The sequence below is a fragment of the Panthera uncia genome, chromosome X (genome assembly GCF_023721935.1).
Source record: "Panthera uncia isolate 11264 chromosome X, Puncia_PCG_1.0, whole genome shotgun sequence".
Classification (NCBI taxonomy): domain Eukaryota; kingdom Metazoa; phylum Chordata; class Mammalia; order Carnivora; family Felidae; genus Panthera; species Panthera uncia.
In genome coordinates, this window is record NC_064817.1 from 69,413,282 (window position 1) to 69,557,460 (window position 144,179).

Genomic DNA, 144,179 nt, shown 5'->3' on the forward strand with positions numbered 1-144,179 from the left:
AGCTTGGAGGGGAAAACAGGCACTCACCAGCTCCATCTCCCTCGCCCATCCCCCAGCCAAAATCCCAAAGGGAACCAGTTCCTGCCAGGGAACTTACTTGCACCGCGCAAACACCCAAAGCCATGCTTCTGCGGATCCATCCCTCTGTCGGGACTGACTCCATCCCGGTGCCCAGGGCCCCTCCCAAAGCGGATCTCAGAAGGAAAAGCAAGCTGAGTCTGCCCCCCCCACTCCTGTGCACCTTGCTGATCCACTCCAGCTAATACGCCAGGTCCCCAGCACCACAAGCCTGGAAGTGTGCAAGTAGCCCAGATGGGCCATGCCACCCCACAGAGAATCCCACCCTTAGGAGAGGGGAAGAGAAGGCACACACCAGTCTGAGTGTGGCCCCAGCAGTGGGCTGGGGGCAGACATCAGGTCTGACTGTGGCCCCGCCCACCAAGCAAGTTATTCAAGACAGCACAGGGGAAGTGCCCCGCAGTCACGCATCACTCAAGGGACTATCCAAAATGACGAAATGGAAGAATTCCCCTCAAAAAAACGTCAAGGGAAGAACAACGCTAACGAACTGATCAAAAATGATTTAAACAATATAACAGAAAGTGAATTTAGAATAATAGTCATAAAATTAATCGCTGGGCTTGAAAACAGTATAAAGGACAGCAGAGAATCTATTGCTACAGAGATCAAGGGACTAAGGAACAGCCAGGAGGAGCTAAAAAAATGCTACTAATAACCTGCAAAATAAAATGGAGACACCACGGCTCAGATTGAAGAGGCAGAGGAGAGAATAGGTGAACTAGAAGATAAAATTATGGAAAAAGAGGAAGCTGAGAAAAAGAGAGATAAAAAAATCCAGGAGTATGAGGGGAAAATTAGAGAACTAAGTGATACACTAAAAAGAAATAATATACGCATAATTGGTATCCCAGAGGAGGAAGAGAGAGGGAAAGGTGTTGAAGGTGTACTTGAAGAAATCATAGCTGAGAACTTCCCTGAATTGGGGAAGGAAAAAGGCATTGAAATCCAAGAGGCACAGAGAACTCCCTTCAGACGTAACTTGAATCGATCTTCTGCATGATATATCATAGTGAAACTGGCAAAATACAAGGATAAAAAGAAAATTCTGAAAGCAGCTAGAGATAAACGTGCGGTAACATATAAAGGTAGACCTATAAGACTCGTGACCGATCTCTCTACTGAAACTTGGCAGGCCAGAAAGGAATGGTAGGAGATCTTCAATGTGATGAACAGAAAAAAATATGCAGCCGAGAATCCTTTATCCAGCAAGTCTGTCATTTAGCATAGAAGGAGAGATAAAGGTCTTCCCAAACAAACAGAAACTGAAGTAATTCGTCACCACTAAACCAGCCCTACAATAGATCCTAAGGGGGATCCGGTGAGACAAAGTACCAGAGACATCGCTACAAGCATGAAACCTACGGACATCACAATGACTCTAAACCCATATGTTTCTAGAATAACACTGAATGTAAATGGACTAAATGTGCCAACCAAACGATATAGGGTATCAGAATGGATAAAAAAACAAGACCCATCTATTTGCTGTCTAGAAGAGACTCATTTTAGACCTGAGGACACCTTCAGATTGAGAGTGAGGAGATGGAGAACTATATATCATGCCACTGGAAGTCAAACGAAAGCTGGAGTAGCCATACTTATATCAGACAAACTAGACTTTAAATTAAAGGCTGTAACAAGAGATGAAGAAAGGCATTATATAATAATCACAAAGTCTATCCATCAGGAAGACCTAACAATTATAAATGTCAATGGACCCAATACAGGAGCCCCCAAATATATAAAACAATTACTCGTAAACATAAGCAACCTTATTGATAACAATGTGGTAATTTCAGGGGAATTTAACACTCCACTTACAGAAATGGATAGATCATCTAGACACACGGTCAATAAAGACACAAGGGCCCTGAATGATACATTGGATCAGATGAACTTGACAGATATATTTAGAACTCTGCATCCCAAAGCAACAGAATATACTTTCTTCTTGAGTGCACATGGAACATTCTCCAACATAGATCACATACTGTGTCAAAAAACAGCCCTTCATAAATATACAAGAATTGAGATCATACCATGCATACTTTCAGACCACAATGCTATGAAGCTTGAAAGCAACCACAGGGAAAAGTCTGGAAAACCTCCAAAAGCATAGAGGTTAAAGAACACCCTACGAAAGAATGAATGGGTCAACCAGGCAATTAGAGAAGAAATTAAAAAATATATGGAAACAAATGAAAATGAGAAGACAACAATCCAAACGCTTTGGGATGCAGCGAAGTCAGTCCTGAGAGGAAAATACATTGCAATCCAGGCCTATCTCAAGAAACAAGAAAAATCCCAAATACAAAATCTAACAGCACACCTAAAGGAAATAGAAGCAGAACAGCAAGGACAGCCTAACCCCAGAAGAAGAAGAGAAATTATAAAGAGCAGAGCAGAAATAATATAGAATCTAAAAAAAAAAAACAAAACTGTAGAGCAGATCAACGAAACCAAGTGTTGGTTATTTGAAAAAATAAACAAAATTGATAAACCTCTAGCCAGGCTTCCCAAAAAGAAACGGGAGATGACCGAAATAGATAAAAACATGAATGAAAATGGAATTATTACAACCAATCCCTCAGAAATACAAGCAATTATCAGGGAATACTATGAAACATTATATGCCAACAAACTGGACAACCTGGAAGAAATGGACAAATTCCTAAACACCCACACGCTTTCAAAACTCACTCAGGAAGAAATAGAAAGCTTTAACAGACCCATAACCAGGGAAGAAATTGAATCAGTCATCAAAAATTTCCCAACAAATAAGAGTTCAGGACCAGATGGTTTCCCAGTGGAGTTCTAGCAGATGTTTAAAGCAGAGATAATACCTATCCTTCTCAAGCTATTCCAAGAAATAGAAAGGGAAGGAAAACTTCCAGACTCATTCTATGAAGCCAGTATTACTTTGATTCTTAAACCAGACAGAGCCCTGGTAAAAAAAGAGAACTACAGGCCAATATCTCTGATGAATATGGTTGCAACAATTCTCAATAAGATACTAGCAAATCGAATTCAACAGCATATAAAAAGAATTATTCACCATGATCAAGTGGGATTCATTCCGGGGCTGCTGGATTGGTTCAACCCTTGCAAATCAATCAACCTGAATCATCACATTAATAAAAGAAAAGACAAGACCATATGATGCTGTCAATCGATGCAGAAAAGGCATTTGACAAAATTCAGCAAAATTTCTTAACAAAAACCCTCGATAAAGTTGGGTTAGAAGGAACATACCTAAAGATCATAAAAGCCATTTATGAAAAGCCCACAGCTAACATCATCCTCAATGGGGAAAAACTGAGAGCTTTTTCCCTGAGATCAGAAACACGACAGGGATGTCCACTGTCACTGCTGTTGTTTAACATAGTGTTGGAAGTTCTAGCATCAGTAATCAGACAACAAAAGGAAATCAAAGGCATCAAAATTGGCAAAGATGAAGTCAAGCTTTCACTTTTTGCAGATGACATGGTATTATACATGGAAAATCCGATAGACTCCACCAAAAGTCTGCTAGAACTGATACATGAATTCAGCAAAGTTGCAGGATACAAAATCAATGTACAGAAATCAGTTGCATTTGTATACACTAACAGTGAAGCAACAGAAAGACAAATGAAGAAACTGATCCCATTCACAATTGCACCAAGAAGCATAAAATACCTAGGAATAAATCTAACCAAAGAGGCTAAAGATATGTATGCTGAAAACTATAGAAAGCTTATGAAGGAAATTGAATAAGATATAAAGAAATGGAAAAACATTCCATGCTCATGGATTCGAAGAATAAATATTGACAAAATGTCAATACTACCCAAAGATATCTACACATTCAATGCAATCCCAATAAAAATTGCACCAGCAATCTTCTCGAAACTAGAAAAAGCAATCCTAAAATTCATATGGAACCACAAAAGGCCCCAAATAGCCAAAGTAATTTTGAAGAAGACCAAAGTAGGAGGCATCACAATCCCAGACTTTAGCCTCTACTACAAAGCTGTAATCATCAAGACAGCATGGTATTGACACAAAAACAGACACATAGACCAATGGAATAGAACGGAAACCCCAGAACTAGACCCACAAACGTATGGCCAACTCATCTTTGACAAAGCAGGAAAGAACATCCAATGGAAAAAAGACAGTCTCTTTCACAAATGGTGCTGGGAGAACTGGACAGCAACATGCAGAAGGTTGAAACTAGACCACTTTCTCACACCATTCACAAAAATAAACTCAAAATGGATAAAGGACCTGAATGTGAGAGAGGAAACCATCAAAACCCTAGAGGAGAAAGCAGGAAAAGACCTCTCTGACCTCAGCCATAGCAATTTCTTACTTGACACATCTCCAAAGGCACGGGAATTAAAAGCAAAAATGAACTACTGGGACCTTATGAAGATAAAAAGCTTCTGCACAACAAAGGAAACAACCAACCAAACTAAAAGGCAACCAACGGAATGGGAAAAGATATTTGCAAATGACATATCGGACAAAGGGCTAGTATCCAAAATCTATAAAGAGCTCACCAAACTCCACACCCTAAAAACCAATAACCCAGTGAAGAAATGAGCAGAAAACATGAATAGACACTTCTCTAAAGAAGACATCCCAATGGCCACCAGGCACATGAAAAGATGTTCAACGTTGCTCCTCATCAGGGAAATACAAATTAAAACTATACTCAGATATCACCTCATGCCAGTCAGAGTGGCCAAAATGAATAAATCAGGAGACTATAGATGCTGGAGAGGATGTGGAGAAAGGGCAACCCTCTTGCACTGCTGGTGGGAATGCAAACTGGTGCAGCCACTCTGGATAACAGTGTGGAGGTTCCTTAAAAAATTAAAAATAGACCTACCCTATGACGCAGCAATAGCACTGCTAGGAAAGTACCCAAGGGATACAGGAGTACTGATGCCTAGGGGCACTTGTACCCCAATGTTTATAGCAGCACTCTCAACAATAGCCAAATTATGGAAAGAGCCTAAATGTCCATCAACTGATGAATGGATAAGGAAATTGTGGTTTATATACAAAATGAGGTACTGCGTGGCAATGAGAAAGAATGAAACATGGGCCTTTGTAACAACATGAATGGAACTGGAGAGTGTTATGCTAAGTGAAATAAGCCATACAGAGAAAGACAGATACCATATGGTTTCACTCTTATGTGGATCCTGAGAAACGTAACAGAGAACCATGGAGGAGGGGAAAGAAAAAAAAAAAGAAAAAAGGAGGTTAGAGTGGGAGAGAGCGAAAGCATAAGAGACTCTTAAAAACTGAGAACCAACTGAGGGTTGATGGGGGGTGGGAGGGAGCAGAGGGTGGGTGATGTGTATTGAGGAGGGAACCTTTTGGGATGAGCACTGGGTGTTGTATGGAAACCAGTTTGACAATAAACTTCATATTTTGAAAAATAAATAAATAAATAAATATTATATTTTTAGCAGTAAAAAAAAAAATAAAAAAAATAAAACCAGGCTTACTTTTTCTTATCTTTTTTTTCCTTTAGATCAGACTTAAACTTTTGTTTGTTTGTTTGTTAATTTTTGTTTTCATTTCCTTATCTGCGTTTTCTTGGATTGGGCTCCTTCTTTTTTTGTTCTTTCAGTTTCTTTGTTCTTTTTTTTTTTGGAATCAGGTTTATAGTTTTCTAATTGCATGTTTTTTTTCATTCCTTTTACTTTTCTCTCTTTTGTTTTGGGGGGAACGTTATGCTTTCTTTTTTTATTTTTTTTTCCAGGCTAATTTTAACAAACAAAGCAGCACACCTTGTTAAAGGTCCAAACACTCCCCATGTCAGGCTAGGTGGACCTCTGCACAAGAATGACCGGTGGGGAAGAGTTGCCAAAACCCAGTAGCAGAGTGCAAACAGCATATAACAGAAACACATCCTGAAGTGCCAGGCCCTGGATAGTGTATGACCCATATAGATATAGATATAGATATAGATATAGATATAGATATATAGATATATAGGCATATAGATATATATGGAATTATTCTCAGGAGCAGGTAGCATAATAAGATTTCAAAACACAAAAAAGACAGAAACTTACCTAAAATGACAAGATGGAGGAATTTTCCCCAAAAGAAAATTTAAGAAGAAATCATAGCCAGGGACTTGATCAAAACAGATATAATATACATGAACACTAATTGAGAACAGCAGTCATACGACTAGTAGCTTGGCTTGAATAAAGCATAGAAGACATCAGAGAAAACCTTGCTTCTGAGAGCAAAGACCTAAAAAGTAGGCTGAAATAAAAAAATGCTGTAACTGAGATGTAAAACCGACTGGATACAGTCACAATGAGGATTAAAAAATGGGAGGAGAGAACAGGTGATTTAGAAGACAAAAAAGTGGAAAATAATGAAGCTGAAAAGAAGAGGGAGAGACAATTATTTGATCACAAAGGTAGAATTAGGGAATTCAGTGTTTCCATAAGGTGAAACACTCTCCTTATCATAGGAGTCTCAGAAGAAGAAGAGTGGGAAAAGAGGCAGAAAGTTTATCTGAACAAATTTTAGCTGAGAACATCCCAAATCTGAGGATGGAAACAAGCATCACAGTCCAAGAGACACAGACAGCTACCCACAAAATCAACATATCATAGTCAACATCATGACATATCATAGTGAAACTTGCAAAATACAAACCTAAGGAGAGTATTCTAAAAGCAGCTAGGGAGAAAAAAAAAAGCCTTAAACTACAAGGGTAGACACATTTGGTTATCAGCATACCTATCCACTGAAACCTGGCAGGACTGGAGGGAGTGGCAGGAAATATTCAACTTGCTGAATAGGATAAATGTGAAGGCAAGAATTCTTTATCCAGGAAGGCTGACATTCAGAATATAAGGAGACATACAGAGTTTGCCTGACAAACAAAAACTAAAGGAGATTGTGACCACTAAACCAGTCCTTCAAGAAATTTTAATTTCCTCAGTGGAGGAAAAAATAGCAAAGCAACAAAAGACTAGAAAGGACCAGAGGATATCAGTAGAAATACAAACTCTACAGGTACTCAATGGCACTAAATTTATATCTTTCAGTAATCACTTTCAATGTAAATGGACTAAATGCTCCAATGAAAAGACATAGGGTATCAGAATGGATTAAAAAAAGACTCATCTGTATGCTGCCTACAAGAGACTCACTTTACACTTAAAGACATTTTGTGATTGAAAGTGAGGGAATGGAGAATCATCTATCATGCTAATGCAAGTCAAAAGAAATCCAGAGTAGCCATACTTGTATCAGAAAACTAGAATATGAACCAAAGACTGTGACAAGTGATGAAGAAAAACACTACATCATAATTAAAGGGTGTATCCACCAAGAACATCTAAGAATTATATATATTTATGCCCCCAACATGAAATACCCAAATATAAATCACAAACATGAAGAAACTAATTAATCACAAACATAAAGAAACTCATTGACAATAATACCATAATAGTAAAGGACTTTAACACCCCACTTGCAGCAATGGAAAGATCACATAAGCAGAAAATCAATAAGTAATCAATGGCTTTGAATGACACAATGGACCAGATGGACTTAACAGATATATTCAAAATATTTTATTTTAGAGCAACAGAATACACATTCTTCTCAAGTGCAAATGGAACATTCTCCAGAATAGGTCATATACTGGGTCACAAATTAGCCCATAACATATACAAAGTGATTCAAGATCATACCATGCATATTTTCGGACCACAACCCTATGAAACTTGAAGTCAACCAGAAGACAAAAATTTGGAAAACCCTCAAAAGCATAGAGGTTAAAGAACATCCTACTAAAGCATGAATGGGTTAACCAGGAAAATAAAGAAGAAACTAAAAAATACATGGAAGCAAATGAAAATGAAAATATGACTGTCCCAACCCTTTAGGATGCAGCAAAGGCAGTCCTAAGAGGAATGTATATTGCAATTCAGGCCTATCTCAAGAAACAAAAAAAGTCCCCAATACACACTCTGTTGAAGAGACTAGTTGCATATTCTTGGCCATTTTGTTGCAAATTAATTGTCCATAAATACATATGTGGATTTATTTCTGGGCTCTCTATTCAGATTTGAGTTTTTAATAACCAACTTCCATGCTGTATAGAACAGGAATACCTAGGGGCGCCTGGGTGGCTCAGTTGGTTGAGCATCCGACTTCAGCTTAGGTCATGATCTCACAGTTCATGAGTTTAAGCCCCACGTTGGGCTCTGTGCTGACAGCTCAGAGCCTGGAGCCTGCTTCTGATTCTCTGTCTCCCTCTCTCTCTGCCCCTTCCCTGCTCATGCTCTGTATCTCTCTGTCTCTCAAAAATGAATTAACATGAAAAAAAAAATTAAAAAAAAAAGAGAACAGGAATACCTAAAAAATTAACACTGCTAGATTGAGCACAAAAGCATTTGACTCTCCTGGCTAAATCACTCCAACAACCTTTATCTGTTTCTTGTTCATAAATGGTGATGACATGCAAATTTACATTCTGCTTCCCACTTTAAACTTATTTTTATTTTGAGGGGGAACCAAGATGGCAGAACAGCACAGAGGTTTTTTGTGTGTCTTGCATCCATGAAATACAGCCAGACCAACACTAAACCATCCTGCACACCTAGAAAACTTATTTGAGGCTTAACACAACAATCTGCACAACCTGAACCACAGAATTCACCAGGTACGTGGTGCAGAGAGGTGAACTTGGGGAGTGAGAAGCCGCAGCAGGCAGGGAGCTGCTTTTGTGGGTGAAGTCAGGACAAAGATGGGGACATGGAGAATACAGGAAAAGCACTCCTCCCCAAAAGCAGCTGGAGAGAAAGTGCAAAATTGGAAACAACCACAGGGACTAAACTAAAAAGGGAGAAAAGAGAAAGGAGAGGGTTTAAATTTTATTAAGACTGTAAACAAGGGGAGCACAGAGTCTGCATCTCCACAGCTGGATACCTATTGGTGCTCTGGTGGGAAGGGCAAATCCCCAGGAGCATGGTGAGGTCCAGGATGTTCTTGGGCTACATCAGGAAAAGCCCTTCCACTGCTGGAAGGACAATTGGTAGAGACTGTTGAGGTCACCTGGTCCCAGCAGACCCCAAAGAATGGCCACATTAGCTGGTGCTGGGGCAAGGTCATTAAGGGTGAAACCTGGTGCCAGATGTGTGTTGTGATTTTCCATAATCCCTGAAATCCTGCTGCTACACTATCTCACAAACTTTTTCTGGGGCATGCTGGCACCTGGCTGTAATCTCAGGGTACCAGCAGCAGCAGGGTCAAGCAAGCATTCCTGGGTGCAGCCGATATTCGGCCATTGCTCAGTGAGACCCTCCTGCAGAAGGGTGAAATGGTTCAAAGCCACAGTCTTTCAGAAGTAAGGGGCTTGGGAAAACAGCCACATCTGAGACAAAATTCTGGAGAGAGGTACTGCCTGGGGCTTGGTCACGGACAGCGAAAAAGTGGGGAGTGGATGAAAGCTGAAGATAAAGGATGAGTGTGCAATTGCTGATCATGGAGAACAGATTTCTGATACTAGAGAATGGGTAGCTGGGTGACACCAATTTAACTGCTCCTGGACATGCACATATGCACCTATGAGTGCCACAACACTCCACCCCAGTAGCCTAGCAGCGCCATATAGTGGAGAACAGAGCCATTACACTAAGACCTGCCAAACTGGGCCAACCTACTCTTCAAGAACACAAGTCTCACTGCCTGCTTATTTTACGGACTATAAAGTGCTTCATAGTCTGAGTTCTAGGGGACAATGAAATAATTACAGTCGTATTTCAATCTGTTAGCAGGTCCATCTATTCAATTTTCTTTCTTTCTTTTTTCTCTCTTTTTTACTTCTTTCCTTTTTTTGTATACAGAAAGAAAAAAATCAATTTCATTATAAATTTTTATTAAAAATATTTTACCTTTTTTACTATATTTTTACTTTTATGTAAATGTTTTCAAATTCTATTTTATTTCCATCATTTTATTTTAGTCTACTACACTGTATCCACTTTTTCAAATTTTCAAGTGATTTCTTTTTCTCCCTCTTTTTCGTTTCTTTTCTGTTTCTTCATTATAGAAAGAGAGAAACTTCATTTTTATTAAAAATATTTCTCTTAATTTGTTCTACTATATTCTTTACTTTTGTGTAAATGTTTTCAAATTCTGTTTTACTCCCATCATTTCATCTTAGTCTACTTCAGTGTATTCATTTTTTTCAAATTCTCAAAACATTTCCTTCCCCCCTCTTTTTTCTCTAATCCATCAAACCACTTTCAACATCCAGACCAAAACACACCTAGGATCTAGACTCATTTATTCGATTTTGTGTGTGTGCGTTTTTTTTAATTTTAATATATTTTTTAAATTTTAAATTTTAATTTTTCTAAGTCATTAATTCATTTTCTCCCTTCAAAATGATGAAATGAAGGAATTCACCCCAAAAGAAAAAGCATGATGAAACGACAGCCAGGGATTTAACCAACATAGACACAAGCAAGATGTCTGAACCAGAATTTGGAATCATGATAATAAAAATACTAGCTGGAGTCGGAAATAGATTAGAACCCCTTTCTGCACATATAAAAAGTAAAAACTACTCAGGATTAAATAAAAAATGCTATCACTGAGCTGCAATAATGGATGGATGCCACAGCAGCAATGATGGATGAAGCAGAGCAGAGAATAAGGGATACAGAGGACAAACTTATGGAGAATAATGAAGCAGAAAAAAGAGAGGGAGATCAAGGAAAAAAAGCATCATTTAAGAAATAGAGAAATCAGTGATTCATTTAAAAGGAAAAACATCAGAATCATAGGGGTCCCAGAGGAGGAAGAGAGAAAAATTGGGGTAGAAGGGCTATGTGAACAAATCATAGTGGAAAACATTCCTAACGTGGGGAAAGGCACAGACATCAAAATCCAGGAAGCACAGAGGACCCCCATTAGATTCAACAAAAACCGAACATCAACAAGGCATATCAGTCAAATTCACAAAATACTCAGGCAAGGAGAGAATCATGAAAGCAGCAAGGGAAAAAAAAAGTCCTTACCATACAAGGGAAGACAGATCAGATTTGCAGCAGACTTATCCACAGAAACTTGGCAAGCCAGAAATGAGTGGCAGGGCATAATAAATGTGCTGAATCAGAAAAATATACCGCCAAGAACTCTTTATCCAGCAAGGCTGTCATTCAATATAGAAGGAGAGATAAAAAGTTTCCCAGACAAACAAAAAATAAAGGAGTTTGTGACCACTAACCCATCCCTGTAAGAAATTTTAAGAGGGACTCTCTGAGGGGAGAAAAGATGAAAATATAGATAAATAAATAAATAAATAAATAACCAAAGCAACAAAGATTAGAAAGTACCAGAGAACACTACCAGAAACTCCAACTCTACAAGCATCATAATGGTAATAAATTCATATCTTTCAGTACTCACTCTAAACATCAATGGACTGAAAGCTCCAATCAAGAAACATAGGGTAACAGAATGGATAAGAAAACAAGATCCATCTATATGCTGTTTACAAGAGACCCACTTTAGACCTAAAGACACCTTTGGATTGAAAATAAGGAAATGGAAAACCATCTATCATGCTAATGGTCAACAAAAGAAAGCCAGAGTAGCCATACTTATATCAGACAATCTAGACTTTAAAATAAAGACTGTATCAAGGGATCCAGAAGGGCATTATATCATAATCAAGGGGTCTATCCACCAAGAAGACCTAACAATTGTAAACATTCATGCACCAAATGTGGAGCACCCAAATATATAAATCAATTAATCACAAACATAAAGAAACTAATTAATAGTAATACCATAATAGTAGGAGAGTTCAACACCCCACTCCCAGCAATGGACATATCATCTAATCAAAAAATCAACAAGGAAACAATGGCTCTGAGTGACACACTGGACCAGATGGACTTAACAGATTTTCAGAACATTTCATCCTAAAGCAGCAGAATATACATTCTTCTCCAGTGCACATGGAACGTTCTGCAGAATAGACCATATACTGGGACACAAAACAGCCCTAAGCAAGCACAATAATATCGAGATCATACCGTGCATATTTTCAGACCACAATGCTATGAAACTCAAAATCAACCACAAGAAAAAATTTGTAAAGGTAACAAATACTTGGAGACTAAAGAGCATCACACTAAAGAATGAATGGGCTAATCAAGAAGGTAAAGAGGAGCTTAAAAAGTTCATGGAAGCCAATGAAAATGATAACACCACAACCCAAAACCTCTGGGATGCAGCAAAGGGCATCATAAGAGGAAAGTATACAGCAATCCAGGCCTTCCTAAAGAAGGAAGAAAGATCTTACATACACAAACTAATCTTATACTTTAAAGAGGTGGAAAAAGAACAGTAAATAAAATCCAAAATCAGCAGAAGACAGGAAATAATAAAGATTAGAGCAGAAATTAATGCTATTGAAACCAAAAAACAGTAGAACAGATCAATGAAACAAGAAGCTGGTTCTTTGCAAGCATCAACAAAATTGATAAACCAGTAGCCAGTTTGATCAAAAAGAAAAAGGAAAGGACCCAAATAAATAAAATCAAGAATGAAAGAGGAGAGATCACAACCAACACAGCAGAAATAAAAACAATAATAAGAGATTATTATGAGCAATTATATGCCAATAAAATGGGCAATCTGGAAGAAATAGACAAATTCCTAGAAACTTATACACTACCGAAACTGAAAGAGGAAGAAATAGAAAATTTGAACAGACACATAACCAGTAAGGAAATTGAATGAGTAATCAATAATTTCACAAAAGGCAGGAGTTCAGGGCCAGATGGTTTTCCAGGGGAATTCTACCAAACATTTAAGGAAGAGTTAACATCTATTCTCTTGAAGTTGTTCCAAAAAATAGAAATGGAAGGAAAATGTCCAAACTCTTTCTATGAAGCCAGCATTACCCTGATTCTGAAACCAGACAAAGACCCTGCTAAAAAGGAGAACTATAGACCAATTTCCCTGATGAGCATGGATGAAAAAATCCTCAGCAAGATATTGGCCAACCGGCTCCAACAATACATTAAAAAAAATTATTCACCACGACCAAGTGGGATTTATAATTGGGATGCAGAGCTGGTTTAATATCAGCAAAACAACGTGATTCTTCACATCAATAAAAAGAAAGGACAAGAATCATATGATTCTCTCAGTAGATGCAGAAAAAGCATTTGACAAAATACAGCGTCCTTTCTTGATAAAAACCCTCAAGTATGTAGTGATATACAAGGAGCATACCTCGAGATCATAAAAGCCGTATATGAATGACCCAATGGTAATATCATCCTCAGTGGGGAAAAACTGAGATCTTTCCCCCTAAGGTAAGCAACAAGACAAGGGATGTCCACTCTCACCACTGTTATTCAACATAGTTTAGGAAGTCTTAGCTTCTGCAATCAGACAACACAAAGAAATAAAAGGCATCCAAATCAGCCAGGAGGAGGTCGAACTTTCACTCTTCTCAGATGACATGATACTCGATATGTAAAACCCTAAAGATACAACCAAAAAACTTCTAGAATTGATTCATGAATTCAGCAAAGTTGCAGGATATGAAATCAATGCACATAAATTGGTTGCATTCCTATACAACAACAATGAAGCAACAGAAAGAGTAATCAAGGAATCGATCCCATTGACAATTGCACCAAAACACAGAAAGTACCTGGGAATAAATCTAACCAAAGAGGTAAAAAATCTATACACTTAAAACTATAGAAAGCTTATGAAAGAAATTGAAGACACACAATAAAATGGAAAAAGATTCCACACTCCTGGAGAGGAAGAACAAATGTTGTTAAAATGTCAATACTACACAAAGCAATCTACATATTCAATGCAATCCCTATCAAAATAACACCAGCATTCTTCACAGAGGTAGAACAAATAATCCTAAATTTATATGGAACCAGACAAGACCCCGAATTGCCAAGGCAATCTTGAAAAAGAAAACCAAAGCAGGAGGTATCACAATCCCAGACTTCAAGCTATAATACAATGTTGTAATCATCAGGACAGTATGGTACTGGCAGGAGAACAGACACTCAGATCAATGGAACAGAATAGAGAACCCAGAAATGGACCCACAAATGTATGACCAACTAATCTTTGATAAAGCAGAAGAGAATATTCAGTAAAATCAAGACCATCTCTTCAGCAAGTGGTGCTGTTAAAATGGACAGCGACATGCTTAGAAAAATGAACCTGGACCACTTGCTTACACCATACACAAAAATAAACTCAAAATGGATGAAAGACCTCAATGTAACATAGGAAGCCATCAAAATCTTCGAGGAGAAAGAAGGAAAAAACCCCTTGATCTTAGCCACGGCAACTTCTTACACAACACGCCTCCAGAGGCAAGGGAAACAAAAGGAAAAGTGAACTACTGGGACCTGATCAATATAAAAATCCTCTGCACAACGAAGGAAACAATCAGCAAAACTAAAAGACAACCGACAGAATGGGAGAAGATATTTTCAAATGACATATCAGACAAAGGGTTAGTATTCAAAATATATAAAGAACTTATTGAAGTCAACACCCAAGAAACAATTAATCCAGTGAAGAAATGGGCAAAAAACATGAATAGACACTTCTCCAAATAAGACATCCATATGACCAACCAACACATGAAAAAATGCTCAACTTCACTCATCATCAGGGAAATACAAATCAAAACCACTGTGAGATACCACCTTACACCTGTCAGAATGGCTAATATTAATAACTCAGGCAACAACAGATGTTGCGAGGATGAAGAGAAAGAATATCTATTTTGCATTGTTGGTGGGAATGCAAGCTGGTATAGCCACTATGGAAAGCTATGGAGGTTCCTCAAAAAACTAAAAATAAACTACCCTACGACCCAGCAATTGCACTACTAGGTATTTATCCAAGGAATACAGGTGTGCTGTTTTGAAAGGACACATGCTCCTCCACGTCTATAGCAGCACTGTCAACAATAGCCAAAGTATGGAAAGAGCCCAAATGTCCATTGATGGATGAATAGATAAAGAAGATGTGATATATATATACAATGGAGTATTACTCGGCAATCGAAAAGAATGAAATCTTGCCATTTGCAACTACGTGGATGGAACTGGAGGGGATTATTCTAAGTGAAATTTGTCAGAGAAAGACAAATATCATATGACTTTACTCATATGAGGACTTTAAGAGACAAAACAGGTGAATATAAGGGAAAGGAAACAAAAATAATATAAAAACAGGGAGGGGGACAAAACATAAGAGACTCATAAATATGGAGAACAAACTGAGGGATACTGGAGGGGTTGTGGGAAGGTGGATGGGCTAAATGGATAAGGGGTACTAAAGAATCTACTCCTGAAATCATTATTGCACTATATGCTAATTTGGAGGTAAATTTAAAAAAATATTAAAATAAAATAAAAAACTTGTTGTTTTATTTCTCTGTCAGTGTGCAAGGCATATAGTTGGCTTTAGGCATTTCTCAGAACTAGATTCCTTAAAACAACAAAAGTTGACCTACCAAATAATTAAATCAATAAAGTATACATGTATATGTATGCTGGTATGTATGTATAATGTTTAGTTTAAAAGCTGAAAACAGGGGCGCCTGGGTGGCGCAGTCGGTTAAGCGTCTGACTTCAGCCAGGTCACGATCTCACGGTCCGTGAGTTCGAGCCCCGCGTCAGGCTCTGGGCTGATGGCTCAGAGCCTGGAGCCTGTTTCCGATTCTGTGTCTCCCTCTCTCTCTGTCCCTCCCCTGTTCATGCTCTGTCTCTCTCTGTCCCAAAAATAAATAAACGTTGAAAAAAAAAATTAAAAAAAAAATAAATAAAAGCTGAAAACAAAATTAATCAAACCAATAGCTACCTTTTCTTTGTATAATATTATTAGAATTAATTGAGCACATGATATATGCAAAGCATTGCTCTAAGTTCTTTAGATTTATTATATCATTCAATCCTCATGACAAAAATGCTTATAGTTACTTTTGTCATACCCTTCTCATAGAGAAGGAAAATGATGCAAAGAGAGGTACATTAACTTGCCTAAGACTAATAAAGAGCAAATGTTTGGACCCAGACCATGAGTCTCTAGGGCTTACAATATTATTGTGTTTTCTGTATCTCCTTTGAATATGATCTACATTCTTTGAATAATAAAACAAGACAATACTTTACTTTGTGTGGGAAGCTTGAGATTCAGGATTGCAAAGGCCCAGAAAATAACCACAGCAACATAAGTTTAAATATAAAGAAAAAGAAAAACCCAGGAACCTAAGATCTGTGAAAAAGCTATGTCTAGGGAGAAGTTTCATTTGCTGAACATGGTTAAGTGTGTTAAAAAATTTAATTATTTAATGTTTGATTTTAAATTTTGTTGTATTAAACTATAATGTAATCTTCCAACTGTGAACCCATCCATTACCAATAAAATTCTGCTGCACACATAGAAATTAAAGGTCAAATAAAAATGTCAGTTATATTATAATAAAACAAGTGCAGAAATATTAATATCAGGCAAAAATAATTCACAATGAAAACATTAAAAATACTTCATAATGACAAATTAGCTGATACACTTTATATATGATGTATAAGTAAGAGCACGACAAGTAATTTTTATGTATGTAATAATATAATGTTAAAGTGCATAAAACAATAAAATTATTAGTCTAGGTAGTATTTTGGTTTCAACATTTTATTTTTAAAATAATGATGAAGTGTCAGGTCATTAGTGTGAAACATTTTTAATCCATTGGTATTACAAAATGTTCCTAAGTGGTAATAACAACAGAGGGTATATGTATTTTTAAAATAGTCCAAGAAATAAAACCAAGGTCTCCAATGAATTAAGAAATAAAATGAGCACTCCCATTAGGAAGCACAGGTATGAAATACTTGTGTTTTTTTAGACTCGGGTATATTAGGTTTTGGGTCTCTATCGGTAAAAGTAGAATGAAAGTTTTCCAAGCATCTGCTGGACTTGTCAGCAAAGGAAAAAAAGGCCTCATGGTTATTTTTTTCAAGTTTTTATTTAAATTGTAGTTAGTTAACATACTGTGGAATATTAATTTCAGGTGTAGAATTTAGTGATTCATCACTTACATACAATGCGCAGTGCTCATCATAAGTACCTTCGGTGGGCTCCTGGGTGTCTCAGGCTTCCCACTTCGGCTCAGGTCATGATCTCACAGTTTGTGAGTTCGAGCGCTACGTCCGGCTCTGTGCTGACAGCTTGGAGCCTGGAGCTTGCTTCGGATTCTGTGTCTCCCCCTCTCTCTGCCCCTCCCATGCTCATGCTCTGTCTCTTTCCCTCTATAATAAAAATAAACGTTAAAAAATTAAAAAAAAGAAATGCCTTCTGTAATCCCAATAAACATTTGACTTATTCCCACCCCCTCCCCCCAGCCAGTCCACCTCCTTTCCAGAAACGCTCAAGTTTATTGTGTATAGTTAAAGAGTCTGTGTTCTGGTATGCCTCTCTTTTTCTCCCACCAATGTTCATTTGTTTTGTTTCTTAAATTCCATATATGAGTGAAATAGTATGCTATTTATCTTTCTCTGACTTATTTCACTTAGCATGATGCACTGTAACTCCATCCACATCATTGCAAATGGCAAATTTCATTTTTTTAATGGCTGAGTAATACACACACACACACATATATGTGTATATATATGTATATATGTATATATATGTATATGTGTATATATATATACATATATATGACAACTTCTTTATCCATTCATCAGTTGACGGACATTTGGGCTCTTTCAATACTTCGACTATTATTAATGCTGCAATCAACAGCAGGGTGCATGTATCCCTCCAAATTATTATTTTTGTACCCTTTGGGTAAATGTCTAGTAGCGTAGTTGCTGGATCATAGGGTCATACTATTATTAACTTTCTGAGGAAACTCCATATTTTTTTCCAGAGTGGCTGCACCAGGTGCATTTCCACCCACAGTGTAAGAGACTTTCCCTTTCTATGTATCCTCATCAACACCTGTTGTTTTCTGTGTTGTTAATTTTAGACATTATGACATGTGTCAGGTGATATCTCATTGAAGTTTTGATTTGTGTTTCCCTGATGATCAGTGATATTGAGCATATTTTCATGTCTGTTAGCCATCTGTATGTGTTCTTTGGAAAAATGTGTATTCATTTTTTCTTCCCATTTCCTAATAAGATTATTTATTTTGGGGGAGTTCAGTTTGTTAGTTCTTTATATATTCTGAATACTAAAACTTAATCAGCTATGTCATTTGCAAATATTCACTCCCATTCCAAAGGATGTTTTTTTTAGTTTTGTTTAGTTTTATTTAGTTTCCTTCACTGTGAAGAAGTTTTTATTTTCATGAAGTTCCTATTGTTTATTTTGCTTTTGTTTCTCTTGCCTCGAGAGACATATGTAATGAGAAGTTGTTATGGCAGATGTCAAAGAAGTTACTGCCTGTGTTCTCTAGGATTTTAATGGTTTTCTGTCTCCCATTTAGGGCTTTCATCCATGTTTAATTTATTTTTGTGCATGGTGTAAGAAAGTGGTCCAGTTTCTTTCTTCTGCATGTATAAAAATTCCTAAACCATTTTTTGGAGAGACTGTCTTTTTTCCGTTAGATATTATTTCCTACTTTGCTAAAGATTAGTTGATCCCATAGTTGTGGGCTTATTTCTGGGTATCAATTTTGTTCCCTTAATCTATGTATCTATGGTTGTGCCAGTACCATACTGTTCTGGTTACTACAACTTTGTAATATAATTGACACCTGGAATTTTGATGCCCTCAGCTTTACATTTCTCATTTAAAACTCCTTTGGCGATTCAGGGTCTTTTGTGGTTCCATACAAATTTTAGGATTGTTTGTTCAAATTCTGTGAAAAAAATGTTTTTTGGTATTTTGATAGGTATTGCATTAAATGTACAGATTGTGCATTATAGATATTTTAACTAAATTTGTTCTTCCAATCCATGAGCATGGGATTTTTTCCATTTCTTTGTGTCATCTTCAATTTATTTCATCAATGTTTTATGTTTTTCAGAATACGGATCATTTATCTCTTTGGCTAGGTTTACTCCCAGGTATCTTATGGTTTTTGTTGCAATTGTAAGTGGGATCAATTCCTTGATTTCTTTTTCTGCTACTTCATTATTGGTACATAGTAAAGTACCAGATTTCTGCACATTGGTTTTGTATACTGGGACTTTACTGAATTTGTGTATCAGTTCTACAAATTTAGTGGTATCTTTTGAGTTTTCTACATAGAGTATTACATGATCTGCAAATAGTGAATGTTTGACTTCATACTTGCTGATTTAGATGTCTTTTATTTCTTTTTATTTTCTTATTGCTGAGGCTAGGACTTCAAGTACTATGTTAAATAACAGTGGTGAAAGTTGACATCCCTAACTTTTTCTTGATTTTAGGGAGAAAACATTCAGTTTTTTTTCCCCTTTGAGGATGACATTAGCGGATTTTTTGTGTATGGCCTTTGTGATGTTGAAGTATGTTACCGCTACCCCTACTTTGTTGAGAGTTTTTTATCAACAATGGATGCTGTACTTTGTTTTATCTGCACCTTGAGAAATGCTTTTTCTGCACCTTGAGAGGCTTATGAGTTTCTTATCCTTTATTTTGTTAATGTGGTATATCACATCAATTGACTTGTGTCTATAGAACCCACCTTGCAGCCCAGGATTAAATTTCACTTGATCTTGGTGAACTATTCCTTTAGTGTACTGCCAGATTTAATTTGCTAGTACCTTGTTGAGAATTTTTGCATCCATGTTCATCAGAGATAATTGGCCTCTTTTTTTACTTAAATCTTTGTTTTTGAACCAGAGCAATGGTGGCCTCATAACATGAGTTTGGAAGTTTCCCATCCTTTTCTATTTTCTGGAATAGTTTTAGAAGAATAGATATTGATTATCCTTTCCTTCATTAAAAAAATAACGTTTATTTTTGAAATAGAAAGACAGACCGTGAGTTGGGGAGGAGCAGAGAAAGAGAGAGACATAGAATTTGAAGCAGGCTCCAGGCTCTGAACTGTCAGCACAGTGCCCAACGCAGGGCTCAAACCCACAAACTGTGAGATCATGACTTGAGCTGAAGTCGGATGCTTAACCAACTGAGCCCACCAGGAACCCTGGTATTTATTATTCTTTAAATGTTTGGTAGAATAACTCTTGGAGGCCATATGATCCTGGACTTTAGTTTGTTGGGTGATATTTCATTACTTGTATGTTTCTAGGATTTTATCCATTGTTCAAAATTGTATGATTTGTGGGCATATAATTTTTCATAATATTATTTTATTATTGTTTGAATTTCTTTGGTGTTGGTTATGATCTCTCCTCTCTCATTTGTGATTTTATTTATTTGAGTGCTTTCTTTTTTTCTTTTTGATAAGTCTGGCTAGGAGGCTAGCAATTTTATTAATTCTTTCAAAGAATCAGCTCCAGGTTTCATTGATATGTTCTATGGTTGTTTTATTTCCATCATTTCTTTCTCCTCTAATGTTTATTATGACGCCCCTTCTGCCAGTTTAAGTTTTGTTTGTTTCTCTTTTTCTCGTTCCTTTAGGTGTTAAGGTTAGGTTGTTTACTTGAATTTTTTTTCTTTCTTTTGGTAAGCCTGTTACTCTCTATGTATTTCCCTCTTAGGACCACTTTTGCTGCAAACCAAAGGTTTTGGACCATTGTGTTTTCATTTTCATTTGTTTTCGTGAATTTTTATTTCTTCTTTAATTTTCTTGACTTCAAGATTCAGAGTGTTTTGGTAAGAAAATATGCAGGATATAATTTCATTTTTGTTGTTGTTGAGGACTGATTTGTGACATAGTAAGTGTTCTATTCTGGAGAATGTTCCATATGTACTTGAAATAAAATGTGTATTCTGACGCTTTAAGATGCAATGTTCTGAATATATTTGTTTGCTTGTTTGTTTGTTTATAATGATTTCAGGAATAAAATATAGTGAGTAATCACTTACATATAACACACACTGAACATCCCAGCAACTATCCTCTTTAATGCCCCTTGCCCATTTAGCCCATCCCACCACTCAACACCCCACCAGCAATCCTCAATGTGTATTTTGTGTTTAAGAATATCTTATGTTTGGGGGCGCCTGGGTGGCGCAGTCGGTTAAGCGTCCGACTTCAGCCAGGTCACGATCTCGCGGTCCGTGAGTTCGAGCCCCGCGTCAGGCTCTGGGTTGATGGCTCGGAGCCTGGAGCCTGTTTCCGATTCTGTGTCTCCCTCTCTCTCTGCCCCTCCCCCGTTCATGCTCTGTCTCTCTCTGTCCCAAAAATAAATAAAAAACGTTGAAAAAAAATTAAAAAAAAAAGAATATCTTATGTTTGTATCGCATAATGTTTTTTTATTAATTTTGTTTTCCTTCCCTATTTTCATCTGTTTTATATCTTAAATTCCATAAATGGGTTAAATCATGTGATATTTGTCTTTCTCTAATTTTGCTTACCATAATACACTATAGTTCCATCCACGTTGATGCAAATGGGAAGATTTCATTTTTTGCATTGCCAGATAATATTCCATTGTGTATATATGCCATTTCTTCTTTATCCATTCATCAGTCAATGGACATTTGGGCTCTTTTCATACATTGTTTACTGTCAATAGTGCTGCTATAAACATTGGGGTTCATGTGCAGCTTCAAATCAGCGCTCCTGTATTTTTGGGTAAATACCCAGTAGTGCAATTGCTGGGTTGTAAGGCAGTTCTGTTTTTAATTTTTGTAGGAACCTCCATACTGTTTTCTAAAATGGCTGAAATAGTTTGCATTCCCACCAGCAGTGCAAAAGGATTCCTCTTTCTTCTCATCCATGCCAACATCTGTTGTTGCCTGAGTTGTTAACTGTAGCCATTCTGACAGATGTGAAGTGGTACCTCATTGTGGTTTTGATTTGTATTTCCCTGATGACGAGCTACGGTGAACAACTTTTCATGTGTCTATTGATATCTGGATGTCTTCTTTGGAAAAGTGTCTATTCATGTCTTTTGCCCATTTCTTCACTGGATTATTTCTTTGTTGGGAGATGAGTTGGCCAACTTTTTTATACGTTTTGGATACTAACCATTTATCTGCTATGTCATATACAAATATCTTCTCACATTGCTTTGGTTGTCATTTACTTTATCTGATTGTTTCTTTCACACTGCAGAAGCTTCTTAACTTCTTGAGGTCCCAATAGTTCATTTTGCTTTTGTTTCCCTTGCCTCCAGAGACATGTCAAGTAAGAAGTTGTTGCAACTGAGATCAAAGAGGTTGTTGCCTGTTTTCTCCTCTAGAATTTTGATGGCTTCCTATCTTATGTTTAGGCCTTTCATCAATTTTGAGTTTATTTTTGTTTATGGTGTAAGAAAGTAGTCCAGGTTCATTGTTTTGCATGTCGCTGTCCAGTATTATCAACACCATTTGCTGAAGAGACTGTCTTTTTTCTATTGGATATTCTTTCCTGACTTATCAATGATTAGTTAGTTGGCCATACATTTGTGGGTCCATTTCTGGGTTCTCTATTCTGTTCCATTGATCTATTGATCTGTTTTTGTGCCAGCACCATACAGTCTTCATGATTATAGCTTTGTAATATAGCTTGAAGTCCGGAATTTTGATACTTCCAGCTTTGGTATTCTTTTTCAGAATTGCTTTAGTTATTTGGGGTCTCTTCTGGTTCCATACAAATAATATGATTGTTTTTTCTAGCTCTGTGAAGAATTCTGGTTATTTTGATAAAGATTGCATTGAATATGTAGATTGCTTTGGGTAGTATTGACATTCTAACAATATTTGTTCTTTTAATCCATGAGCATGAAATTTTTTTTTTCATTTCTCTGTGTCTTCTTCAATTAATTTCATAAGACTTATATAGTTTTCAGTGTATAGATTTTCACCTCTTTGGTTAGGTTTATTCTTAGGTATTTTATGGTTTCTGGTGCAATTGTAAATGGGATCGTTTCCTTGATTTCTCTTTCTGTTGCTTCATTATTGTTGTATAAGGATGCAACCTATTTCTCTGTATTTATTTTATATCCTGCGACTTTGCTGAACTCATGGGTCAGTTCTAGCAGTTTTCTGATGGAGTCTTTTGGGTTTTCCACATAAAGCATCATGCCTTTTGCAAAAACAAAACACTTCCTCCTTGTGGATGTGGATGCTTTTTATTTGTTTTTGTTGTCTGATTGCTGGGGCTAGGACTTCAAACTCTAGTTTGAATAACAGTGATGAGAGTGGACATCCTCGTCGTCTTCCTGACCTTAGGGAAAAGCTCTTAGTTTTTCCCCATTGAGGATGATACTAGCAGTGAGTCTTTCATATATGGCCTTAATGATCTTGAGGTAAGATCCTTCTATCCCTACATTCTTGAGGATTTTTTTTTTACCAAGAAAGGATGCTGTATTTTGCCAAATGCTTTCTCTGCATCTATTGAGAGGATAATGTGGTTATTAAACTTTATTTTATTAATGTGATGTATCACATTGACTGATTTACAGATATTGAACTGCCCCTGGTTCCCAGGAATAAATACCACTTTATCATGGTGAATAATTATTTTAATGTGTTGTTGGATCCAGTTTGCTTGTATCTTGTTGAGATTTTTTGCATCCTTGTTCATCAGGGAAACTGGTCTGTAGTTCTCCTTCTTAGTGGGGTCTTTGTCTGGAATAAAGGTAATGCTGGCCTTGTAGAATGAGTTTGGAAGCTTTCCTTCCATTTTTATTTCTTGGAACAACTTCAAAAGAATAGGTGTTAACTCTTCTTTAAATGTTTGGTAGAATTCTGCTGGAAAGCCATCTGGCTCTGGACTCTTTGTTGGGAGATTTTTGATTACTGATTCAATTTCTTTACTGATTATGGGTCTATTCAAATTTTCTATTTCTTCCTGTTTCAAAATTGGTAGTTTATATGTTTCTGAGAATGTGTCCATTTCTTCCAGATTACTCAATTTGTTGGCATATAATTGCTCATATTATTCTCTTATTATTGTTTGTTTTTCTGCAGTGTTTGTTGTGGTCTTAGTCTTTCATTCATGATTTTATTTATTTGGTTCTTTCCCTTTTTCTTTTTGATCAAACTGGCTAAGAGTTTATCAATTTTATTAATTAATTCACAGAACCAACTGTTGGTTTCGTTAATCTGTTCTACTGTTTTTGTTTTTTTTTTATTTTATTTTATTTTGATATCATTGATTTCTGATCTAATGTTTATTATTTCCCTTCATCTGCTGTATTTGGGATTTATTTGCTGTTCTTTTTCCAGGTGTAAGTTTAGGTTGTGTATTTGAGACCTCTCTTCCTTCTTCAGGAAGGACTGGATTGTTATATACTTCCCCTTTTTGACTGCTTAACTGCATTTCAGAGGTTTTGGACTGTTGTGTTTTCATTTTCTTTAGCTTCTATGTACTTTTTAACTTACTCTTTAATTTCTTGGTTAACCCATTCATTCATTAGTAAGATGTTCTTTAATGTCCAAGTATTAATGGTCTTTCAAATTTTTTTCTTATAGTTGATTTCAAATTTCATAGCATTGTGGTATGAAAGTACACAAGGTATGACCTCAATCTTTTTGTATTTGTTGAGCACTGACCCAGTGCACCAGTATGTTATCTATTCTGGAGAATTTTCAATGTGCCCTCAAGAAGAAGTGTGTATTCTGTTGCCTTAGGATGCAATATTCTGAATATATCTGTTAAGACAACCTGGTCCAATGTGTCATCCAAACAAGTTGAGGACTTGTTTCCTTGTTGATTTTATGCTTACATCATCTGTCCATTGTTGTAAATGGGATGTTAAAGTCCCCTACTCTCATGGTATTATCAATGAATTTCTTTATGTTTGTGATTAATTGAATTATATATTTGGATGTTCCCCGTTGGAGACATGAATATTTACAATTGTTAGGTCTTCTTGGTGGATGAAGTACTTATGATATAATGCCATTCTTCATCTCTTATTACAGTCCTTATTTTAAAATTTCCTTTGTATAAGTATGGCTACTCCAGCTTTCTTTTGATGACCATTAGCATGATAGATGGTTCTCCATCTCCTTACTTTCATTCTGCAGGTGACTTTAGGTCTGAAATGAGTCTCTTGTAAGTAGCATATAGATGTGTCTTGTTTTCTTATCCATTCTGATACCCTAAGTCTTTTGATTGTTTAGTCAGTTGACATTTAGAGTGAGTACTGAAAGATATGAATTTAGTACCATTGTGTTGCCTGTAGAGCTGGTGTTTCTGGTGATGTTCTTTGGTCCTTTCTGGTTTTTGTTGCTTTTTCTTTTTTATTTTGCTTTGTCTTTTCTCCACTCAAAGAGTCCCCTTTAACATTACTTGCAAGACTCATCAAGTGGTCACAAAATCCTTTAGCTTTTGTTTGCCTATGAAACTCTTTATCTCTCCTTCTATTTTGATTGATAGCCTTGCTGGATAAAGAATTCTTGGCTGTTTCTTTTTTCTTTTTTTTTTCTTTTTTAAAAATTCTTTTGACATTTATTTATTTTTTAAAGACAGAGAGAGCACGAGCAGGGGAGGGGCAGAGAGAGAGGAGGAGACACAGAATATGAAACAGGCTCTAGGATCTGAGCTGTCAGCACAAAGCCCAACGCAGGGCTCAAACCCACCAACTGTGAGATCATAACCTGAGCCGAAGTTGGATGCTTAACTGACTGAGCCACCCAGGAACCCCATTGGCTGCATATTTTTCTGATTCAACACATTGAATATATCCTGCCATTTTCTTGCCTGCCAAGATTCTGTGGTTAGGTCTGCTGAATACCTGATCTGTCGTCCCTTATAGGTTAAGGACTTATTTTTCCATTTGTGCTTTCATAAGTCTTTCCTTGTCTGTGTATTTGTGAATTTGACTATGATGTGTCACGGTGATGGTCCGTTTTTGTTGAATCTAATAGAGTTCTATGTGCTTCTTGGATGCTGATGTCTGTGTTCTTCCCCAGATTAGGAATGTTTTCCACTATAATTTGCTTACATACACCATCTGCCACTTTCTCTCTTATTTCCTGGGACTCCTATTACTCAGATTTTATTCCTTTGTAATAAGTCACTGAATTCTCTAAGTCTTGTATCATGACCTTTGGTCTTTGCATCTCTCTTTTTTTTCTGCTTTATTTTTCTCTATATTTTTACCTTCTGTATCGCTTATTTACTTCTCTGCTTCATCCGTCTTTGCTCTCATGGTATCCTTTTGAGATTGTGTCTAGGTTATAGCATTAATTTCATCCTGACCAGATTTACTTCTTTTATCTCTGCAGAAATGATTCTATGTTTTTTTTCATCCCCAACTAATATTCTTATCTTCGTGGTTTTAAATTCTAGTTCAGACATCTTGCTTAAGTCCCTGGATGTTGATCAAGCCCCTGGCTGTCATTTCTTCCTGTTCCCTCTTTTGTGGTGAACTCTTTCATTTTGTCATTTTGGATGAAGAAAAAATTAATAAAATAAAAAAAATCTGAAAAGAATACAAAATATAAAATAAATGACGCTAGGTCCTAGGTGTGTTTTTGTCTGCTTGTTGAAAGAAGCTTGATAGAATAGAGAAAAAGGAAAATAAAGAAAAGCAAAAAAGGTAAGAACAAAATTAAAAATTAAAATATATATATATAGTGAAATAGAATAAAATGAAATAAAATTAAATCAAATAAAAATATAAAAAATACATACTAAAGTAAAAAAAAATAAAAATAAATTTTCCATATCCAAGAAAGTGGAAGAAAAGAGACAAAAAGAAAAAAATATATAAAACTAAGCAAAAACAGAAACAAAGAAAAGGATCAAATAGCTGAATCAGCAAACAGAATGAAACCTGAATGAAGTTATACCCAGTTTTCCCTAGAAGTGCAACTACAAAGCCCTCTATATTCTGTACCCTAAGCAAGTGGAGTGATTTGTGCTTGTCTTCAAGGGGATGTGCTAGGAGGATGCAGTTGTGCGGGGCTTGACGTAAGGGCTCTTATGTCCACTAGTTGGCACTGCTTAGTTTATTGGGGTGGATCAGCGTGGTGTACATGCATGCATGCCTGGTAGAGGTGGAAATGGCTTCACCCAGCTCCCTAGTGTCTGGAACAGGAACTTTCCCCTCTCACAAACCTGAGTTCAAGCACCCCTCCTTTCTCTCAGGCCTCCATTTACTCCCTGCCTCTACCCTGTCCATGTCCAACATGTCCACCTGCCAGGTAGTACCTCCCTCCAGAGTTTTATCTCAGATGGGGTTTGTTTCAAAACACCACACTTCAGAGACCCCTGTGACTTGGACCCACTCCGACTCTCTGGGGTAGGATCTCTCTGAACAATGACTGGGTGTCGTCTTGCCCCAGAAAACGTTCATGTGATCACTCAGCAGCAGAGGTTCAGAGATTTTGGTAAATCACAACACACATTCTGTGCCAGGTTTCACTACACTCTGACGTCTTTGTTCCAATACCAACAAACATGGATGCTCTCTTGGGTCTGCTGGGACCTTTGCCTGTTGTGAGGGATTATGGCTTCTACCAAATGCACTTCAAGAAGGGGAACAGCTTCTCCCTGTATGGCACAAGGACCCCTCAGACCCCTCTGCATGCTCCTGGGGATTCACTCTAATTCCTCACCAGTACAGCCAGGCACTGAGCTCTGAAACTTCAGACTCTGCGTTCCACTGTTTATAGAATCCTGTTGGTATTGAAACCCGTTCCTTTCTCCCTGTCAATGGTTTTGGGAACAGTTTCCTTGTTCAGTCCCCTATGAATGTTTTTTAGTCTTTCTCTTTCTCTCTGGCTATTTTCGGGCAAGTGTTTTTCTTGCAAGATCCCAATGCACCACACTTTCCCCCTTTGCCTTTCTCTGTTCTCTTTCCAAAAAAACAGCTCCCTACCCTCCACAGCTTTTCTCTCCCCCAGTTCGCCACTCCGCACTGTGTACTGTGGATTTCTGTGGCTCAAGTTATGCAAATTGTTGTGTTAATCTTCAGATCAATTTCCTAGGTGTTCAAAAGTGGTTTTGTGTTGATCTAGCTGCATTTCAGGAGTGAGACAAGCTCAGGGTCTCTATGCTGCTCTGACATCTTAACTCCCTCCCTCCCAAACCTCCTGAATATATCTGTTAAGTCCATATGCTCCAGGGTGTCATTCAAAGCCATTGTTTCCTTGTTGATTTTCTTCTTAGATGATCTGTCCATTGATGTTAAGTGGGGTTCTAAAGTCCCCAACTCTTATTGCATTATTATCAATACTTGTCTTTATGTTTGTTATTAACTGCTTATGGTTGGCTGCTTTCACAATGGGAACAAAAGTATTTACAATTTTTAGATCTCTTTGTTGGATAGAGCCCTTTATTATTATATAATGTCCTTCTTCACCTCTTGTTATAGTCTTTGGTTTAAAATCTAGTTTGTCTTATATAACTATTGGTACTCTGCCTTTCTTTTGACATACATTTGCATGAGAGGTGGTTCTCCATCCCTTCACTTTCAATGTGCAGGTATCATTAGGTCTAAAATGAGTCTCTTGTAGGCAGTATATAGAGGTCTTTTTTTTCCCATCCATTCTGACATCCTATGTCTTTTGATTGTAGCATGTAGTCCATTTACATGTAGAGTAGTTATTGATAAATATGTATTTAGTGCCATTTTATTACTAGTTTTTTTGTTTGTTTCTGGAGATTTTTTCTGTTATTTTCTAGACTTTGGAACTTGGGGTCTTTCCTTCCCAGTCAAAAAGTTCCTGTTTAATATATACTGCAGAGCTTGTTTAGTGTTCATGAGTTCTTTCAGTTTTTGTCTGGGAAAATATTTATCTTGTCTTCTTTTCTGAATGATAGCCTTACTAGTTAGAGTATTCATGTGTGTAGATTTTTCCCATTCAGCATAGTGAATATATAATGCCACTCCCTTCTGGTTAGTAAAGTTTCTGTGGAGTTATCAGCTGATAACATCCCTTGAATTCTTGGGACCTCTTTTTTCTTGCTACTTTTAAGATTTTTTTCTTTATCACTATATTTTCCAAATTTAACTACAATATGTCTTGATGTTGGCTTGCTTGTATTGATTTTCATGCGAGTTCTCTGTGCCTTCTGGATTTGGATATCTTTTTCTCTCCCCAGATTAGGAAAATTTTCAGCTATTATTTCTTCAAATACATTTTATGCCCCCTTTTCTCTGACTTCTTCCCCTGGGACTCCTATGATACAAATGTTATTACATTTGATGGAATCATTGAGTTTCCTAAGTATACTCTCATGATTCATCATTTTTCTTTCTCATTTTACTCATCTTCATTATTTTCCATAATTTATCCTCTATATCATGTGTTAGTTCCTCTGATTCTTACAACTTTGTGGCCATTGCATCCAGTCTGTTTAGAATCTCAGATATCTCACTTTCCCCTTTTGCTTAATAGTTTTTTTAACTCATTTATCTATGTGGTAAGTGTCTTATTGATGTCTTCCATGTTTTCCTCAAGCCCTGTGAGTATCCTTATGACTGTGTCTTTAAATTCTTCATCTGGCAAATTACTTATATCTGTTTCACGTATATACCTGGCCATGACTTTTTCCTTTCCTTTATGTTGGGATGAATCTTGGCATTTTGTCTAGGTCTCTGCCTTTGTGTGTTAGAACATTCTGTTATGTTTCCTGTTCCTCAAATAATGGCTTTATGAAGAAGAGGTCATATAATTCTCAGGGTATGTGCTGCATGCACTTGGCTGCTGTGTTTTGCCTGCTCTATCTCTCAGGTAAGTCCTCTGCAGAGGTTCTCCTTGTTTGCAGTGAGGAGTGGTTGGACCTTGGCCAGAATGTGGTGAGCTTTAACTAGATATGCTCTACTCTGCCATTTAATAGAGACCTGTTGTATTTACATTAGAGTTGAAGCTTTGCAGAAGTGTATGGTCAGTAGACATGGTGCATGTGGGGGTTCATGCTGGTCTTCTGGGGAAGGGGTCCATTGTGCTGTTCCTTAGGCCCACTTGCCCCAGAAAAACTGTAACAGCAGATTGTGGGGCAGCAAGACTAGTGTAAGCAAGTTAATCAGCTAGGGTTGTGCTGTACTGTTTATTGAAATTCTTTTATGGTGAGAGGTTAGGGAAGGAAATAGCCCCAGCCTGCTCCTTTGTCCTGCAAGAGGAAAGGCCATGCTTCTTACTCTCAGAGAATCATCACTAGAAGAGTAAATAATTTACCTTCAGGCATACTAGGCAGTTTTCAGGTTGTTGTTTTCGCACTGTGTCTGGGTTCCTTGCCTTCCCAGAGGAGTGGAGTGCACTTTGAGTTCTATCCCAGACAAGCCTGCTGACTTTTAAAACTCCAACCTTTAGGGACCTTGTGTGGCAGGGACCTGCACTTATCTTCTGGTGAGGGGATCACCATTCTGGGACTGATGCAGGTTTGACCCAGGAGGGCGGTCACATTAGGGCACAGTGGCTGGGATTGGAGCAATGCAGTCTAAACAGCCAGTGTCCCAATTAGCTGCCCTCAACAGGTGTCTCTGTGCATATGCTGAGTGGTGGGTGATGGAAATGGACCCTGCTGGCTCTTTTGTCCTAGGAGAAGCAATGTAATCTCTCACAGATGCTCTGCTAGAAGAGGGAATAATCTCTCCCAGTGCATCTTAGGTGATCCTAAGACCACACTGCCCCTGGGTTATCTGCTTGTCTTCTTTCCAAGACTAGAGCAACACCCTCAGGGCCCTATCTCAGCCATACCAGCGACCTCAAAAACTGCATTCCTTGAGCCAGGCTGGTTGCAAAAACTGACAAGAATCAATACCTCTTGTTTTCACAGCCAATGGCTTTGGGAAAGTGTTCTCCTTGTGCAATCCTTTGTGTGCTCCTCTGTCTTGCTTTTTTTCTGTGACCAGGGCTTCCTCCCTTGAGCAACACCCATGACCCATTTCTCCCTTAAACTGCCTCTCTGCACTTCCTACTTTCCTCAATGTGGATTTTTATCTCCCTCTAGTTGTGCAGTTGATTCTGACAGTACTCAGGTCAATTTCTTGGGTGTTCAGAATGATTTGATAGGTGTCTAGCTGTGTTCGAGGCATGAGATAAGTCTAGGGTCCTCCTACTATGCTGTTATTCTAGACTTCCCTGGCTCACTGTCTCTTGAATTCTTAAAAGTCCTATTGCTGCCAGGTTTTTTTGAAAATTATAAATTTCATTAGATATTCCAGTTTGATGAAATCTTAGTTCTATTGGTAAATTTATTGAAAATACTCTAAGTTTATGGACATAAGTGTATTTGTTATCTATCTTTGTACACAGTACTATTGCTTTCTTAACACAAACACAAATACACACACACACACACACACACACACGCATACATTCAGATTACCTACTCTAAATCGAAACATAGCTTATTTAAGGTAAAACCAAAAGTGTTTCTTATTGTTAAAACATAACTTAAATTATATTAATAACCATAGTAAGTTAATTCTATGTACATAGGCACTTAATAAGTAAAATTTTAATTAAATTGAATTTAGACTATACAATGACAAAAATCTGAATTTTTTCTCCTCACTTTTAAATGTATTAGTAGAGTTTTAAAGCAGCCTGTATGCTGTCTACAAAAATGAAAAACATATCAGTTTGATTAAATAGCTTTTCTCAACTTGATTTCAGTAAAATATTGAATTTTTATGCAGTGTTGAGCAACTGTGTGAATGGTAACATCATAAAACTAAAGGAAAACAAAAAAAAATCTCCTTATATTCCAAAGTCATAAAATTAATATTTTTTTGGAAGATAAATAGTTTTGGGGAGGAGATATCTTTATTAGAAATTAATTAGAAAAAAACCTTTAAATGTAATGTGATAAAAATCACCATTATGCTAAGATACAATTAAAAACATTTCTCATTTTGCATTAATTATTTTTTTTAATTTTTATTTTAACATAGATAACATAGTGTATTGATAGCTTAGTTATATTAATCTTGTATAGATTCAAATACTTTTTAGTTTATTATATTTTAGCTGACTAGTACTGCATATTTAAAAGCAAAATTATTTTTCTACTACAGGAACAAAATATTAGTTTGAACTTGACCCTGTTATACACTTGGTAACTGTTGATGAATGCTTACTTTTTCTCAGTCATCTAGGACCCACAGAACAGACAGAAATAAAATTATTGTAAAAGTATTTTAAAAGGTTTGAATCCTCTGGAGGTCTCACCTTTCATAGGTATTTAACAATAAAATCATCTTCCATAAATTCAATAAAATTTGAGGACTTCACAAATATGTATACCATTTACACCCTGAAATACAGTGTAAAATGATCCCCATGTGTCCTCAGTTATCAGAATATTATTCTTTGTCTGATATGTTTACATTTTATGTCAACAACACTAAATTTAATATTATATGCTGCAGAAGCAGTAAAACTATTTCTGTATCCACCTGCCCAGTGCCTTAAATAGTCTATGTAGAAATATAATTCTTGGATGTTTATATTTATTTTTAATGCATAATGCAAGTTTCTAACCCAATGATGAAACTTCATCAGGTATCACTATTTTAACATAGCTTCTCAATTGAAAGAGTCTGTATTTTTATAAACATTACTTTGAGCCAAATACTTGTTACTTTAGCTCTCACTGTTAACTTGATTTTTACATCAGTAGCCTTCATAAACACAATACTCTCTGTTATTTATATTTTTTAAAAGCCTCTTTAAAAAAATTGAAGTAGAGAGTCACTGTTTCAATGGACACTCCCATATACACTGTTATATACTGTTTTTACTTAAATTTAAAAAACACGTATAACTATGCAGAAATGCAATTTGCTTGCAAGGAAAAACGTATTTAACTGCATACATAAATAAGTCTTACCTTCATACACAAAGTGCTTAATCTGAGATACAATAATGCCTAACATTTGTAAAATTTTGCTTGCACAACACATTTTTGTGGCTTATTAACCAAACTACTTTCTGTTTACAGTAGCCATAATTGTTGCATAAGCAGCTATAAATTGTTATCAAACACTATACTTCAGTGAATTCCAGAGATCATTTTCTTACAGTTCACACACACAAACACACACACACAACCAAAATTGTAGCTGTATGAAACTATAGAACTTAATTGTGGTGAATGGAACATTTTTGTATATTAAAAAAGCCTTTTTGAAATACAGCATTAGGTATGACAGAGAAAAAAAAATTAATATACACCATATCAATATTAGTTTAGTATATTTTTTGGCATGGTTTAAATGCAAATTGTTAACGTTGATGTAGTTATATGTTTAGATGTTTTGCATTGAAAATGCTGGCAGTTTATGAAAAATAATGTAGCAATTCCCAAATTTCTTAACCTTTATTTATTTATTTTGAGAGAGACAAAGACAGCACAAGAAGGGAAGGGGCAGAGAGAGAGGGAGAGAAGGAAAATCCCAAGCAGGCTTTGCATTGTAAGCACATAGCCTGATTCAGGGCTCAAAATTTTGAAAATGTGAGTTTATGACATGAGTCAATATCAAGAGCTGGACGTTTAACCGAGCCATGCAGACTCCCCATAACCCCCAAATTTTAAGTAGAATTTTTGGAAATGTTATATACATTTGCTAATACAAAATGACTTTTTACTTCCTTAATGCCATGTTAAAGATTCAACCAATATATTTATTTAAGACAAAATAAGGAAATTTTAATAATACAATTGATTTAAAAAACTCACATAGCAGGCAGATATAACAGCAATTATTCCTACTAGAAATTTTTTAGACATGCAATAAAAGTGATTTTAAGATCATGTGCCCAAAGTACACCCCCAATATTGGAGGAAGAAAGTAAAGTAAGATGAAATCATCTTCAACCAAAAATGAAATAAGAAATATCATATATTTAGCCTGAGCCTTATTTGGAGAATTAAATTGTTAATGAATACTTGAAAGTACTTTAATAAATTGATATTGTCATCCATTTGACCAGCAAGGAACCAGCAGAGTACAAAACACTTTTACAGGATAATCATATCAAATCACGTTTATGGGATAATCTTTATAAGATCTTTGTTATAATGTTATAATGTATAATATCCCATGTTGTAGCTCGTGGCTCTTAACTATAGTGTTTTGTTCATTTGGTGACAGTGACATCTATTATCTCCCAAAATCCTGAATAACAGATGGTTTTGTCCAGTTCTTGCCCATGGAGATGTTAAAGTCTATATAAAAGGAGATTTATGTTTTTGTATTTATTTTTTATGCTAAAAAGATACTGTAAAGAAATAATAAATTTTACATAATTAAAAAAAATATTGGAAATTAAGACCTGAAACCCCAGAGACCCTGGATGAAGAGAGCAATGCCAGAATGGGAGGGGATATGAAAAAGCATTAAGTGTTGAATAACGGTTTTATCAATATTCACAAGTTTTTTCTAAAATCATAAAATCATAAGGAATATTTCCTTTTGGACACTAATGACAGTTCACCATTTAAAGACTTCTAATGTAATAGTAATTTTATTTTATTTTATTTTATTTATTTTTTTTTTCTTTTTAACAGAAGGTAATATTTTTTTTATTTTTTTTTATTTTTTAATATATGAAATTTACTGTCAAATTGGTTTCCATACAACACCCAGTGCTCATCCCAAAAGGTGCCCTCCTCAATACCCATCACCCACCCTGCCCTCCCTCCCACCCCCCATCAACCCTCAGTTTGTTCTCAGTTTTTAACAGTCTCTTATGCTTTGGCTCTCTCCCACTCTAACCTCTTTTTTTTTTTTTTCCTTCCCCTCCCCCATGGGTTTCTGTTACGTTTCTCAGGATCCACATAAGAGTGAAACCATATGGTATCTGTCTTTCTCTGTATGGCTTATTTCACTTAGCATAACACTCTCCAGTTCCATCCATGTTGCTACAAAAGGCCATATTTCATTTTTTCTCATTGCCACGTAGTATTCCATTGTGTATATAAACCACAATTTCTTTATCCATTCATCAGTTGATGGACATTTAGGCTCTTTCCATAATTTGGCTATTGTTGAGAGTGCTGCTATAAACATTGGGGTACAAGTGCCCCTAGGCATCAGTACTCCTGTATCCCTTGGGTAAATTCCTAGCAGTGCTATTGCTGGGTCATAGGGTAGGTCTATTTTTAATTTTCTGAGGAACCTCCACACTGCTTTCCAGAGCGGCTGCACCAATTTGCATTCCCACCAACAGTGCAAGAGGGTTCCTGTTTCTCCACATCCTCTCCAGCATCTATAGTCCCCTGATTTCTTCATTTTGGCCACTCTGACTGGCGTGAGGTGATATCTGAGTGTGGTTTTGATTTATTTTTCCCTGATGAGGAGCAATGTTGACCATCTTTTCATGTGCCTGTTGGCCATCCGGATGTCTTCTTTAGAGAAGTGTCTATTCATGTATTCTGTCCATTTCTTCACTGGATTATTTGTTGTTCGGGTGTGGAGTTTGGTGAGCTCTTTATAGATTTTGGATACTAGCCCTTTGTCCGATGTGTCATTTGCAAATATCTTTTCCCATTCCATTGGTTGCCTTTTAGTTTTGTTGGTTGTTTCCTTTGCTGTGCAGAAGCTTTTTATCTTCATAAGGTCCCAGTAATTCACTTTTTCTTTTAATTCCCTTGCCTTTGGGGATGTGCCGAGTAAGAGATTGCTACGGCTGAGGTCAGAGAGGTCTTTTCCTGCTTTCTTCTCTAAGGTTTTGATGGTTTCCTGTCTCACATTCAGGTCCTTTATCCATTTTGAGTTTATTTTTGTGAATGGTGTGAGAAAGTGGTCTAGTTTCAACCTTCCGCATATTGCTGTCCAGTTCTCCCAGCACCATTTGTTAAAGAGACTGTCTTTTTTCCATTGGATGTTCTTTCCTGCTTTGTCAAAGATGAGTTGGCCATACGTTTGTGGGTCTAGTTCTGGGGTTTCTATTCTATTCCATTGGTCTATGTGTCTGTTTTTATGCCAATACCATGCTGTCTTGATGATGACAGCTTTGTAGTAGAGGCTAAAGTCTGGGATTGTGATGCCTCCTGCTTTGGTCTTCTTCTTCAAAATTACTTTGGCTATTCGGGGCCTTTTGTGGTTCCATATGAATTTTAGGATTGCTTGTTCTAGTTTCGAGAAGAATGCTGGTGCCATTTTGATTGGGATTGCATTGAATGTGTAGATAGCTTTGGGTAGTATTGACATTTTGACAATATTTATTCTTCCAATCCATGAGCAGGGAATGTCTTTCCATTTCTTTATATCTTTGTAATAGTAATTTTAATGACCCATTGGTTTGTTAAAATGAAATTCTTCTAGTTAATTATGTAACTGTCAATATTCATCTATTTCTATGTATATTACCATATTGCTTATAAAAGAAAATAAAGTATTTAAATGTTCTCATTGTTTTACATGATCAAATAATGGTTAATAGAACAACTATTTTTTTTCTATCAAATGATTCCTCAGCACCTTCTTTACAATGTCCAATAACTTCTATTTCATAGTCAAACACTAAACCAAATTTCACCTTTCCTATAATTATTAGGATATTTAGAGATAAAGTTTGGGGATTTTGCAGACGTTAATCAGGCAAAGACATCAGAGCAAGTATTAACAGATATAAAGGAAAAAATTGACAGTTATAGAGTAATAGTAGGGGATTAAACATCCTACTTATATCAACAGATAGTTTGTCCAGAGAGAAAATCAAGAAAGAAACAGTGGCTTTGAATGACACATTGGGCCAGATGGACCTAACAGTTATATTCAGAACATTGTATCCATAAATAGTGGAATATATATTCTTTTAAAGTGCACATGGAACACTCCTCAGAAGGAGTCACATATTAGGCCATAAAACAAATATCCATAAATTCAAAAAGATTGAAATTATATCATGCATATTTTCTAAGTGCAATTACATAAAGAAACAAATCAATCACAAGAAAAATGTGGAAAGAAAACAAATACATGGAGGCTAAATACCATGCTACTAAACAATGAATGAGTCAAACAAGAAATCAAAAAGGAAATTAAGAAAAATACATTGAGACAAAAAAATAATGGTCCAAAATCTTGGGATGCCATAAAAACTGTTCTGAGAAGGAAGATTACAGCAATAAGGTCTACTGAAATAAATAAGGAAAATATCAGGTAAACAACATAACTTTACACTTAAAAGAGCTAGAGAAAGAAGAACAAAGACCAAAACCAAAAGAATTACATAAATAAATAAGTAGGAAAGAAAGAAAAAGATTAGAGCAGAAATAAATGACATAGAGACTAAAATAAACAAGCAAAAAAGAACAGAAAGAGCTGATCAATGAAAGAAAGAGTTGGTTCATTAAAATGATCAACAAAATTGATAAGCCTTTAGTCATATTCATCAATAAGAGAGAGTACTCAAAGAAATAAATTCAGAAATCAAAAACGAGAAATATTAACTGACACCACTGAAATACATGGGTTATAAGAGTATATTATGAAAAACTACATTCCATAAAATTGAAAACCTAGAAAGAATTGATAAATTCTTAGAAACATATAACCATCGAAAATGAATCAGAAAGAAATAGTAAATTTGAACAGACCGATTACTAGCAATGAAATAGAATCAGTAATTTAAAAAACTCAACATACACAATTCCAGTCTAGATGGATTTACAAGGTGAATTATATGAAACATTTAAAGAAAAGTTTATGCTTATTCTTCTCAAGTCACTAAAAAACATGTAAGAATAAGGAATGCTTCTAAATTTATTCTACAAGGTCACTATTACATTCATATCAAAATCAGAGAACATCACTGCACAAAAATAAAACTCAGTCCAATATATCTGATAAACATTGATGCAAAAATCCTTAAACAATATTAGCAAACCAAATCCAACAATACATTAAAACATCTTTTACCATGATCAGTTGGGATTTATTCCAGGGATGCAAGTGTGAGTCAATATTCACAAATCAATTAACATGGCATCACATTAACAAGAGAAAGGATAAAAAACCTATGATGATCTCAATCGATGCAGAAAAAAAACAACATTTAACTAACAAAAATATCCATTCATGACAAAAGTTCCCAACAAAGTAGATTTAACAAGAATGTACCTCCACATAGGAAAGCCCACATATGAAAAACCCACAGCTAACATCATATTCAATGGTGAAAAACTGAGAGCTCTACCTTTAAGATTAGAAAAAAGACAAGGTTGTTTGCTCTCACCACTTTTATTCATGATAGTACTAGAAGTTCTGGCTACAGCAACCAGACAAGAAAAAGAAATAAAAAGCATCTACATTAGTAAAGAAGAAATAAAATGCAGTATTTGCTGATGACATGATAACGTATACAGAACACTCTAAAGAATTTGCCAAAAAAACCCTATTAGAATTATAAATGAATTTAGTGAAGTCACATTATAGAAAATTAATAAAAAGAAATCTGTTGCATTTCTATACACTAATAATGAAGTAGTAGAAAGAAATCAAGAAAACATCCCACAGGGGCACCTGGGTGATTCAGTTGGTTAAGCATCCAACTCTTGAGTTTGGATCAGGTTATGATTTCACAGTTTGTGAGTTTGAGGCCTGCATGGGGCTCTGCACTGACAGTGTGGAGCTTGCTTGGAATTCTCTCTACCTCTCTGTCTGCCAGTCTACCCCCCCACTACCTTCTCCCTCTCAAAATAAATAAATAAACTTAAAAAAATAAAACAACCCCACTTACAGTTGCACCAAAAATATTAAGATACCTAAAAAATTAACCAAGGAGGTGAAAGATCTGTATTCTATAAACTATAAAATATTGATGTCAGAAATTGAAGATGACACAAATGGAAAGATATTCTATGCTCATGGACTGGAAGAACCAATAGTGTTAAAATGTCCATACTACACAGATCAATATACAGGTTTACTTCAATTCCTATCAAAATACTAGCATTTTTCACAGAACTAAAACACATAATTCTAAAGTTTGTGTGGAAACAAAAAAGACAACAAGAAGCCAAAGTAATCTTGAAAACTAATAACAAAGCCAGAGACACCACAATTGCAGATTGCAAGATATATTACAAAGCCATACTTATCAAGACATTATGATACTGACAAAAAATAGACACATAGAAAAATGGAGCAGAATAGATAGCCAAGAAATAAACCCACACTTATATGGTCAGTTAATCTATGACAAAGGAAGCAAGAATATACAATGGGGGAAAATACAGTATCTTCAATAAGTGATTCTGGGGAAAATGGGAAGCTACATACCAAAGAATGGAACTGGGCAACTTTTCTTACAATTCAAAATATATTAAAGAGCTAAATGTGAGACCTGAAACTATAAAAACTCCTGGACAAAAACATAGGCAATAATTTCTTTGACATGAGCATTAACAATAATTTCTCTAGAAATGTCTACTCAGGAAAAGGAAACAAAAATGAAATTAAACTATTGGGACTACACCAAAATAAAAAGCTTCTGCACAGAAAAAAAGCAGCCTACTAAATAGGAGCTATCTGCAAATGATATGTCTAATATGAAGTTAATATCTAAAATTTATAATGAATTTAATCAACTCAAACCAAAAAAACTAATAATAATAATCCTATTAAAATGGGTAGAGGACCTGAACAGTCATTTTTCAAAGAAGACATACAGATGGCCAATAGACATGTGACAAGACAGTCAACATCACTAATCTTCAGTAAAATTAAAACCACTATAAGATATCACTTTACCTTGTCAGAATGGCTAAAATAAAATAAAAAAAAAACAAACAAGAAATAACAAGTATTGGCAAGAATGTGGGGAAAAGGGAACATTTTTGTGCTATTAGTGGGAAAGCAAATTGGCATAGACACTGTGGAAAACAGTATGGAAGTTCTTCAAAATCTTAAAAATAGAATTGCCATATGATCCAATAATTCCTGTACTGGGTATTTACCCCAAGAAAATGCAAACAATAACTTGAAAAGAAATATGTCCTCCTATGTTTATTACAACATTATTTACAACAGCCATGATATGGAAGAAAACACAGTGGCCCATCAATAGAAGAATGGATAAAGAAAAAATGGTATATACATACAATGAAATACTACTCATTCATAAAAATGATGGAATCTTGTCATTTGCAACAACATGGATGGACCTGGATGATGTAATGCTAAGTGAAATAAATCAGTCAGAGAAAGACAAGTACCATATAATTTCACTCACGTGCGTAATTTAAGAAAGCAAGCAAAGAAACAAAGAAAAAAAGAGACTAAAGAAACGTCAGAGAATAAACTTGACAGGGAATAAACTCGTGATTTCTAGAAGGGACGTGGGTGGGTGGATGGGTAAAATAAAGGGAATTAAGAGTACACTTACCTTGATGAGCACTGAAAAAGTATAGAATTGTTGAATCATTATATTGTACACTTAAAACTAATATTATACTTTTAATTATCCTTGAATAAGAAGATAAAAATAACTAAAAATTATAAACTATGATCTTTCGTGTGTTTTAAAATGAAAACAACTGTGGGAAAAGGGAAACATTTAGATTTTTATTTATATATTAAACAATGTTTGAGCTAAAAATAATATAATTCCATGTATGACAAGTAATTTCTCCCAATGAGTATAACCCTCTAAATAAATATGCTTTTCTAATATTTTTAATTCACACTCACAATTGCGTTATTGCTCTATTGAGATCTTTCATTTGAGAATTAGTTACACATTCTCTTATTATTTGCTTTAATGTACCCACACGTGGCATGACATGTCTTAATCCATTCACAAAATTTGAAGTTTACATACTACCTTTATGTTTCAACAAAGAAAAAAAAAGGCATTTATAACACTTTTAATTTTCATTAGGGCATCCCCAAACTCCTTAAGAATGGTAAGTAACTGAGTCTACCTATGAAGAAACAGTTTGGAGTGGTAAATAGAACTGAAACAGACCAAACAACAGCAACAAAAAAGACTAGGGTTATTTATCGCATTTGTGAACTACACTTTACAAAGATGTGATGATACATTTTGGTTCTCACTAAGCCTATGTCCTCTAAACTTTTTCTTAAAGTACAAGTTTTTGTCTGTGCTGGAAAACAATAAATAAGTTAAATAGTATAGTCAGATTTTCAAGTTCAACTGAGTGCCTAGTACGTATAACATACTTAGCATTGGGGAAATTAAGAAACAGGTTTTCAATCAACACAGAAGAAAAGAAAAGCATATTTCTAAGACCGTATGCTCACAATTGCATATTCCTATATACAAAGAACTCGTTAAAAAAAAATTCACCCTAAGAACATTAAAACTTCCCAATTTAATAAATCTTTTACATTAGGTTCTTAAAACTATGTTGCTATTAACAAAAAAGAGAGTGATTAATGAACCTAAAATCTCTAGTAGATATATTATAGCCAAGCAAAAAGAAGAACCCAGTTTTCTGACTTTAGATGCTGTCTGTTCCCATTTCCACCTCTCCATCCCAGTCCCATGAAATCATTTCTTAATTAAGATGTTTCATATTTTTATGGTCAGAATTTCATGATTAGCCTATTAGAAATCTTTACTAAGATATTTCCTTTCCTTTCTGAATTATTAAAAAAGCTCTTTTTTAATACTTATAGAATACACATAAGCTATTGTTAGCGTATTCATTCATGCCATTAAAAGCCATAGGCAAATATCATCACAAAGTAGTGATAATTATAAAGCTAAAGTTCTTCACATTTTGAACAATGTAGGTCAAAAAATAATTTGATGCAGAGAGGTGTCACTGTGTGAAATCCGAGGGACTACACAAGTGAACTTTTTCAGATTTTCAAAAGACTTCTATACACCCCTCAGATATGTATAATCTGTTAGCAAATCCTGTCAATTCTACCTCACTTTTGATCAAGTCTCCTTCCCCCATCAGCTAGCATGACAATAGTCCAAGCTACCATCATGTCTCATTTAACTGCAGTAATAGCCTCCTAATTTGTCATCCATACTACTTTTAAATATTTATAATGTATTCTCCAAAAAGCAGCCATAACAATCTTATAGAAAATGTAAATTAGAACAGATTATTCTAAAATTGTTTCACAATTAGACCAAAATCCGAAGTCTCCATCATGGCTTGCTGACTATAGCCCTCCATGACCTTCCAAGTGCCAAACTCTGCCCTTATCTCATACCACACTCCGCATCATTTATTGTGGACTATGGCACCCATCTTCTTTCTGTTCCTCCAAAACGTCAATTCCACATTCTTCTTAAGATCTATCAACCAGCTTTTAATGTGCCTGGGTGGGTAACTTGGTTAAGCGTCTAATTCTTGATTTTGGCTCAGGTCGTGATCTCATGGTTCATGAAATCAAGCCCCATGTTGAGTTCCATGCTGACAGTGTGGAGCCTGCTTGGAATTCTCTCTCTCTCTCTCTCTCTCTCTCTCTCTCTCTCTCTCTCTTTTCTTCCCCTGATAATTCTCTCTCTCTCTATTTCTCTCTCTCTCTCTCTCAAAACAAACTTTAGAAAGAAAAATCTATGTACTAGCTCTTTCCTGTGCATGGAATACACTTATAAATCTGTCATCATGGTAAATATAATCTCAGAGAGGCCAATATTGACCTAACATAGCCTCCCAGTCATTTTGTATTTTATCACCCATTTAAATTCTTTGCATAGTATGTATATCACTTACTTTTCCTGAATATGTGTGTAGTTGTTTATTGTTTGCCCAACATCCCTTCAACAAAATGTGGGCTTCATGGGATCATGGATATTTTTCTGTCTTATGCACCACTATATAACCCTCAGCATCTAAAAGAGTCCCTGGTATATGGTAAGCACTCTATATTTTATGAATGAAAAAAAGGAAAATAACAAAATATAAAGACTATGAAAAGATCAGTAGTAAGTAAATAGACTATATCTTTTTTCAGAACTGTAGTGAATTTGAAAATACAGTTGACCCTTTAAGAACATGGGGGTTAGGGTCACAAACATTCAAACAGTCAAATATATGTGTATAAATGTGACTTCCCCAAAACTTAACTACTAAGAACTTACTGTTTATCAGAAGCTTTACCAATAACATAAATAGGCAATTAACACATATTTTAATATTGTATATATTCTATACTTTATTCTTGCAATAAATAAGCTATATAAAATAAATGTTATTAAGAAAATCATAAGGAATAAAAATATATTCACAGTAGTGTACTTACATTTATTGAAAAAAAATCCCTGTATAGGGACCAGGCTGTGCCTGTGGGGACACAAGCAGTGCTAGCCTGGCCCAGGATGGTGATGTACCACAACCTGGTGTTCATGGCTCAGAAGCAGATGTCATCTAGCAGGCCATAGGCACCAAAAGTGGCTGAGAGGCACGGTAGAACTACCCATCTGCTTGGACATTTACCACTGCCTCTGGTAGTCCGTGATAGCTGTGGCCACATGTGAGTACGCTGGCTTTGGGGGGGACATTGGGTTGTGGCATTACCAGTGGGAAGAGTCTATTTCCACCTGGGAGGGGCGCTAGGCTTGTAGCCTCCCTAGCACAGCCTGGGAGTCAAGGGGGAAAGGACTCTTGGGAGTGTAGGGACTCTGGGACACGGGGTCCTGCATGGTTCTGTTTATGCTCTCCAGGAATGCTCCTGTGCTTTAGCCCATCTTCCTGCCCACCAGCTTGAGAGCTTAACCCAACCACTATGTGGGCACATGGAGTGACCCGCAGTCTTGCCCCTGAAGGGGTTCCACGGACTGCTGATAACCTCTGTGTGCTTCCTGAGGAAGTCAGACAGCAGCAAGCATGGCTTCAATGCCAGTTGCTTTCACTATGCTCCCATAGAGAATGGGGGGGGGGCAGTTGTTAATAAATGCCTTATGGCTTTTGCTGTCAACTTAAAAAAAATCACGTATGAGTGAACCCACACAGTTTAAATCCTTGTTGTTCAAAGATCAACTATACATTCTTTTATTTTTCCAGCTTGATTGAGATATACTTAACATATAATATTATGTAAGTTTTGGGTGTATAAAATGATGAGTGACACACATATATATTGTGAAATAATTATCCCAATAGTTAGTTAACACATCCATCACCTCATCCATCACCTCATACAATACCATTTTGTTTTGTTTTGTGGTAAGACAACTTATGATCTTACTGTCTTAGCAATTTTCAAATATACAATACTGTATATACCATATATACAATATACAATTTCAAATATACAATACTGTACTGTTAAATATAGTCATCATGTTGTACATTAGATTCTCAGAACGTATTCACTTTATAAATGAGAACTTGTGTGCTATGACCAAAATCTTCTCATTTCTACTACAACCCAGCTCCTGGAAACCAAAAATATACTCAGTTTATATATCAGAGTTTTCTAAAATAAGTTTATTTATTTATTTGAGAGAGAGCATGAGTGTGGGGGGCAGAGAGATAGAGATATAGAGATATAGAGATACATAGGAATAAGGATAGGAATAGGGATAGGGATCTTCTTTATCCATTCATCCCTCAATGGGTACTTGTTTCTATGTCTTGATTATTGTACATAATGCTACAATAAACATTTGGGAGCAGTTATCTTTTTATAATAGTGATTTAATTTCTTTTGGATATATATCCTGAGTTAGGATTACTGAATTACATGGTGGTTTTATTTCTAAATTTTTGAGGAAACTCTATATTGTTTTCCACAGTGTACCAATTTACATTCCCACCAAGAGTGTACAAGGGTTTCGCTTTCTTCTCATTTTCACCAATATATGTTATCTCTTGACTTTTTAATAAGCCACTCTAATAAGTGTGATGTGACATCTCATTGCTGTTTTGAATTGCATTTTCCTGATAATTAGTGATGTTGAGCACATTTTAAAATCAGGTTATTATTATTGTTGTTATTTTGCTATTGATTTGTATAAAGTTTTTATATATTTTGGATAATAACCAAATGTATATGTGTGTGTATATATATATATATATATATATTTCAAATATTTTGTTAATTTATGTAGAGTGAATTTTTATATTGTTGGTTGTTTCTTTTGCTGAGCAGAAACTTGTTAGTTTGATGTGGCCCACTTGTTCATTTTTGCTTTTGTTGCTTTGGTTTTTGGTGTCCAATCCAAAAAATCATTTCCAAGACAGATGTCAAGGAGCTTTTCCCCTACCTTCTTCCTATCTTGTCTTTTAGAAGTTTTATATTTGGAGGTCTTACATTTAAGTCTTTCACTCACTTTGAGTTAACTATTTTGAGTAGTGTAAGATAGTGGTCCAATTACTCTTTCATCTGTGAATACAGTTTTCCCAGCACCATTTACTGAAGAGGATATCTTTTCCTCAATGAGTATTGTTAGTTCTCTTTTCAAATACTAGTCGACCATATATGCATGATTTTATTACAGGGCTATGATTTCTGTTCCATTGGTTAAGGTGTCTTTTTTTATGCCAGTATTATACTGTTTTTATTACTATAGATCTTTAATATATTTTGAAATCAGGAAGTATGATCCTTCCAGTTTTGTTCTTAAGACTGTTTTGGCTATTGAGGGGGCCAAGATGGCAGAAAAGAATAGAGGTGTTTTGTGTTTTGTTTTTTTACTTTTTTTGGCATATCTCTCACTGAAATGCAGCCAGATCAACACCAAGCCATCTTACACACCTAGAAAACTGATTTGAGGATTAACACCACAATCTGCACAGCTTGAACCACAGAACGTGGGAGGTTTGTGTTGTGGAGAAGGGAACGGGGGAGAGAGAATTTGTGGATTTTACTTTCAGAAAGAGGATGGAGATGGGGGGAGAGTATAGGAAAAGCCCCCCCCCCCCCGAAAGCAGCTGGAGAGAAAGAAAAAGAGTAGAAGCAGCTGCAAGGGACTGTAAAAAAAGGAATAAAACAGAAAGGAGAAAGGAGAAGGTTTAGATACCATTAAGACTCTCTCAACAGGGGGAGTGCAGGGTCTGAAACTCCACAACCGATACCTGGTGGTGCTCTGGTAGGAAGGGTGAATCCCCAAAAGCAGAGTGTGAGGTCTGAGGGGTCCTCGACCACATGGGGAGAGGTGGTTCCCCTGTTGGGAGGACATTTGGTAGAGGCTGTGCAGCCTTCCCCAAAAAAGAGTCCCAGTGGACTCCGGAGATCAGCCACAATTGTTCCTGTAGGAACAAGGACTTGGGGGTGAAGCTTGTCACCAGATGAGTGTTTTGATTTTTAGTAGTCCCTGAAAAACTGTTGCTACACAATTGTGCAAACTTTTTTGCGGGCAGGCTGGCACCCGGCCGTAGTCTCTGGGCATCATCAGCAGCAGGTTCCCTCACATGTTCCTGGGGGTGGGACAGCACCCAGCCATTGCTCAGTGAGAGTCTCCCCAGTGTCTGAGTGGGTCAAGGCCACAGTCTCTTAGAAGTGAGGGGGTGGGAAACAGCCCCATCTGAGATAAAACTTAGGAGAGAGGTGTTGTCTGGCAGACTGATATCTAGGTAACAGACAGTGTAGAAGCAGGGAATAGACAGAATCCAAAGAAAAAGGAGTGGTGCTTCATTGCCGGTCAGGGACAACACAGAGTTCTGAAACTAGAGACTGGGTAGCTGGGTGACACCATATTCACCCCTCCCACTCAGGTGCATGCATGCCTATATGTGCCACAATAGTCCACCTCAATAAGCTAAGCAGCACCATCTAGTGGAGAATAGAGCCATTAAACTAAATCCCACCTAACTAGGCCAATCCAGTTTGAGGTGCTCTTGAGGAACACCACAAGTCTCTATTCCTGCTTAGTTTATGGATTATAAAGTGCTTCATAGTTTGACTTCTAGGGTAAACTGGATGTAATTTCAATTGTATTTCATTCAGTTCTCTGGTCCATCTATTACTTTTTTTTCTTTTTTTTCAATTCTTATGCTTGAATACAGAAAGAGAAAAATATTTTCTTTTCTGTGTTTTATAAAATGATTTTTACTTAGTATTTTCTATTATATTTTTCACTTTTTTGAAATTTCTTAAATTCTATTTTACTTTTATCATCTCATTTTATTCTATTTTAGGTATTCATTTTTTTCAAATTTTCAAATGTTTTCTTTTTTTTTGTTTTCCTTTTGTTTTCTTTTCTTTTTTCTTCTCTTTCCTTTTTTTCTGTATTCTATCAAGCTTCTTTCAATAACCAGACCAAAACACACCCAGGATCTAGAATCCTTTATTTGATGTGTGTGTGTGTGTGTGTGTGTGTGTATTTTTAATTGTTTAATTTTTAATTTTTTCTTTATTAATTCCTTATCTTCCTTCAATATGATGAAATGAAGGAATTCACACCAAAAGAAAGAACAGGAAGAAATGACAGCCAGGGACTTAACACAGACAAAAGCAAGATGTCTGAACCAGAATTTAGAATCATGTTAATAAGAATACTAGCTGGAGTCAAAAATAGATTAGAATCACTTTCTGCGGAGATAAAAGAAGTAAAAGCTAGTTAGGATGAAATTAAAAATGCTATAACTGAGCTGCAATCCTGAAGGGATGCCACGGTGGCAAGGACGGATGAAGCAGAGCAGTGAATCAGTGATATAGAGGACAAACTAATGGAGAATAATGAAGCAGAAGAAAAGAGGTAGACTAAGGCAAAAGAGCATGATATAAGAATTAGAGAACTTAGTGACTCATTAAAAAGGAGTAACATCAGAATCATAAGGGTCCCAGAAGATGAAGAGAGAGAAAAAGGGGTAGGAAGTTTATGTGAACAAATCATAGTAAAAAACATTTTCTAACCTGGGGAAAGACACCGACATCAAAATCCAGGAAGCACAGACAATTCCTATTAGATCCAACAAAAACCAATAATAACAAAGCATATCACAGTCAACTTCATAAAATACTCAGGCAAGGAAGGAATCATGAAAGCAGCAAGGGAAAAAAGTCTTTACCTACAAGGGAAGACACATCAGGTTCACAACAGACCAAAACACAGAAATTTGCCAGGCCAGAAAGTGGCAGGGTGTATTCAATGTGCTGAATCAGAAAAATATGCAGCCAAGTATTCTTCATGAAGCAAAGCTATCATTCAAAATAGAGAGATAAAAAGTTTCCCAAACAAAAACTAAAGGAGTTTGTGACCACTAAACCAGCCCTGCAAGAAATTTTAAGGGGTACTCTCTGAGGGGAGAAAATAAAAAAAAAAAAAGAACAAAACCAAAAAAGACTAGAAAGGACCAGAGAACACCACCAGAAACTCCAACTCTGCAGGCAACATAATGGCAATAAATGCACATCTTTCTGTACTCACTTTAAACATCAAGGGACTAAATGATCCAATCAAAAGACATAGGGTAATATAATTGATAAGTAAATAAGATCCATCTATATGCTATTTACAAGAGACCCATTTTAGACCTAATGACACCTTCATATTGAAAGTAAGAGGATGGAGAACTATCTACCATGCTAGGTCACCAAAAGAAAGCTGGAGTAGCCATACTTATATCAGACAATCTAGATTTTAAAATAAAAACTGTAACAAGAGGGGCTCCCAGGTGGCTCAGTCGGTTGACCATCTGACTTTGGCTCAAGTCATGATCTCATGATTCATGAGTTAGAGCCCCACATCGGGCTCTGTACTGACAGCTCAAAGCCTGGAGCCTGCTTCGGATTCTGTGTCTCCCTCTCTCTCTGCCCCTCCCCTGCTTGCAATCTGTCTCTCTTTCTCTAAAATAAATAAATGTTAAAAAATTTGAAAAAAAAAAACCGTAACAAGAGATGAAGAAGGGCATTATATCATAATTAAGGGATCTATCTGCCAAGAAGACCTAACAATTGTAAACATTTATGCTCCAAATGTGGAAGGACACAAATATATAAATCAATTGATTTCAAACATAAAGAAACTCATTGGTATTAATACCATAATAGTAGAGGACTTCAACACCTCACTTACAACAATGGACAGATCATTTAAATAGAAAATCAACAAGAAGACAATGGCTTTGAATGACAAAGTGGAGTGGATGGACTTAACAGATATATACAGAACATTTCATCCTAAAGTAGAATACACATTCTTCTCAAGGGAACATGGAACATTCTCCAGAATAGATCACATACTGGGACATAAATCAGCCCTCAAGAAATACAAAAAGATCGAGATCATACTATGCATATTTTCAGACCACAACGCTATGAAACTAGAAATCAACCACAAGAAAAAAATTGGAAAGATAACAAATACTTGGAGACTAAAGAAAATACTATTAAAGAATGAATGGGTTAACCAAGATGGTAAAGAGAAAATTAAAAAGTACATGGAAGCCCAAGAAAATGATAATATCACAAACCCAAACCTCTGGGACACAGCAAAGGCTGTCATAAGAAGGAAGTATATAGCAATCCAGGCCTTTCTAAAGAAGGAAGAAAGTCTCAGAAACACAACTTAACCTTACAACTTATAGAGATAGAAAAATAACAGCAAATAAAAACCAAAAACAGCAGAATACAGGAAATCAATATTAGAGCAGAAATCAATGCTATTGAAACCAAAAAACTATAGAACAAATCAATGAAACCAGTAGCTGGTTCTTTGAAAGAATTAACAAAATTGATAAACCCTTAGCCAGTTTGATGAAAAAGAAAAATGAAAGGCCCAAATAAAAGAAATCAAGAATGCAAGAGGAGAGATCATAGCCAACACAGCAGAAAATACAAACAATAATAAGAAAATATAATGAGCAATTATATGCCAATAAAATGGGCAATCTGAAAGAGATGGACAAATTCCTAGAAACATATAAATTACTAAAACTGAAACAAGAAGAAGTAGAACATTTAAACAGACCCATAACCAGTAAAGAAATAGAATTGGTAATCAAAAATCTCCCTAGGGACCCTTGTGTGGCTCAGTTGGGTAAGCGTACGACTTCAACTCAGGTCATGATCTCACAGTTCATGAGTTTGAGCCCCACAATGGACTTTGTACTGACAGCTCAGAGTCTGGAGCCTATTTAAGATTCTGTGTCTCCCTCTCTCTCTGCCCCTCCCCCACTCACACTCTGTCTCTCTCAAAAGTAGTAAACATTTAAAATCTCCCAAAAAACAAGAGTCCAGGGCCAGATGACTCTCCAGGGAATTCTACCAAACATTTAAAGAAGAGTTAACACCTACTTTTTGAAGATGTTTCAAAAAATAGAAATGGAAGGAAAACTTCCAAACTCATTCTATGAAGCCAGCGTTACCTTTATTCCAAAACCAGACAAAGACCCCACTAAAAAGGAGAACCAGAAACCAATTTCCCTGATGAACATGGATGCAAAAATCCTCAACAAGGTACTAGCCAACTGGATCCAACAATACATTAAAAGAATTATTCACCATGACCAAGTGGGTTTCATATCTGGGATGCAGGGTTGGTTCAATATCCAGAAAACAATGAATGTGACACACCACATCAATAAGCGAAAGGACAAGAATCACATGATCCTCTCAATAGATGCAGAGAAAATATTTGACAAAATACAGCATCCTTTCTTTATAAAAACCCTCAAGAAAGTAGGGATAGAAGAGGGATAGCAGGGATATCTCGTAAAAACCATATATGAAAGACCCACTGCTAACATCATCCTCCATGGGCAAAAACTGAGAGCTTTCCCTCTAAGGTCAGGAAAAGGACAGGGATGTCCACTCTCTCCACTGTTATTCAACATAGTATTGGAAGTCTTAGCCTCAGCAGTCAAACACAAAGGAATAAATGGCATCCAAATAGGCAAGGAGGAAATCAAATTTTCACTCTTTGCAGATGGCATGATACTCTATATGGGAAACCCAAAAGATTCCACCAAAAAAGTGCTAGAACTGACCCATGAATTCAGCAAAGTCACAGGATATAAAATCAATGAACAGAAATCGGTTGCATTCTTATACACCAATAATGAAGCAACAGAAAGAGAAATCAAGGAATCTATCCCATTTACAATTGCACCAGAAACCGTAAAATACCTAGGAATAAACCTAACAAAAGAGGTGAAAAATCTATACACTGAAAACTACAGAGGGCTTATGAAAGTATTTGAAGAAGACACACAAAAAAGGAAAAGGATTCCATCCTAATGTATTGGAAGAACAAATATTGTTAAAATGTCGATACTGCCCCAAACAAACTAGATATGGAATGCAATCCCTGTCAAAATAGCACCAGCATTATTCACAGAATAAAGCAAACAACCCTAAAATTTGTATGGAACCAGAAAAGAACCTGAATAGCCAAAGAAATCCTGAAAAAGAAAACCAAAGCTGGAGGCATCACATTGCCGGACTTCAAGCTGTATTACAAAGTTGTAATCAACAAGACAGTATGGTACTGGCAAAAAAAAAAGACAGTCAAATCAATGGAAGAGAATAGAGAACCCAAAAATGGACCCACAAACGTATGGCCAACTAATCTTGACAAAGCAGGAAAGAATATCCAATGGAATAAAAACAGTCTCTTCAGCAAATGGTGCTGGGAAAACCGGACAGTGACATGCAGAAAAGTGAACCTGGACCATTTTCTTACACCATACACAAAAATAAACTCAAAATGGATGAAAGACCTAAACGTAAGACAGGAAGCCATCAAAATCCTCGAGGAGAGAGCAGGCAAAAACCCCTTTGACCTCGGCTGCAGCAATTTCTTAACACATCTCTGGAGGCAAGGGAAATAAAAGCAAAAAGGAACTATTGGGACCTCATCAAAATAAAAATCTGCTCAGCGAAGGAAACAATCAACAAAAGTAAAACCATACTGTTGGAATGGGAGAAGATTATTTGCAAATGTCATATCACATAAGGGGTTAGTATCCAAAATATTTAATTAACTTATAAAACTCAACACTCAAAAGACATAAATAGATAAATAGGGGATCAATCACTGGAATCTACTCCTGAAAACATTGTTGCAGTATATGCTAACTTGTATGTAAATTTAAATAAATATATAGATGATAGATAGATAGATAGAGATTTTTTTTTTAATTTTTTTTTTCAACGTTTTTTATTTATTTTTGGGACAGAGAGAGACAGAGCATGAACGGGCGAGGGGCAGAGAGAGAGGGAGACACAGAATCATCGGAAACAGGCTCCAGGCTCCGAGCCATCAGCCCAGAGCCTGACGCGGGGCTCGAACTCACGGACCGCGAGATCGTGACCTGGCTGAAGTCGGACGCTTAACCGACTGCGCCACCCAGGAGCCCCGAGATTTTTAAAAATATATTTTGACTATTTATGCTATTTTGTGTTTACCTATTAATTTTATATTTTTTCTTCTCTTTAACTGAAAACATATTGGAGTTTTGATTTGAATTGTATTTAATCTGTAGATCACTTGGGTAGCATGGACGTTTTAACAATATTAATTTTTCTGATACATGAACAAAAAATATCTTTCTTTTTGCTTCTTTTCAATGGTACTTTTCAATGTACAGGTTTTTCACATCCTAGGTTAAATTTTCCCTAAATATTTTATTTTTTGATGCTATTTTGAATAAGAGAGCAGTAATTTCTTCTTCAGATAATTACTTGTTAGTATATAGAAATGTAACTGATTTTCTTTTGTTGATATTTTATCCTGCAACTTTCTTGAATTTGTTTATTAGTTCTAATGATTTTTTGGTGGAATTTTAGGATTTTCTATATATAAAGATCATATTTTCTCCAAAGGAGACAATTTGTATCTTCCTTTATGAATTGGATACCTTTATTTCTTTTTCCTATTTGCTCTGGCTAGGACTAAAAGTATTATTATGAATATAAGTGTTGAGAATGGGCACCTTTATCTTGTTCCTGACCTTAGAGGAAAAGCTTTCAAACTTTTATTGTTGAGTGATAGGTGTGGGTTCGTCATATATTGCCTCTTTTATGTTGAGGTATGTTTCTTCTACACCCAATTTGGTGAGCTTGAAAAGCTCAAAATCATGAAAGATGTTGGATTTTGTCAAATGCTCTTTATGCATCTATTTACATGATCCAATGATTTATATCCGTTGTGCTATTAATGTAGTGAATAATATTTATTGATTTGCCTATGTTGAAATATTCCTGCATCCCATGGATAAATCCCACTTAATCATTGTGTGTGATAGTTTTCATGTACTGTTGAATTCTGTTTCCCAGAATTTGTTTTTTTTGTATTCATATTCATCAAGTGTATTGCCTCTCATTTTTTTTTTTTTTTCATGTCATGTCCTCATTCAGATTTGGTATCAAGGTAAATTTGACCATGTTAAATGAGTTTGGGAATGTTATCTTCTCTTCAATATTTTGGAATATTTTTAAAAAGATGGGTATTGGGGTGCCTAGGTGACAGTCAGTTGAGCGTCCTACTCTTGATTTTGGTTTAGATCATGATCTTATGGTTCATGGGTTTAAGCCCTGCATGGGTCTCCATGCTGCCAGCACTGAGCCTGCTTGGGATCCTCTCTCTCTCTCTCTCTCTCTCTCTCTCTGCTCCTTCCTTGCTCTCTCTCTCTCTCTCGCTCTCACTCTCCCTCTCTCTCTCTAAAATAAATTAATAAACATCTAAAAAATATTGGCATTAATTTGTTAAATATTTAATAGAATTCAAAAATAAATCACCTGGTCTTGAGCTTTTCTTTGTTGAGGGGTGTTTGATTTTTAAATCAATCTTCTTAGTTATTGTTGTTCTGTTTAGGTTTTCTGTGTCTTCATGATTCAGTTTTGGTAGGTTGTATGTGTCTAACAATTTATTCATTTCTTCTAGGTTGTGCAATTTGTTGGCACATAATTTTTCATACTAGTCTCTTACGATCTTTTGTATTTATGTGTTCATAGTAGTCTCTTACAATCTTTTGTATTACTGTGGTATATGCTGTAATGTTTGTTCTTTCATTTGTAATTTTACTTGAGTCATATTTCTCTTTTTTATTGGTAAGTCTAACTAAAAGTTTGTGATTTTTTATCATTTTAAAAAGACCAACTATTGTTTTCATTGATTTTATTGATTTTTCCCCAACTCTTTATTTTGTTTATTTCTGCTCTGTTCTTTGTTATTTCCTCCATACTGATAATCTGGGGCTTAGTATGTTCTTCTTTTTCTACTTACTTGAGGTATAAAGTTAAGTTGTTAATTTGAGTTTTTTTCTTAATATATGTGTTTATTACTATAAACTTCTTTCTTAGTACTGTTTTTGCTGCATTCCAAAAGTTTTGGTGTGTTGTGTTTCCTCTTCCATTTATTCAAGTTACTTCCATTTCCCTTTGATTTCTTCTATTGATTTTTCAGAGAATATGTGTTTAATTTCCATATGTTTATGAATTTCCCAGTTTTCCTCCTATACTAGATTTCTAGCTTCATATCATTGCATTTGGGGAAAAATACTTACTATGATTTCAAATTTTTAAATTTTCCACTAATAGTTTCATGATCCAAGATATTATCTATTTACCTTGGAGAATATTCTGTGTCTACTTGAGAGGAGTGTATATTCTGCCACTTTTAGATAGAATGTTCTTTATGTTACTTTTAGGTCCATTTGATCTAAAGTATAGTCTAAGCCCAATGCTTCCTTATTTGGTTTTTTTGTCTAGATGTCTGTTCATTGTTGAAAATGGAGTATGAAATTCCTTAGTCTTACTCTTCTATTGTCTATTTCTTCCTTAAGATCTGTTAGTATTTTTTAACATATTTATGTGATCTAGTGCTGTGTGCATTTATATTTACAATTGTTATATCCTTTGATGAATTGATCCCTCTATAAAATAACCTTCTTGTTTTTGTTGTTGCTGCTGTTGTTGTTATAGTTTCTGATGTAAAGTTTATTTTGTCTAATATAAGTATAGCTACCCCTGTACTCTCTCGGTTTCCATTTTTATGGAATATCTTTTTGCATCATTTCATTTTGAACCTATTTATGTCCTTAATGTTGCAGTGAGTCTTTCATAAGGAACATTTAGTTGAGTGTTTTTTTTAATTAATTCAGTCACTTTATGTCTTTTGATAGACAATTTAATCCATTTACATTTAAAGTAATTATTGATAGGTAGGGACATACTAATGCCATATTTTTAATTATTTTCTGATTTAAAAAAATCCTCATTCCTTTTTTTTCTCTCCTGGTGTCTTCCTTTGAATTGATAATTTTATGTAGTGGTATGCTTTGAATCCTTTTTCTTTACTTTTTGCATATCTACTATAGGAATTTTCTTTGGGATTACCATGAGGCTTACATAAAACATCTTACAGTTATGACAGTTTATTTTAATCTTATGACAACTTAACTTCAATCACATAAAAAGTTTTACCTTTAGTCTTTCCTGAACATATTTTATGTTTTTGATTTATATCTATTTACATTTTGCACACTTAGACAAATTATTGTGGCTATAATTATTCTTAATACTTTTGTGTTTTAGCCATTATACTAGATAAGCAGTTAGCATACCACGATGTTATATTTTAGTGTTCTGAATTTGAATATCTACTTGCTTTACATATTAAACACACATTGATGAAGCATCTTAGAAAACCGTAGCTCCTAATTTCCCTTAATTATTTTTTGCTACACATCATCAATTCAATAAACAATGTCTCATACATCTAATTGCTCAGACTCAAACAAAATCTATCTCATATAAAATTCATCAGCAAATCTCAAGTTTACTTTCAAAATGTATCTCAAATTAATCTTACTTCTTTCACTCTCTGTCAATTATTATTATTCTCACTTAATCCAAGTTCAATTATTCTTACCCAGAATGTTGTAATTAGTTGTGAATGGACTTCCTGCTTCTGCTTTTCCCATCCTTGTCTGCAGTCTAAATGCTACACAGCATTATTTTAAATTAGATTTTATAACTCTTCTAAAGCCCATGGTTTTCTAATTACATTTAAACTAAAATAAAATCCATTATTTTTTAACATGACCTAAAATGTCTTCCTAATAAGGTCTTACCCTCTTGTGATACCAATTTTAATCAAGTCTCCCCATAAACCCATCTTCCTCAACCCACACACACCCTCATATACTACTACGACCTTGTTACATTTGCTTTTTTTTTTTTCTTTTCCTCGTTGTGATCCAGCTTATTCTCACTTTGCACTTTTTGATTTTACTATTATTTTGCCTGGAATCTGCCTTCTATTAAACTTTTTTATCTTTTTATTCATTTTTGAGAGAGAAAAGAAGAGACAGAGCATAAGTAGGTGAGGGGCAGAGAGACAGGGAGACACAGAATCTGATGCAGGCTCCAGGCTCTGAGCTGTCAACCCAGAACCTGACATGGGGCTCAAACTCATGGACTACGAGATCATGACCTGAGTTGAAGTCGAACACTTAACCAACTGAGCCACGAGGCGCCCCTGGAAAGTTCATTCTATGTTTCTTTATTAATATTCAGGAATCCACTAAAATAACACCTGCTAAGAAAAGTATTCTCTAAACTTGTTGATCTACCTTAAATTCATTTCCCCGCCAAAAGTCACTGTCTGTCATATTATCCTATTTTACTTTCTTCACTGAATCTGTCCACTTAATAACTATATTGTTATTTTCTTTATTGGTTTACTAACTGCCATTACCATTATGATATAAGCTTTATGAAAGCAGTGCCAATTTCTGTATCACTCATTGTCAAACTTGTAGCATCTGAGAAAGTGCCTAGCACGTAGAAGTCTTTAATATTTTTTCAAGTTAATTAATAAAGTGAATGCTTCAAATGTTTCAGATGTCTGATATCTATTTTTAAAATTTTAATCCTCATAACAACTCTCATAAGTAATTACTATTAATATATCCAGTGTACTTATGAGGAAATCATTGCTTAGAGAAGTTAAATAACTTGTTCAAGTTCACACAATCAGTAAGTAATGCAATTAGGATTTAGTTATAGGGCATCCAGCTCTATTTTTTTTTTTTTATTTAACCACTACACTATAAAACTCTCAGATAAACAAACCTAGTCATACATCACAGGGGTCTTTTCTAGTTTTTTTTTCCCAATAAGTAAATAGGTTATGTAAAAGAATCAAGTATTCCAATTTTAGCTGATTAAAATGTGTGGGATAGGCTTCTGATTCAGAAAAAGTGATGTAGATTCATTTCTCCCTACACCTCTGATATTGAAAATATCATAAGAGTTGATCAAGAGAAAACACTGAAAGGTGATAAGTGGAAGCTGAACTCATTTCAGACCCCAGGACTGAAGAAATAAATCATGGAAGAATGTACCACTCCCTAACAGAAAATGATCACCTGGACCCAACATATACTGACCCCCAAAATAGCAAAAGGGGTTGGCTTTAATAAACTTATTCCTTTCTTAGATCTACAGGAGTCTGTCAAAATATTAGGCAAGAAGGGCAGGACCAACAAGGGAGATCATTAGAGAACTCCAACAACAAAAAGTAGCTAAGAATTGTGATTGCCTTCTCAGCCAGACCTTAGACTCTCCTTTTTCACTGAGAGGTACTAGGGTGTCTGACTTGCACTGGCAAGTGAGACCCAGCCACAACAAACAGCCCGACATGGAATGCCTCTTTTTCCCCATGGAACTTAGTCTTCTTTCCTCCACCAATAAACACCAGTTTTCTCAGCATTGGGAAGCCACCCCACACAGCCCCAGAAGTACAAGATAAATCAAGAAGACTTAAATAATACCAAAAAGGCTCTGAAAATAAAACTGTCATTAACAACACTATACAGAAAAACAAGCCAAAAACCATGTGTTAATCCAAAAACATGACTTTCTGATAAAATATTTAAATAGAACCTGTAAGAACAACATTAGCAAAATAGTAGAATAACTCCAAATTATTTCCCAAACAAACATCAAAAAAAAAAAAACCACAAAAAACTAGAAACCTTCAGAACTCTGGAAAGTCATCAAAGGTTTACAGCAACCAAGTAAACACAGAATCAATAAGAAGACAACTTAAAACAGTAAGAAATATTTGTGGCATTTTTATTTGCCCTTGTCCCACCCCCAGCAAAAATTAAAAGTACATTTATTGTGGGGTGCCTTGGTGGTTCAGTCACTAAAACTTCTGACTCTAAATTTTGGCTCACGTCATGATCTACAGCTTGTGAGTTTGAGCCCCGCATTGGACTCCATGCTGGCAGTATGGAGACTGCTTGGGATTCTCTCTCTTTCTCTCTCTCTCTTTCTATCTCTCTCTCTCTCTCCTTCGGCCCCTCCCCATTTTACTGTCTCTCAAAATAAATTAAAAAAAAACAAAGAAAAAAGTGTTTGAGACTTAGTGAGGGAAATGGAAAACAATTTTAAAAAATACATTTATTGTGATGAGCACTAACACAAAAAATTGTTGAATTACTATATTGTATACGTGAAACTAATATAACACTGTACATTTAGTATACTGAAATTAAAAACAAAACATTCTTATACAAGGAAGATCACAATTCCCTTTCCTAGTATGAAATCTAAGTTTCTGGTTCCACAGGAAACAGACCAGATCTTATTCACAAATAATTGTGTATCTGCTCTAAACTATCAGGAGGTTATCTGAAGGACTATTTCAAGATACTAATCTTGGTTTTGCTTAACTCAAAAATTAGGCTGGAAGAGTGATGAGCACTGTTACAAAACATTGCAGGAAAAACTGACAATTGCAGACACCTGAGGTAAAATATTGAGGTTGAAAGATATAATAAACCTCCTAAAGTCTGAACGCAAAATTTGTAAAGGGTTTCTTTAGAAAATTAAACATTTAAAAACAAACATATATGTATATGAATTTATGAAGTTATGCACAGGTCCATGGTAAGATATATACTGAGAAAAAAAAAAAAAACTAAGGATACTCTAAACTTTCTTTATACCTTAAGCTGATCTTAGGTTCAGTACAAGGCTGGCTAAGTAGTGAAGGAGTGGCTCAGTACAGATATAATATACTAAGAATTAAAGAGTGTTTTGTTTTGTTTTTGTTTTTAGCTCCTGATATACAAGGTTATGTCTGTCAAGCCACTAAAGGAACACAAGAAGACAATAACTTCAATGACAATACACAGGATGGAATAGAGTCTTCAAAAAATAACTTGGAAAAGTCTTGGAACAAATGAACTACTATAGCCTTTAACAATCAAAACAAACAAGCAAAAGAAGAAAAAAAAAACAGAAAAACTGGGGAAAGGGAGAGTCTGATTTCAAGAGTGGTCACATGTTATTCAAATGTTCAGTTTTGAACTATGGAAAGCCAAAAGCAAAGAAAATATCTTGAAAGCAGCAAGAGAAAGTAAACATTTTCCCCTAAAGTACACATAAAACATTATTAAAAATATACAATTGTTAAGTCATAAATAAGACTTAATAAACCTAAAAATAATAGGTTTATTATTTTCTCCTAAAGTACACCTAAAACATTATTAACAATATACAATTGTTAAGTCATAAATAAGACTTAATAAACCTAAAAATAATAAACTCAAAATGCATACACTCTGACCATAATTAAATGAAACTAAACATCAATAATAGGAAAGCTCCAAGATTCATAAATATTTGGAAAATTCTTAAAAAAGACAATGGGTCAAAAGGAAAAGGAAAGTACAAGGGACATTAGAAAAATACATTTGGATAAATGGAAACTAAATTACAACACACAAAAAAGTATGGGATACACTGAAGGCAGTGCTAAGATGCTGAGATGGAAATTTATAACTGTAGATACATTAAAAAATTTGAAATTAATAATCTAGCTTCACACCTTGAGAAATGAAAAAGAAAAAGAAATTAAACCCTAAGCCATCAGAAGAAAGATAATAAATATTAGAGCAGAGATAAATAAAATAGAGAATAGATAATCTTTAGAGTCAATAAAATGAAAGATAATTTCTTTAAAAAAGATCAACACGATCTCAAAATTTTTTGTCTTATTTTACATTTATTTGTTTTTGAGAGACAGAGAGAGAGAGAGAGAGCACAAATGGGGGAGGGTCAGAGAGAGAAGGAGACCCAGTATCCGAATCAGGCTCCAGGTTCTGAGCTGTAAGCATAGAGCCTGACATGGGGCTTGAACTCACAAACTGAGAGATCATGACCTGAGTTGAAGTCAGACGCTTAACCAACTGAGCCACCCAGGCACCCCAAAAAGATCAACAGAATTTAAAAAAACCATGTCTAGACTGCCAAATAAAAAAAGAAGAGAAGATACAAATAACTAAAATCAGAAATGAAAGCGGAGACATCACTACCTAAGTTACAGATATTCAAAAAGTATCATAAGATAATGCAATAAATAGTTTTGTACTCCAAAAAATAAAAAAAAACATTAATTAAATGTACAAATGCATAGGGACATGCAAGTTGATTAAACTGACTTAAGAAGAACTAGAAAATCTTAACCGATCTATTACAAGTAAGGAGATAGACTTAATAATTAAAATCTGCCAACAAAGAAAATTCCAGGACTAGATACCTTCACTCATAAATTGTATTAAACATTTAAACAAGAATCAACCCTATTTTTTTCTCAAAGTATTCCAAAAATTAAGATAATTGGGAACACTTCCTTCCTTATTCTATGAGGCCTGTGCTATCCTGATACCAAAGCCTGATATAGATATTATAAGAAAAGAAAATTACACACTAATATGCTTTGTGAATATAGTTGCAAGAACCAATAATCGGGGCGCCTGGGTGGCTCAGTTGGTTGGGCGTCCAACTTTGTCTCAGGTCATGATCTCGTGGTTTGTGAGTTTGAGCCCTGTTTCAGGCTCTGTGCTGATGGCTTGGAGCCTGGAGCCTGCTGCAGATTCTGTGTTTCCTTTTCTCTCTGTCCCTACCCACTTGTGCTCTGTCTCTATCAAAAATAAATAAATAATTTTTTTAAAAAAAATCTTCAATAATATACCAGAAAACAGACTCTAACAGCAAAATAAAGGAATTAAACCCAATAAAAATTGATATTTGTCACAGAAATGTAAGAATGGTTGAACATATGAACATTGAAAGTTCAAATTAATAGAATGAACACCAAAGTAAAACACCAAAGTAATAGAATGAAGGTAAAAACAAAATAACACCACATGATCATTGCAATAAACACAGACAAGACATTTGACAAAATCTAACACCTTTTTATGATATAAACATTCAGAACACTAGAAACAGAAGAGATGTTACTTAACATGATAAAGCACAGTTATGAAAAACCCACAGCTCACACTACACTCAATGGTGAAAAATTGATAATGCCCACCTAAGATTAAGAACAAGACAAACATGCCCGCTTTTACCATTGTTTTATAAACATTGTGCTGGAAATTCTATCCAGAGGAATTAGACATTAGATGAAATAAACGCATCCAAAATGGAAATCAAGAAGTAAGACTATGTTGCTTGCAGACAACATCACTTTATACATAGAAAATTACCATAAATACACAAGAAATTGCTAGAAATAATAAATGAATTAAGCAAAGTTGCATGTTACAAGATTAAGACACAAAAATCAGTTGTGTTTCTATATACCTGCAATGAAAAATCCAAAAAAAAGTATATTAAGAAATATTTTTATTCAAAACAGCATGAGGAAGGATAAAATACCTAAATATAAATTTAAACAAGAGAGTGAAATTTATACACTGAAAACTGCAAAACATTGCAGAAACAAATTAAAGATATACATAAAGACATTCTGTGTACAAGGTTAGGAAGACAATATTCTTAAGATGTCAATAATTCCCAAGGTAATGCAGAGATTCAATGTAATCCCTATCTAAATACAGCTTTTTTTATGCAGAAATGAAAAAATCTGATTCTCAAAACCATATTTAAATGCAAGGAAATAATAATAACCAACAAAAATAATAATGTTGAAATTAAAAAAAAAAAACCCAAAGGACTCAAATGTCTCAATTTTAAAATTTACCACAAACCAATGCAAATCCATACAGTGTGCTATTGTTATTCATCATAGTACTGGAAGTCCTAGCCAGAGCAATCAGACAACAAAAAGAAATGAGGCATTCATATTGGTAAAGAAGAAGTTAAACTGTCTCTGTTTGCAGATGACATGATACTATACATAGAAAATCTTAAAAGGTTCCACCGAAAGACTACAAGAACTAATAAGCAAATTCAGTAAATTGGCAGGATACAAAATTATTATCCAGAAGTCAGCAATATTTTTATATACTAAAAATGAAATAGCAGAAAGATAAATTAAAAAATATACATTTACAATTGCACTGAAAAGAATAAAGTACTTAGAATAAACTTAACCCAAGAGGTGAGACACTGGTACTCTAAAAATTATAAAACACCAATGAAAGACACTAAAGATGATACAAACAAATGGAGAGATATTCCACACTCCTGGATTTGAGGACTTAATACTGTTAAAATGTCCATATTACCCACACCAATGCAGAGATTCAATGCAATCCCTATCAAAACACCAACAGCATTTTTCACAAAACTAGAAAAACTGATACTAAAATTTGTATGGTACCACAAAAGACCCTGAATAGTCAAAGCAATCCTGATAAAGAAGAACACAGCTGGATGTATCACAATACCTAATTTCAAGATATATTACAAATCTTTAGTAATCAAAATAGTATGATTACTGGCACAAAATAGACACATAGATCAATGGAACAAAATAGAGACCTCAGAAATAAACCCATAAGTATATAGTCCATTAATGTATGACATGGAGGCATGGTATACAATAGGGAAGAAAGCAGGGAAGAAATGGTGCTGGAAAAACTGAACAGCTACATGTAAAAGAATGAAACTGGACCACTTTCTAACACCATGCACAAAAATTAACTCAAAATGGATTAAAGGACTAAATGTGAGCCCTGAAACTATAAAATCCTAGAAAAGGACATACGCAGCAATTTATGTGACACTGGCATAGCGACATTTTTCTAGATCTTTCTTCTTCTTCTTTTTTTTCTAGATATGTCTCCTAAGGCAAGGGAAAGAAAAGCAATAAGCTATTGGGACTACATCAAAATAAAAATATTTTGTATAGCAAAGCAAACCATTACCAAAATAAAAAGGCAACTGACTAAATGGGAGAAGATATTCAGAATGATATATCCAGTAAAATGTTAATATACAAAATATATAAAGAAATTGTACAACTCAAAACCAAAACATCCCAAACAATCCAATTAAAAAGTGAGCAGAGGACTTGAATAGACATTTTCCAAAAGAAGACATACAGGTGGCCTGCAGAAAGATGAAAAGATGCTCAACATCACTAATTATATGGGAAATGAAATCAAAACCATAAAGAGATATCATCTGAGACCAGTTAGAATGGCTAAAATTAAAATGACAAGAAATAACAAGTGTTGGCAAGAATGTGGAGAAAAAGGAACTCTCATGCACTGTTTGTGGGAATGTAAAGCAACCATGGAAAGCAGTATGGAGGTTCCTCAAAAAGTTAAAATGGAAATACCTATGATCCAATATTTGGACAATTAGGTATTTACCCAAAGAAAGTGAAAACACAAATCCAAAAAGATGTGTTTTCCCCTATTTTTATAGCAACGTTATTTACAATAGCCAAGATATGAAATCAATCTAAGTGTCTATCAATCAACAAATAGATAAGGAGATTGTGGTATTTGTAAACAATGAAATATTACACAGCCATGAAAAAGGATGCAATTGTGTCCTTTGAGATAACACAGATAGACCTAGAGAGTATTTTGCTAAATAAAGTAAGTCATACTGAGGAAGACAAGATACCATGTGATTCCACTTATAAGTGGACTCAAAATTTTTTTTAATGTTTATTTATTTTTGAGAGAGAAAGCATGAGTGGAGGAGAAGCAGAGAAAGAGGGAGGCACAGAATCCGAAGCAGGCTGCAGGCTCTGAGCCATCAGCACAGAGCCCAACGTGGGGCTCGAACCCATTAACTGTGAGATCATGGAACCCATTAACTGTGAGATCATGACCTGAGCTGAAGTCAGACACTTAACCGACTGGGCCACCCAAGCGCCCCCACTTATACATGGACTCTTTAAAAAAAAACAACAAACAAGTAGCTAAACAAAAAGCAGTATCAGACCTATAGAAACAGAGAACAAACTGATGGTTTCCAAGGGGACAGAGGGTTTGGAGATAGTCAAAATGTATGAAGGGGAGAGGAAGATACAGGCTTCCAGTTATGAAGTAAGTCATAGGAATAAAAAGCAGAGCATACAGTCAATGATATTGTAATAGTAATATAATGGGACTGATGATAGCTACACTTGTGAACATAGCATAATGTATAAACTTGTCAAATCGCTAAGTTTTACACTTAAAACTAATATAACATTGTGCATACTATACTCAAATGAAGAGTAAAAATAAATAATAAATGTATAATAACATTTGATCAACAATGGTAAACACACCACACACAGACAGACACACACACCAATGTGTTACTGGCCTAAGGATAGATATATAGATGAATAGAATAAAATTGAAAGTCCAGTAATAAAGCACATCTCTAGCCAATTCAAACATTTTTATTGAAGTATTTTTTATATATAATATTATATTAGTTTCAGGTATACAACATAGTGATTAAACAGTTATGTACATTATGCTATGTTTATCATGATAAGTGTAGTTACCGTCTGTCACAATATAATATTATTACAATATTTTTTTATATTGCATAATATACTTTTAATATACTCTACTTTTCATTTAGTGACTTACTTTATAACTGGAGGTTTGTACCTTTTAATCCCCTTTACCCATCAAATCAACCTCCCCTTTGGCAACCAAAAGTTTGTTCTCTATGTTTATAATTATGTCTGTTTTCATTTGTTTGTTTTGTTTTTTACATTCCATATATAAGTAATATCAGATTGTATTTATCTTACTCTGCCTGACATTTAACTTAGCATAATACTCTCTAGATCCACCCATTGTCACAAATGACAAGATCTCATAGTTTTTTATGGCTCGGTAATATTCCATTATATATATACATGTATATATATATTAGTATATTATGTATATAAATTATGTATATATATGTATATATATTAAATCTTTTCCATACTTCCCTAATATAAATAATATTGCAATATTATTACAATATTACAATATTGAAATATTGTAAATAGTGCTGCAATAAATATAAACACATAAATAATTAACATAATGCTGAAAAATAAAACACAAGAATTGTATCTTTTAAAATCACTGTTTTCATTTTGTTTGGGTAAATACCCAGTAGTGGAATCAGCGGATGATATGGTATCTCTGTTTTTAATTTTTTGAAAAACATTCATACTGTTTTTGCACAGTAGTCGCACCAATTAAATTCCCACCAACAGTGCATGGGGTTCCCTTTTCTCAACATTCTCATCAACACATTGTATTTCTGTGGCATCAGTTATTTCTCCTCTTTCATTTCTGATTTTGTTTATTTGAGTCCTTTCTTTTTTTTTTTTTTTTTCTTTTTTTTTTTTTTTTATTTGAGTCCTTTCTTTTTTTTTTTTTTTTTTTTTTGTTTTCTACATGGCTCTGGCTTAAGATTTATCAAGTTTGGTTGTTTTCAGAGAACCAGCTCTTTCATTAATTTTTCTATGTTTCTTTTTGGTCTCTATTTTTTTTTTTTTTACACTCTGATCTTTATTTACTTTCTTCTACTCACTTTGGGCTTTGTTCCTTTTTTTAATTCCATTAAGTGTAAGGTTAAATTGTTTATTAGATTTTTTGGTTTGTTTCCTGAGGTAAGTCTATATCAGTATAAAATCTTCCCTTAGTACTTTTTTTGATGTATACCAAAGAATTTGAACCATTGCGTGTTAATTTTCATTTTGTTTCCATGTAATTTTTTAAATTTTTTCTTTTAATTGGTTGTTTAGTAGCATGTTGTTTACCTTCCACATGTCTGTGTTAATTTCTGTTTTTTTTTCCTTGTATTTCATTTCTAGTGTCATACCATTGAAAGCTTGATACGATTTCAATCTTATTAAATATTTTGAGAGATTTTTGTGGTACGGCAAGATCAATTTTGACAAGGGTGCTACATCCATTTATTGGGAAAAGAACAGTCTGTTTAATAAATTGTTCTGGGACAACTAAATTTATACCAGTAAAATAATTAAATTGGAGTGCAGACATATACAAAAATGGATCAGAGATGTAAATATGGGAGCTAAACCACAAAATTCCTTAGGATACAACTGGTAAATGTTGATGAGTTTTTATTTGGCAATGGGTTATTAGATATGATAACAAAACAACAACAAAAGCATTTATATAAATTGAATTTCATCAAAATTTAAAAGAAAGCTTCTAGTGCATCAAAAGTCATCAAGAAATTAAAAACTTAAGTTAAAGATTGGGGAAAATATTTATATATCACTTATCTGATAATTATATATATGTGTGTGTGTGTGTGTGTGTGTGTGTATAAAGAACTCCTAAAACTCCACAAGAAAAAGACAATCCAATTTAAAAGTGGATAAATGACTTGGATATATATATTTCCAAACAAGATATACAAGTAGTCATTAATCACATACGAAATTGTTCAATGCCATTAGTTATTAGGTAAATGCAAATAAAAGCCAAATGAAATACAAAATCACATGTACTATGGGGCGCCTGGGTGGCTCAGTTGGTTAAGCACCTGACTTCAGCTCAGGTCATGATCTCACCACTCATGAGTTCGAGCCCGCGTTGGGCTCTGTGATGAAATCTCAGAGCCTGGAGCCTGCTTCCAGTTCTGTCTCCCTCTCTCTCTGCCCCTCTCCCACTCATGCTCTGTCTCTTTCTCTCAAAAATAAATAAACGTTAAAATTAAAAAAAAAAAAACCCACAAAATCACATGTACTAGGATGGCGGTATCTAGAAAACGGAATAGAACAACTGTTAGTGAGCATATGCAAAACATTGAAACATTTGTACATTGCTGTTGGGAATATAAATTGATGCAACCACTGTAGAAAATAGCTTGGCAAAGCCTCAAAAAGCTAAGTAGAAAATCACTATATGGGCCAAGCATTTCAATGATTAACTTACAACAAAAAAAATTGAAAACAGAGACTCAAATGTTTGCTTTAATATTTATTGAAGGATTATTCACAATAACTGAGAGTATAAACAACCCAAGTATCCATTAACAAATTACTGGATGAACAAAATGTGGGACACATATATAATGTAATATTATTCTGCCACCAAAAAAAAAAAGGAAAAAAATTCTGATACATAGTATCACAAGGATGGACCTTGAAAATGTTATATTAAGAGAAAGAAGCCAGACACAAATAAACAAATCCATTATGATTTCACTTATATGAGCTATGTAGAACAGACATTAATAAAGACAGAAAGTAGATTAAAGACTACTAGATGTGATGAGAGTAGGAAAATGGAGAGTTATTTTTTAATGGCTAGAGAGTTTCTTTTTGGGCTAATGAAAAAGAAATAATGGTGACAGCCATAGTATAAATGCAATTAATGCCACTTCACATGGCTACTTCAAATTTACCATATATGAATACACACACACACACCCACACACACACACACTAAGAAAGAGAAGATTTTGAAAGTCACGTTTGCAGGAGAATGAACATATATGACACAAACCAGTAACCGGGTATAGATCCTGGAGAGCACTCTGCACTGTCCTACTCTTGGAGAGAAGGCAGGCAAAAAAATCTGGGAACAAATAGTGTGGAAACAGCAATAAGAAGAAAGCCTGGGACACACAGGGGAGAGGTTATTTGATCTTCTCAGAGAATGTCCCTGAGAAGTGGCATTCATGGAGGTGCTTTCCGGGAACTGAGAGCAAAGGACCTGCCTGGTGCCTTTTCCTTCCCCTCAACTCCCAGCATAACACAGAGTCACTTGATGGAATCAGCTCAGTGCCAACACTGGCTGCCTAACTTGCTTGCACCAAGACCCACTACCCTGTGCTATAGTGGCACTAACCTTATTCAAGATTATCTCAGTCCCAGCATGGCAGGTCACTCTCCAAGAAGATGAGCACAAACTCCTGACCACAACACATCTCACAACCAAAGACTTCTGCAGGGCTTCTGTTATGGTAGAAGTGGTGTCAGGTTTCATTTCACAGACAGACCAGAGCACATCTATTAATAGTTACCATATTTAGGTAAGGAACCAAACTGTCCACAGCAGTCAAGGAGAACCTCTGCAAGCAACTGACCTGAAGAGTAGAGCAGCAAAAAAACAAAACCAGAGTGCACAGAGAACACATCAGCGATACTACTTAAAGTGCCAGGTCTTGGATACTACATGAACTCTTCCTCATAAGGCCAATATTTTCAGGAGCAGGAAACATAACTGGTTTTCTTAAAAAAAAAGTTTATTAATTTATTTTGAGAGAGATAGAGGGGAGAGGGGCAGATAGAGAGGGAGAGAGAATCCCAAGCAGGCTCTGCACTGACAGTGAGGAGACTGACACAGGGCTCAATCCCAAGAACATCAAAATCATGACCTGAGCTTAAACCACGAGTCTGACACTTAGCTGACTGAACCAGCCAGGCATCCTGTAACTGGGTTTCTAAAACACCAAAGAGGTAAGAGGCTTAAACAAAATGCCAGGATGGAGGAAGCTATCCTAAATGAAAGAATAAGATAAGGCCACAGGCATATCTAAGTGAAAAAAAAAATATATAAGAAACATGCCTGATGGAAAATTTAAACAAAAATCATAAGGATGTTCATTTAACTTGAGAAAAGAATAGAAAACATCTGTGACACCCTCACCACAGACATAAAACAGTTAAAAAACAATCAGCCAGAGATGAAGAAAGCAATAAATGATATTGCAAACAGTCTCAACGCAATGAACTGCAGGCTGGGGAAGAGGCAAAGGAAAAAATAGTGATTTTGAAGAAAAAATAGTGGAAAACATAAAGGTGAACAAAAGAGAGAAAGAAGAATTATGGAACACAAGAAGAGTCTCAGGGAACTCTGATTCCTTCAAACATAATAAAATTTGTATTACAGGAGTCCCAGAAGAATAAGACAGAGAAAACGGGCAGAAAATTTATTATAAGAAATAATAGGTGAAAACTTCCCTAATCTGGGTAGATAAACAGACATCCCTATCAAGGAGGCATATAGAACTCCCATAAAAATCAACAAAAGCAGGCCGACATCAAGACATGTTGTAATTACATTTGCAAAATATAGTGGTAAAGAAAAAAATCTTAAAATCAGAAAGGCAAAAGAAATCCTTAGCTTACAAGGGGAAACTAAAGATTTCACAACAAAAACTTGGGAATCCAGAAGAGAGTGGTGTGATATGTTCCAAGTAGTTATTGGGAAAACTTTGCAGCCAGGAATACTCTATCCAGTTAGACTATCACTCAGAATAGAAGGAGAGATAAATTTCCCAGATAAACAGAAACTAAAGAAGTTCATTACCACTATACTAGCCCTGAAAGAAATATTAAAGTAGAACATTGAGTGGAAAGGAAAGACCAAAAGAGATAGAGACAATAAAGGATTAGAAAAAATCTCTAGAAGCAATGACAAAACAAGTAATAAAATTGCACTATATACTCATATCTATCAATAATTACTCTGAGGGGCGCCTGGGTGGCTCTGTCAGTTAAGCGTCCAACTCTTAGTTTCAGCTCAGGTCATGATCTCATGGTTTGTGGGTTTGAGCCCCACATCGGGCTCTGTGCTGACAGTGCAGAGCCTGCTTGGGATTCTCTCTCTTTCTCTCTCTCTCTCTCTGCCTCTCCCCCTCTCACTCTCTCTGTCTCAAAAATAAATAAATAAAACTTAAAAAATTAAGGAAAAATAATAATTACTCTGAAAGTAAATGGAGTAAGCACTCTAATCAAAAGACATAAGGCGTCAGAATGGATAAAGAAAACCAAGAGCCCATATATGCTGCCTACAAAAGACTCATTTTAGACCAAAAGAAACCTGAAGATTGAAAGGAGGAGTTGGGGAAACATTTATCACACAAACGGATGTCAAAAGAATGCTGGAGTAGCTCTACTTATATCAGAAAAACTAGACTTTAAAACAAAGACTGTAACAAGAGATAAAAAGGACACTATATCATAATAGAAGGACAATCCAACAAGTTATCACAATTGTAAATATTTATACACGTAACATGGAAGCACATAAATACATAAAAGAGTTAATAACAAACATAAATGTACTAGTTGATAATAGCACCATAATAGTAGGGGACATTAACATCCCACTTACATCAATAAACAGATTATCTAAATAGAATATATTCAAGGAAACAGTGGTTGTGAATGACACATTGGACCAGATGGACTTAACAGATAGGTTCAGAATAGTCCGTTCTAAAAAAGCAGGATACAAATTTTGTTCAAGTGTGCAAGGAATATCCTACAGAATATATCACTTTTTAGGTTAGAAATCTGGCATCAACAAATGCAAAAAAGATTGTAATCATACCATGCATCTTTTTCTGACCATAACGGTATGAAATGTGAACTTAAGCACATGAAAAAATTTGGAACAGCCACAAATGCATGCAGGCTAAACAGCATGCTAGTAAACAATGGACAGGTCCACCAGGAAATCAAAGAGGAAGTTAAAAAATAAATAAATGGAAAAAAATGAAAATGGAAACACAATAGTCCAAAACATTTTGGTTGCAGCAAATGTGGTCCTAAGTGGGAAGTATATAGCAATACAGGCCTACCTTAAGAAGGAAGAAAAATCTCAAAAATACAGCCAATCCTTACACCTAAAGGATCTAGAAAAAAGAACATATGAAGCCTAAAACTAGCAGAAAGAAGCAAATAATAAAGGTTGGAACAGAAATAAATTATACATAAATTTAAAAAAACACAATAGAACAAATTGATGAAATCAGAAAGTGTTTCTTTGAAAAAAAATAATAAAATTGATAAACCCCTAGTCAGACTTATCAAAAAGAAAAAAGAATGAACCCAAATAAATAAAATCACAAGTGATAGATGACCAACCAACAATACAGAAATGCAATTATAAGAGAATATTATGAAAAAATATATACCAGAAAATTGGACAACCGGGAAGAAATGGATAAATTCCTAGAAACATAGAAACTACAAGAACTGGAACAGGAGGAAATAGAAAAGTTGAACAGACAATAACCAGGTAAGAAACTGAATGAGTAATCAGAAACTTCCAACAAACAAAAGTCATGGGCCAGATGATGTCACAGGCAAATTCTACCAAACATTTAAGAAGAATCAATGCCTATTCTTCTCAAATAATTCCAAACAATAAAATGGAAGAAAAACACCCAAACTGATTATATGTGACCAGCATTACCCTGATGCCAAAACCAGGAAAAAAAGACTCCATTAAAAAGAGAACTACATAGGACTCCTGGGTGGCTGTCAGCTGAGTGTCCTACTTCAGCTCAGGTCATGATCTCATGGTTCGTGAATTTTAGTCCCACATTAAGCTCACTGCTGTCAGCGCAGAGCCCACTTTGGATCTTCTGTCCTTCTCTTTCTCTGCCCCACCCTTGTTCATGCTCGCTTTCTCAAAAATAAATAAACATTAAAAAATAAAAAAAGAGTAGAAATTAATGCTATCAAAATAAAAAAAAACACAATAAAACATATCAATGAAACTAGAAGCTGGTTCAAAGAATTAACAAAATTGGTAAACTTCTGGCCAGTTTGATCAAAAAGAAAAAGGAAAGGACCCAAAGAAATAAAATCAAGAATGAAAGAGGATATATCACAACCAACACAGCAGAAATAAAAACAATAATAAGATAATATTATGAGCAATGATACGTCAATAAAATGGGCAATCTGGAAGAAATGGATGAATTCCTAGAAACACATACACTACCAAAACTGAAACAGGAAGAAATAGAAATTTTTAACAGACCCATAACCAGTAAAGAAATCAAATTAGTAATCAAAAATCTGCCAAAAAACAAGAGTCCAGGGCCAGATGGCTTTCCAGGGGAATTCTACCAAACATTTAAGGAAGAGTTAACACCTCTTCTCTTGAAGCTGTTCCAAAAAATAGAAATGGAAGGAAAACTTCCAAACTCTTTCTATGAAGCCAGCATTACATTGATTCCAAAACCAAAGACCTCACTAAAAAGGAGAACAAGAGACTAATTTCCCTGCTGACCATGGATACAAAAATCCTCATTAAGATATTAGCCAACCGGATCCAACAATACATTAAAAGAAAATTATTCACCACGACCAAGTGGGATTTATACCTGGATGCAGGGCCGGTTCAATATCCGCAAAACAATAAATGTGATTCATCACATGAATAAAAGAAAGGACAAGAACCACATGATCCTCTCAATAGATGCAAAGAAAGCATTTGACAAAATACAATACCCTTTCTTGATAAAACCCTCAAGAAAGTAGGGATAGAAGCATCATACCTCGAGATCATAAAAGCCATATACAAAAGACCCAATACTATTATCATCCTCCATGGGGAAAGACCAAGAGCTTTCCCCCTCAGGTCAGGAACAAGACAGGGATGTCCACTCTCGCCACTGTTATTCTATATAGTATTGGAAGTCTTAGCCTCTGCAATCAGACAACACAAAGAAATAAAAAGCATCCAAATCAGCGAGGAGGAGGTCAAACTTTCACTCTTCACAGATTATATGATGCTCTATATGGAAAACTCAAAAGATTCCGCTGAAAAACTGCTAGAACTGACCCATGAATTCAGCAAAGTCGCAGGATATAAAATCAGTGTACAGATATCGGATGCATTCCTATACACCAACAATGAAGCAACAGAAAGAGAAATCAAGGAATTGATCCCATTGAAAATTGCACCAAAAAACGTCAAATACCTAGGAATAAATCTAACCAAAGAGGTGAAAAATCTATACACTGAAAACAATAGAAAGCTTATGAAAGAAATTGAAGAAGACAAAAAAATGGAAAAAGATTCCATGCTCCTGGATTGGAAGAACAAATATTGTTAAAATGTCAATACTACCCAAAGCAATCTACATAATCAATGCAATCTCTATAAAAATACCACCAGCATTCTTCACAGAGCTAGAACAAACAATCCTAAAATTTGTATGGAACCAGAAAAGACCCCGAATACCCAAAGGAATCTTGAAAAAGAAAACCAAGGCAGGAAGCATCACAGTTTCGGACTTCAAGCAGTTTTACAAAGCTGTAATCCTCAAGACAGCATTGTACTGGCACAAGAACAGACACTCAGATCAATGGAACAGAATAGAGAACCCAGAAATGGACCCACAAACGTATGGCCAACTAATCTTTGACAAAGCAGGAAAGAATACATAATGGAATAAAGACAGTCTCTTCAGCAAGTGGTGCTGAAAAAACTGGACAGCGACATGCAGAAAAATGAACCTGGACCACTTTCTTACACCATACACAAAAATAAACTCAAAATGGATGAAAGACCTAAATGTCTAAATACCACATCTTCTTTATACATTCACCTATTAATTGAGGTTATATTGTTTCCATATTTTGGCTATGGTAAATAATGCAGCAGTGAACATAAGGGTTCATATATCTTTTTTAAATAAATGTTTTTGTATTCTTCTGATAAAACCCAGTAGGGGAATATTTGGATCTTTGATAGTTCTATTTTTATTTTTTTTGAAAAATCTCCATACTGTTTTCCATAGTGGCTCCCCCAATTGAAAATCTCACCAACACTTTATGAGGGTTGTCTTGTCTCCACATACTCTCTAACATTTGTTTTTTGCCTTTTTGATAATAGCAATTTTAACACGTATGAGGGGATGTCTCATGGTTTTAATATTGGCTTGTAGTTGTGTGTGTGTGTGTGTGTGTGTGTGTGTGTGTGTGTGCCTTTTTCCAATTGTGGTATCAGGTCATACTGTTACTTAAAGTGTGTTTGGAAGTGTTCCTTCCTCTTCAATTTTTTTGTAGTGGGTTTAAGAAGGTATGCGTTTAAGAAGGTAAAGGTTAAGTCGTCAAACAAAAAGTTCAAGACTAGATGGCTTTACAGGTGAATGCTTCCAAATTCCAAAATAATTTCTTCTTTGAATATTTGGAAGCATTCAACAGTAAAGTCATCTGGTCCTGGTCTTTTGTTTCTTGGGAGGTTATTTTTATTTTTTTAACATTTATTTATTTTTTGAGAGGCAGAAAGCATGAATGGGGGAGGAGCAGGGACAGAGGGAGACACAGAATTTGAAGCAGGCTCCAGGCTCTGAGTTGTCAGCACAGAGCCTGACACGTGGCTCGAACTCAAGAACTGTGAGATCATGACCTGAGTTGAAGTTAGACACTCAACTGACTGAGCCACCCAGGCGCCCCATCTTGGGAGGTTTTTGATTACTGATTTGTTCTCCTTATAATAATCAGTCTATTTAGATTTTCTTGTTCTTTCTGATTCAGGCCTAGAAGCTTGTCTATTTCAAAACAAAAATCCATTTCTCATAGGTTGTCCAATTTTTTTGGACAATAGTAGAAAACAGTGCTTTCTGTATTATTAGTTGTAAATCTCTTTCATTTCTGATTTTATTCATTTGAGCTCCCTCTTTTGTTTTTTTGTGAGTCTACTAGAGATTTGTTGATTTTGTTTATCTATTCAAAGAACCAGGTCTTAGTTTCATTGATCTTTCATATTATCTATTGGTCTCTAATTTATTTCCTCTGTAATCTTGTTATTTCCTTCTTTATACTTATTTTGGGTTTGTTTTTTCTTTATTTTCTAGCTCTTTTAAGTATAAAGTTAGATTGTTCATTTGAGATTTTTCTTATTTCTTGAGGTAGGATTGTATTGCCTAGCACAAACCTCATAGAACTACTTTTGTTGCATCCAACAGATTTTGTTTAATCATATATTTGCTTTAATTTATCTATAGGTATTTTTAAATTTTTGTTTTGATTTCACCAATGACCCATTTGTTGTTCAGTAGTATACTGTTTTTTTCTATGATTTTCTCCAGTATTCTAATTGCAATTTATATCTTGTTTAATATAATTGCTGTCAGAGATGATGCTTGATGTGATATCAATCTTCCTGAATTTTTTGAGATTTTTGTGGCCCCAATATATGATCTCTCTTGGAACTTGGCTTCTCTGTCTTTTCTTTCCTTTGCTTATTTGATCTGCTTCTTAAATTCCACATGTGAGTGAAATCATGTACCATTTTTCTTACTCTGACTAACTTATTTCACATAGCATTGTACTTTCTACCTCCATCCATATGCTTGCAAATGGCAAGATTTAATTATTTTATGGTGGAGTAATAGTCCATTATATATACCAAATATTCTTTATCTATTTATTTATTGATGAACATTTGGGCTATTTCCAAAATTAGTCTATTGTAAATATTGCTGCTATAAACAGAAAGGTGCATGTATACCTTTGAATTAGTGTTTTTGTATTATTTGGATAAATAACCAGTAGTATGATTATTGCATCACAAGGTAGTTCTATTTTTAACTTTTTGAGGAACTTCCATACTGTTTTCCAGAGTAGCTGCACCAGTATGCATTCCCACAAACAGTTCATGAGAGTTTCTTTTTCTCCACATCCTTGTCAACACTTGTTTCCTTTGTGATTTTAGCCATTCTTAGCAGGTGTGAGTTGAATGTCATAGTAGTTTTGATTTGCATTTAAATGGTAAGTGATGTTGAGCATCTTCTTATGTATCTGTTGGACATCTGTATTTCTTCTTTGGAGAGATGTCTGTTCATGTCTTCTGGCCATTTTTAAATTTGATTATTTGTTTTTTGGGTTTTGGGTTTTGTAAGTTCTTTATGTAGTATGGATATTAACCCTTTATCAGATAAGTCATTTGAAAATATCCTCTCCCATTCCTTGGCTGCTGTTTAGTTCTGTTCATTGTTTCCTTTCCTGTGCAGAAGCATTTTATTTTGATGTATTCTAAATAGTTTACATTTGCTTTTATTTCCTTTGCCTCAGGAGACATAACTAGAATACTGTTACTACATCTGATGTCAGAGGAGTTATTGCCTATGTTCTCTTCAAGGATTTTTATGGTTTCACGATCTTGCATTTGGGTATTTAATCCATTTTGAGTTTAATCCATTTTTGTGTATGGTGTAAGAAACTGTTCCAGGTTCATTCTTTTGAATATTGCTGTCCAGTTTTCTCTATACCATTTGATAAAAAGCATTTTCCCACTGGATATTCTTTAATGCTTTGTTGAAGATTAATTGACCATATACTTGTAGGATTATGTCTGGGTTTTCCATTCTTTTCCATTGATCTATGTGTATATTTGTATGCCATTACCATGCTGTTTTGATTACAATCAGTGTCTTTGCTTTTCAGCTTAAAGAATTTGCTTTTGTTTTGATTACAATCAGTGTCTTTGCTTTTCAGCTTAGAGAATTTGCTTTAACATTTCTTGTAAGAGTGATTTACTGGTGACAAATTCCTTTATCTTTTCCTTATCTGGAAAATTCCTAATAACTTCTTCAATTCTAAATGATAAATTTCCTGGAAGGAGAATTATTTGTTGGATTTTTTTCTCTTTAACAATTTTAACATATCAAGCCACTCACGTATGGCCTGTAATGTTTCTGCTGAAAAGCAGCTAATACTCTTATGTGTCTTCTCTTGTATGTATTAAATTGTTTTCCTGTAGTCTTTGTTAAGATTTTTTTCTTCAATTATGCCATTTTAAATATACTGTGTATTGTTGCATGTGTGGTGTTTTTGTTGTTGTTTTTCAACTTATTTAGAACTCTTTGTGATTCCTGGGAGTTTTTGGCAATTATTTTTTCAAATAATTTTTCTGGCCCTTTCTTTCCTCTTTCTGGAACCCCTGCAATGCTCATTTTATCCTGCTACATGTTCTTCCACAGATTCCTTAATATAGAGTCAGTTTTTTTATTGTATTTTTTTTTCATTTTGCTACTTTGTGTGAGAATCACTGCTTTTCTTTTTCATCAGTTTTTGCATTTTTTGACTTAATGCATTGTCCTATCTAAACTCTCTTGTGTTTTTTTTTCCAGTTATGACTTCTTTTTAGTATTTTCTTACATTCTCTATCTCATTGTTAAAGTTTTCACTGTGTCCATTTTTCTCTCAAATTCGGTGAGCATCTTTATGACCATTCCTTTGACTTCTTTATTGGATAGGTTGCTTATATCTGTTTCTTTAAAACATTGTTCTGGAGATTTGTCTTGTTTTTTGTTTTTTGGTTTTTGGGTTTTTTTTGTTTTTGTTTTTGTTTTTTTTTTTTTTTTTTTTTTTTGTTAGGAACATATTCTTCTATCTCCTCATTTTGTCTGACTCCGTATTTTTATGAATTAGGTTAAAGAGTTACTTCTTCCAGTCTTGAAGAAGTGGTCTTGTGTAGGATATGATCTGTGGGGACCAGAAATACAATACACCCTGACCACCAAAGCCAAGCTCCAGGGGCAGATTTTATGTGAATTGCATGTTCCCATCAGCTGTGTAAGAGCTGTGGCTGTGGTGTGTCATATATGAGGCTCATGACACTTGCCCAGCCTGGCTGTGGTGCAGCTGCTGCACAGAGTATGTGGTGTTTGATGTCCTTACCCAGCATTGGTGCAGTGCAGCTGCAGTGAAGATTGCATTGAGCTCATGGTGTTTGCCTAGTCAAGTTGCGGGGAAGGTGTTGTGCACAGAGGGTGGTGTACAGCTTTCACTAATTTTAAATATTTCTATCCATCTGTTCATTTTATGTTTAAATTGCTATTTATTTTATAGTTTAATATTGTTTAAGCTTATGTCAATTTAGACCTATCTTTTCTTCTAATATATGTGTTTAATTTTATAAGTTTTCCTCTAAAGACTGTTCTTGTTGTGTCTTCTAAATTTTGATAAGTTGAATTTTTGCTTTAATTGAAGCTCAAAATATTTTTCTCTGCTTGTGTCTTCTTAACCCTGGCCTATTTAACAGTGTTTAATTTCCAAACATTTGTGGAATTTTGAAGCTATCTATTATCAATAGCTAATGTTATTTCATTGTGATATAAAAATGTACTTTGTGTGATATCTATTATTTTTTAAATTGTGGTAATAAATATAAAATTTATCTGTTTTAACCATCTCAAGTGTACAGTTAAGTAATGTTAAGTATATTCATATTGTTTTTCAATCTCCATAAATATTTCATCTTGAAAAACTGGAACTATATCTTCCTTAAAAGTGTCTCCTAATTTCACTCTACCTGAGCCCCTAAAAATAACCACTTTACTTTATGGTTCTAAGAGTTTGTCAATTCAATCACATAATATTTTTCAGTTTGCGAGTGATTTATTTCACTTAACAAAATTTACGTAAAATTCTTCCATGTTTTAGTATGTGACAAGACTTCATTCTTTTTCAAAGATGAATAATAATATCATATGGCATGTATATAACATATTTTGCTTACCCATTCATTCACGGTGGAAACTTGTATTGCTTCCACCTCTTTGGTACTATGAATAATGTTGTTTTAAACATGGGAGTGCAAAAATCTCTTTGATTCCTGGCTGAAATTATTTTTGATATATACCCAGATATGGGATGACAGGTATGAGATATGTAATCTCTAGATTAGAGATATGTAATCTCTATTTTTAGCTTTTTGAAGAATTGTTATTATACCCTTCAACATGGACAAGTGTTTCAATTTCTTCACAACTTGCCAAAATATGTTATTTTTAATAGTAGTCTTACTAATATATGTGAGTGATATATCCTTGTGTTTTATTATTTGTATTTCCCTAATGACTAATGATGTCAACCATTTTTCATATGCCTGTTGATCATGTGTACATTATCTCTGGAGTAATGTCTGTACACCTAAACTGATATACAGATTCAATAAAATCCCTCTCTAAATTGCAATGTTATCTTGTCAAAACCAGAAAAATAAATCCTTGAACTTATATGGAATCTCAAAAAACAGCAAATAACCACTAATAATTTTGAAAAAAGATGCGGAGTTGTGGTAAAGAAGGAAAAGGATCCTGATTTCACATCCTTACAGAAAAATCAAATTACACCTCCTTATAGCATAATTCTTCTACAGGGAGAACTAAGGGTAGACTGAGCAGCTTCTGCATAGAAAAAGATAAAGAGGATAGCAAAAGAGAAGAGCAAAACAAATGGACACAAGAACACCTGTTGCAAAGAAAGCCCTGATATCCCCCAACCTAACCTACCTCAGTTTCACCTGTTGTTTGAGAGCTACTTTGAACAGAGAGCCCTTGAACACCCTAGATAATATTAAATTCAACCTCAGATATCTTGCTAAGTTGACCTTTGCAGGTAGGGCATAAGGACGCACTGGTTTGCCCCACTTTAGCTTTAGCTGTACTGCCAAAGCAGCCACTATGTGGAGAGCATAGAGACTACATCAACATCCACTGAAATGAGTTTTAGATGTCCTGTCAGAGTTTGCACTTCAGGAAGAACCCTAGGACATTAAGCCCATGCCAGCCACAACTCCAGCAAAAGTCATCAAGCACACGCAGTTTAACATGGCAGATGACCACACAGAAGACCATTTCTTCAAGTTAAGGAGAACTAGATGTCGATCTATTTCATAAAGCAAGCACAATTTCAAGCAAAATTGGGTGACAGAAGAATATGTTCCAAGAGAAAAAACAAACAAACAAAAAACCTTAGAAAAATAACTAAATGACATGGAGGAAGCAATATACCTAAGAAAGAATTTAAAGCAAATAGTGTGAAAATGCTCATTAAGCTGGAGAGAAGAGTTGAAGAGCTCTGGAGACATTCAGTAAAAAGATAGAAAATATTGAAAATAATGATTCAGACTCGAAGAATACAATAACTGTAATAAAATTACAGTGGTGAAAATTAACTGTAGAATATCAAATGCAAAAAAAAATTGATAAGTGATCTAGAAGACAAAATAATAGATAGCACTCCAGCTAAATCACACAAAAGAAAATAATCTTAAAAATATGATAAGTTTATGTTCTTTCTTTTACTAATTTTGTGTATCACATTAATTGATTTGAGAATATTGAAACACCCTTGCAAAAAAGTACAACATCCATTCAGGGTAAAACTCCTCAGAAAATTAGGTTTAGAGGGAACATGCCTCAGTATAATAAAGGCAATTATCATCCCCAATGGGGAAAACCTGAGGCTTTTCCTCACAGTCAGGAACAAGACAGGGATAACCATTTTTACTACCCTTACTCAACATAGTACCAGAAGTCCTAGCCATAGCAACAAGACAACAAAAAGAAATAAAGGCGTCCAAATCAGCAAGGAAGAAGTCAAACTTCTACTTTTGGAGATGACATTTTACTCTATATAGAAAACTCAAAAATTTCCACCATAAAACTACTATAAGTGATACATGAATTCAGTAAAATCACATGATACAAAATCAAGGTACAGAAATCTGTTGCATTTATATTCACCAATAATGAAGTACCAGAGAGAAAAATGAAGTAATCAATTTCATTTGCAATTGCACCAAAAACAATGATACCTAGGAACAAACCTAACCAAAGAGATAAAAGAGCAGTATTCTGAAAACTATAAAACACTTACAAAATAAATAGAAGAAGAGACTAAGAAATGGAAACACATTCCATGCTCACGAATTGGAAGAACCAATATTGTTAAAGTGTTTATACTACCCAAAACAATCTACAAATTTAATACAATCCCTATCAAAATACCAACAATATATTTCACAGAACTAGAACAAACAGTCCTAAAATTTGTTTGGAACAAGAATAAGAACAAGAACAAGAACAACAACAACAACAAAAACCCAAATAGCCAAAACAATCTTTGAAAAACAAAAGCATAGCTAGAGGCATGGCAATTCTGGACTTCAAATTATATTACAAAGCTGCAGTAATCAAAATAGTATGCTACTGGCACAAAAATAGACACATATATCAAAAGAACAGAATAGAAAAGTGAGAAATGAACCCACAGTATATGGTCAGACATATATCTGTGGGTCAGACCCACAGGCAGAGCAGGAAACAATATCCAATGGGAAAAAGAATGTCTTTTCAACAGTTGGTGTTGAAAAAACTGGACAGCCACATGCAAAAGAATGAAATGGAGCCCTTTCTTACAACATACACGAAAGTGAATTCAAACTGGATTAAAGACCTAAACATGAATCCTGCAATTATAAAAATCCCAGAAGAGAACACAAACAGTGACTTCTTTGGCATTGGTAATAGCAACTTCTTTCTCAATATGTCTCCTGAAACAAAGGAAAGAAAAGCGAAAATAAACCATTGAGAGTACATCAAAATAAAATGCTTGTGCACATCAAAAGCAATAATCAACAAAACTAAAAGAGAACCTATGGAATGGGAGAAGATATTTGCAAATGACATATGTGATAAAGGGTTGGTATCCAAAATCCCTAAAGAACTTATACACATCAACACCCCCAAAACAAATAATCCAATTTAAAATGGGAAGAAGGCATGAATAGATATTTTTTCCAAAGAACAAATCTAAATGTCCAATGCACATGATAAGATAGTCAACACAATTGATAATCAGGGAAATGTTAATCAAAAATACAATGAGATATCACCTCACACCTGTCAAAAAAGCTAAAATCAATAATGCAAGAAACAATAGATGTTGAAACAGATATGGCAAAAGGGTAATCTTCTTGCTCTATTGGTGGGAATGCAAACTGGTGCAGCCACTGTGGAAAACAGTATGGCACATCCTCAAAGAGTGGAAAATAGAACTATGTTATGTTATGTTCCATCAATTGTATTCCTAAGTGTTTAATCAATGAATACAAAAACACTAATTCAAGGATATACATGCACCCTAATGTTTATAGTTTCATTGTCTACAATAGCCAAGTTATACAAACAGCCTGTGTCCATTGAGTGGTGAATGGATTATGAAAGGTTGTTTATATAGATATAGAAATAAACATATATATATATATATATGTACATAGATATACACACAATGGAGTATTAGCTATAAAAAAGAATAAAATCTTGGTATTTGCAACAACATGGATGGAGCTGGAAAATATTACGCTAAGTGAAATAAGTCAGTCACAGGAAGACAAATATCACATGATTTCTCTCATATGTGGAATTTAAGAAATAAAACACACAAGCAAAGGGGAAATAGAGAGAGAGGTGAAACAAGAAACAGACTCTTGACTATAGAGAACAAACTGATGCTTTCCAGAAGGGAGGTGGGTGTGGAATGGGTTAAATAAATGATGGGGATTAAGGATCACACTTGTTGTAATGAGTACCAGATGTTGTCTGTTGTCTGTTGTATATTGAATCATTCTATTGTGCACCTGAAACTATTATTGCAGTTTATGTTAGCTAACTGGAATTTAAACAAAATCTTTAAAAAAAAAGATATACCAATTTATTCTGTTATACTAGATACAAGAAAAATCTCTAAATGGATGACAAATTCACATCAGAAATATAAAACCAAGTACTGGGGGAAAACATGTGTGATTTCTTCTACAAATTAGATATAGGCAAATAATTTCTATTTCTAACTATGACTCAAAGTGGGTCATCTGTGAAAGGAGGCCAAGGAAATTAGTAATAATTTGAAGAAAACTATTATGTTGAGGTGTGGGGAGTGTTATTTTTGCTAGTGGAAATAGTGTTATAAAAATTGATTTTGAAACCTTTATTGTGAGAAAATGAAATAGAAAGAATAGTGGGGAAATGATATGGCGAAAATAAGAAAATTAATAAGAGAAATATGACAAGGAGATGGTAAGAAAGAAAAGATGAGAAAATCAAATTAAATTTTATGTGTGAGTACATACTATTCGGAAAACAATATGTTAGGTGTACAGATAATTAAAAAATGCAAAAGTCACAATCCCGGCCTTCCTTTATATTGCAGGAGACAAAAACACAACACACTCTTTTTTCTTTTTTTTTTTTAGAGTGAAAAAGCATGAACTAGGGAGAGGGGCAAAGGGAGAGAGAGACAGAGAGAGAGAGAGAGAGAGAATCCTAAGCAAGCTCCATGCTCAGTGCAGAGACTGATGTGGGACTCAATCTCACGACTTTGTCATCATGACCTAACCCCAAATCATGAGCTGGACACTCACCTGACTGAGCAACCCAGGCCCCAAAGCAACACATTCTTAAAGGCAGGTTTGATAAGTATTCTAATGGAAGTGCAAATAAATTAATGAAAATAGCAAAGGGAGGGATTAGGCTGTTAGAGTTATAGCTCCTGGAAAGTTTGAGGGTTAAATGGACTTTAAAGTCCTCACAGATACTTATGGATCAAGGGATAAAGATAGAATTTAAAAAGATGGTTTTTAAAGCAAAGACATAGAAACAGTATGTTAGAGAAGTTTTTCTTTTTTTAATGGCACAATTATCAGTATTCCAGAAACACTTTTGATGAATGGAGAAGCAGGGATGGAACTGAGGAGTGTAAAACTGGAAACTAACATGTTCTCTATATGGACACCATAAATGTACTATAAAAAATGGGAGAATTTAATTAAAATTGTGGATTAAATAGTCTTCCAATTTATGACTCAAAATCCATGATCTGTGAAAGGAAAAATAATAAAATTATGTTTTTAAAAAATGTAGTCATGGGTAAAAAAGCTATATACAAATTAAAATACATTTTCCTAGATGGAAAAACATTTGCAACTCTTAGGATAAAAACTAATATAATACATAAATAGCTCAAAAAATCAAAACCAGAAAAAAATCACATATTAGAAAAAAGATAAAGAATTTAAACACAGTTTCCAGAAAGGAAATACAAATAATTCTAATGCTTAATAGTTGATCAAGTGGCATCAGCAAAATGACATAATAAGTGGTTACACTTGTAATTCCCCAAGAGAAACCCAATATTTACAACCACCCATGGTCAGAAAAATATATTGTGGAGCACTGCGGCCTAGTTATGGTTCTAGAACCCTGATGGAATAAGAATCTGAGAGGGATGCATTGAAGAGCATAAGAAGAGTAGTTCCACTTTAACTGCATTGGCCATTCCTCAAGGAACTGATTTCTCCCATGGAGGAAAGTGAAAGTGAAACAAGTATTTAGCTTTCCCAGTCTTATGGGATGCTGCCCAGAAGTTTCACTTCTGTCCCACCCCACTCAGAGCCCTGAGGGTATGAATATGGCTAAATTGTCTGTGGGCAACTAAAAGCCCGGAGAAAGGGCAAGGACTCACAAGAACTGGAGTGTGATTCTCAATAGTCAGTTGCCGATTGTGCTGACTGGCTTGTGGACTGTACTAAAAGACCTCCAGGATAAAATTCCTGAGCACTTCAATACCATCCAATATATGTCTTTAGCATTTTGTATGTCTCCACCTTAACAGATGGTATCCCACACATTCCAGTGCATGCATTGCATGAGTTCCTACAGACAGCACATGGACCTCAACAGCAGTTGTTAATCTTAGCAGATAACTCAATTTTTCTGGTTTAGCAGAAGGCTCACAACTCTGACTATTTCAAATAACTTTCTTGGGAAAGCAAGCGGGAGGATCTCAGAAACATGGCTGCATTTGTGGGATTGAGAGAAGACAACAACATCTTAAGACTTTCTCCCTATGAGAGAAAGGGTCTTTCTCTTTCCAGGGAGTGGAACGGGTGCATTCACTGAAAGGGTCTGAAAGACCCCAAGAATCTCTAACAGGCTCATTCATGAAGGTCTTTTCTCCCAAAGCCAGTCAGTAAAAACCAAAGGAGGTGACTGCTTCTTGGAATGCAAAAACAGAAAGGCAGGGTTTCAAGAAACATTAAATCAGAGAAAGAAGTTTCCATGAAAGCAACAAAACAAAAAATCTACTGGTTAACTTAAAAGAAATGGCGATCTAAAGATTGCTTGACAAACAATTTAAATAACTATTTTGAAAGAAGATCAGAAAGCTGTAAGAAAATAGACAAATAAAATTAAGAAAACAATACATAAACAAAATGAGAAGTTCAGTAAAGAAATAGAAATCATAAGTGAGAACAAAAGAGGTTTTCTTGAGCTAAGGAATAGAATGTCTAACCTAAGAGAGAGAGAGAGAGAGAGCGCTATGTCAACAGGCTTGACCTAGCAGATGAAAGAATTAGTGACCACCAAGACAAGCCATTTAATATTACCCAGAGGAACAACAAAAACAGCAAAAGATAAACAGTAGTATGAAACCATAAAACACCCTGAATAGCCAAAACAATCTTGGAAAAGAAAAAAGCTGATAGTATCACAATTCCACATTTTAAGACACACACAAACACTGTAGTAATGAAAACAGTATGTTACTGACAACAATATACACTTAGATCAATTGAACAGAAAAGAGAGGCAAGAAATAAACTCACACTTATGTACTCAATTTATTAAAAATAAGACAAGAATATACAGTGAGGAGAGGATATTCTCTTCAATAAATCATTCTGGGAGAACTGGACTGCTTTATGCAAAAAGTAAAATTAGACTATTTTTTAACACTGTACACAGAAATAAACTCAAATTAATTAAAGACATAAGTGTTAGACTTGAAACCATAAAAATCCTAGAAGAGAATTCAGGTTGTGATTTCTAGATATGTCCTCTCAGGCGAGGGAGAGAAAAAAAAAACAGCAAAACAACAACAACGACAAAACTACTGGGATAACATAAAAATAAAAAGCTTTTATACAGCGAAGGATACCATCAACAGAACAGAAATACAACATACTGGATTGGAAAATATATTTGTAAATGATATATCAGATAAGAGATTAATATCCAACATATGTAAAGAACTTACACAACTCCATGGCATAAAAACAAACAATCTAATTAAAAAGAGGGAAGATGCACTGAATAGACATTTTTCCAAAGAAAATATAAAGATGGCCAACAGGCTCATGAAATATGTTCAACATTGCCAATTATCAGGGAAATGAAAAATCAAAACCACAATGAGATATCACCTTATACCTGTCAGTGTCAGAATGGCTAAAATAAAAAGTAAATAAATAAATAAATAAATAAATAAATAACAAGTGTTGGTTTTTTGAAGTTAAGATGGTAGAGAAGTAGAGGGACCTTAGGCTTTCCTTGGCCCTCAAACATAGCTGTATTGAAGTCAAATTACTTGAAACACCCAGGAAATTGATCTGTGGAGTGGCAGAAGGATCTCCACAGTTGGACAGAGACAGCTTGGCAGGTGCGACGTGCGTGGTAGTGAATTGGGGGAGAGAAAAATGGCATTGTCACAGAGGGAAGAGCACCCTTTCCATGAAGAGACAAATGGTTGGGGGGGGGGGGGAAGATAAAGGGATTGAGAAAGTGTGGCATAGAGTTTGCACAGAGGAAAAGCTCTTTGGACCACAGACTCTGGAGCGAGAAGTATGGAGTGTCCCAGGATTTGTTTTGTTTTATTTTGTTTGGCTTTTTGAAAACACCGTTTGGAACTCAAATTCTGAACTTTTGGAAGTGCAAGACATTCTCTGGAGTGGAGCTGCTGTCTGCCATCCTGGGGAGGGAGGAGCTGGCCCCAGAGTGCATAGTGTGGTGTAGGGATCTCTGTGACACAGTGGAAGAGAATATTCCCCTTCCTGGATTACTTTTGGAAGGAATGTTTATTGTCTCCCAAGAACAAAAGACCCTGTAGGTGCCAACCAAAAGTCTTTCATCAGCAGGGGACAGAGGTGCACCCAGAGCGAATATAATCTTTGCTGCTTTAACAGTGCTACACCATAGATTCTGAGCACTGTGAAGTTATGGGACTGTCTCTCAGGTACAGAGGACTTCTCACAAAGTGGAGAGGTTGTACTCTAGAAGAGGGGAGTGGATCCAAGTGATGCCAGGTCCCTTAAGATTTTGGGTTTTTAATGCCAGCTGTGAGCCACAGCAACTTCTTGCTAGACGTGTCTCCAGAAGCAAAGGAAATAAAATTATCAAGATAAAAAGCCTCTGCACAGTTAAGGAAACAATCAACAAACTAAAAGCCAACCAACAAAATAAGAAAAGATATTTAAGAATGGTATATTGTATAAAGGATTAATTCCCAAAATCTCTAAAGAACTCTTCAATCTCAACAGCCAAAAAACAAATAATCCAGTGTAGAAATGGGAAAAAAACATGAACACACACTTTTTGAAAGATGTCCAGATGGCTAACAGACACATAAAAAGATACTCAACATCACTCATCATCTGAGAAACACAAATCAAAACACAATGAGATACCACCTCATACCAGTCAGAATGGCTAAAATTAACAACTCATGCAACAACAGATGTTGGCAAGGATGCAGAGAAAGAGGAACCCTTCTGCACTGTTGGAGGGAATGCAAACTGGTGCAGCCACTTGGGAAAACAGTATGGAGTTTCCTCAAAAAATTCAAAATAGAACTCCCCTACAACCCAGCAATTGCACTATTAGGTATTTATCCAAAAGGTTAAAAAATGCTGATTCAAAGGGTCACATGCACCCCAATGTTTATAGCAGCACTATCAACAATAGCCAAATTATGGAAAGAGTCCATCAAATGATGAATGGATAAGGAAGGTGTGATACACACACACACACACACACATATACATACATACAGTGGAATATTACTCAGTGATCCAAAAGATGAAATGTTGCTTTTTGCAACAATGTGGATGGAACTAGAGTGTATTATGCTAAGCAAAATAAGTCATTCAGAGAATAACAAATACATGATTTCACTCATATGTGCAATTTAAGAAATACAACAGATAAACATAGGGGGAGGGAAGGAAAAATAAGATAAAAACAGAAAGGTAAGCAAACCATAAGACACTTTTAAATACAGTGAACAAGCTGAGTGTTTCTGGAGGGGAAGTGGGTGGGGAGATGGGCTAAATGGGTGATGGGCATTAAGGAGGGCACTTTTTGGGATGAGTACTGGGTGTTGTATGTAAGTGATGAATCACTGGGTTCTACTGAAACCAATACTACACTGTATGTTAAATAACTTGAATTTAAATAAATAAATTATGCACTCTAAAAATAAATAAATAAAAGCAGAAAGGCTGCTTTCTATTGAAAAAAAATAACAATTGTTGATAAGAATTGCAGAAAAAAGGAAATCTCCTGCACTGTTGCTGGGAATGTAAACTGATATAGCCACTGTGGAAAAGAGTATGAAGGGTGTTCAAAAAATTAAAATAGAAATATCATATGATCCAATATTTGCAATACTAAGAATTTACCCAAAGAAAGAGAAAAAAATGAATTGAAAAGATACATCTACACCTATTTTTATTACAGCATTATATACAATAGCCAAGTTATGGAAGCAGCCTTAATGTCCATTTATAGATGAATGGATAAGAAGTGGTGTGTGTGTGTGTGTGTGTGTGTGTGTTACGATATTACTCAGCCATTTAAAATAATGAAATCTTGAAGCTAGGAAGATGGCGGCGTAGGAGGACGCTGGGCTCACCGCGCGTCCTGCTGATCACTTAGATTCCACCTACACCTGCCTAAAGAACCCAGAAAACCACCAGAGGATTAGCAGAACGGAGTCTCCGGAGCCAAGCGCAGACTAGAGGCCCTCGGAAGAGGGTAGGAAGGGCGGTTAGGCGGTGCGCGCTCCACGAACTGGCGGGAGGGAGCCGGGGCGGAGGGGCGGCTCGCCGGCCAAGCAGAGCCCCGGAGTCTGGCTGGCAAAAGCAGAGGGGCCTGATGGACTGTGTTCCGACAGCAAGCGCGACTTAGCATCTGGGAGGTCATAAGTTAACAGCTCTGCTCAGAAAGCGGGAAGGCTGTAGGACAAAGGGAGGGAGAGCTGCTGAGCCCCTGGAAGACAGAGCTCAGTTTGGTGGGGAACAAAGGCGCTCGCCAGCGCCATCTCCCCCGCACATCCCCCAGCCAAAATCCCAAAGGGAACCAGTTCCTGCCAGGGAACTTGCTCGCTCTGCGCAAACACCCAACTCTGTGTTCCTGCCGAGCCAAACCTCCTGCAGTGGATCTGACTCCCTCCCGCTGCCACAGGGCCCCTCCTGAAGTCTATCATCTAAGGAGAAACCAGCTAAGCCTGCCCCTCCTGCCCCCATGCACCTTGCCTACCCACCACAGCTAATAGCCAGATCCCCAGCACCACAAGCCTGGCAGTGTGCAAGTAGCCCAGATGGGCCACGCCAAACCACAGGGAATCCCGCCCCTAGGAGAGGGGAAGAGAAGGCACACACCAGTCTGACTGTGGCCCCAGCGGTGGGCTGGGGGCAGACATCAGGTCTGACTGCGGCCCCACCCACCAACTCCAGTTATACACCACAGCACAGGGGAAGTGCACTGTAGGTCCTCACCACTCCAGGGACTATCCAAAATGACCAAAAGGAAGAATTCCCCTCAGAAGAATCTCCAGGAAATAACAACAGCTAATGAACTGATCAAAAAGGATTTAAATAATATAACAGAAAGTGAATTTAGAATAATAGTCATAAAATTAATCGCTGGGCTTGAAAACAGTATACAGGACAGCAGAGAATCTCTTGCTACAGAGATCAAGGGACTAAGAAACAGTCACGAGGAGCTGAAAAGCGCTTTAAACGAAATGCAAAACAAAATGGAAACAACGACAGCTCGGATTGAAGAGGCAGAAGAGAGAATAGGTGAACTAGAAGATAAAGTTATGGAAAAAGAGGAAGCTGAGAGAAAGAGAGATAAAAAAAATCCAGGAGTATGAGGGGAAAATTAGAGAACTAAGTGATACACTAAAAAGAAATAATATACGCATAATTGGTATCCCAGAGGAGGAAGAGAGAGGGAAAGGTGCTGAAGGGATACTTGAAGAAATTATAGCTGAGAACATCCCTGAACTGGGGAAGGAAAAAGGCATTGAAATCCAAGAGGCACAGAGAACTCCCTTCAGACGTAACTTGAATCGATCTTCTGCACGACATATCATAGTGAAACTGGCAAAATACAAGGATAAAGAGAAAATTCTGAAAGCAGCAAGGAGTAAACGTGCCCTCACATATAAAGGGAGACCTATAAGACTCGTGACTGATCTCTCTTTTGAAACTTGGCAGGCCAGAAAGGCTTGGCACGATATCTTCAGTGTGCTAAACAGAAAAAATATGCAGCCGAGAATCCTTTATCCAGCAAGTCTGTCATTTAGAATAGAAGGAGAGATAAAGGTCTTCCCAAACAAACAAAAACTGAAGGAATTTGTCACCACGAAACCAGCCCTACAAGAGATCCTAAGGGGGATCCTGTGAGACAAAGTACCAGAGACATCACTACAAGCATAAAACATACAGACATCACAATGACTCTAAACCCGTATCTTTCTATAATAACACTGAATGTAAAAGGATTAAATGCGCCAACCAGAAGACATAGACTATCAGAATGGATCAAAAAACAAGACCCATCTATTTGCTGTCTACAAGAGACTCATTTTAGATCTGAGGACACATTTAGATTGAGAGTGAGGGGGTGAACTGTTTATCATGCTACTGGAAGCCAAAAGAAAGCTGGAGTAGCCATACTTATATCAGACAAACTAGACTTTAAATTAAAGGCTGTAACAAGAGATGAAGAAGGGCATTATATAATAATTACAGGGTCTATCCATCAGGAAGAGCTAACAATTATAAATGTCTATGCGCCGAATACCGGAGCCCCCAAATATATAAAACGATTACTCACAAACATAAGCAACCTTATTGATAAGAATGTGGTAATTGCAGGGGACTTTAACACTCCACTTACAGAAATGGATAGATCATCTAGACACACGGTCAATAAAGGAACAAGGGCCCTGAATGATACATTGGATCAGATGGACTTGACAGATATATTTAGAACTCTGCATCCCAAAGCAACAGAATATACTTTCTTCTCGAGTACACATGGAACATTCTCCAAGATAGATCATATACTGGGTCACAAAACAGCCCTTCATAAGTTTACAAGAATTGAAATCATACCATGCATACTTTCAGACCACAATGCGATGAAGCTTGAAATCAACCACAGGAAAAAGTCTGGAAAACCTCCAAAAGCATGGAGGTTAAAGAACACCCTACTAACAAATGAGTGGGTCAACCAGGCAATTAGAGAAGAAATTAAAAAATATATGGAAACAAACGAAAATGAAAATACAACAATTCAAACGCTTTGGGATTCAGCGAAGGCAGTCCTGAGAGGAAAATACATTGCAATCCTGGCCTATCTCAAGAAACAAGAAAAATCCCAAATACAAAATCTAACAGCACACCTAGAGGAAATAGAAGAAGAACAGCAAAGACACCCCAAACCCAGCAGAAGAAGAGAAATAATAAAGATCAGAGCAGAAATAAACAATATAGAATCTAAAAAAACTGTAGAGCAGATCAACGAAACCAAGAGTCGGTTTTTTGAAAAAATAAACAAAATTGACAAACCTCTAGCCAGGCTTCTCAAAAAGAAAAGGGAGATGACCCAAATAGATAAAATCATGAATGAAAATGGGATTATTACAACCAATTCCTCAGAGATACAAATAATTATCAGGGAATACTATGAAAAATTATATGCCAACAAATTGGACAACCTGGAAGAAATGGACAAATTCCTAAACGCCCACACTCTTCCAAAACTCACTCAGGAGGAAATAGAAAGCTTGAACAGACCCATAACCAGAGAAGAAATTGAATTGGTTATCAAAAATCTCCTAACAAATAAGAGTCTATGACCAGATGGCTTCCCAGGGGAGTTCTACCAGACGTTTAAAGCAGAGATAATACCTATCCTTTTCAAGCTATTCCAAGAAATAGAAAGGGAAGGAAAACTTCCAGACTCATTCTATGAAGCCAGTATTACTTTGATTCCTAAACCAGACAGAGACCCAGTAAAAAAAGAGAACTACAGGCCAATATCCCTGATGAATATGGATGCAAAAATTCTCAATAAGATACTAGCAAATCGAATTCAAGAGCATATAAAAAGAATGATTCACCATGATCAAGCGGGATTCATTCCTGGGATGCAGGGCTGGTTCAACATTCACAAATCAATCAACGTGATACATCACATTAACAAAAAAAAAAAAAGATAAGAACCATACGATCCTGTCAATCGATGCAGAAAAGGCCTTTGACAAAATCCATCACCCTTTCTTAATAAAAACCCTTGAGAAAGTCGGGATAGAAGGAACATACTTAAACATCATAAAAGCCATTTATGAAAAGCCCACAGCTAACATCATCCTCAACGGGGAAAAACTGAGAGCTTTTTCCCTGAGATCAGGAACACGACAGGGATGCCCACTCTCACCGCTGTTGTTTACCATAGTGTTGGAAGTTCTAGCATCAGCAATCAGACAACAAAAGGAAATCAAAGGCATCCAAATTGGCAAAGATGAAGTCAAGCTTTCGCTTTTTGCAGATGACATGATATTATACATGGAAAATCCGATAGACTCCACCAAAAGTCTGCTAGAACTGATACATGAATTCAGCAACGTTGCAGGATACAAAATCAATGTACAGAAATCAGTTGCATTCTTATACATTAACAATGAAGCAACAGAAAGACAAATAAAGAAACTGATCCCATTCACAATTGCACCAAGAAGCATAAAATACCTAGGAATAAATCTAACCAAAGATGTAAAAGATCTGTATGCTGAAAACTATAGGAAGGTTATGAAGGTAATTGAAGAAGATTTAAAGAAATGGAAAGACATTCCCTGCTCATGGATTGGAAGAATAAATATTGTCAAAATGTCAAGACTACCCAAAGCTATCTACACATTCAATGCAATCCCAATCAAAATGGCACCAGCAATCTTCTCGAAACTAGAACAAGCCATCCTAAAATTCATATGGAACCACAAAAGGCCCCGAATAGCCAAAGTAATTTTGAAGAAGAAGACCAAAGCAGGAGGCATCACAATCCCAGACTTTAGCCTCTACAACAAAGCTGTCATCATCAAGACAGCATGGTATTGGCACAAAAACAGACACACAGACCAATGGAATAGAATAGAAACCCCAGAACTAGACCCACAAACGTATGGCCAACTCATCTTTGACAAAGCAGGAAAGAACATTCAATGGAAAAAAGACAGTCTCTTTAACAAATGGTGCTGGGAGAACTGGACAGCAACATGCAGAAGGTTGAAACTAGACCACTTTCTCACACCATTCACAAAAATAAACTCAAAATGGATAAAGGACCTGAAGGTGAGACAGGAAACCATCAAAACCTTAGAGGAGAAAGCAGGAAAAGACCTCTCTGACCTCAGCCGTAGCAATCTCTTACTTAACACATCCCCAAAGGCAAGGGAATTAAAAGAAAAAGTGAATTACTGGGACCTTATGAAGATAAAAAGCTTCTGCACAGCAAAGGAAACAACCAACAAAACTAAAAGGCAACCAACGGAATGGGAAAAGATATTTGCAAATGACATATCGGACAAAGGGCTAGTATCCAAAATCTATAAAGAGCTCATCAAACTCCACACCCGAAAAACAAATAACCCAGTGAAGAAATGGGCAGAAAACATGAATAGACACTTCTCTAAAGAAGACATCCGGATGGCCAACAGGCACATGAAAAGGTGTTCAACGTCGCTCCTTATCAGGGAAATACAAATCAAAAGCACACTCAGATATCACCTCACGCCAGTCAGAGTGGCCAAAATGAACAAATCAGGAGACTATAGATGCTGGAGAGGATGTGGAGAAACGGGAACGCTCTTGCACTGTTGGTGGGAATGCAAATTGGTGCAGCCGCTCTGGAAAGCAGTGTGGAGGTTCCTCAGAAAATTAAAAATAGACCTACCCTATGACCCAGCAATAGCACTGCTAGGAATTTATCCAAGGGATACAGGAGTACTGATGCATAGGGGCACTTGTACCCCAATGTTTATAGCAGCACTGTCAACAATAGCCAAATTATGGAAAGAGCCTAAATGTCCATCAACGGATGAATGGATAAAGAAATTGTGGTTTATATACACAATGGAATACTACGTGGCAATGAGAAAAAATGAAATATGGCCTTTTGTAGCAACGTGGATGGAACTGGAGAGTGTGATGCTAAGTGAAATAAGCCATACAGAGAAAGACAGATACCATATGGTTTCACTCTTATGTGGATCCTGAGAAACTTAACAGAAACCCATGGGGGAGGGGAAGGAAAAAAAAAAAAGAGGTTAGAGTGGAAGAGAGCCAAAGCATAAGAGACTCTTAAAAACTGAGAACAAACTGAGGGTTGATGGGGGGTGGGAGGGAGGGGAGGGTGGGTGATGGGTATTGAGGAGGGCACCTTTTGGGATGAGCACTGGGTGTTGTATGGAAACCAATTTGACAATAAATTTCATATATTAAAAAATAAATAAAATAAAATAAAATAAAATAAAATAATGAAATCTTGTTATTTGTGAAAATATTGGTAGACATATAGGGTACTATACTAAGTAAAATAAGTCAGATACAGAAGGGTAAATACTGTATGATCCCATTTGTATATGGAATCTTAAAAAACAAAACAACTCAATAAACAAACATACAAACAAAAAAGAAACAGGCACATAGTTACAGAGAACAATCTGATAGTTGCCAGAGGAGAGGTTGGTAAGAGAATGGGCAAAATGAGTGAAAGGGAGTGGGCGATACAGGCTCTCATTTATGGAATGAATAAGTCACAGGGATGAAAATTACAGCATAGGGATATAATCAATGGTATCTTAGTGGAATTGTATTGTGACAGATGGTAGGTATACTTGTAGTGACTAAAGCATAAAGTATAATGTATGTCAAGTATACCTCAATACCAAAAAATAAAAGAAAAAAGAAATCTTTGATTAGTATTTATAGATTATAAACTTCTACAAAGGCAGAATGGTGAAATAGAAAGCAGCTTTAGAACAAGACTGACTGGATCCACTGCTTCTTAACTGCTGCCATGCACAATTTGTTTTAAATGGGAATTTCATTTGCCTAGTTTGTACATGGAGGTCATAAAATGTGGCAATGCTTGGTACAACCACACACACACACACACACACCCCAAAAAGTAAAAAGTGAAGAAAGCCTATGGGACATTATGAAAGTTGCAGAAGGAGCTGAAAAAGAGAAATGGGAAGAAAACTTATTTAAATAAATAATGACTTTGCAAATCTGGAGAGGAAAATGAAGATAGAAATCCATGAATCCTAAAGAACTCCAAAAGTGCTGATCAAAGAGATCTTTACCAAAACACATTTTAATCAAATTTTCAGACAAAAACAGAGTTTTGAAAGCAGCAAGAGCAAAGTAACTTGTCACAGACTATCAGTGAAGATCTCAGGAGAAACCTTGTAAGTCAGGAGAGAGTGGGGTAATTATTCTTTCAAAGAGCCAGAAAAAAAATCTGCTAACCAAAAATACTACACCCAGAAAATATGTCCTTTGGAAATTAAAGAAAGATAGACTTTCCCAGAAAAAAACAAACAAACAAACAAAAACTGAGGGAATTTGTCACCACTTGCCTGTTTTACAAGAAATGCTTAAGGGATGGATGGCACCTGGGTGGCGCAGTTGGTTAAGTGTCCGACTCTTGATTTTGGCTCAGATTGATTTCACGGTTTGTAAGTTTGAGCCCCATGTCAGGCTCTGCACTCCCAGTGGAATTCTCTCTGCCCCTCTAAAACTCACCAGTAAAGATAAGTATTCAGTGAAATTCAGACTTTTCTAGAACTGAACTGATGGTGAATGTGTCACTTTTAATGCTAATTTAAAAGTTAAAAGACAGGGGCGCTGGGGTGGCTCAGTCGGTTGAGCGTCCGACTTCGGCTCAGGTCATGATCTCACAGTTCGTGAGTTCGAGCCCCGCATGGGGCTCTGTGCTGACAGCTCAGAGCCTGGAGCCTCCTTCAGATTCTGTGTTTCCCTCTCTCTGACCCTTCCCCGCTCATGCTCTGTCTCTCTCTGTCTCTCAAAAATGAATAAACGTTAAAAAAATTAAAAAAATTGAAGCTAAAAGACAAAAACATTAATATAGCTATATCTATATTAATTTGTTAATAGATACACCATATAAACAGATGTAGAGTCACATTATTTGTTTTATGTGTTTATGTATTTGGAGAAGTAAAAGTGTACACTTTTGTATGCATTGAAAATTAAGTTATAATCTGATTAAAATAGACTGCTATAACTGTAATATGGTTTAGAAAAACCTAATGGTAATAACAACGAAAAAAAAAGCTGTTTTAAATCTGAATATTTGCATTCAAAAGGATGATTGTGTCCTTATCTTACATTATAAATTAAAATCAGCTCAAAATTAAAGGCTTAAATGTAAGACCCGGGATTGTGAAACTCCTGGAAAAAAGCATAAGGAAAATTCTCTTTGACATTGGTCTTTGCCAGGATTTTTGGATATGACATCAAAATCTCAGGCAACAAAAACGAAAATATACAACGGAACTACATCATATTAGAAGCTTTCCATGGTAAATGGGAAAATCAACAAAATGAAAAGACAGCCTCCTAATGGGAGAAGATATTTGCACGCCAAAATCAAATAAGCAGTTAATATCCAAAATATATAAGAAACTCATACAATTCAAAAACAAAAAAGCCATATATCATCTGAATAAAAATGTGCAAAGTACCTGACAGATATTTTAGACATCTTTCATGTGTGCTAGTAAAATGTACAATAAATTCTTTGAGATAATAAAGGCCCATAAAATGACATTAATGTATAATTTTGTAAAAATCAAAGTGATATTGTATTCTAGTGATTCCTGTATATGATTTACCCCCCAATTCACAAAAAAAAAAAAACAAAAAACCGCGTAATATAAACAAACCAAACCAGACAAAAACTATTAGTTTATTGGCTTTCCTTTTTGGTCTTGCCTTTCTTGGATTCAAACTAAATTGTGTTGACCAGGGGAAGAATTCTAGAGATGTATAAGAATAAGCAGCATTTACAATGTGCCAATGCTCTTCAGCCATAACTATTTAAAGATTAAGATAGCTAACAAACAGAGATACCCAGTAGTATATTAGGTATAAGTACAAAAACCTCATCATAAAAGTCTGTGTGTGCATATGTGTGTTAGTTTTATATTGCTGCATAATAGAAAACTATAATATCAGGACACTAATACAGCACAACTTTGTTACTTTCTGTAGGTCAGTTGTCTGGGAATTGTTTGGCTGGGTCCTCTGTCAGGATCTCATTATGCTGCATCCAAGTGTTGACTGAGGCCGTTATCTCATCTGAGGCTTGGAATCATCTTCTGAGTCCACTGGTTGTTGGCAGAATTTCTTTCTTTCTGGTTGTAGGACTAGGGCCCTTAGCTTCTATAAGATTCATGTTGCTCCCTGACACATGACCTTCACAACAAAGTGGCAGTCTTCTACAAGACCAACTAGAAAGCATCTGCTTCTTCTCTCTTTCGTGAGTTCACCTGATTAGGTTTAACACACCCAAGGTAATTTGCTTCTGACTAATTCAAAGTCAACTGATTAGAATCAATAATGACATGCTCAAAAATCTCTTTCAATACGAGTATATAACACAATCATTGGAATGATACCCCATGACTTCCTGTTCCCACCCACACTCAAGGGGAGTATATTGCACATGTTGTGTATAACTGGAGAGTGGGTATCTTGGGGTTATCTTAAAATTCTGCCTACTACAGTGTGTGTGTGTGTGTGTGTGTGTGCTCACACACATGCATGTGTATGTATGCATGCTCATTTGGGACTGGGAACTGACCACACTATAGGGTATATTTACATTACTTGTACAGGTGTTACAGGTTTTGTCAGATATTTTGAACATTTTTAAGACCAATGCATAGTCATTTTTCCTCCCATAATACTTTTGAATCAGCACATATGCAACTTACTATATCACATAAAAAAATACCATAGTATGCCTCATATTACTCCAATTTCCAGAAAGTGCTAATTAATAGGGCATAAATTATACTTTGAATACTTTGTATATAAGTCTTTATACTTACACTTATGTCTGGATTTGGTTGATAATGTTAGCACTTGAATATAGTGAGAACATTCAATGACTCATGGCCACAGTCAGGTTTAATAAGACATGAAATGTATAAGAGAAAATGAAGGCAGTTGCTAGTCAGCTGTGAATTACTCTACCGTTACTAGAGTTAAAAATCACTAACTATATCTCATAGATGCAATATCTGTGAAACACCAATAGAAAAATCATGGGATCTCTGTTCTCATTCCTGGTGGCCTCCAGTATCCAAGATGATTAATACTAAGTTAATAAGTCTTCTTATGGTTTCAATTTGGACTGTAGTCTATAAATTATTGAACTTCACATGAAAAAGATGCTAAGTGTCATTTGTCAAGATATAAATATATTATCATAACTTTGGTTTTGGTACAGTTGAATTTGTTTTTTTCTTCTAAGTTTATGATTGTCTTATAGAAAAATGCATGCAAAAGTAAATACAAAAAGAAAGTATTGCAATTTCATAGTTTTATTTCATTAACTATGTTGTATGTACAATTAAATGTGATTATGTGCTATTTAAAACACAATTTTTGCATGAGTTTTGAATAATCACATTTCTGGGCTGTGACAAAATAATAGCAAATTGAATGGCTAGAGCGTTTCATATTTCTCATTATGCAGATAGAGTGCAAATTGGTTAAAACAATCTAAGCAATTTTTTCACACAGCTTTATACCAGATGACCTTTAATTATTGTTAAGATATTATATCCTATTATATTTATTCACTTGTCTTACTGGGCAGTAGATGTCTGCTGTGAAGCATGAAGATTTTGTGTGTGTGTGTATGTGCGCACGCACGCGTGCGAATCCCTGTGATATAACATGATTAATGAGATAAAATTCCCACTTGGAGTATCATACTAACCAAAAAGGCAGATGGGCAATAGTGGATATTGAACAACAAGGCAGCGGAGGTGCTTAAGCTGTTGCCACTTTCACAAAGAAAAAGAAATTAGAGAAATCTTATTTAAAGCTAGAGTCAACATTTTTGTACCTTTCATCTACATCAGTAATTTTTATTCTTCTTGCTTGATGCATGTCTCAAGCATAAATATTCGTGTTCCAAATGAATATTATAATATGTATGTTCTTGTATTGGCTAAAAAGAATAACAAGGTAAATGAAAGAATCTCTAGTGCTTCATTATTTTGCTAAATATCACATAGATGTTAATATGTGGATGAATAGCATGATACATAAAATTCTTTATTAGATTCTTATATATCAAAATGAATATTTGTAGGCTATAGCAGTTAATCTTCCACCTACAATATACTTGTATATTACGTAAACCACTTGACATATAGATTGAGACTTGTATGAACATGTCAGAGATATTAATCTTTTTCATATTTTTATCAAAACATAAAAAGAAATAAATTTTTTCAACTGCTTTAGTATCAAATTATTGCATTTTGTGCATATCTTATGGACAGTAGACTTATTTGAAAAGATCTTTATCCTTTTTTATTTAACCCCTGAGACCATGTACTAAAATATATTTTTTTCTTCTCAATATTATCTAATGAGGGACACTTAAAGGAAAGAAAGGAGGACTGTACTCTGAATTCTGTCAGTAAAAAGCAACTGTAGTAAAAACATGAAGTATGATCTTAAGGCTTGGACAAATCATGGATAATTTCAAATTGTCTTTATAATATAGCCCTAGATACAGGAGCAAATTTTATTACACTCTTATCTTAAAGAATTACCCGTGTACATTATGAACTCATTCAAAAGTTTAAATTCAACCAATTGAAGTGTTTCACAGATAATAAATAAAGAGGCAATGGATGAAATTTAAGTCAATATTTTTTTTTCTAAAAATGATTATAATTTACATAGAATTTCTGCTCATGACAGTAGATATTGTAATTACTCCAGAAGTAGACTGGCAGGTGGAGAAAACATGGAGTTCACTTGAAAAAAAAGACTTAAAGTCTAATGGGTCATCTTTGCTCTTCTCTGGAGTTAATATTTCCCATGTTCCCTATAAGAAGACCATTCTAGTTCTTTTATTATAAAGACTTCCAGGAAATATTTGCTTACATATCATGTGAAGACTGTATTTGGTCTTGCATATTATCACTAGTCAGGAGTGCGCAAATTATGTTTTTCCCTTACATACTTGCCCCATAATTCCTTTTATAATGAAAGAGAAATGAATTGTGTCTTAAGTTTCTTTGAATAAAAAAATATATACACAGAGATAATGATAAATACATTCCAGAAGAAAAGATCTATTGAATTTTCTGCTCAGTTCCCTTACCTTTGCATTATTAATCAGTTGTATATCTTCTCCTTACTTTCACATTATTAATCCCTGCTGTATATTTCCTAGCTCCTTCATAGGCTTACCTGCAATGTCATCAGTGAGAATGTTCTGTCAGAGTGATATTCAACAATCGATCCTTCAACCACACACTAGAGATCTTTGTATGACAAAGCTTTCTGTCTCTGACAGTTGCCTTCTACCTTTTCCACATGGCTTGGTCCACACCCACACAAACAGTATTCTTTACATAACAATAAAGGAAAGTTCTATTTTACTTTACTTTCTCTCAAAGTTATTGCCCCTCAATGAATTAGGAAGATATTTGTGATTATCATGTATTTTTACTCTCATTATATATCTATAATGATTTTTAAAAGGATACCTGTATTGTTGCTTAATAATTTAGCTTCAAGTATAATATACCATCAGTAAATCAGCCTTTTAGTTTATCATTAACGTTTATAGAATAAAATCTACTTCTTTGGGCTGAACTGATAAAAAAAAATACTTGATCTTTGGTACATACTCTTATAATTTTTTTTCTATAAAATTAAGCTGTGTAGTTTTTACACATAAGACTGGATTTAATCAACATTGAAAAGGATATGTAACACTGATATGGGTAATGGTATACCTATTATTAAATTTAGGATAACATTTCAAAGAGACAATTGAACTATCGTATCTTCCCAAGTTTAAAATGTTCTTACAACCTATTAAGTCATCCATTTCTTCCCACAAACTACAGCCTGTGGGTCATAGTTTCCTGTACTTGTAAATAATGTTTTGTTAAAACAAACACAACCACGTGTTTACACATTGTCTATAGTGTTTTTGCACGACAATGTCAGAATTTTGTTGTGAGAGAGACTGCATGGCCCACAAAGCCAAAAATATTTACTATCTTGACAATTACATGAAATATTTGTTGAACCTTATACTAATATTCCTGCTTTAAATTGGAAATCAAAAAGGAAGTTTCATAATGATACAACTTACACAAAAGAACTTATTTAAAAATAAACTTCATTAAAAATATCAACTTGTCCGCTCACTTTTTGTTATTTTAATTTGCAGGTGGTATAATTTTTCACCATTTTTCACTTGCTAAGAAAATATATTTCTTTTAATGCCCATATTATTTTGCGTTTGACATATTACTAATGTGTCTTCAAAAAACAACTCATTTTTTCTTCCTTAAAAAAAACTTTTAATGTTTATTTATTTACTTTTGAGAGACAGAGAGAGAACACAAGAGGGGGAGGGACAGAAAGGGAGAGAGAGAGAGAGAGAGAGAGAGAGAGAGAATCTGAAGCAGCAGGCTCTGAGCTGTCAGCACAAAGCCTGATGCGAGGCTCAAACTCACGAGTCATGAGACCATGAACTGAGCTGAAGTCGGACGCTTAACTCACTGAGCCACCCACACGTCCCTCATTTTTTATTCTTAATGAGTTCCCTTAAAAAAATTATTGGGCACAAGATATTTTCTTGTTTCAATCTTTACCAGAAATATGGCAATTCTTTTTATTTAAACTAAGGAAGAAAAATAGTTGCTAAAAAGTCAGTTCCTGAACTGTTCTTTTATATATAAGACCATTTGGTCATCTTTGCAACCAAGTTGCCTAGTATTGTATGGTCTTTGCAGAAAAATATATACATCCATACATTCTTCATATCCACACTTAGTTAAATTGCAGGGCATTTGGCAACAAAATAATAATAGTAGTCTTTTAGGCATAATCAACTTTACGCACACATAACAAACAGAGTCTTCTGGGGGCTCCTGGCACTCCCAGTGCCTTTACATATATTTTACTGGAATGTGGTTGTTTCTTAGATCAGCCTGAGCAAAGTGGGGAGACACCAAGAGTATGCAGCCAGTCCAAGCTTGTAAGGCAATGCATCAGAATCAGGAAGTTTTCTAGAATACTAAAGATGAAAAGAAAATTATAAAAAATAAAAACAAAGAAAATAAACATTAACACATTTATTTAAGAGTTCTTTTGGAAGAAATATGTTTATATTTTTAAAGCTTTTATTTAAATTTAATGTAAATTTTAATTTTAATTTTACTTAAATTTAATTTATTTAATATACAGTGTAATCGTTTCAGGTGTACAATTTAGTTATTCAAAGCTTCCATACAACATCTGGTGTGCATCAAAAGTGCATTCCTTAATCTCCATCACCCATTTAACACACTCTTACACCCACCTCCCCTTTGGTAGCAGTTTGTTCTCTATAGTTAAGAGTCTGTTTCCTGTTTTGCCTCTCTCTCTTTTCCCTCTGATCATTTTTTTAAATTAAATTCCACATGTGAGTGAAATCTTATGGTATTAGTTTTTTTCTGATTGACTTCTTTCACTTAGCATAATTTTCTCTAGCTCCATCCACATCATTGCAAATGGTAAGATTTAATTTTTTAGGGCTGTGTAATATTTCATTGTATGTATATAATTCATTTTCTTTATTCATTCATCAGTCAATAGATGTTTGGGCTATTTCCACATTTTGACTACTGTTTTTAGATAATGCTGCTATAAACATTGGGGTGTATTCAAACCTTTGAATTATTATTTTTGTATCCTTTGGGTAAATAACCAGTAGTGCAAATGTTGAATCATAGGGTAGTTCTATTTTAATTTTTTGTAAAACCTCCATACTGTTTTCTTGTTGAAGGAAGGTTAGTATCCAATATATATAAACACGTAAAACTCAAAACTCAAAAAAAATAAAAAATGGACAGAAGACATGAATAGATATTTTTCCAATGAAGACACACAGATGGCAAGCAGACATATGAAGAGATGCTTAACATTGTTGATTATCAGGAAAATACAAATAAAAACTACAATGAGATACCACCTCACTTCTGTGAGAATGGCTAAAATAAACAACACAAAAAACAACATGTATTGATGAAGATGTGAAGAAAGTGGAATCCTCTTGCACTGCTGATGGGAATGCAAACTGATACAACCACTCTGGAAATTATACATTTAATTGGGGGAAATAAAAAATGTAAGCATTATGCTGCCATCTAAACCATTATTCTTTTTCTCATAATAAAATCAGAGTAATTTTTACTAACAAGTGTGAACGAGCTAGAAGAGTAAAGAAAAAAACTAATGAAGCAAATTACAAAAACAGCTTTAGGAATTAAGTAAAGGTGAAGATCTTGTTTAAAAAAATAAGGGTCAAGTAACAATTGAAACAAATATTTTTTCTTTTATTTTTAACTTGTTTTGTTTTTTATTTTTTTAAATTTACATCCAAATTAGTTAGCATATAGTGCAACAATGATTTCAGGAGTAAATTCAATAGTGCCCTTACCCATTTAGCCCATCCCCTTCCCACAACCTCTCCTGTAACCCTCAGTTTGTTCTCCATATTTATGAGTCTTTTGTTTTAACCCCCTCCCTGTTTTTAAATTATTTTTTCCCTTCCATTATGTTCATCTGTTTTGTCTCTTAAAGTCTTCATATGAGTGAAGTCATAGGATTTTTGTCTTTCTCTGACTGACTAATTTCACTTAGCATAATACCCTCCAGTTCCATCCACGTAGTTGCAAATGGCAAGATTTCATTCTTTTTGATTGCCGAGTAATACTCCATTGTGTGTGTGTGTGTGTGTGTGTGTGTGTGTGTGTGTATATACATATACCACATCTTCTTTATCCATTCACCCATCGATGGATGAAGATGTGGAGAAAGAGGATCTCTTTTGCATTGTTGGTGGGAATGCAAGCTGGTGCAGCCACTCTGGAAAACAGTATGGAGGTTCCCCCAAAAAACTAAAAATAGAACTACCCTACAACCCAGCAATGGCACTACTAGGCATTTATCCAAGGGATACAGGTGTGCTGTTTCAAAGGGACACATGTACCCCCATGTTTATAGCAACATTATCAACAATAGCCAAAGTATGGAAACAAAGATTTTTGATCAGCAGATAATTTCCTAAAAATATTTCGTACCTGGGGCATAATATCAATGCACAATAAATATATATCAGAACAAGTCTTATTGCTAAATTAACATTAAAAATAGAAAATCACTATTTAAACAGATTTGCTTAAAACTAATAAATTTAGTTCATACTGAGGAATGCTTGGACTAATATTTGTAGTTTTGTGCCGGGCATTACATAAGGTTAGTAAAGTTATTTAAGTACCAAAATGTAAGAAAGCAAGTTCTATGTACAGGATCACCCAGTTCAGTTTATAAATAGCTTATTAGGTTTTAAAATTGTGGAAATTATATCCTAGGTGTGTTTCAGTTGTAATAATCAAGGTAGTATGGTACTGGCACAAAAAATTACCCACAGATCAATGGGATAGAATAAAGAACCCATAAATGGACCCAAAAATGCATGGTCAACTAATCTTTGACAAAGCAGGAAAGAATATCCAATAGAAAAACAACAACAACAACAGTATTTTCATCAAATGGGGTTGGAAAAACTAGACAGAAACATGCAGAAAAATGAACCTGGACAACTTTCTTACAGCATACACAAAAATAAACTCAAAATCCTAGAAGAGAAAACAAGCAACAACCTCTTTGACCACAGCTTCAGTAACTTCCTACTATACATGTCTCTGGAGGTAAGGGAAATAAAAGTAAAAGTGAACTATTGAGACCTCATCAAGATAAAAACTTCTGTGGAGCAAAGGAAACAATCAACAAAACTTAAAGGCAACCGATGGAATAGGAGAGATATTTGTCAATGACACATCAGATAAAGGGTTAGTATCCAAAATCTGTAAACAACTTATCAGACTCAACAGCCAAAAACTAAATAATCCAGTGAAGAAATGGGCAAAATACATGAACAGACAGTTTTCCAAAGAAGACATCCATATGGCTAACAGACACGTGAGAAAATGCTCAACATCACTCATCAGCAGGAAAATACAAATCAAAACAATGGTGAGATACCACCTCGCACCAGTCAGAATGGCTAAAATGAACAACTCAGGAAACAACAGATGTTGGCAAGAATGTGGAGAATGGGGAACACTTTTGCTCTGCTGGTAGGAATGCAAACTGGTGCAGCCACTCGGGAAAACATTATGGAGTTTCCTCAAAAAATTAAAAATAGTGCTACCCTATAACCTAGCAATTGAACTATTAGGTATTTATGCAAATGATATAAAATGCTGATTTAAAGGGTCACATGTACCCGAATATTTATAGCAGTGTTATCAACAATAGCCAAATAATGGAAAAAGCCCAAATGTCCATCAACAGATGAATGGATAAAGAAGATATGGTATGTGTGTGTATGTGTGTGTGTGTGTGTGTGTGTATTACTTGGTGATCAAAAAGAATGAATTTTTGCTTTTTGCAACAATGTAGATGGAACTAGAGTGCATTATGCTAAGCAAAATCAGTCAGTCAAAGAAAAACAAATATCATATGATTTTACTCATATGTGGAATTTAAGAAACACACCAGATTAACATAGGGGAAGGGAAGTAAAAATAAGTTAAAAATAGAGAGGGAGGGGAACCATTAGAGACTCTTAAATACAGAGAATAAACTGAGAGTTGCTGGAGGGATGTTAGTGGGGGGGTGGTCTAAAAAGGTAGTGGGCATTAAGGAGGGCACTTGAAATGAGCAGCGGATGTTATATTTAAGTGATGAATCACTCATTTCTACTCCTGAAAAAACATTAAAATAGAAATGAGCCAGGGGCACCTGGCTGGCTCAGTCCATAGAGCACGTGACTCTTGATCTCAAGGTTGAGAGTTGGAGTCCCATGTTGGGGTATATATTACTTTAAAAAATGTGGAGAAAATTTAAATGAAAATTTAAAAATGAGAAAAATCCTTAAAATAAACAAAAAATGCAAGGAACAACTATTGATGTCTAAATATTTATGTGTGCTGGTAGAGGAGTTAAGATGGCAGAATAGTAGGAGGGCTCTAGGCTTCCCTCATCTCTTGAATACAGATTGATAAACCTCACATTATTCTGAATACCCAATAAATTGATCTGAGTACTCACAGAACAAACTGCAAAACTAGAGGGGAAGTAGAGACCACATCATGGAAGGTAGAAGGTGCAAAGGTGTGATTTGGGGAGAAAAGGATCATAGGTGCTGTGGAGAGGAGGGAGTCCTGGTCACAGAAAGAAGAGAGAGAGGGAAGAAAGAGAGGGAGAGAGATATAGGGAGAGGAGCACATAGGTGATTGCATAAGGAAAATACTTCCTGAAAGCCATTGACTGGGAAAACAAGAGGAGTTGATTTTTGTGACTTTTTTACAACTAGTAGTGTTCAAATACTGGAGATATAGAGGTCCACAGCATGGCCAGTGTGGAGGCAGGCGGGCACTGCAATGTTCATGTGGAGGAGGTAGATAGCCCAGTAGCAGATGGTGTGATCTGAGGATCCCCTAGGACACATGGGGAGAGATGCTCCCCCCTTCTTGAAGATCATCTGGGAGAGGTGGCATTGTCTCTCTGGAGATAAAAGAGCCAGCAGATACCATTACCCTCTGCCAGCACTAAGCATAGGCACAGAGACACTGCTGCCTCTGCCAGCCCTAAGCATAGGCACAAGGACACTGCTGAAGGTGGCTAACTTGGACACTGGTTCTTTGCTGCAATTTACTTCAAAATCCACACCCCTGTGCTTTGGTGCAACTTCCCTACTGGGAAAAACTTACCTCAGTCCCAATGTAGTGAGACCCTCTCCCAAAGGAGCAGTTTGGGTCCCCACCACACAAACTCCCCTTTCCAAAGATAATGGAGGGGGCTGGTGCCATTTATCTTCCCCATCCTTCAGCATAAACTAACTTCAGTAAGCAGCACAACAACAATGGCAGCCTAAACAAGTTATCCCAAGCTCAGTCCCCCACACACTCTGCAGGTAAGGCTTTTTTGGGCAGGTGTGCCTGAGAACGAGAACAATCAGCACCTCCCACAGAAGACCAACACAAACCCCTCACATGGGCACCTCCCACAGAAGACCAGCACAAACCCCTCTCATGTACCACCTCTACTGACCATAGGGTTCTGCAAAGATTCAGCTTTAGCGGAAATAGCAACATGTCTCTTTTAACAAGCTGAGCAAAGCACTTCTAGTTAAAACCCTCCACACTCTGAACATAGTGTAAACACTCCCTACTGCAGGCAAACAGAAACTGCCAAAGACTGTCCTGAGAGAAAGAGCAACCAAAGCACAATAACATAGTGCACACAGCATACACCGGAAACACTTCCTGAAGGTCCAGGCCCTGAATAGCATATGGCCTCTGTTTCATTAAGCCATTACTCTCTGGATCAGGAAACATAACAGGATTTTCTAACACAAAGAAGAAATAGAGACCTAGAAAAAAATGCCAAAGGAATTCATCCCAGAAAATGAAATGTCACTGCCAGGTTTCTAATCAAAACAGATATAAGTAATGTGTCTCATCCAGAATTTAAAGGAAACACCAAAAGGATACAAGCTGGGCTTGAGAAAAGCCTAGAATACGCTAGGAAGTCCCTTACCACAGAAATAAAAGACCTAAAAACAAGTAAGTCCAAAATAAAAATTGCTATAATCAACATGCAAAACCGACTGTAATGACACAAGGTAGAAGAAGCAGAGAAATAAAAAAGTGACATAGAAGATTAAATATGGTAAGTAATGAAGCTGAAAAGAAGAGGAGGAAAATATAGGACCAAAAATGTAAATGTAAGAAACTCAGTGACTCCCTAAAGCATAATAAAAATTGTATCATAGGAGTCCCAGAAGAAAAAAAAAGGGACAAAATTTTATTTGAGAAAATTATACCTGAAAACTTCCCTAGTTTGAGGAAGGAAACAAACATCAAAATCCAGGCAGAAAACTCCCATAATAATAAACAAAAGCAGACCAACACAAAGACATATTGTAATGCAATTTGCAAAATTTAGAGATAAAGTAAATATCTTTTAACAGCACAGAGAAAATAAGTCATTAACTTATAAGGGAAGACAGCTAAGGTTAGCAGAAGACTACTCCACAGAAGCCTGGCAGGCAAGAAGGGAGAGGCATGATATATTCAACATGCTGAATGGGAAAAGTCTGAAGCCAAGAATACTCTATTCCACAAGGCTTTCAAACAGAGTAGAAGGAGAGAAAAGGGTTTCCCAGAAAAACAAAAACTGAAGGAGTTTATGACCACTGAAATAGTCTTGCAAGAAATATTAAACAGGGCTCTGAATGGAAAGAAAGACCAAAAGCAACAAAGACTACAAAGAAATAGAACAGAGAAAATCTCCAGAAACAATGACAAAACAAGTAATAAAATGGCACTGAATTCATATCAATCAATAATCACTCTGAATGTAAATGGACTAAATGTTCACTCAGAAGAGATAGGATGTCAGAATGGATAAAAAATAAAAAGCAAGACCCTCTATATGCTACCTACAAGATATTAATTTTAGACCTAAAGACACTTACAGATTGAAAGTGAGTTGATGGAGAACCATTTATCATGTTAATGGACATCAAAAGAAAGATGGAGTAGTCATTCTTATATCAGACAAACTAGATTTAAAGCCAAATCCTGTAACAAGAGATGATTAATGGCACTATATTATAATAAAGTGGTCTATCCAAAAATAAGGCATAAAAATTGTAAATATTTATTTCTTCCATATGGGAGCACAAAAATATATAAATCAATTAATAACAAACATAAAGGATCTCATTGATAATAACACAAAAATAGTAGGAGACTTAACACCACACTTACATCAATGGACAGATCATGTAAGCAGAAAATCAACAAGGAAACAATGGCTTTGAATGACACATGGGACCAGATGTACTTAGCAGATATATTCAGAACATTTCATCCTAAAGCAGCAGAATACACATTCTTCTCAAGTGCACATGGGATAGCCTTCAGAATAGATCACATACTAAGTTACAAATCAAGCATCAACCAGTACAAAAAGATTCAAATCATTCCATGCATATTTTCAGATAACAACACTATGAAACTTGAAGTCAACCACAAGACAAAATTTGCAAAGACCACAAACACATGGAGAACATCCAACTAAAGAATGAATGGTCCAACCAGGAAATTAAAGATGAAATAAAAATATATTTAAACTAATGAAAATGAAAACATGGCAGTCTAAACCCTTAGGGAGGTAGCAAATACTGTCCTAAGAGTTAAGTATATAACAATACTGGCCTATCTCAACAAGCAAGAAAAATCTCAAATATGCAACCTAACTTACACCTAAAGGAGCTAGAAAAAGAACAAAAAATGAATACTAAAGCCAGCAGAATAAGGCAAAAATAATTAGAGCATAAATACGTGATATAGAAACAAACAAAAAACAGAATAGATTTATAAAATGGGCTGATTCTTTGAAAAAATTACCTAAATTGGTGAAAACCTTGCCAGACTCATTAAAAGGGAAAGAAAAAAAAAAAACCCAAATAGATAAAATCACAAATGAAAGAGGAGAGATCACAACCAGCCTCACATAAACAAAAACAATTATGCGAACGTTATGAAAAATTACATGGCAAACAATTAGACAATCTGGAAGAAATGGATAAATTCCTAGAAATATATAAACTACTAAAACTGAAATGGAAGAAATAGAAAACTCAAATAGACAGGCAATCATCAAAGGAATCAAATCAGTAATCAAAAATCTACCAACAATCAAGTCTAATGCAAGATGTTTTCTCAGGGGAAATCTACCAGACATTTAGAGTTACCTATTCTAATAAAACTGTTCCAAAAAATAGAAATGCAAGGGAAATTTCCAAACTCATTCTATGAAATCAGCATTTCCTTGATTCCATAACCAGGCAAAGACTTCACTAAAAAAAAAAAAAAAGAGAGAATTACAGGTCAATATCTCTGATAAACATGGATGCAAAAATTCTCAATGCAAATTGGGGCGCCTGGGTGGCTCAGTAAGTGAAGTGTCCAACTTTGGCTCAGGTCATGATCTCATGGTTCATGAGTTCGAGCCCCATGTCAGGCTTTGTGCAGCACAGAGCCTGGAGCCTGCTTTGGATTGTGTGTCCCCCTCTCTCTGCCCCTCCCCTGCTTGCTCTCTCTCTCTCAAAAATAAATAAATATTAAAAATCTTTTAAAAAGTATCAATGCAAATTGAATTCAACAGTACATTAAAAGAGTTTTTCACCACGATCAAGCAGGATTTATTTCTGTGCTGAAAGAGTGGTTTGATATTCACAAATCAATCAATGTGATACACCACATTAATATAAGAAAATATAATAACAATACGATCCTCTGAATAGATGTAGTAAAAATACTTGACAAAGTACAACATCTATTCTTTTTGACTTTATTTTTTTAATATCATTTTATTTTTATTTATTATTATTTTAAATTTTATTTTTTTAAATTTATATCCAAATTTGTTAGCATATAGTGCAACAATGATTTCAGGAGTAGATACCTTAGTGCCCCTTACCCATTTAGCCCATCCCTCCTCACACCCTCTCCAGTAACCCTCTGTTTGTTCTCCATATTTATTACTGTCTTATGTTTTGTTCCCCTCCGTGTTTTTATATTATTTTTGTTTCCCTTCCGTTATGAAAGGATAAAGAAAATGTGATATATATATACCATGGAGTATTACTCGGCAAACAAAAAGAATGAAGTCTTACCATTTGCAACTACGTGGATGGAATTGGAGTGTATTATGCTAAGTGAAGTTAGTCAGAGAAAGACAAATATCATATGACTTCATTCATATGAGGACTTTAAGAGACAAAACAGTACAACCTCCATTCTTGACAAAATGCTCAACAAAGAAGGGAAAGAGGTAACATACCTTGACATCATAAAAGCCGTACATGAAAGACCCACAGCTAATATCCTCAATGAGGAAAAACTAAGAGCTTTTCTTCTATGATCAGGAACAAGACAGGGATGACCACACTCACCATTGTTATATAACATAGCAAAAATTCTTAGTCTCAGCAATCACACAACAAAAAGAAATAAAAGACATATAAATCAGGAAGGTTAGAAGTCAAAATTTCACTATAGAAGAGGACATGATACTTTATGAAGAAAACCCAAAAGACTCCACCAAAAAATTTCTACAACAGACACATGAAGTTAGTAAAGTCACAGGATACAAAATCAATGTACATAAATCTGTTGCATTTGTATATACCAAGAACGAAAGAGCAGAAAGAGAAAACATGCACTAGATCACATTTATAATTGCACCAAAAACCATAAGATGTCTAGTAATAAACCAAACCAAAGAAGTAAAAGATATGTAGTCTGAAAACTGGAATACTTATGAAAGAAATTGAACAGGACACAAATAAATGGAAAAAAAATTCCATGCTTATGGATGGGAAGAAATTTAACAAATATTTAACAAAATTTTAAAATGTCTGTATTATCCAAAGCAATATAAACATTTAATGCAACCCCTTTAAATACCACCAGCATTTTTCACAGAGCTGGGAAAAGCAATCCTAAAATTTGTATGAAATCACAAATGTCCCCATATTGCAAAAGCAATATTGAAACAAAGAAAAACATAGCTGGAAGCATCACAATTCTGGGCACCAAGTTGTATTACAAAGCTGTAGTGATCAAGAAAGCATTGTACTAGCACAAAAATAGACATGTAGATTGATATAGCAGAATAGAATATCCATAAATGGACCCACTACTACATGGTCAACTACTCTTCAACAAAACAGGAAAGAATATCCATTGGGGAAAAGTCTGTTCAACAAATGATTGCTGGAAAAATTGGATAGCAACATGCAAAAACTGAACCTGTACCATTTTCTTACACCATTCACAAAAATAAATTCAAAATTGAAAAATGACCTAAATGTGAGACAGGAAACCATAAAAATAGTAGAGGAAAACTCAGGCAGCAACATCTTTGACATTGGCCATAGTAACATCTTATAATACACGTCTCCTGAGACATGGGAGACAACAGCAAAAATGAACTATTGGAACTTCAAGATAAAAAAAGAAAATAAACTTCTACGCAACAAAGGAAACAATAAAAAAAAATTAAAAGGAGTGTAGGGCATTGGAGAATATATTTGCAAATGACATATCTGAGAAAGAGTCAGTATCCCAAATCTATAAAGATCTTATCAATTTCAACTCAAAAATGAATAACCCAGTTAAGAAAAGAGCAGAATACATGAATAGATAATTTTCCAAAGGAGACATACAGACGTCTAAAAGACACTTGAAAAGATGTTCCACATCACTCATCACCAGGGAAATATAAATAAAAATTACAATGAGATGCCACCTCACACCTGTCAGAATGTCTGAAATCAACAATACAGGAAACAATAGATAATGGTTATCTTGCACAGAGAGAAGAAACTCTTAAACCGTTTGTGGGAATGCAAACTTGTGCAGCCACTCTGAAAACAGTATAGAAGTTTCTCAAAATATTAAAACCAGAAATACCCTACATTCCAGAAATTGCACTACTAGAGATTTACCCAAAGAATACAAAAATACAGATTCGAAGGGAGACATGCACCCTGATGTTTACACCAGAATTATCAACAGCAGCCAAATTATGGAAAGTGACCAAAAGGCCATCAATTGATGAATGGATAAAGAAGGTATGGTATATATACACAACAGAATATTACCCAAACTTCAAAAAAGGATGGAATTTTGCCTTTTGCCAGAGCATGGATAGAGCCGGGTTGTATTATGCTAAGCAAAATAATGCAGTAAGAGAAAAACTAATGCAATATTATTTCAGTCATATGTGGGATTTAAGAAACTATACAGATGAACATAGGTTAAAAAAAAAGGAGAAGCAAACCATAAAACGGAGTCTTAACTATCGATAGCAAACAGGGTTGATGGACAGAAGTGTGTGTGTGTGTGTGTGTGTGTGTGTGTGTGTGTTTGTGTGTGCATGCACATTGGGGATGTTAAATTAGTGGTGAACATTAAGGAGGGTACTGCTTGTTATATGTAAGTGATGAATCACTAAATTCTAACCCTGAAACTAATATTACAGCATGTGTCGACTAAATGGAATTTAAATAAAAATATGAAAAAAAATATTTGGTATTACTAAAACAGATATCAAACATTTTTAACTATTTGCTTTGTATCCCAGAAATTTTTTTTAGATAAGAGAAAACCATAAGGAATTTCAGTTCATGAAAGACCATATAGCATTCTTATCCATGTTAAATTCAAAACTGAAATATTATGCAGTGGAAAACAAAACAAAAAACCTTACAATTAGTTACCTGTTCTATAAGAAATTTGTCATGAAAAAAATGTTTGCATGAAAGTAATGAAAGAACAGAAATATTTTTTTTTAAATTTAATCAAAGGGTGAACATGTTGTTTAGCCAACTTATAAATTACAACAGGTTAAGTCTAAAATTTCATAAGTGGACTAATTGAGCAGGGTAAGAAGAGTTCAAGACATAAAACCTGTTCCTTTTTATTTTTTATTTAAATTTTATTTAGCTACCATACAGAGCAATATTGGTTTCAGGAGTAGAATTCAGTGATTCATTACTTACATAAAACACCCAGTGCTCATCACAACACGTGCCCTTCTTAATACCCATCACCCATCTCCCATCTTCGTCAACCCTCAGTTTCTTCTCTATTGTTAAGGTTTGTCTCCCTCTCGTATTTCTATTTACCTCCTTCCCATAGTTATTTGTTCAATTTATTTGTTAAATTCTACATATGAGTGAAATAATGCGGTTTTGGTTTTCTCTGATTGACTTATTTTGCTTAGCATATACATTCTAGCTCCATCCATGTCATTGCAAATAGCCAAAGCATTCTTGAAAAAGAAAATCATAGCTGGAAGCATCATAATTCCAGACATCAAGCTATATTATAAAGCTGTAGTCATCAATACAGTATGATACTGAGAGAAATACAAACACGAAGATCAATGGAACAGATAAACAACCCACAAGTGGACCCACTACTTTATGGCCAACTAATGTTTAACAAAGCAGAAAATAATATCCAATGGATAAAAGACAGTCTCTTCAACCATTCATCCATCAATGGACATTTGGACTCTTTCCATACTTTGGTTATTGTTGATAGTGCTGCTATAAACATGTGGTGCATGTGTCTCTTCGAATCAGCACACCTGTATCCAGTGTATAAATGCCTAGTAGTGCAATTGCTGGGTCGTAGGGTAGTTCTATTTTTAGCTTTTTGGGGAACCTCTGTACTGTTTTCCAGAGTGGCTGCACCAGCTTGCATTCTCACCAACAATGCAAAAGAGATCCTCTTTCTCCACATCTTCACCAACATCTGTTGTTGCCTGAGTTGTTAATGTTAGCCATTCTGACAGGTGTAAGGAACTGGAGGGTATTATACTAAGTGAAATTAGTCAGTCAGAGAAAGACAAAGATCATATGACTTCACTCATACGAGGACTTTAGTAGACAAAACAGATGAACACAAGGGAAGGGAAACAAAAATAATATAAAAACAAGGAGGGGGACAAAACAGAAGAGAGTCATAAATATGGAGAACAAACTGAGGGTTGCTGGAGGGGTTGTGGGAGGGGGATGGGCTAAATGGGTAAGGGGCATTAAGGTATCTACTCCTGAAATCATTCTTTCACTATATGCTAACTAATTTGGATGTAAATTTTACAAAATAAAAAAGAAAATTAAAAAAATAAAAAACAAACAAAACAAAAAACAAAACAAAAAGTCTCTTCAACAAATGGTATTGGGAAAACCTGGCAGCAACATGCAAAAGACTGAAACTGGACCACTTTCTTAAACCTTCAACAAATGGTCTCTTCAACAAATGGTATTGGGAAAACTGGGCAGAAACATGCAAAAGACTGAAACTTAACCACTTTCTTAAAACATACACAAATTTAAAATTCATGAATGACTTTAGTGTGAGACACGGAAGCACCAAAATTCAAGAGAACACAGGCAGCAACCACTTTGACCTCAGCTGTCGCAACTTCTTACTAGACACATCTCCCAAAGCAAGGGAAAACAAAGAAAAAATGAACTATTGGAACTTCATCAAGATAAAAAGTTTCTGCACAGAAAAGGAGACAATCAACAAAACTAAAAGACCACCTATGGAATGGAAAAGATATTTGCAAAAGACTTATCTGATAAAGGATTGGTATCTAAAATATGTAAAGAACGTATGAAACTCAACACCCAAAAAGCTAATAATCCAGTTAAGAAAAGGGGAAAAATACATAATAATAATTTTTCCAAATAAGACATACAGATGGCTAGTAGACACATGAAAATATGCTCAACATCACTCATCATTAGGGAAATACAGAATCAAAACCATAATGAGATACAATCTCACACCTGTTTGAATGGCTAAAATTTACAGCACAGCAAACAACAGATATTGGCAAAATACCAAGAAAGTTGGCAAGGGTACCCTCTTACACTGTTGGTGGGAAGGCAAACTGGTACAGCCACTCTGGAACAGTATGGAGGCTCCTCATAAAGTTAAAAATAGAACTACCCTACAACCCAGCAAATGCACTACTAGGTATTCACTCGAAGGATACAAACATATTGATTTGAAGGGGCACATGTACACCGATGTTTATAGAAACATTGTCAACAATAGCTATATTATGGAAAGAGCCCAAATGTCCATTGACTGGTGAGTGGATAAAAAAGTGGTGGTATATATGTGCAATGGAATATTACTCAGCTATCAAAAAGAATGATAAAATGTAATTTGCAATGTTGTCAGTGGAGCCAGAGTGTATTATGGTAAGCAAAATGAGTAAGTCAGAGAAAGACAAATGCAATATTATTTTACTGATATGTGGAATTTTAGAAACAAAGCAGATGAACATAGGAGAAAGAATAAAAAATCAAAAAGAGAGGGAGGCAAGCCATAAAAGACTATTAACTACAGAGAATAAACAGAATTTCTGGAGGGGAGGTGTGCGTGAGATACATACAGTAAAATTTTCTTTTACAATAGGAAAAATACAATACAATGTAGTGAAGATAATCTTTTCAACCAATGGTGATGGAAAAATTGAGTATGTATATAAAAGAAAGAATTTAGACCCAGACATTTACACATTTCACAAAAAAAATAACTCAAATGGATCATAAACAATAAAAATAAATCACAAAACTATAAAACTCCTGGAAGTTAACATAGGAGAAAACCTAGTTGACCTTGGGTATGGTGATGACTTTTTAGATACAATGTCAAAGTCACAATCAATGATAATAATAATTGATAAGTTGGAATTCATTAAAATTAAAAGCTACTCATATGGTATCTGTCTTTCTCTGTATGGCTTATTTCACTTAGCATCACACTCTCCAGTTCCATCCATGTTGCTACAAAAGGCCATATTTCATTTTTTCTCATTGCCACATAGTATTCCATTGTGTATATAAACCACAATTTCTTTATCCATTCATCAGTTGATGGACATTTAGGCTCTTTCCATAATTTGGCTATTGTTGAGAGTGCCGCTATAAACATTGGGGTACAGGTGCCCCTATGCATCAGTACTCCTGTATCCCTTGGATAAATTCCTAGCAGTGCTATTGCTGGGTCATAGGGTAGGTCTATTTTTAATTTTCTGAGGAACAAACTGAGGGTTGATGGGGGGTGGGAGGGAGGGCAGGGTGGGTGATGGGTATTGAGGAGGGCACCTTTTGGGATGAGCACTGGGTGTTGTATGGAAACCAATTTGACAGTAAATTTCATATATTAAAAAAAAAAAATTAAAAGCTACTCTGTGAAAGGCACTTCAAAACATTGAGAAGACAAGCCAAAGACTGGGCGGAAAATTTTGCAAAAGACCCATCTGATAAAGGTCTATTATCAAAAATATACAAAAAGAAACTGGAGGACAGTGTTCTAAGTGAAATATGCTGAACGCAGAAAAAATATCACACGATCTCACTTATATGCAGAATCTAAAAAGTTTAATTCATAAAAGTAAAAAGTAGGATGTTGATTTTCAGGGAAGGGGATGTAGGAAAAATGAAGAATGTTTACTAATGGGTACAAAGTTCCAGTTTTATAGAATGAATAAGTTCTAGAAATCTAATGTGTATAGTTAATAACACTCTATTGTATACTACAAATTTGCTAAGAGAGCACATTTCAGGTGCTTTTAGCATACATACACACAAAACAGTAACTATGTGAGGAGATGGATACGTTAATTACCTTGATTACTGTAATAATTTCACTATGTATATGTATATCAAAACGTCATGACGTACAGCCTTAAATATGTAATTTTCATTTCAAAATGAAATAAAATAAAACTAAAAAAACCCCACAAATTTACAAGGAACTCTTAAAACTCAACAATGAAATAAACAACCTGATTTAAAAATGAGCCAAAGACCTTAATAGACACTTCAGTAAAGAAGATGATCATGGTGGGGGCTGGGGGTTGAAACAGAGAAGAAAACAAAGAAACAGACTATTAACTATAGAAAATAAATTGATGGTTACCAGAGGGGTAGGCGAGTAGGTTAATTAGTCATTGTGGATTAAGGAGGCACTTGTTGTGATGAGCACTGGGTATTGTATGTAAATGCTGAATCACTAAATTGTACACAAAAAGGAACAATTATTTACTAAAAAAGAAGAATATATAGATATAACAAATAGGCATATAAAAAGATGCTCCACATCATATTTCATCAGGGACATGTCCATTAAAAAAAATGATGAGACACCGGTACACATCTATTAAAATGCTCAAAATCAAGAATAGTGGTAACATCAAATTTTGGTGATAATGTAGAGTAACAGGTAAGGATGCAAAATGGTTCAGTTGCTTTGTAAGACCAATTGACAATTTTATACAAAACAAAACATGTGATCCACCAGTCATGATCTTTGGTATTTACCCAAAGGAATTGAAAAGATATGTCCACACAAAAACCTGCACATGGATGCTTATAGAAGCTTTCCCAAAACTTGGAAACAAACATGATTTCCTTCAGTAGGCGAACAAATAAGCTGTCTGGAATATCCAGACAGTGTAATATTATTAAAAAATAAAAAGAATTGAGCTATCTAGTCATGAAAAAATATTGACGAACCATGAGTGCAAATTACTAAGTAAAATAAGCTAATTAAAAAAGCTGAGTACTATATAACATTCCGGAAAAGTCAAAACTATGGAGACAGTAAAAATATAAGTGGTTTCTAAGAGGTGGGGAGAGGGTAAAAGAGATGAAGGGACGGAACATAGAGGATTTTTAGAGCAGTGAAAATTATCTATATGATACTATTATGATGAATACATGTCATTACACATTTGATCAAACTTAGAATGCACAACACCAAGAGTGAACTTTAATGTACACTGTGGACTTTGGGTGATAATAAAGAATCAATGTAGGTTTTTCAATTGTAACAAATGTACCACTTTGGTGAGGAATACTGGTAATGGGGAATCTATTATGTGTGAAAGCAGAAGGTGTATGGGAAATTTCTATACATTTCTCTCAATTTTATTGTAACTAAAACTGCTCTGAAAGTTAAAGTATCAACAAAATTTAAAATAATGATCAAAATAATTAAAATACACTTCATTAAAGAAGCTATATGAATGGATAATACACACATGAAAAGATACCAAATAACCATGGCTTGAGAAATGCAAATTAAAAATCACAAAGAGATCCCACTCCAACTCAGTAGAATGACTGTGAGCCAAATGATTGATTATACTCACTGTGGATATATTGAGAAACTGGAATGCAAACACACTACTGGTGAAAACGTAAAAGAATACAGCCACTTTGACAAATTGTTTAGTAATATCTTATAAAATTAAACATAAAATTAAACAAAAGAAAAGAGGCACACCTGGGTGCTTCAGTTGTTTGAGTTTCCGACTTTGGCTCAGGTCATGATCTTGTGGTCCGTGAGTTCAAGCCCCATGTTGGACTCTGTGCTGACAGCTCAGAGACTGGAGCCTACTTCAGATTCTGTGTCCCCTGCTCTCTCTCTCTGTCCCTCCTCCACTCGTACTCTCTCTCTCTCTCAAAAATAAACATTTAAAAAATTTAAAAAATTTAAAAAAATTAAAAAAGAAAAAGGAGAGAAAATGTTTTCACACTAAGATGTGTATAAAGTGTTAATAGAAGTATTTATCTATAATAGCTTTTAAAAAGACACAATCCAAATGCCCAGTGACTGGTTGAACAATGTGTGGCATTATATAATGTAATATGGCTCAGTAATAAAAAGAAACAAACTACTGATATATGAACAATGCGGGTAAACCTCAAAAATACTATGCCAAGTAAAAGAAGACAGACACAAAAGACTATCTTGCATGACACTATTTACATGGGATTTCTAGAAAAGGCAAATATATAGACACAGAAGCAGAATAGTAATTGCGCAGAACTAGGAATGGAAGTGGGGATTGACTATAAATGAGTGTGAAAGGAATTTTGAGGGTGATAGAAATCTCCTAAAATTGAATTGTAGTGATGTTTATACAACTAAACAAATTGGCATGGAGTATATGGGAAGTCTTTTTACCTTCTGCTTGACGTTGCTATAAACCAGAAACTGCTCTAAAAAAAAGTGTGCTAAAAAGTTTAATTCATCCATTTGATGGAACACCATGCAGGAATTAATGAGAAAGCTATGTACAGAAGTGAAGGCATAATATATTCCAATTTGTGTGGAATGAGGAAAACATCATGTACACTTATACCGACGTAATAAAATATTATGAAAAGATACACATAAAACTGTTAAGCAGTTGCCTTTGGTGAGGCTGTACAACTAGAGGATCTGGAAGATACAGGCTTGGAGGGATATTTTCTTTCCTAATGCTAGATATTTTCCATTCTGCACATGTGTTACTTTTTCAATTAAAATGTAAAATATACTTGAAGATAACATAGTTAATACTGTAAGTAACACTATTAATTTATAAATTATAAAATCCTGGACTATAGCTGTTGGAAAAATAGGTAAATGTAAAAGCTATCTGGCGCTTGAAGCTATGGCATTCTCAGCAAGTGCTCACTCAGCCTTTACATGAACACCTTAAATTACTTGGAATTCCCTGATCCATAATAGTAAATGCACATTTCAAGCTATTATGTAATTGTTTTTTAATATATAGAAATGAATTCTGCCTTCCTTTATTTTTCATTATTTTCTCTTAGTTGTATCCATTAAGGCCATAGGTAACAAAGTAAATTACTAATCCACATGCACCCGATAAGAAATTAAAATGCAGACTATTGTTATTTATGTATGTATGTATGTATGTATGTATTTATCTTAAGCTGATCATTTAAAAAAGTCTAGAGAGAAAATAGCAATAATGAAAATTCCATCAGTGATACTAACTGCAATTTTTATATCATTGAGGCATAAGTAACTATTTTATACTGGTATCATACTTTCAATGGAAAATTAATATTAGTTTAGTTGCATTATAAAAACAATACACAATCTAGTCATATAATTTTTGCATTCACAGATAGACTTTTAAAATGGGATATAGGAGAGAAATAATACAGTGATATCACTCTAAGAAATTAACATTTCGTAGCATTGTTTTATTTATTTATTTATTTATTTATTTATTAAATGTTTATTTTTGACAAAGATTGGGTGTGAGCAGGGACAGGACAGAGAGAAAGAGAGACAGAGGATCAGAAACGGACTCTGCACTGGCAACAGCAACCCCATTGCAGGACTTGAACTCACCAACCAGGAGATCACGACCTGAGCCAAACTTGTATGCTCAGCCAATTGAGCCACCCAGGCTCCCCTATAATTTTTAAAGTAATAGGTTTTTGTGTCTCTAAGAGCTTTTTTTTTGATAAATACTCTGAAACCTAATCAAAGCAGTTCATAATGTATAAGGACAATATTTTTGTTTATATCTCACACAATACTATCTCACTGAAGAGAAATAAAATCATGTTTTAATGTAAAAAAGACTTACTGGGTGATAGTTCTGGAATTTTATGCACAATTTTAATGTTAAAAAAGTAAAAATCTAAATGTGAACATTTTTTTTCACACAATCACAAGCCCTGAAAGATTGCATAAGAAAATAAAACATAAATATTTATTTAAAACCAACACTTTGGCTTGTAAAATAACTCAAATATGTGCCTTTTAAAATCATTTAAGAACAAGTGTGGAAAGTTATGAAGTGGGACCCTGGAGATATAAATATAATTATAAAGGCTAGAGAAAGTAGGTAAGTGCTTATTGTGGTGCCTACATCATAAACACATAGCCTGTGGAAAAACAACCTTAAACAAATGTTTCCAAAATGTGCTCCATGGAGAATTGACCAGGGAAAATTTATATAGAAATGCTTTATAAGGTCTTGTCCTCTTGGAGATTTTCCATTATCACCTTCAAATCTCTGGGTCTTGTTGCACTTAGAAAACTTATTTCACTTTCAATATCCTATCATTTCAAAACCTAGGTGATCAAGGAAATATTTTCTTGCAGGACAGTGATTAGCAACAAAATAAACTGGTGTTATTGGAAATGACTTTGAAGAATTCTGCCTAAGATTAATATGCTTATCTCAGAGCCTGCATGTGTGGAAATTTTTCCAAGTTCTTTAGAAAAAAAAACTTTATCCTAAATACTTTTATTTTTTTTTCTTTTTCAAGATTTTATATAAATTACAGTTAGTTAACATACAGTGTAATATTAGCTTCAGGTGTAGAATTGAAAGATTCAAAAATTACATACAACACCCAGTGTTCATCACAGCAAGTGATTTCCTTAATACCCATTACCCATTTAACCCATTCCCCAACTTACCTTTCTTCCACTGACCCTCAGTTTCTTCTCTATAGTTAAGAGTCTGTTTAATTGTCTGCCTCTCTCAATTTTCTTCCCATACATTCATATGTTACATTTCTAAAATCATACATATGAATGAAATTATATGGTATTTTTCTTTCTCTGGTTTATTTTGCTTAGCATAATACTCTTTAGCTCCATCCATGTTGTTGCAAATTATAGCATTTCATTCTACTTGATAGCTGAGTAATATTCCAGAGTGGGTGTTTGTGTGTGTGTGTGTGTGTGTGTGTGTGTGTATACACCACACACTCCATCTTTTTATTCATCAGTCAATGGACATTTGGGCTCTTTCCATAAGTTGGCTATTGTTGATAAAGCTGCTATAAACATTGAGCTGCAGGTCTCCCTTTAAATCAATATTTTTGTATCCTCTGGGTAAATACCTAGTGCAATCGCTGGATCATGGGGTAGTTCTACTTTTAACTTTATGAGGAGCCTCCACACTGTTTTCCAGAGTGGCTGCACCAGTTTGCATTCCAACCAACAGGGTAAGAGTGTTCTGCTCTCTCTGCATGTTTGCCAACATCTATTGTTTCCTGTGTTGTTAATTTTAGCCATTCTGACATCTGTGAGGTGATATCTCATTTTAGTTTTGTTTTGTATTTCCCTGATGCTGAGTGATGTGGAGCATTTTTTCATGTGTCTGTTAGCCATCTGTATGTCTTATTTGGAAAGAGAAAATGACTATTTGTCTTCTCTCCTTTACTTAAGGTGATTGTTTTTTGGGTGTTGAGTTTTATAAGTTCTTTATATTTTTTGGATACTAACCCTCTATCAGATATGTCATTTGCAAATATCTTCTCCTATTCCAAACATTGACTTTAAGTCTTGTTGATTGTTTCCTTTGCTGTGCAGAAGCTTTTTTATTTTGATGAAGTCCAATAGTTTACTATTCCTTTTGTTTCTCTTACCTCAGGAGACAGATCTATAAAGAAGTTGCTACAACCAATATCAAAGAAGTTGGTGCCTGTGTTCTTCCCAAGTTTGATACTTTCCTGTCTCAAAAATAGGTCTTTAATTCTTTTTTTTAATTAATTAATTTATTTTGAGATAGAGAGAGACATAGAGAGTGGGGGAAGGGCAGAAAGAGGGAGACACAGAATGCCAAACAGACTCTGTGCTGTTAGTGCAGAGAACAACTCGGGGCTTGAACTCACAAATCATGAGATCATGACCTGAACCAAGATCAAAAGTTGGACGCTTAACTGATTGAGCCACCCAGGTGTCCCATAGGTATTTAATCCTTTTTGAATTTATTTTTGTGGACGGTGTAAGAAAGAGGTCCAGGTTCATTCTTCTGCATGTTGCTGTCCTGTTTTCCCAACACCATTTGCTGAAGAGACTGTCTTTATTCCATTGGATATTCTTTCCTGCTTTGTCAAAGATTAGTTGATCCTCTGGTTGTGGGTTCATTTTTGGGTTTTATGTTCTGTTCCATTGATCTATGTGTCTATTTTTAAAATTTTTTAATGTTTATTATTTTTGAGAGAGAGAGATAGAGACAGAGACCAAACAGGGAAGGGGCAGAGAGAGAGGGAGACACAGAATCGGAAGCAGGCTCCAGGCTCTGAGCTGTCAGCACAGAGCCCGATGTGGGGCTCCAACTCACGGACTGCAGGGTCATGACTTGAGCCGTAGTCAGCCGCCCAACCTACTGAACCACCCAGGCGCCCCTATGTGTTTATTTTTGTGCCAGGACCATACTGTTTTGTAATACAGCTTTGTAATGTAACTTGAAGTCTGGAATTGGATGCTTCCGGCTTTCCTTTTAGTTTTAAGATTGCTTTGGCTATTTGGGGTTTTTTATGGTTCCATAAATTTTAGGATTGTTTGTTCTACCTCAATGAAAAATGCTGTTGGTATTTTGACAGAGATTACACTAAAAGTGTAATTGCTTTAGGTAGTATAGATATTTTAACAGTATTTATTCTTCTAACCCATAAGCATGGAATGATGTTTCCATTTCTTTGTGTCCTTTACAATTTCTTTCCTGAATATTTTATAGTTTTAAAATTACAGACCTTTTACCTCTTTGGTTGAGTTTATTCCTAGGTATCTTATGGGTTTTTGGTGCAATTGTAAAAGGGATTGATTTGTTTTATTTTCTGCTGCTTCATTATTGCTGTGCAGAAATGCAACAGATTCCTGTACATTGATTTTATATCCTGCAACTTTGCTCTATTGATGTATCAGTTCTAGTAATGTTTTGGTGGAGTCTTTCAGGTTTTCTACATAGAATATCATATCCTCTACAAATAATGAATGTTTGATTTCTCTCTTGCTTATTTGGATGCTACTTATTTCTTTTTGTTTTCTGATTGTTGTAGCTAGGACATCCAGCACTCTGTTAAATAACAATGGTAAGAGTGGACATTTCTGTCTTGTCCCTCACCATAGAGGAAAAGCTCTCAGTTTTTTTCCCATTGGTGATGTATTATCTGTGGATCTTTTGTACATGGCCTTTATGAAGTTGAGGTAATTCCATCTATCCCTACTTTGTGGAAGTTTTTCATTAAGAATGGATGCTGAATTGGGGTGCCTGGCTCAGTAAGTTAAGCATCTGATTTCTGCTCAGGTCAGTGAGTTTGAGCCCCATGTCGGGCTCTGTTCTGACAGCTCAGGCCTGGAGCTTGCTTCAGATTCTGTGTCTCCCTCGCTCTCTGCCCCTCCCCCATTCATGCTCTGTCTCTCTATGTCTCTCTCTCAAAAATAAATAAATGTTAAAAAAATGGATGCTGTATTTTGTTAAATGCTTTTCCTGCATCTATTGGGAAGATCATATGATTCTTATACTTATCATATTAATATGGTGTGTCATGTTGATTGATTTGCAAAAGTTGAACCACGGCTGCAGCCTGGGAATTAATCCCACTTGATTGTGGTGAATTTTAATCTACTCTTGGATTTGATTTCCTAGTATCTTACTGAGAAATTTTGCAGTCAAGTTCATCAAGATTATTGGCCTGTAACTCTCCTTTTTAGTAGAGTCTATGTTTGGTTTTGGAATCAAGTTAATGCTGGCCTTGAAGAATGAGATTGGAAATTTTCCTTCCAATTCTATTTTTGGAACATTTTTTGAAGAATAGGTATTAATTTTTCTTTAATTGTCGGGTAGAATTCCCCTGGGAAGCCATCTGGTTCTGGACTTTTGTTCATTGGGAAACTTTAGATTACTGATTCATTTTTTTTTTTTTGCTCCTTATGGGACTATTCTAATTTTCAATTTCTTCCTATTTCAGTTTTGTAGTTTGTAGGAATTCATCCATTTCTTCCAGATTGCCCAATTTGTTGGCACATAATTTTTCAAAATATTCTTTTATAATTGTTTGTATTTCTGTGCTGTTGGTTATGGTCTCTCCTCTTTCATTTGTAATTTTATTTTGTGGTCATTTCTTCTTTTTTTAAAGTCTGTGTAGGGTTTATCAATTTTATTAATTCTGTCAAAGAGCCAGCTCTTAGTTTCATTGATCTTTTTCACTGTTTTTTTCTTTCTATATCATTTATTTCTGCTCTAATCTTTGTTTTCTTTCTTCTGCTGTCTTTAGGCATCATTTTCTATTCCTTTCCTAGCTCCTTTAGGTGTAAGTTTAGGTTGTGTATTGGATACATTTGTTGCTTCTTGATATTGCTATATACTTTTCTCTTAGAAAGACATTTGTTGCCTCCCAGAAGTTTAGGACTGTTGTGTTTTCATTTTCACTTGCTTTCTTGTACACTTTTTTAAATTTCTTCTTTAATATCAGGTTTAACCCATACATTATTTAACAGGGTGTTATGTAACCTCCATGTATTTGAGGTCTTTCCAAATGCTTTGCTGTGGTAAACTTCAGGGTTCACAGTGTGAATATGAATGGTATGACCTTAATCTTTCTGTACTTGTTGAGACCTAATTTGTGATCTAGTATGTGATCTATTCTGGAGAATGTTCCATGCCCGCTCAAAAAGAGTGCATATTCTGGTGGTTTAGGATAAAATATTCTGAACATATCTGTTAAGTCTATCTGCTCTACTGTTCCATTCAAAGCCACTGTTTCCTTATTGTGTTTCTGCTTAGATAATGTATCCACTCCTGTAAGTGGGGTGATAAAACCCCCTATTATTATTTTAGTATTATCATTGAGTTCCTTTATATTTGTTATTAATTGCCTTATATATTTGGGTGCTTCAAATTGGGGTCATAAATATTTACTATTGTTAGATCTCATTGGATTGACCTCTTAATAATGATAAGGTGTCCTTTCTCATCACTTTTTTCAGTCTTTCGTTTAAAATCTAAATCCAACTTTCTTTTGACATCCATTAGCATTATAGATTATTATCCACACCGTATCTGGAGGTATTTTTGTTCTAAAATGAGTCTCTTGTAAACAACATATAGATGGTTCTTGTTTTTTCATCCATTTCATTACCCTATGTCTTTTGATTGGATCCTTTAGTCTATTTAACTTTAAGCATGATTATTGATAAGAATTAGTGCCATTTTATTACCTGCAAAGTTACTGTTTCTTGAGAATTTCTTTGTTTCTATTATATCTTTGCTCCTTTGGTCTTCTTTCACACTTAATGAACCCCTTTTTATATTTCTTGCAGGGCTGGTTTAGTAGTCACAAACTCCTTCCATTGTGACAGCCTTGCTGGATAAAGTATTCTTGGCTTCATATTTTTCCCTTCAGCACATTGAATATATCAAACCACTCCCTCTGGCTACCCAGATTTCTCTGTAGAGATCTACTCTAACCTGATTTGTCTTCCCTTGTAAGTTAAGGATTTCTTTTCTTTTCTTTTTTTAAGTTTATTTATTTTGAGAGACAGAAAGAGCACAAGTGGAGGAGGGGCAGAGAGAGAGAGAGGGAGACAGAGGATACCAAGTGGGCTCCTCACTGACAGTGTGGAGTCCAACATGGGGCTCGAACCCATGAAACCACAAGATCATGACCTATTCCAAAACCAAGAGTTGAATGCTTAACCAACTAAGCCATCCAAGTGGCCAGGGATTTCTTTTCCATTGCTGCTGTTAGGATTTTTTCCTTATCCCTTTATTTTGCAAATAATGTCTTGTTGTTGGCTGGCTTTTGGGTGTTCTATGTCCTGCCTGAATTAGGATGACAGTTTGCTTCCCCATATTAGGGAAGTCTTCAGCTATATTTTCCTCAAATAAATCTTCTGCCCCTTTTTCCCTCCTTTCTGCTTCTGGGATTCCTATGATACAAATGTTATGCTTTATGGAGTCACTGAGTTCCCCAAGACTACATTTATGATCCAATAGTTTTCTTTCCCTCTTCTTTTCAGCTTTATTATTTTACATCATTTGATCATCTATATCACTGTTTCATTCCTTTGCTTCATCCGTCCTCATAGTCATTGCAGTAAGTCACTTTTGCATCTCAGTTATACCATTTTAAATTTTGGTCTCACTAGTTTTTAGGACTTTTATCTGCACAAAGATATTCTCTAGTGTCTTCTACACTTTACTTAAGCCCATTTTATGTCCTTATTATTGTTGCTTTTAATTCTGATTTAGTCATATCGCTTATATCTGTTATTATTAGATCCCTGGTCATGACCTCTTCTGGTTCCTTTTTTGGGGATGAGTTCCTCCATCTTGGCATTTTGCCTAGACCTCTGTCTACTGTGTGTTAGGAAAACCTATTTTGTTTCCTGCTACTGAGAGTAGTGGCTATATTAAGAAGAGGTCATATACTGTCCAGGGCTTGGCACTTCAGGAAACTCTTTTGGTGTATGTTGTGAACACTCCGCTATTGTGTTTTGGCTGCTCTTTCCCTAAGATCAGTCCTTTGTATAGTCTCCTTTGCTGCAGTATGGAGTGTTTGGACCTGGCCCAGTGTGTGGCAAGTTTTACTAGGTGTGTTTTGGTCTGCTTACTAGAAAAGGTTAGATTCTATTTATCCTAGAACTTAATCTTTGCAGTATTTTATGATCAGTAGACTTGGTGCATGCACATAGACTTGTGTGGTCTTCTGGGGGAGAGGCCTGCTGTGCTTGTTCCCAGGGAGATGTGCCCTTGTAAAGATGAACCTTCATGGTGCAGTGAGGCAGGGTTTGGTGTAAGCCTCACTAGCCTCCAGTCTTAGCTCTGTGTTGCTTACTGATGTCTGTCCTTGCTGATGGACAGTGGGGGAATGGAATCACCTCACTCTCTCACCCCCAGAGAGGGGATATCGTGCTTTTTGCTGTTCAAGAAGGCCTCACAAAAGACTGAACAATCTCCCCTTTGTGTTACCGTCCTCTTTCAGAACGCTGCCTTCATCCTGTCTGTTTCTGAGCCATCTGTCTGTGCAGTACTCATTGGCTTTATTTCAAGCATGCAGCTGAGTTTCACACCTCTAAAATTTAGGGACTTGAGGCAGCAAAGACCTGACCTGATCCTATGGGGAAGGATGTCATTGTGTTGTGGCTAATGACAGTTTCTCTCCAAAAAGCAATCACACTACCATGCAGGGGAGGAGTTCACAGCAATGAACAGCCAAAAGCTATTCTCCAGGTTAGCTGCCTTCAGTAGGTTCCTCTGCTGCTCTGTTAATTAACAGGGCTGTTTAATGGTGCCCATCTTCTCCTTTGTCCCTGAGAGGCAGTTCCACCTTTCCCCAGTGCATTTCAAGAAGTGGAACTGTTTCTCCCTGTGGGACTTAAGGCATACTCAGGCCACAGTGTCCACTCACAGGCCTCTGCTCTCCTTCTCCACAGAAGTACCACCAAGCCCACCAGGCATGACTCCAATGATGGTGTGAACTTCTAAAACTTAAGTTTTTGAATTTATGTGCTTATAAGAAGCTGCAACAATCAGTCTATCCTTTTCCCAGTCAATGGTTTTGGAGAATTTTTTTCTTGTGTATTGCCCTGCATCGTACTCTCCCTCCTTTTCTCTCTCTCTTTCTGTCATTCTCTCTTGCTCCTCTCCATGTTCAGGGCTCCCTTCTCTCTGCAGCACTCACAACTCTTTTTTTCCCCCAAGTCAACTCTCTGCACCTCCTACCTTCCATTATGTGGCCATTTTTCTCCCTCTAGATGTGCAGTTTGTTCTCTCAGTTCTCAGATTTATTTCTTGGGTGTTCAGAATTATTTGATATTTATCTCTCTGTGTTGGAGGGATGAGGGAAATATAGGGTCCCCTTCTTAATTGCTTCCTCCCAAAATTTATCCATTTCTCTTAGGTTCTCCAATTTGTTGGCATATGATTGTTCATAGTAATCTCTCATATTTTTTGTATATCTGTGTCATATGTTGTAACTTCTCTTTCATTTCTGATTTTATTTGAGTTATTTGGTTCTGCTTTTTTTTCCTGGTCAAGTCTGGATAAAAGTATATGGATTTTGTTTATCTTAGCAAAGAGTGAGCATATAGTTTCATTGATCTTTTCTTTGCTTATTTAATCTCTATCTCAATTATATTTTCACTCTTAAAAATGATTTTTTTCCTTTTATTTATTTTGGTCTTTGTTTCTTCTTTCCCCAGCTCCCAGTCCCTTTAGGTATAAAGTATATTTTTTTGAAGTTTTTTTCTTTCTTTTTTTTTTAAAGTTTATTTTTGAGAGAGACAGAATGTGAGTCAGGGAGGGGCAGAGAGAGAGAGAAGGAGATACAGCATCTGAAGCAGGCTCCAGGCTCCCAGCTGTTAGTGCAGAGCCTGAGGCAAGGCTTGAACTCACGGACCACAGGATCATGACCAAAGTCAGACACTTAACCAACTGAGCAACCAAGTTGCCCCACTTTCATTTGTTTCTTGAGGTATGTTTGTATTGCTATGAACTTTTCTCTTAGAACTGCTTTTGTTGTGCCTCATAAATTTTGAACCATTGTTTCCATTTTCATTTGTTTCAAGGTATATTTTTGTATACTATAATTTTTTTGACCCATTGGTCGTTTAGTAGTAAAACATATTTCCTATGTTTTAATGTCTTCTCCAGTTTTTTCTTGTAATTTATTCCTACTTTCATACCACTGTCATCCAAAAATATACTTGATATGACTTCAATCTTCTTGAATCTATTAAGACGTGTTTTTCTGCTTATCATGTGAATACATTGAAGAATGTTTCATATTCATTTGAAAAGAATGCGTTCTGCAGTATTTGGATGAAATGTTCTATATATCCTTATTAAGTGATGCTGGTCTAAAGTGTCATTTAAGGGCAACGTTTCCTTACTTAAATTTTTGTCTGGATGATCTATACAATGATGTAAGTGATGTATTAAAAACCCTTACAACTATTGTGTTATTGTCAATTTGAACCCTTATTTTTTAATATTTTCTTAAAATATTTAAGTGTTTCTTAGTTGGGTGCATAAATATTTACAATATAACCTGTTTTTGCAATGGCATCTTAATCATTATGTTATGCCATTATTTACTTTTTGTCATATTCTTTGTTTATAGTCTATTTTGTCTGATATGAGTGTGGTTATTCCAGCTTTTTTTCTTAATTTCTAATTGCAAGGAATATATTTTCCCATCTCTTCACTTTCCATCTATGTTTGTCTTTAAATCTGAAGTGAGTCTCATAGGCAACACATAGATAGGGTTTTATTTATCCATTCAGCCATCCTAAATATTTTTATGGGTGCATTTAGTCAATTTACATTTAAAATAAGTATTGAAGAAGGATCAAGATGGCGGAGCAGCATGGAGACCCTCAGCTTGTCTTGGCTATGAAACACAGCTAGATTAGCAGTGAACCATTTTGTACACCTAGGAAATTGATCTAAGGATTAACATAATCTGCAAAACTTAAGTCACAGAACTTGGAAAGTACTTGGTGTGGAGAGGTAAACTGGGGGAGAGAAAAGTCACGGAGAGTAGAGAGCTGTTTTGGGGAAGAAAGGAAGGGCAGAGAAGGGGAGAGTGCAGCACATTGGGAAAGTGCATGAAAAACACTCCCAGAAAGTACTTGGAGAGAAAGAGAGTGAAAACACTCACAAAGAACTGAACACAGAATACGTTCCCTAAAACCATTGACAACAAAGAAAAGTGTTTCAGTACCACCAGGATTCTATAAACAGTGGAATGCAGAGTCTGATTTCAGAGCTCAGTGTCTGGCAGTGGTCTGGTGAGGAAACAGGGTGAATCCCCAGGAACAGGCAGCAGGGTCTGAGGGGTCTGTGTGCCACATAGGGAGAAATGAATGCCCTGCTGGGAGAGTTTTGGTACAGGCCATGTGGCCTTTCCACAGGCAAAGGTCCCAGCAGACCCCAAAGAACAGCCACATGTGTCGGTATTGGGACAAAAACACCAGAATATGGTGAAACCTGGTGCCAGCTCTGTGTTGTGATTTACCAAAATCTCTGAATCTCTGCCACTGCATGATTGCATGAACATTTTCTGGGGCAAGATGGAACCCAGGCTTTGCTCAGTGAGATCCTCTCCCAGAGAGTTGGTGTGTGTCTAAGCCATAGAGGTTTCTGAAGTGTAGAGTTTTGAAACACAATGCCATCTGAGATAAAACTCTAGAGGGAGGTGCCACCTGGCAGGCAGACAGCTTGGACACGGACAGGGTAGAGGTGGGGCATGACAGAGGCCTGAGACAAAGGAGGGTCACTTGTTAGGTCAGTGACAGTGCAAAGTTCCTGTGTCAGAGAATAAGGAGCTGGTGAAGCCATTTCAACCTCTACCTCCCACGTGAATGCACGCTACACTGATCCATTAAGCTAAGCAGTGCCCCCTAGTGAAGAATAGAACATTACACCAAGGTCCACCCAACTGCACCCTCCAAGCACATCCCCTAGAAGATCAGCACAAGTCCCTCCACCTGCTTAGTGTCTGCAGTATAGAGTGCTTCATAGTTTTAGACGTAGGGGAAACTGGATGCAACTTCATTCGGGTTTAATTCTGTGTGTTCGTTCATTTAGTCATTTATTTTTTGCTTCTCATTTTGTTTACATTGTTTTCTTTTTTTTTTCCTTTGTTTCTTTTTCTTGGATACATAAAGAGAAAATTTTATTTTTATTTTATTTTTTTATTTTGTATTTTTTTAATTTTTAAATTATTTTTTACTTTATTTTTATGTTTTAAATTTTTTTCCTCTATTTAATTTTCTTTATTTCATTTTGTTCTATTTTATATGAACTTTTTTAATTTTTAAATTTTTCTTGCCTTTTTTTCTTTGCTTTTCTTTCCCTTTTTTCTTTATTCTATCAAGCTTCTTTCAACAAGTAGACAAAAACACACCTAAGATCTAGATTCCTTTATTTGATTTTTTGTTTTGTCATTAATTTTTTAATTTTGATTTTTTATTTCATTATGGGAAATAAGTCTAAGAATTCTGTACACTTACACCACTGGGTTAACAAGGCTTATGGAGGAAAGCCACTGCAGGGAGAAAACACCCACGGTTAGCAAGGTGAAAGTCCCCAAGGTTAGAAGGGCGAAAGCACCCAAGATTAGAAGGGCAAAAACACCTAAGGGTAGCTAGTGAGGCGAGTAACTCCCTATTCTTAGAGCTGCATGTTCCATCAATCTTAAACTTTAGAGATAACAGCAAATTAATTGTTTCACCTACAGGAAAACACTTTCCATCTGGCACCAGTATAGCATTGTGTTTTGATCATAAGTTTATAAGCTTCTTGCCCCCCAAGACATTTGCTTCTTATACACACAAGTTAAAGGTTATTATCTGATTGTTTTCTTCTGCATGTTCACCACGTATGTAAGCCTTCAAGATTCTAATAAATATGGAGAAGGACCCTTGGTCAGGGCTCTTGTCTCCTTTTAGACATTAGCCTCTCTCATTTTCATTTCTGTGTTTGCTCTCTTGCTGGGTAAGAGCCAACTCCAGACTCAAACTCTGTGACATTTTATTAATTGTTTTCTTTCTCCAAAATGACAAAATGAAGGAATTCACTCAAAAGTTAGAACAGGACGTAATGACTGCCAGAGGCTTAAACAACACAGATATAAGCAACATGCTCAAACATGGAATTTAGAACCTTGATAAGAATGCTAGCTGGGGTTGAAAAAATCATACATTCTCTTTTTGTGGGGATAAAAGAAGTAAAATCTAGTCAGGACGATATTAAAAATGCTATAACTGAGATGCAATTTCAAACAGATTCCACAATGGCAAAGATGGACGAAGCAGAGCAGCAAACCAGCTATATAGAAAACAAAATTATGGAGAATAATGAAGCATAAAAAAGAGGGTAACAAAGGCAAAAGAGCATGATACAAGACTTAGAGACTCAGTAGTTCATTAGAAAGGAATAACATCTGAATCATAGGAGTCCCAGACGATAAAGAGAGAGAAAAAGTGACAGAAGGTGTATGTGATCAAATTATAACAGAAAAAAAATCCTAACTGGGGGAAGGACAGAGACATAAAAATCCAAGAAGCACATAGAATTCCCATTATATTCAACAAAAAACAGACCATCACCAAGACATATCACAGTCAAATTCACAAAATACACAGCCAAGAAAAGAATTATGAAACTAGCAAGGGGAAAAAAAAAGTCCTTAACCTATAAGGGAAGACAGATCAGGTTCGCAGAAGACCTATCCACAGAAAATTGGCAGGCCAGAAAAGAGTGATGGGCTATATTCAACTTTCTAAATTGGAAAAATATGAAGCCAAGATGTCTTTATCCAGCAAAGCTGTAATTCAAAAGAGAAGGAGAGATAGAGATCCCTAGACAAAGAAAAACTAAAGGATTTCATGACCACTAAACCATCCCTACAAGAAATTTAAAAGGGACTCTTTGAGTAGAGAAAAGATGGAAAAAAAAAAAAAGACCAAAAGCAACAAAGACTAAAAGGACCAGAGATCAACACCAACTCTACAGGCAACAAAGTCACTAAAATTCATATCTTTCAGTACTCACTCTAAATGTAAATGGAATAAATGTTCCAATCAAAAGTCATAGGGTAGCAGAATAGATAAGAAAACAAGATCCATCTATATGCTGCTTATAAGAGACCCATTTTATACCTAAAGACACCTGCAGATTGAAAGCAAGGGGATGGAGAACCATCTATCATGGTAAAGGTCATCAAAAGAAAGCCAGAGTAGCCATACTGATATCAGAAAAATGAAATTTTAAAATAAAAACAAACAGGAGATGAAGAAGAGCACTATATCTTAATTAATGGGTCTATACACCAAAGATATTTAACAATTGTAAATATTTGTGCCCCCAACATGAACCCACAAATATATAAATCAATCACAATAATAAAGAAACTCACTGATTATAATACCATAATATAGGGTAATTCTACCAAACATTTGAAAAAGAGTTAACACCTATTCTTTCAAAGCTGTTGCAAAAATATTGAAATGAAGGAAAACTTCCAAATTCATTCTACTTCTACAAGTTAAGCATTACCTGGATTCCAAAACCAGACAAACATCCCAGTAAAAAGGAGAACTAAAGACCAATTTCCCTGATGAAAATGAACGCAAAAATTCTTAACAAGATACTAGCAAAACACATCCATCAACACATTAAAAGAATTATTCACCACGATCAAGTGGGATTGATTCCTGAGATGCTAGGCTGGTTCAATATCCACAAATCAATGAATGTGATACATCACATTAATAAAGAAAGGATAAGAACCACATGATTCTCTCAGTAGATGCAGAGAAAGCATGTGACAGAATACAACATCCTTTCTTAATAAAAAGCCCTCAAGAAAGTAGAGATATATGGGTCATACCTCAAGAACATAAAAGCCACATATAAAAGACCCGGCACCAATATCATCTTCAACAGGAAAAAATGGAGAGCTTTCCACTAACGTCAAGAATGCGAAAAGGATGTCCATTTTCACCACTGTTATCCAACACAGTGTTGGAAGTCTTGGCTTCAGTAATCAGACAACACAAAGAAATAAATGGCATCCAAATCAGGAAGAAGGAAGTCAAACTTTCACTCTTCGCAGATGACATGATACTCTATGTGGAAAACCCAAAGACCTCTACCAAAAAACAAAACAAAACAAAACAAAACAAAACAAAAAGAAAAAAAAAAGTGCTAGAACTGATCTATGAATTCAGCAAAGTCACAAGATATAAAATCAATGTACATAAATCGGTTGCATTTCTATACACCAATAATGAAGCAGCAGAAAAAGAAATCAATGAATTGATACCATTTATAATTGCACCAAAAGTCATAAAATACCTTGGAATAAACATAACGAAAGAGTGAAAAATATACACTGAAAACTATAGAAAGCTTATGAAAGACATTGAAGAAGACACAAAGAAATGGAAAAAATATTCCACGCTCATGTATTGGAAAAACATATATTGTCAAGATGTCGATACTATCCAAAGCATTCTATATATTCAATGCAATACCTATCAAAATAACACCAGCATTCTTTACAGAGCTAGAACAAATAATCCTAAAATTTGTATGGAACTAGGAAAGACCGCAAATAGCCAAAGCAATCCTGATAAAGAATACCAAAGCTGGAGGCATCACAATTTCAGACTTCAAGCTGTATTACAAAGCTGTAATCAACAAGACAATATGGTACTGGCACAATAACAGACACTTAGACCAATGGAACAGAATAGAGAACCAAGAAATTGACCCACAAACGTATGGCAGACTCATCTTTGACAAACCGGGTAAGAATATCCAATGCAAAAATGTCAATCTCTTCAGCAAATGGTGTTGGGAAAACTGGACAGCCACATGCAGAGAACCTGGACCACTTTCTTATACCATACACAAAAGTAAACTCAAAATAGATAAAAAACCTAGAGGTAAGACTTGAAGCCATCAAAATCCTTAAGGAAAAAATAGGCAAGAAACTTTTGACCTAGGCTGCAGCAACTTCTTACTTGACATGTCTCCTGAGGCAAGGGAAACAAAAGCAAAAATGAACTATTGATACCTTGCCAAGATAAAAACCTTCTGCACAATGAAGGAAACAATGAGCAAAATTAAAAGGCTTATGGAATGGGAGAAGATATTTGCAAATGGCATATCTGATAAAGGGTTAGTATCCAAAATATATAAAGAACTTATCAAACTCAACACCCAAAAACAAATAATCCAGTGAAGAAATGGGAAAGGCATGAATAGATACTTTCCAAAGAAAACATCCAGATGGCTATCAGACACATGAAAAATGCTCAACATCACTCATCATCAGGGAAATATAAATCAAAACCATAAGGAGATACAACCTCACACCTGTCAGAATGGCTAAAATTAACAACTCAGGCTGCAACAGATGTTGGTGAGGATGCAGAGAAAGAGGAACCATTTTGCACTGCTGGTGGGAATGAAAACTGGTGCAGCCACTCAGGAAAACAGTATGGAGGTTCCTCAAAAAATTAAAATACAACTACCCTATAACTCAGCAATTGCACTACTATTTATTTATGTAAAGGATACAGGAGTGCTGTTTCAAAGGGTCATATGCATCACAATGTTTATAGCAGCAATATTGACAATAGCCAGACTATGGAAAGAGCCCTTGTCCATTGACTGTTGAATGGATAAAGAAGATGTGAAATATATATACAATGGAATATGACTCTGTGATCAAAAAGAATGAAATCTTGTCATTTGCAACAACGTCAATGGAACTAGAGTGTATTATGCCAAGCGAAATATGTCAGTCAGAGAAAGACAAATATCATATGAATTCACTCATATGTGGAATTTAAGATACAAAACATATGAACACAAGGGAAGGGGAGCAAAAAAAAAAAAAACAGAAAGGGAGACAAACCATAATGGACTTAAATACTGAGAATAAACAGGGTTCTGGAGGGATGTTGGGTGAGTGGATGAGCTAAATGGACAAGGTGCATTAAGGAGGACACTTTTTGGGATGAGCACTGCATTTTATAAGTGAGTGATGAATCACTAAATTTTTGTTCCTGAAATCATTATTACACCATAGGTTAACTAACTTGGATTTAATTTAAAAAAATAAAATAATTATTGAGACATATGTATTTATTGGCATTTTGTTAATTATTTTTTGGTTGTTTTTGTAATTCATTTTTTTCTTCTTCTTTGGATCTCTGCATTTTAAGTTTTGACTATTTTATTTGGTGTTATGCTTGGGTTCTTTTTTTATTTTTTTTCCTTTTACTTTTTGTATCTATTGTAGGGTTTGGTCATGACTATCATAAGGTTTGTATATATCATCCTCTGTATATAGCAATCTCTTTTATGTTGATAGTTACTTAAGTTCAAACACATTCTAAAAACACTACATTTCTTCTCTCTTCTTCCACATTTTTTGATCTCATATTTTACATCGCTTTATTTAGTGTATTCCTTAACTACTTATTGATTATAATTGACATTACTATTTTTTTCACCTTTTAAAGTGGGTGATCCTTTGCTTTTACTATTTATTTATCTTTATCAGTGATATTTTTTCTTTCACATATTTTATTTCAAGTTGTGGCCTTTTTTTTATGCTTAAAGAAGACTCTTTATCATTCTTTTATGGCCAGTTTAGTGGTGATGAACTCCTTTAGTTTGTGTTTGTCTGGGAAACTCTCATTCATTCTGACTGATATTTTTGAGTAAATTGTTCTTGGTTTTATGTTTTGTTTTGTTTTGTTTTGTTTTATCATTCAGCAATTTAAATAATCCTCCCACTCTCATCTGGCCTTCACAGTTTCTGCTGAAAACTCAGCTCATAGTGTTATGGGGTTTAACTTGTATATATCTATTTTTTTTCTTTTTCTATCTTCAGGATTCTCTCTTTACCTTTAACTTTTGCTATTTTAAATATAATATGTCTTGGGATAGACATCTTTGGGTTCATCTTGTTTGGTACTCCCTGCTTCGTGGACCTGAATGCCTGTTTTCTTCCCCCAGTTAGGAAGTTTTCAGCCATGTTTTAAAAATATTTTTCTGCCATTTCTTCTCTCTTCTTCTATTATTTATATAATGTGAAAGCTAACACACTTGGTGCTGTCCCAGAAGTCCCTTAACTATCCTCGTTTTTTTAAATTCTTTTTTTTTCTTTTTGTTCTTCTGATTGGGTGATTTCCATTGTGTCTTCCAGATAAAATGATCTAATCTGCTGTTGATTTCCTCCAGTGTGTTTTTCATTTCAGTTTTTGTATTCTTTATCTATGGTTATTTCTTATATTTTCTAACTTTTTGTTGCAGTTATCACTGTGATACTCCAGTTTTCTCTTGATCCTGATGATCATATTTATGACAAATACTTGGATCTCTTTATAAGGTAAATTATTTATCTTTATTTCATTAGTTTTTTTTTTCTGGGGTTCTATCTTGTTCTTTTACTTGGAACATATTTCTCTGTCTCATTTCGTTTGACTTTCTGCACTTGTTTCTATGAATTAGATGAAATAGCTACCTCTCTTTGTCTGAAGTAGTATTCTTTTATAGGAGCACTCATTTTGTGGACTATGTGCTGGGTGGCTTTGACAGGATGGCTGGAGATGAAGTGGGTGTGGGCTGGAGGTTACTGTGGTGTGCTTTGCTGGTTCTGCCTTGGTAAGATGATTAGAGTTTTAATTGTACAGGCCTGGGTGTCCCGAAGTGCTCTGCACTGGAGCTGTCATTTCAAAAGGTTTGGATCTGACGTAGGCACATGACAGGTTCTGGAATCAGCCATGTTGGGGCCTTTTTGGTGGCATCATGGGAATTGTAGTAGGTGCTGGCCAAAGTGTCCCAGGGCACACATGCTGGGTTCACCTTGGTGGAAATGGCTGGAACTGTAGTGGGCACAGGCCAGTGGTGTTCCTGGGTGTGCTGCACCAGGGTCATGTTTGCAGGACAGTTGAACCTGGAGTAGGTGTCAGGTGGGCAGTTCCCAGGGAATGCCATACTTGAATCATCTCAGCAAGATATCTGAAGCTATAATGGGCACAAGCTGGTGTGTTATGCTAGGGCCACTTTGGTGGTGTAACTTGATCAGATATAGGCCAGGGGTGTACCGCTCAAGTGTGCCACAATGGGACCAACATGGTAGGACAGCTGGAGCAAGTGTAGTCTGAAAGGGTCCTAGTTTTTGCTGTGACAGGATTGCCTTGGTAAAATAGCTGGAGTTGGAGTGGGCATGGGCTGCATGCTTCCCAATGTACACTGATCTGGGGCTGTGTGGGTAGGATGGTGGGATTGGGCATGGGCAAGAGATGTCCTAAGATGCATGGCACTGTGTCCCCTTATCAGGGCAACTGGGTCTGGCACAAACTCTGGGAGGCCCAGACCTTGTCATGACAGGACGACAATATAGGTGGAAGGCTGAGGCTGGTTTGGGTCAAGGGCCTGGGGAACAGTGTGTTAGCGCTAACAGACTAGCTAGAATGCCTGGACCCTGCTCCTGTCCCCACTATCAAGCTAGATAGGGAATGTTAAAATGGTATTTTCCAGGGCCTCCAACCCCAGAGATAGTTCCATCTTTTTCTTGCCCATTGGGAAGAGGCTCTAGGGTTAATAGATTTCCTTCTCCTATAGTATAGTTGTTCTTTAAATTGCTGAGTTTTTTTTTTTTTCATTTATGTCCCAGTGTGGGCAACTCTACATGTGGTCTCACTGGTATCCCTTCCTATTGCAGGTGACTACATTGAGGATGGGGTTCTTGTTACCAGGTCTCTGTCTCTCCTACCCTTCCCTGTGTGGTTCTTCTATGGTTTGTTGTGAAGAAGCTGTTCAATCAACCTTCAATTCTTCTTGAGGAGGAAATTCTGTATATGCAGGTCTAGATCCGGTGTGTCCATGAGTAGAAGTGAGTTCAGGATCTTCCTATGACACCATCTTGGATCTTATATATCTAGAGCTTTTCTTAAAATTCAGTAATTTTTATATTCATCTTGCAAATTATAAATAATTTATCCAATCAAATTGGCCTAGTCACTGCCCACAAAACATCTTATGCTTGTACACCATGAAGACTTCACTAATGCCATTTTTGTTCTTTTCTCCATCTCAGCTCTACTCATCTTTTAACCCAAAGCTCAAAGCTCTTCTCCACTGTGAAACATTTATTCATTAATTCAAACATGATTTAACTAGTCTTTAATTTTTAACAGGATTTGTGCTAACACCTAAAAATGCAATGATAAGAAAAAAATTGTTATGTTCATGAAGCTTATGTTCAAATGATAGAAATGATCAGAAAGGCAAAACTTCATATATATCATAATAAATGCAATTACTGATTATTATATCAGTCTCTAGATGGCATCAGGATCAGAAAAAAAAATCACAAAAGAAGTGACACTTGAGCTGATCATTTAAAAATGATATGAGTTTAGGGGATCCTGGGTGGTTCAGTTGATTAAGCATCTGATTTCAACTCAAGCCATGATGTCACAGTTCCTGAGTTCAGGCCCCACATCAGGTTCTCTGCTGTCAGTGCAGAGCCCGCTTCTGAGGAACCTGTCTTTCTCTCCCTCTGCTCCTCCACTGCTCATGCTCCCCCACCCTCTCCCTCTCTCTCCCTCCTCAAAATAAATAAAAACATTTAAAAAGATGATGTGGGTTTAGAAAACATCAAGTAAAAATATTAAAATGACTGGACTTTTTTTTTTATATACATTTATTCATTTTTGAGAGACAGAGCACAAGCAGGGGAGAGGCAGAGAGAGAGGGAGACACAGAATCCAAAGCAGGCTCCAGGCTCTTAGAGGTCAGCACGGAGCCTGACGTTGGGCTCAAACTCACAAACCATGAGATCATGACCTGAGCCAAAGTAGGATGACCAACCGACTGAGCCACCCAGGCGCCCCAATGACTAAATATTTTTAACCCATAATAATCTAAGGATATAAATGGTGACTGTCTTCAAATATTTAAATAGTTATTGTACAAAAGAAAGCCTAAAGTGTAGGCTTTCACTTTATTGAGTTTGATGTCCCCATGTGTTTCACATGTAAATGTCCATTAAGTTGTAAAAAATACGTATCTGTAGTTCAGGACAATGTTATTGTTAATCATAATGAAGACATTTCTTATTTACTGAAAATAATTGAGGGCCTACTATTGGTTTGGTGCTTTTCAAAATACTTACATGTATTATATTGTTTCATCCTCTCAACAGTTTTATGTGGTAGATATTACTATCTAATTTAAAATGTGAAGAAATTTAAGCATAAAAAATACAGATTTGGAAGTAGTCATCAGTGTTAGGTGAGCCATGATGTAGATGAAATTACTTAGGCTAAGTAGGTAGACTCAAAGCACTTTCTAATAGAACTTTATACAGTGATGGACATCCAATAATCTGTATTGTTTTATACAGAATTTACTAGCTGCACGTGGTTATTGAGCACTCAAGATATGGCTGCTGTAGAGTGAGGAAATGGATATTTAATTTTAATTAATTTAAATTTAAGTTTAAATAGGCACCTGTGGCTAATGGTTACTGTTTGGGGAGGCACAAGTATAGTGAGAAAGAAATAATATCAAAGTTGGAACTTGGATAATGCCAACCTCTAAGTGATAGAGTAAAATAGAGTTTGAAAAATATTTTGGGCCACCTCAGCCTGAATTGGCAATCTTCTTCATTTCTTTTCATCTACTACCTACTTCATTCATTTGGGACATAGCATACACTGCTAAATTAATATATACATTAAATTATAATCAATCAAAACATAATTATTGGTGAGTCAAGTAAAAATATTTAAACATTTTTGCACCATATTCTATACATTGTTAGTAACCTCTAAATCAATGCTACTTACTTGATTTATTTGTTTAGAATATATTTCAAATTACTTTTCAAAAAGCTATTTATCTTTTATATATTGGGCTCAGCCAAGGGAAGAGAATATAACATGGTACAAAAACTGGATTTAAGTTAAATGAAGAATAATGCAGTACAGAGAGCTATAAAAGCTTTTGAAATTTCCAAAATTTCAAATCTTTGTGTAACATATATCAAACTCTTCCCCTCATTATAAATAATGATATAACAAATCTTGGTACAATGAATTAATTGCAGTGAGAAATGTTATTTAATAAGCATATAGAAGCATGATTTTTTTCTGAATTAATGGTTTTTGCCTTTGGTACATTGTTATCACTACTCTCATTCCTCACTTCTATGCTAAATTTTATATATTGTAAATAATAAAGAGTAAAGGGTTAGTTTTTGAAATTTTTCCTCTGAGAGTCTCAGAAACTAAACATATCTTTAATACCAACATATAGAGGTCAAGAGGAACAATCCAGATTTTATTATGATTGGTGAATTGTTAAAAAAAAATTGCTGTTTCTCTGTGTTTGAAACCTTAAACTGAAAACCCAAGCCATATATTGTTTGCTGTGATTAAATTGTGACAAGCTGAGAACTGCAGTAGTATCACAGAATGCAAACATTATTATCCTTCCACATATGAGTGGAAGTATCCAATCACTGTGTTGAAGAGAACAAATTGTTCTTAGTGTAATAGGAACACAAGTTAAGTCAAATTTAAATTTTAGTTTTAATTTAATCTATACTGATTAGAAGAACTTAAGACTTTAACAAACACACTTCTGTAAAACGTAATGATTACCTGGAACATTTTGGTAGCATATATTTGCTACTTTTAAGTTATTTGGGGTTATATAATCATACCCTGAGTTTCAAAAAGATCAAAATTACAAAAACATCTCAATATTAATCCTGGGTTTGTCACAAACTGGGTACGTAAACATTGCCAATGATCTGAATCTCTTTAGAATCAAATCTCTCTATCTGTAAAATTATGTGCTTGAAGTACTGGTCAATCTGTAGAAGTCTTATATTCCTCTGTGTCAGAAAGCAGAACTGGTCAATAGTACAAAAATCTCAACTTTGTAAAATATACAGTAGACTTTTCCGGAGGTAATGTTACCTGATGTACAAAATACTGAGTCCAGTCTTTCTTCTAACTACCACACATATGGATTCTGTCTTTCTCAGTTTGGCTTATTTTACTTAGCATAATAACCTCTAGATTAGCATAAGGAATATAGTCAATGATATTGTAAGAGCATTGTGTGGTCACAGATGGTAGCTATACTTGTGAGTATAACATAACATATAGAGATGTTGAATCATTATTTTGTAGATGTGACACTAATGTAATATTGTGTGTCAACTATATTTTTAAAATGTTGCTGTTTTCACTTAGGTGCATCATTACAGAAATTCCTATGCCTGTTTTTATAACTAAAGCCAAAACTGAACAAAGAGAAACCATGAATAACATTACCATTATCCTACTCATTAAAAAACAGAATTAGTAAATCACTTTTAAATTCTTAAGGAAACAAAATATGAAATGGAATAAATGGTATCAATGCTATGCATAAAAACATTACTGCACTGCCACTTAGTGGTGACGATATGAAAAATACACGAGATTAAATGAGTTCATAATTATGTCTTAACAAATTTACAGGTAACACTTGACAAAATAGATGAAGTCTTAGCAATGTGTTACAAAAGATAGTTACATTAAAAGACTAGTATAGAGGAGCCTGGATGGCTCAGTCGGTTGAGTGACCGACTTCAGCTCAGGTCATGATCTCACAGCTCCTGAGCTCAAGCCCCGACTCGGTCTCTGTGCTGACAGCTTGGAGCCTGGAGCCTGCTTCGGATTCTGTGTCTCCCTCTCTTTCTGCCTGTAACCCACTCACATTCTCTCTCTGTCTCTCTCAAAACTAAATAAATATTAAAATAAAAATTAAAAGACGTATATTGTTTCATGGGAATTTTTTGATTACTGATTAAATTTCTTTGATGGTTCTTAGTCTACTCAAGTTTTCTATTCATGTTTCAGTTTTGGTAGTTTGTATGTTTCTATGAATTTCTATGTTCTAATTGTTAAAATAGAGTTTCTTAGAATTGTATTTCTGTGGTGTTAGTTGGTATCTCTCCTCTTTCATTTGTGATTTTATTTATGTGGGTCTTTCTCTTTTCTTTTTGATAAATCTGGCTAGAGGTTAATCAACTTTACTATTTTTTTCAAAGAACCAGCTACTGATTTCATTGATCTGCTCTACTGTTTTTTTTTTAGTTTCTATGTCACTTATTTCTGTTCTAATCTTTATCATGTCCTTTCTGCTGACTTCAGGCTCATTT